This window comes from Neovison vison, chromosome 7, assembly GCF_020171115.1.
Source record: "Neovison vison isolate M4711 chromosome 7, ASM_NN_V1, whole genome shotgun sequence".
Lineage (NCBI taxonomy): Eukaryota > Metazoa > Chordata > Mammalia > Carnivora > Mustelidae > Neogale > Neogale vison.
This window is the reverse complement of record NC_058097.1, coordinates 107206008-107309163: the sequence shown is the minus strand read 5'-3', so window position 1 is coordinate 107309163 and position 103156 is coordinate 107206008. Positions and strand designations below refer to the sequence as shown.

Genomic DNA, 103156 nt, shown 5'->3' with positions numbered 1-103156 from the left:
CACAGGCTTCAGACAGTAGATGGAGCCTGGTTTCTCACTGGGAAATCAACTACCTGGATATTCGGATCCTGCTTTCACCACCTCTTGGTGCCTCAGCTAAGGATGCCTAGCTCAGTTCCTCCTGGAAATCCGCCCCAGGTACCTGCTGGTGCTGACATTGCCTTGGGTACGGCTGACACTCTTGGTGGCTCAGCAGGGCTGTCCTTCTACGTTGGATGTCCACCTCTGGCACATGCTGTTCTGTGGTCCGTCTGGGGTGCAGGCAGTCTCTGGCGGCTCCAACACTCTACTTGGCTGCGGCTCAGAGCAGACGGTCAGGCACATCTGGCAACCACCACTCCACAGTTTGCTCTCTAGTATTTATAGCACAAGTATGTGTTCCCATCCTACTCAGCCAGCTAGGCTGATCTACACTCCGTGGGAAGGGCGCCTCACTGGCTCCTGCAGCCAAGCATGGCACTCTTGATCTCAGGGTCATCAGTTCAAGCCCCGTGCTAGGTGTGGAGCCTACTAGTAAATAAATAAATAAAATTAAAAATGTATGAGCTACGTGGGAGAAGAGTAGTGATAATGACCTTCCCTTGGCTAAGCCAAATTTTAATGGGAGTAAGTTCAGCCTGTCCACTACTGTGTTTTCTGTGATTTTTTTGTTAGGCTGTTTAAGAAGTTCCCTCTTCGTTTTTATCAGAACTGCGGAATTCTGACAACAGCTTTCCACATTGGTTAAATAATATGTTGATATATTCTTACGGCTTTTCTCCTTTAAGCTGTTAGAACTCTCAAGCTTTTTGTTTTAAGATCTTACCAGTTAAAGTTCAGATACTGTGGGCGTCTTGGTGGCTCAGGGGGTTAAAGCCTCTGCCTACAGTTCCTGGGCTCAAGCCCTGCATCAGGCTCTCTGCTCAGCGAGGAGCCTGCTTCCCTTCCTCTCTCTCTGCCTGCTTGTGATCTCTGTCTGTCAAATAAATAAATAAAATCTTTTTAAAAAATAAAAATAAAATACAGATACTTCTCCGAGCGGTAAGACTTTGAAGCTGACAGCAGCCACTTACCCTGAGTCTGAAGGGCAGCCCAGAAATGAGGGGGCTCTTGGGGACTCACAGCATTCAAGGTGGGAGTGAGGGCAGGTAGAGTATCAAAGGCACACAGAGATTCAGGTGACAAAAGACCCACAGACTGCAGATTCCTGAGGAGACCAGCTGTCCCTGCGCTTTCCCCTTTGCACCCGGCTTATGCACTTGGCTGCCTGGAACAGAATACCCTTCTACCCCTCTTACTCTTGCTCCCCCAATCTCTGCTGGTGGAAATCCCACCCATTCTTTACAGCTCAAAGTAAATGCTCCTCCTCCCACCCAGTCCGTCCAGATCCCCAGATGTCTCCCCAAATCCTTACTCATCCATGCCACATTGTCTGGTATGGGGCACATGGGTTTTCTCTCTCCAAGTAGCCCCAGTGCCTGGAAGAATGCCGGGCATCCAGTGGGTGCTCAACACTTGCAGAATGAAGGAACTGACCGCCCCCCCCCCCCACCCGGCCAGGATCCTGCAGGATGGACTCCGCCTCGGCAGAGGGCATCCCAGACCCCTCGCCAACCCCGGAAGCTGGGCTGCCGGCCATGGGAAGACTACACTTCCCAGCGATCCCAGGGAAGAGCGAAAACCCTTTGGCTTTGACAGCCGCCGCCACAAGTCTTTCCGCCTCCCCAGCCTGCCTAGGAGCTGGGAGCAGGATTACGGTGGCCTGACCAGCACACGCAGCTGCGGCCGCCCGGAGCCCCTGCGCCTTGCCCCGCCGCCCGGCCAGCCAGAGGACCGAGAAGCCCGCGGCCGCCGACCGGCCATGCCCGCCCCTCCCAGCCGCCCGGAGAGCCCGAGCCGTCCTCTCCCAGACCTCTGCTGAGGCTGGGCGCCACTGGCCAGATGTAGCCGGCTTCGGATCCGTCTCCTCCCCTCTCTCTCTGCGGATCTCTCCTGTCTGATCCCCACAGCCTGCACCCGGGGGCCGGCGAGGGGCCTGCAGGCTCCGGAGCCCTGATGCCTCGCAGCCCACTGTCCTGAGCGGCCACCACCGGCTCCCGGAGTTGAGGGCAGCAACAGGGCCGGACGTGGTCCCGGAGTGAGCCCAGAGGGCCCCAGAGGCCAGGCCCACCATGGCCCAAGCGCTGCCCTGGCTCCTGCTGTGGATGGGCTGGGGAGTGCTGCCCGCCCGCTGCTCCCAGCCGGGCATCCGGCTGCCCCTGCGAAGCGGGCTGGGGGCGCCCCCCCTGGGGCTGCGGCTGCCCCGGGAGACCGCGGAGGAGCCGGAGGAGCCCAGCCGGAGGGGCAGCTTTGTGGAGATGGTGGACAACCTGAGGGGCAAGTCCGGTCAGGGCTACTACGTGGAGATGACCGTGGGCAGCCCCCCGCAGACGGTAAGGTCTCCAGGCCAGCCCTACCGTCCTTTCTGCATGGGGGTGGGAGGGGTGCAGCATGCTGGCCCCGCTAAAATGGGCGGGACGGTGTGGACTGGAGGGACCATCTCCCAGATGTTTCCTCTGGGATCCGATTGGTAGCAGTCACCCCCAAAGTTCCCCTTTCCCACCTCTCTTCCCCTCACAGACTTCCCTGCCTCCCTCATCTGACTGCCCTCCCCTCGCCCCAGCCTCACACACCTACCCCTCACCTCAGTAAGGATTTGGGGCCAGAGAAACACTCCATTGGAGAGCCTGGCCTGAGGGAGGGTCCAAGCAATAGGGGCTCTGTGAACAGGTGTCAGCCCTGCCAAGCCTGAGTCTCCCAACCCTGGCACTGGGGATCTTGGTCCACCCAACCCTCACCCCTCCTCCGGTGTTCCGGGAACCTGGGCTTCTGACCATCATTCCCAGCACCCTGAAGACCCAGAAATCCTGGCACGAGTTGGAGCAGCCTCTTGCTCCCACTGTCTGGGCTGGCGCGGGGACAGCAAAGTGAGGTTTCTCAGCTCCTCTGACCTCCACTCCAGCCCAGAAGCCCTGGACAGACTCCTGCTTCCCCAGCCCCTCCCAACTCCTCCCCCTCCCCCAGTGCCTTCGGCACTCCAGCCCCTCCCCCTCCCCCGTGCTGCGGAGTACAGGCCGGAGGGGACTGAATTGAGCCTGGGGAAAGGACTAACCACAGTCCAGGAGCCAGAGCCCCCTTCTAAGAATGCGACTCCCTCTATGAGGCGATAGGCGCCAGAGGGAAGGGAGCGTGGCAGCGTGGATGGAGAAAACACCGCCAGCTGTCCCCATCCTTCCAGCCCTCCGCGGTACCTGCAAGGTGGCAGGTGGAGGTTGCACCCTCTGTGCCTGCGTGGGTGGGGTGCTGGGGCTCCCCCAGGGCACATCTGCCTTCTCCGTGGGTGGTGGGCCTGGGCGCCGGTGGCCGGATGGTTCTGTATGTGCTGGTGTGTGTCACCTTGAATCTGAGCCTGCACTTTGCTGAGCCAACCCCCTCCCCTCCCCCCACCCCGGATCTGTGGGATCCGGAAGGCCTGCCCTTGGGAGGGTCCGTGAAGGTGGGAGAGGGAAGAGCCACACTTCTGTGAACTTCTCAGACAGCTCTTACCCTGGATCTGGGAGAAACACAAACCTCTATCCCCCAATTACCTGACAGAAGCAAATCTTCCCAGTCCCCACGGCCCAGGCCTGCCTTTTACCTCCCAGCTGATGCAAGGCTTTGGTCTCCCCTACTTCCCCTTCTCTTTCCTGTGTACCATAACTTCCCCAGAAAGTCTCAAGTCAGGGTGACCATAGGCCCCTACAGCCGGGACCAACAGGAGACTAGGTATGATCAGATAACAGGGGGACTTGGAGACCTGCAACCTCTGTCCGCCAGTGTCTGCTACCGATAAGTGATGCAAGGACTTATACCCTGGGGCATGGACACACAAAGGGGACACACAAAGGGGCTGTGGAGCCACCTGACAGACCAGGAATTCCAGCACCAACCCACAGCTTTTCCTTTTCTCAGTCTTGTGGCCTGGGGCAAATTCTGCAACCTCTCTGAGCTTAGGGCCCTGTCTCCAAAGTGGGTGAAATGAGATCTCCTTTGCAAGGTTCTTGTGAGGGATTAAGTGGGACTGTGTAGGGGAAATCACCTTGAACAATGCACCCAGACACACGGCTGACCTCTAGTACATGTGAAGTCACTTTCCGCTAACTTCTCCAGCCATGTGTGTCTCTTCTGGGCTATGCAATGAAGCCTAAGAACTTGGATGCTCTGGACCACCATGTGTCACACATATGGAACTCAGGAGACAGGTACTAGACTTCACTGGACCCCTGAGAGCATATGTATATCCCCCGGCAGGGCCAGAAATTGGCCAGGAGTAATTGTCCAACAAATGTCAATTCCTTCCCCCTTCCTTCCTAGAAAGGGAAAATGGCCCTATGGTTCAAAACTGGCCCAAGGAACCATTGCTAGGGAGCCCACAGTTGGAATGACTCTGGTTCACCCTTTGGCTGGGAACCCAAGCCCGCGTCAGCCTGTCTGTACCCTGTGGTGACTTTGACTCTCTCCCCAGCACTCTCGAGAAGGAGGCCATTTCTGCTCAGTTGGTGGGGCTCTTGTGAGCACCAGATGAGAACCTGGTGGGCAGAGCACTTTCTGTACGCCAGCTGTTTAGTTCAGGGGTTGAGAACTGACCCACCAAGAAACAGGAGATAAGTTTTCTGCCCATAAGGAGCATAGAGCATGGAAGTGTAAGTGCCGGGACAAGGTAATCCAGAGCAGCACCCAAAGGCGGGCTCCCAGATCCTCACCACTGAATCTATTACAAACCTCTCTGGCCCCATCCCAGACCTACTGAGTTAGAATTTGGGGGGCGGGGGTTATCGCTCAAGTTTGAGAAGCACTGATCTGGCATAGTACAAAGAGTGAGTGCTATCGGTGTTCAGGAGGTAAAATCAGGGAAGACCCCCCCCCAGGGGGAGGTATGCTGTGAGCAGGGTCCTGAAGGATGGCGAGGAGAGGGGAGGCTGTTCCCAGCGGGGAAGTGGCATCCGTCCCATCCGTCATTGCATTTAACTCAAATGTCCACTGCTTTCCCACCGTTAGCCTGGGTCCCTAGGACCGGAAGCCACAGCGAATGAGAGAATGAGTCTTGTGCATTTGCTCAGGGGACAGCAAGAAACCCAGTCCTGTTAATGCTGCGGGTCTGGGTAAAGAGGATAGAACCAAATCGCCAGAAGCCTTTAATATGAAGCTCTACGGTTTGGGCTGGGGTTGGCAGATATCAGGGGAAGCTTGAGTTTCTTTGTACTGGGGCTGACATAGAGAAAGCAATCTTTGAGGAAGAGACATCTGACTTTGAGGAGGAATGGGACTGAGAGGTACAGGGGTGATGGGCTCTGTCACAGCAGTCCAGGTGTGAGGCACCACGAGGACGGCACGTGGCCGTAATAAGACGGAAAGGGAAGGGAAGACCAGGGTGCGGGAACGTCCCAGGGCAGCCAGACACAGGATTCGGGGACACTGGTGTGACAGGTGAGGAGGAAGGCATGAGATGATTTTCACAATCCTGGTCTGGGCTGAACTGGAAGATAACAAGACCATCCGAGGGACCCGGAGAGCTGCCAGGAGGGGTTGCCAGATGCAAATACATACCTTGTATTTGTGGTGGCAGTTTATGTAAAGTTTCCTAATATGTTCTGCATCATTTTCTTCTCGACATTAATTCCTGCAGTATATACAAATGGTCTCATCCCTTCTTGCAAAAGAAATGGGGAGTGAAAAGGGTTTTTTGTTTTTGTTTTTTTTAAGATTTTATTCATTTATTTGACAGACAGAGATCACAAGTAGGCAGGGAGGCAGGCAGAGAGAGAGAGAGAGGAGGAAGCAGGCTCCCCGCCAAGCAGGGAGCCCGATGCGGGACTTGATCCCAGGACCCCGAGATCATGACCTGAGCCAAAGGCAGCAGCTTAACCCACTGAGCCACCCAGGCGCTCGGGGAGTGAAAGTTTACACAGTTGGCCAGGAGACAGGCCTGTAAGCTGACACCCTTTGTCATCTGGATCTCAGACACTCTCCCAGACACCTGCCCGGGTGTCTGGGGGACAGGAGAGGGAGAAGAGCATTCCTTTTCATTTTCCCATGACACCTGCTCCCGTGTCCCTTACTAGACCTAAGTAGTATTATAGAACATACTATAACTGGTTTTTTATTTGTTTCCCTCCCAGAACATCAAGCTCTCGAGAACAAGTTCTTTTAAAAAGATTTTTTTTTTTTGCAGTGTCTTATTTGTCTTTCATATCCATGATAGCGGCAGATTCAGAACACGCGCCTAAAAAGCACTGAGCGAGTGAATAAATAAAATGTAAGACATCTAAATAGAACTCATGGTGGGCAATTCTAAGTGCAGGACTGGCGCTCTGAGAGAAAGAAGCACTTTCATCCTTTTCACTTAAATGAAAGGATATCATCTCATTCTAAGGGGATGAGCCTCGGTCTCCAAACCCAGGATAATGATGGTTGTTAGGACTGAAATCTGGTGGCAGTCAATGCAGTGTAGCAGATGCTTGTCGAGCACCTACTGTGTGCAGAAGAGAAAAATAATGTCATTGCCCTCGCCCTTGGAGAGCTCGGGGTATGGTGTGAAACACAGACATATGAACAGCTAAATATCATATAAGACCAAAAGCATTTGGTACAAAAAGAAGAACAGTGAGTCGTAGAAGTGCAAAGAAAGAAGCAGTTACTACTGACAGGGTGTTAGGAGAGGCTTGCTGGAAAAGGCAGCATCTGAGTATGGCCTAGAAAGATGAGAAAGCTTAGCTCTGTGGAGAGTGGGGGGTAGAAAGGCTTCATGAAGAGAGGATGCACGAGCATGGCTGAGAAGCTGGGAGTTGCGGCAGTGGTGCCGGGAGGTGGAGTGGAGGTTGGGCTGTATTCTGCAGGCAGGCGAGAGTTCTTTGAGTATATGAGAAGGGCAATGGTCCAGTATCATTCTGGTTCGAGGAAAACAACTCTGGGTGGAATGTAGCTGGATAGTGTAGAGCCCCAGACTAAGACCTGACTCAGGGCCCGAGGGCCTGAAAGATGTTGATGTCAGGGAGGACAGAAAGGATGGGGGGTCCTCAGAGATCCAGCCTTCACGTGGCCATTCAACCAGGAGTTCTGTGCTCCTGGGGAGGGAGAGGGAAGAGAAGAGGTTGTTGGAGCACAACAAAAGGAGCGAACTTTTAAAGCATAATATAGGTTATCAAAATCCCATGCCTATGATTCTGCTTTAATTGCAAGGGTTAAGTACTAGTGTGTCCTTTGGCGGGGAGTGGGGACGTAAGGGAACTGAGGCTCAGAGAGACTAAGGGGTTTGCCCAAGGACACTCAACTAAGGAAAACAGAGCCGGGGTTCAAATCTGGGTCTTTGGATTCCAAGTCTAAATACTGGGTTCTTTCTTGTGTTCTCCGGTCTGGGACACGTCGGTTGCCTTTGAGATGCCAGTGGCCCTTTCTTGTCAATGGATCCAGCAGCTAACTAAGCATGGGGATCTGGAAACCACGAGAGAAGTTAGGACTTGACAGGCAGACTCTGGAGTCACCTGCAGAGATGGTTTGGAAGCCAAGTCCACAAACAGGCTTATTGTTTGACAGAGTGGAGGAAAGTGGGGGTGCAATGATTAGGGAAGGAATATTGAATGTAGACTGGGACTCAACGGTGCCAGAGAAAATGATCAGAGAAGTAGAAAAATGAGGGTTCAGGGTATTGGAAACAGAGAAGATTCAAGTGGTTTTCCACCCCCTCTTCCTCAAATGGTTTTCAACTGTGATTTGTGGGATTCTATAGAAGAACCTCAAGGATGAAGGAGATTAGGAAGAAGGTATGAGGCAAGACTTTGGACCTTTCACACCTCCCATCACCAAGCCCTCCCCCTTCTCCCTGCTTCCAAGTCAACTTTTACTGTTTTTATATAGTGGAATTCCAGATCCTTCCTTCCTTCCGTCCTTCCTTCCTTCCTTCCTTCTTATACCAAAAAGGTTGAAAACCATTGACCTCAAAGAGCCACTATCCAAATTAGACAAAGCAAGATTAGACAAGATCCCACTTCTAAGTTGCCCACCTCGTCCCTGAGACCACAGCTCCCCTCAGGTTGCACAGAGGGCTTTGCTAGGGCCCTCCCACTGTCATTTCACACACTTCTCCTCTGCCTCCCCAAGTCAGGAGAGGAAGAATTCAGCTGCGAGTGGGGGGTATGGGAAAGACTGGGACCTCCCACTAAGGTAGAAGGTCAGGAACCCTTCTTGGGTATCTCCAATAAAGATCTAAGCAGAAAATTCTGGTTGAAAATCTGGGGAGAGAAACCTTTCTCAGGGAAACTGCCATGTCTGACCACTAACTTCTCTTCTGGGAGCATCTGTGTTTGGGGCCTGGGCAGTGGAGAGGTCTGGGCAGGAGCCAGACCCTTTTCCCAGTCCGTGAGCTGCCCCAGGCAGGATGGGCCCAGAGGGCTGGGAAGCATTTGCTGACGCCACGTGCGCAGCTGCTGTAGCCAGTGGTTCCTGAGAGGGAGGCAGTACTCCCTCTGACGAGAATGGGGAATCAGTAGTCTTAGGGGCTGACTGGGGGAACCAGGACTCCCTGGGCTTTTCTTCTCAAGATTGTGACAAAGCCACAGAGCAAGCTGGCTGAGCTCTGTGCCTCTGCCGTGCCAGCCTGTCCGCTGTCAGCGGATCTCCTGGACTGCCAGCAACCTGTGGCTACTCTCTCCACTGCCCACCATGCCCCCCCCACCCAGACCTTGTGTCTGGGCTACACTGGCCTCTCGGAGCTGGCGAACGCCACCAGCCCTTTTCTAGTGCCTGTAGACTTTTTGGCAAATGGCGCGAGGCATGAGCGATGGCATCTCCCAATGGCTCAAACATGACCCAGGTGCCCTGGAGGAGACTGGGCTTCTGCCAGAGATCAGCTACCTTTTCAACTGAGGACAGACCAAGAGAAGATTAAAGCCACTGCAACCTGTGCACAGGGACACGGTTAGACAGTAGGAGGCACTTGCTGTCTGACGGTGAAAAAGCAGGGAGCCGGTAGCTGCTGTGAGACCTCACAGACTGGGGGTGCCCAGGCGGGTTCTGTGGAGCCTGCAGGCGCTGGGGAGCTGCGTGAAGAGCCACCGCAGGGAGGGGACAGAGACCGAGGAGGTAAAACCTCTCCCTCCTAAAGAACAACTCTTGTTCTTTTTTCTTTGGTACGTGGGATCCTGTATAAGGTTGGAAAAGGGTTCTGCTGCTTAAAAAAAAAAAAGAAAGAAAGAAAGAAAAAAGTTTGAAAAACCATCATCGTAGATCTGTTCTTTAAGAACAGACATGGACATTTTTGGACTATTCACCTCCATTATATCATCTGAATAGGAAGCCTTAATAAATATCATTTGAGCTGGGTTTGACACCGGAGGACAGGCAGCATCCTGTCTAAAAGGACAAGCGTGCATCCAATAAGGTTTGGGGTGACCCTGCCACCTTAGAATTCCCTAAAAACAAAACAAGCCAAAGTAGGGTAAGGGGCACCAGGGAGCCTGCTTACCCCCAGGTATCCGTCGTCAGCTTCAGCCTGGAGAGAGAAGTGGAAGGCAGAGGATCCGTCTAGGGAAAGGATTTCCAGTGGGTCAGCCGATTCGGTCCAGGTGGAGGGAACCTGGACAGGATCCAATCGCTGGAGTCTTTGGAGGCAGGAGCTGTGTGCTCTGTTGACCCTGAGCCTCTCCCAGATGCTGACGTTACGCTCCTCTTGTCCTTCCTTGCCCCCTTCTCTCAGCCTTGAGCAAACTCAGGTCTGGGGATATCCACTTAGGCAAGCTGATGAAGCTGACTCGAGGCTCTGAGACCAAGGAAGCCCTTGGTCTAAGAACCCGCGTGGAAAATCCAGCCAGTGTTGTGGCTAAGGTGGGCATCAGTTATTGTCACCATAGACAGTCCCAGATTAAACTAGTCTCAGTCAGCGTGGGACTGAGAAGGAATCGCTGAAGTCTGTAGGGTCATAGGGAACTGCAGGAAATTGGGCAATTACTGTCAGTGCAGGAAAAAAATCATTATGGAGCACCTGCTAAGGGTTAGGGATGGGTAAGATAATAAGGGTACAAATGTGCTCCCTACCCTTGTGGGGCTCATAGTATGAGGGACAGACATTACATAAATGATTAAAGATTTTATTTATTTATTTGACACACAAAATGAGATCACAAGTAGGCAGAGAGGCAGGCAGAGAGAGAGGAAGGAAGCAGGCTCCCCGCTGAGCAAAGAGCCCAATGCAGGGCTCAATCCCAGGACCCTGAGATCATGACCTGAGCCGAAGGCCACAGGCCCAACCCACTGAGCCACCCAGGCGCCCTACAGAAATGGTTAAAGGCTTGATGAGCAATATACAAAAAGTACAGTGGACCTACAGGACCTGCGCCTTATCTTGGCTGGGGGTGTCAGGGCAAGACCTTTGGGAGAAAGGATATTTACACTGTGACTTGAAATATGACTAGAATTAGCCAAAACAGAGAGAATATTCCAGGCATAGGAAAGAGCATAGACAAAGATGCAGGGCTGAGATCATCACGCTTTTGAGAAGCATGGTGAGGGAGGGGGAAAAGTGGTGAGAAATGTTCATTGGAGTTGACCTTGGTAGGTGAGATGCCCCCAAGGACAAGGATTTCAAGATTAAATTTGGATTGTGAATCCGATGCTATGTAACAAACTACACTAAAACTTGGTGGCTGGGAACAAGAGTCACAGTGGTTTCCAGGATTGTGTGGGTTCACTGTGGCTCTTCTCCAGGTCTTATCTGGGCTCACTCACGTGGCTGCATTCAGCCGGTGGGTGAGTGGGGTGTCTGCTGGACCTCTTTCTCCATGAAGGCTTTCATCCTCAAGGAGGCAAGATGGAGCTTCTCCCCATGAGTCTCAGGGTAGCATTCCAAGAGGAACCCAGGGCGCAGACCTTCCCCAAGCCTCTGCTTTCCTGATATCCATTGGCCAGAGCTGTCACATGCTCAAACCCAGTGTCAACGTCAGGAGATCACACAAGAGCCTGGATACAGGGGTGTGTGATTTGTTAGTGTAGCAATCTACCATATACTTCCTCTCCAAGTAAGAGACGAGAAGGTCAAGGACATCAAAGACCAGATGTGGAGTTGCCTAGAACCCGTGGATTCCTATCCAGCTGTGTGGATCATTGTGTAGAACGGATCAAGTTGCTCACTCATTCCAGATGTCAGTTCCTTCTCTATAAAATGGAAGAAAGCCTTCTACATCTCAGCCTTGGGTAAAAGGCTTGCTAGACAAGTGTGTAAGAGCTCTTCCCCATCAACGCAGAGACCCACATAGAAGGAAAGAGACTTCCTCTTTGATAGGAAGAATTAGAGTTAAAAAGCTTTCTCCTAAGGCCCCGGGATAGGCTATGAAGAGAGGTTGGGATCTTAGTAACTAGAGATCTTTCAGAGTTGATCTTTCAGAATCTCCCTAGGCTAACCAAAAGATGACTGCCAAAGGCTCTTTTCATCCAGAATAACCTGAGCTGTCCCTGTCTGCTAGTGAGAGCTGGACCAAGACAGGTGAGATTTGGGGAACAAAGAGTTTACCCAGAACTCACGCTGCATCACCCAAGATCTGTTGCTGAAAACTCCTCCTCCAGGGAAGCCTGGCCTGCCGAGTGAAATGGGCAGGTGTACCTTTCCCTAAGGGGCTTGTTAGCACTTCCCAAGAAGTCACCATCCCTCAGAGGGCCCAGGGACACATTTGTTTGTTAAGTGATTGGCTGTGACCTAGCCCTGACCCTAGGTTGTGATCCCCTGGGGATCTAAATACAATAGCTGCAGAGACTCCCAAGTCAGCCTGGCCCTAAGGGATGGAGAAGAAGATGGCTCCAGGACCCTAAGTCTTGCGTCCCCTTCCCATGTCAAACCACAGCCCTGGCAAAGGGAAGACAGATCTGAGCTAAAGCGACACCTCAGAAGGCCCACAGCTGGGGAGTCCCTGAGGCATCTCTGCCACCCAACAAGCAAGACAGACTAGCTCTTTGTCCCTTCTGCCAGGCACCGTGATATCCACTGGGGATACAATGGGGAATTTTAAAAAATTAGATACAAGGGAGGTGAGAGTTAACGTGAAGCGATAGAGGGACACATTGTATGGCAGCATTTTCATAAGAGCGCCTGATCTGGTCTTTCCCTCTTACGAAGTCATCCCTTCTGAGCTCGGACCGTGGGATGGTAGGAGATGAGTAAGACACACTCGCCGACGGAGAGGAAGTGGTCTGGGCAGAGCGCTTGGCCTTCAGGGGGAGGACCGTGGCTGCTCTGAGGACCTGTGAAGAGGCAGGTGTAGCCGGTGGGCAGGGGTCTGGGGCGTAGAGGACAAACAGGGCTGGGTGTCCAGCCATGACCCGACAATGAAGGGCCACGTAGGACATGCCAAAGCTTTAAATTTTTATTTTAGTCGCAAAGGAAAATGATGGACATGGAAGGCAACATGGTCAGATTTGTACCTAGAAAAGAGCACCCCAGCCGCAGCGCAGAGACAGGTTGGAGAGGTCAAGGGTGGATGGACGCTGCCAAGGCCAGTCGAGAAGCTATTGTGATAGTCCAGAACGTGGCCCAGGGCGGCAAGGGAGGTGGCCAGAGAGGAGTACATTCACGAGACTTTTGAGAAGGTTAGTTGGACAGGACTTGAGATGTGAAGAAGAGGAAGGTGTTAAGATGTCCCCCCAGTTGCTGACTTACAGAACAGATGGACGGTGACGCCATCCACTGATACAGTGAATGCTGGGAAAAGGCAGATGGGCGGGACTGTGGAAGGTCGGCTTTGGACATCCTGGTTTTGAGGGAGTACGCTCTGTGCTTCTGGTGCTGCACGGGGAGGAAAGGGCTTAGGGCTCTGAGCCTAGGAGTGGTGGGCTCCTAGGGGATCCTTGGAGCTGCGGCCACAGGGGAGGTGGCTGAGAGAGAGCAGAGCCTGCAGGCAAGAGGGCTGAAGCCCGAGCCTCGAGAAGGGAGCCTGCAAAGCAGACAGAGGAGATCTGGTCAGAGCCGTGGGAGGACACCCTACAGGCCAGGGGGACAGGGAAGAGTTTCTGGGAGGGAGACGTCCTCACAGGCAGAGGAGGACTGATTTGAAAATGCCTTTTGTATTTGGTGACATGACGTCTCTGGTAGCTGTAGTAAGGGCTGTTTCATAGTGGAGGGAGGGGCAGCGGAGAACGGGCTTTGGGATGGGTTGAGGAATGAGTGGGAGGTGAAGAAATGAAGACAGCTTGGCTGAGAACTTCGGTTGTGAAGGAGGGGAGGGGAGCTGGAGGTGGAGGTGAGATTGAGGAAGGTTTTTAATGGACAGACTTGAGCATTTGTAAATGCCAACAGGAGGAACCCAGATCGGGGTGGGGGGCAGAACGGCAGCGAATCCACTGGAGGGAAAGGGTGTAGTTCCCAGGGTCGGGCACCCACCCAGAGCAGGGGAGGGCCAGCCGAAGGAAAGGACGGTGGACAAGGCCATAGGCAGGTTGCCAGGACTGGCTGTGGGGATGAGGGAGAACCCCTCTGAGAGTCTCTGGTCCCAGCATAAGAGGCCAGGCGTCCCTTGCTTACGACCACTAACCCTCCTCTTCCAGGCTGCCCTTACCTGCCCTGTGTCAGGATGAGGAGTGGCTCAGCTGCCTAAGGCCCCTGCCCTGGGACAGGCCTCCTTGGGAGCCGGAGTGGGAGAAAACCTGCCCGGGGCTGGAGTAAGAAGTGTTAGAAGGAGGAGACCAGGAATCCTTCTCCCAGAAGCCAGGAGCACTTTGCAAAGAGCAAACAGACAGCCGGCCATTTGCTCAGGAGGGGATCTCAGCTGTTTGTTTTGGTTTCTCATTCTTTTGTGGCGTGTGGAGAGGGGGTGGCGGGCAGACAGGGCCTGAACTCCCAGTGTCAGGGTGGGTGGGCTTGACCTGCTTTGAGGAGGAGATAGGGGGAGGCCTTCCTCAGCTGAGAAAGGCTGGGCCTCCTGGCTCGGAGTGGTTTGCAGGAGGGGAGAGCGGTGGGGAGGCCTGGACCAGCTGGGGCCTCAGAAAAAACCCCGTGCCAGAGCGAAAGGTGGTTGTGTTTTCCTGGAGCTGTCAGGCACACGTTCCAGGGAGCCCTCTCTTGCACAGCCCTGGGGACCCTCTTTCTTTGGGGTCCAGTGAGAGGAGGAATCCCTAGAAGAATGAGGCCAACCCTAGGGCTGGGAGCAGAGTCCTGGCAGGTGGGGGAGGGGGTGCTGGGCCGGGGGTGGGGGGGCCGTTTTAATCATTAACCTGGTGGACTGAAATCTGAGCTTCTGTGCCTCCAGCTCTATTGATTCTGAAAGCACAGCATCTGGAGCTGGTGGCCTCTGGGAGACCCTGGAGAGGGCCGGGGGTAGAGACAGGGAAGAAGGGCAGGCAGGCAAATGGGAACCAGGCCAGGAGTAGGGGGCTGGGGAGGAGGGCGGGGCGGGGTCAGCGGTCTGGGCCACTGTGGGATGGAGAGGAGGCGCCTTGGCAGGGGTGGGGGAGAGGCAGGAGGCCCTCTCAGGCATTGGGGGAGGTGCGGTTTGCAGAGCCACGGGTACCACTGAGAGCAGGAAGGAGCCTGAGGATCTGGCAGGGAGGAGGAAACTGAAGCTCAGAGGAGCAGAGTGACTTGCCCAAGGTGACAAGGTCAGAGCCTGCACCAAAACTGAGGTCAGCTGACTTCACTGCACTGAGGAGAGAGGACCAGGGAGTAAAAGGGCCCTGAGGTCAGGGTAGCCGCTGAGCATGAAAAGTCAGCAGAAGAAGGCTGAATCTCAGGGTTCCAGGCTTCCCAGGACAGGGGCATACGCTCTTTTTGCCTGTGAGGATACTACCGGCATTCAAAACATGGCTCTAGACTGACGGAGGGAGGGATCAGGCCATTGAAGGAGAAAGGAGGGTCAAGAAAGAAATACTAGAAGGAGCTGCACAGCAAGGGGCACCGGGAAGACACCTGTCCATATCCAACTTAGCCAAAACCCAGGGCCCTGACAAGATTGGTTTTCACCGCGACGGCAGAGTGGGCTCCTGGCTCCCTCCTATTTTCTGATAGTAGGACTCAGAGGCCTGTGTCACCTCTGAGACAGGAGGGGAGCCCTTCTTGGGGAGCCACATTCTGGCAGGCAGGGTCAGAAACATGTGGCACCTACGGGCCGTCCTGGTCCCTGCAGCTTCCCTGGCCAGTGCCAGCTCCTAGAATAGCATTTCCGAGCTGGACGGGGATGTGAGCCCAGCTGCCCACTGGGAGATATGCTTCCTAGGAGGACCAGAGGAGGGAAGGCGTGAGCTCGCAGATGGATTGGGACAGGTACCTGAAGTAAGGGCAGTCTGAAGGCAGAGAGAAGAAAGGACTGAAAACCATACACACGCAGAGATAACGCGGCTCTGACAACACAGGCAATGTTAGGGTTCTACAGGGAAGCCAGGAGCAGGCACAAGGCCATGCTGAGGGTGTCCGGGGATGCCACATTCTGTCGGTGGTCATGGTGGTAGCAGGCACTAGGCTGTCCAGCCCTGCATCCTAGAAGCTTCTTCCTGGACGTTCCAAAGGGAGGCTTTGTTGGCTGTGGCATGAAGGACAACGAAGGCGGTGAGCCCAGAGCCTCGTGTCGGTAACATTTTCCTCTCCTCTCTCCGACAGCTCAACATCCTCGTGGACACAGGCAGCAGTAACTTTGCGGTGGGGGCTGCCCCCCACCCTTTCCTGCATCGCTACTACCAGAGGCAGCTGTGAGTCCTGGGGAGAGCTAGACAGAAGAATCCTTCCCAAGGATCCAGGGCCCAGAAGGGTCAGGGGAGGGCTTTGGGGAGAAAGACTAGCTCCTCAGATCCTGTCCAAGAAAGAGTGGAGAGGGGGGATTTGAGGCGCTCTACTATGGGAAAGGGCAGGTTGAGGGGCCAGAAGGAAGTTCTTCAGGACTGAGATGGGGCAGCTTCCTTGGGGAGGCAAAGAAGGAAGGAGAGGAGCCCCAAAGCTCCCAGATCCATCTCAGGGTCTTGTCTGTGCTTGAATTGGGAGACATGGAGACTTTACCTCACCCCGCACTCCCCATAGGGGCTGTCAGGCATCTGGCAAGACCAAGGTGGTCTAGGCGGAGCAGGCTACCGTGACTGCTCCCTGTGCTGTGCCTTCACCCAGGGACTGCTCCTGGTGGCATCACACAGTTCAAGGGACTGGAGGAGGAGCCTTCCATAAGCCCCACGGCCTGGACCAGTATCAGGGCCCGACAGCTAAAATGTCTCCCTGCACCACCCAGGGTTCCAACGGCCAGATTTAGCTAACTGGTGGACGGGAGGGTTGAAGTGAGTTGTTAAGGTAAGAGGCATAGAGATGATGTGGGAGCCTCCTTAGCATAAACACAAGAAGTGGTGAGAAGACATCTAATGTCTGAGGTGTCTCTGTGTGGCGAAATCTGTGAGGCGAGGCTTACGTCCCATTCTTGGGCTGGTAGGCAGATGCCAAAGCCGCCTGCTGCGTCTTCTGCCTTCCCCATCTGAAGAAGGCCGGCTGGGAGCGGGGCGCAGTGAGGACCCAGGAAAGGGGTTCATTCCAGCTCCTGGCCCCAGTCCCACCGCTGCCCCCTGCCCCAGCCGGCGCACACACAGGCCTGGGTCGTGGTGCCGTGAGGCACAGGTGAAGGTCTCACGTGCCGACAGGTCTGCTCCACACAAGTAATGTGTTAATACTTACCTGCTCTGCTGAGATGCGGTGCCAGCTCTTTCTTTGGAAGAACTTGCTGTAGAGGTTCTGCGTTCCTCCTGCCTGGCACTTTCTCTACCACTCAGATGGTACCACCAGGTCCCAAGGCAGCGACAGTCAAAGGCTCCTTTTCTCTGGGAGCCCAATGAAACCAGGGGGAGGAAGCGATGCCGCTAGCTGTCCCCCTGCGGCCGTGGCCACAATACACAAAGCCCAGGCTTGTTCCCCACAGGGCCTGAGCTTCAGATCTAGGGATAGGAGCTGTGGAGACAGGACGGTGAGCCCCAGCAACAGCTCCCCTCATCTGTTTGCAAGGTTACTCTATGTTCTGTTCTGGGTGATGGATCTGGGATGTTCTACTGAGCAGCCTGAAAGCATCTTATCTTATGTGGGATGCCCCTGAGAAAAGATGAGGCCTCGGGAGTAGGTTAGATGCTGGGTCCCCGTGCCAGGGTCATGGTACGCCTCCACAGACCTCTGCCTCCTCTCCACAGGTCCAGCACGTACCGGGACCTCCGGAAGGGCGTGTATGTGCCCTACACCCAGGGCAAGTGGGAGGGGGAGCTGGGCACCGACCTGGTGAGCATCCCCCACGGCCCCAACGTCACTGTGCGCGCCAACATCGCTGCCATCACAGAATCAGACAAGTTCTTCATCAATGGCTCCAACTGGGAGGGCATCCTGGGGCTGGCCTATGCTGAGATCGCCAGGGTGAGAGGCGCGAGGCCGAGCCCTGGACACTATGTCCGCACAACACCCTGCATGTTACCTAGGGATGGGCTTGGAGAGAAGGGGAACTGACTAAAGGAGGAACACAGATCAGCCTAAAGGGTTAGTTAGTAGGGATAGTTAGTGGCAGTCTGAATCCCGTCCCAGCAGAAGTCAGGCCTATAGTGAGGGATGCTGTGACAGGTACAAGATTAGGCTCTGGTTTCTACTGACTCTCAATATCTTAAGAATAAGGGAGCCCCCCACCCCCTGACCCGAAATCAGGTTAAGCATATGGGGATCAAAGATCCTATAGATCTTTCCTGTTTGCACTGCCAGTGTCTCTTGCTAACCCTCTCTCTGCCAAATCTCAGTACTTCAAGATAGCCTTTGCCGAGGAACATCCCTGAGTTTTGCTTTTGCCTTCCCGTTTAGGCAGGAGGCTGGCCTCTCCATTAGGGCCCCCTGTGTGAGGCTTCCCTCTTTGTCTCTTTCTGCCACAGCCAGATGACTCCCTGGAGCCGTTCTTTGACTCCCTGGTAAAGCAGACCCACGTTCCCAACCTCTTCTCCCTGCAGCTCTGTGGCGCAGGCTTCCCACTCAACCAGTCGGAAGTGCTAGCCTCAGTTGGAGGGAGCATGGTAAGTACGCCCTAGGAGAGGGCAGGTTCTAGCCCTGGGAAGAGGGATGGGTACCTCCCCCCCACCTCCAAGGCTGCAGCACAGTCTTGGGCTCTGCTACGTAGAATCAAGAGAAACCTCTTTAAACTTGCCACCTCCACATTTCTTTTTCTATCCTTTTCTTCTTTGCATTATCCAGAAAGAAATCCAGGTACCTATGGTAAACTTGGAAAGGATGAGATTAGGGAACTTCAAAAGAAATGTAAATAAGACCTCTGGGGCACCTGGGTAGCGGGGAGTCTGTTTCTCCTTCTCCCTCTGCCTCCCCTCCCCATGCTCTCTAATAAATAAATAAAATCTTATAAAAAAAGAAGACCTCTCAAATTAAGATGATTCAGTCTGATGAACAAAAGGCAGCGATGTAAGGAGTTTAAAAGTCTATTTACTAATTAATTAGGGTAACTGGTGAATGGTTCTCCATCTCTAACACACGGAGAAAATAAAACTTGTAAAAGAAGCAAATAATCATTCATTTAACATTTATTGTGCCAGTTTGGATTTAAATAACTTTATATTGAGGGCTGTGAGACTCTGAAACAAATAATTTAAAATCCTGTAAAGTCTTCCCCTGATATATTCTTAACACATTTAAAAAACTACAAATCACTTTGGGACAAGATTTGATCAGAAGAAGGAAGAAAAGAAAGGTGGCCTGTGAAGGGCTTTGCTACCCCCCAGAAATCTCTGATCCCATTGTTTGCTCTCTGGGTGACTTGCTGTCCCTCTGTGCCGGGACACGGGTACCTGCCTCCCTTTGTCTCCAGATCATCGGGGGTATCGACCACTCACTATACACGGGCAGCCTCTGGTACACACCCATCCGGCGGGAGTGGTACTACGAGGTCATCATCGTGCGGGTGGAGATCAACGGGCAGGACCTGAAAATGGACTGCAAGGAGGTACCACCACCAAGGGGGGCCAGGGAGGGGGAAGGGGGAGGCAACATAGGATGAGGTCAGACCCTGAGTTATGAGGTTGGGAGGACGAGGCAGAAAGGGTTGGGGGCTGAGCCCAGAACAATCGGGAGCTTAATGGTATCAGTAACACAGCAGGACATGAGGTTGGGGGCTAGGGACTGGCAGGGCACTTGCACGGGGACCTCGTGACTTATGGTCTGGTAAGGGAAAAAAGCATGTCTGGGCTCCAGTCTCTACCTTGCTGGGCGGCCCTGGGCAAGTCTCGTGCCAGGTAGTGTGGAATGATGCAGGGGAAGCATCTGGCTTTGGAGCTGGAAAGACCTAGGTTTCTAGGTCTGCCATTTACTGGCTATGTGCCCACAGGCAAGTTACTAGGTTGTGTTTCAGTTTCCTCATCTGCAAAGCTGAGGGAAAAACAGCTTTTCCAGAGATTGTGGTGAAGACAGAAAAATAAATTGCTTCTCCCAGTGCCTGGCACACAACAGTACCCAATAAAAAGCAGCTCAACCGTTTGGGTCTTCCTTACCTAGATTCTTAAAGTATGTTCAATCAGAATATAAAAGAACTATGAAAAGTTAAAGCACTATACAAGGTAATTTTATTTTCAAGATTTGGAGAACGTCTGCCCAACCCAAGATACTAAGAATTAGCATTTACAGAATGCTCCCTCCGTGCCGGGTGCCATTCTAAGAGCTCCGCATGTATTCATTTCATCCTTATAATAACTCTTTGAGGTAGGTGCTATTACTGTCCTCATTTTAAAGATGAGGAAACTGAGGCACAGAGGCTGAACAACTTGCCCAAGGGTATAATCCTAAGAGAAGTGCCAAGCCAGGATGCCACCCTCGGCAGTCAGATCTACCCTTACGATTCCGGACAGAGCCCAGCGTCAAAAAAGGCTTTTGACTCCTCTAACCCTCCCTTCTCCATCCTAGTACAACTACGACAAGAGCATCGTGGATAGCGGCACCACCAACCTTCGTTTGCCCAAGAAAGTGTTTGAAGCTGCCGTCAAATCCATCAAGGCAGCCTCCTCGGTCAGTGGGACTCAGGGCAGGGGTACAAGAGATGATACAGTGTCAGAGGAAGTCCGTGAAGGTCACAGCCCTCAGCAAGAGCCAAGCTGTCTACCCTTAGATCCTTCTACTTCAATGTCTTCAGAGCAAGTCTTTGACGGGCCTTGGCGTGCTCATCACACAGTGCAGAGTTTTGGCCTCCCTCTCCAGCTCTTCTGGTGCAGTTTTGGCCTCCCTCTCCAGCTCTTCTGGTGCAGTTTTGGCCTCCCTCTCCAGCTCTGTTCCCCTAATTCTTGGGTTTCAGTGTACCTGCCCCCAGTCTGGACACTCCATAGAAAAGCAAACAGAGGGCCCAGTGTTATCTGAGAGCAGGAGAAGCGAGATGGCAGAAGAGGCGGATTCCTCACTGTTCCCCCTTCTTGACCACACAGACGGAGAAGTTCCCGGACGGGTTCTGGCTGGGGGAGCAGCTGGTGTGCTGGCAGGCAGGCACCACCCCTTGGAACATTTTCCCGGTCATCTCCCTCTACCTAATGGGCGAGGTCACCAATCAGTCCTTCCGCATCACCATCCTTCCACAGGTATGTCCCCAGCTGGAGCCGGTGGGGTCCCAGGAAGAGGGCAAGGTTCCCACAGGGAGGCAGGGAGCCGGCGTGTCTTCCCAGAAGGTGGAAGACAAGAGAGCAGGTTCCAGAGGCACAAAGCAAGCCCACGGAGCTCAGGGATGGTGGCGGGAAGAGCACCCCCTAAGCACAGACATCTAGAAGGCTGGGGGTGGCGGGGGACATGGAGAGGGGAGGACATCCTCTCCCTCTCGGACTGCTTGTCCTTAGCAATACCTGCGGCCAGTGGAAGACGTGGCCACGTCCCAAGATGACTGCTACAAGTTCGCCATCTCACAGTCCTCCACGGGCACTGTGATGGGAGCTGTGATCATGGAGGGCTTCTACGTCGTCTTTGATCGGGCCCGAAAGCGAATCGGCTTTGCTGTCAGTGCTTGTCATGGTAAGAGAGCCAGGGAGGAGGGTGTGGGCTCGTCTGTGCGTGTTCTCACAGTCCGGCAGTTAGGAGCCCTGGCCCGTCAGTCTGGGAGGTAGTCACAGTTGCCTCAAGGCAGAGTCAACACACTATTAGAGCTAGCTTCCCGGCTCTGGCTCTGTCCGTGTTGCCTGGCGTGGTGAGGCCTGCCCGGGTTGTAACCTCTGCCGGAGACCCAGAGCCATCTCAGCCCCTAGGGAAGCTCCAGATCCCTGGGTAGCAGGCCGAGCCTGCAGTGACCCTGTGGGCTGCTACCCGATGGGGTCGAAGGCTCCTCCAGAATGGCGGTGGGGTCTTGCAAGTAGTATTGGCAGAAGCCGGTGAGCGTACTGGGCACACGTGGGGTGTCTTTTTGGTCAAATCAGAAGACTGACCTTTAGGTATCATTCCTACCGCCTGGTTCCACAGGAAAGGGCTGTTGCTCCCAGGGCCCTGGGAGGAGACGTGGTTCTACCTAGCTCGGCTTTTCTGGCCTGCTCCCAAATATCTCTGAGGAAGGAGGGGCTAGAGCCTCCCGCTGGGCTCATTTCAAGGCCTACCAGGCAGTTCTCTTTGTCGTATGACCCACACTGCTGTGTGATGTTGAGAGCTGCCCGTTCGCGTTTGCCCTTTCCCCAGTGCACGATGAGTTCAGGACGGCAGCGGTGGAAGGCCCGTTTATCACCCCAGACATGGAAGACTGTGGCTACAACATCCCACAGACAGACGAGTCGACCCTCATGACCATAGCCTACGTCATGGCGGCCATCTGCGCCCTCTTCATGCTGCCGCTTTGCCTAATGGTGTGCCAGTGGCGCTGCCTCCGCTGCCTGCGCCACCAACACGATGACTTTGCTGATGACATCTCCCTGCTGAAGTGAGGCGGCCCAGGGGCAGGAGACCGAGGTTTCCCTGGGCCGCATCTGGTGGTTCCCTTTGGTCACAAGTGGGAGACACTGATGGCACTGGTGGCCAGAGCACCCCGAGACCCTCACCTGCCCACCAGATGCCTCTGCCTTGACAAAAAAGAAGGAAAAGCGGGCAAGGTGGGTTACAGGAGTGGCACCTGTAGGAAACATGAGACGGAAGAAAGCAGCACTCTGGTGGCGGGAATACTCAGGCACCTCAGGCCTGAGCTGGGAAATTCTGCTGCTTGACACTTCAGCCTTGAACCTTTGCCCACCGTCCCTCTGGATTCTCCAACCCAAAGTATTCTTCTTTTCTTAGTTCAGAAGTAGTGGCATCACAGCCACATCACCCCAGTGTGTGTCTCTCTGCAGAGAAAGGGCCAATGTCGTTTCCCTGCTGGCCCAAGTCAGCAGGAACGGATGCACAGTTTGCTATTTGCTTTAGTAATAGGGACTGTATAAACAAGCCTAACATTGGTACAAAGATTGCCTCTTGAATTAAAAAATAATGAGACTGAATATTTGTACAGATGGGGGCGGTTGGAAGAGGAGAGGAGAGGGAGCACAAAGACAGGGAACAGCAGGGATTGGAGCTAGAAAAGGCAGAACCATGACCACCTGCCAGTCCCAGTTTCGGATGGCATCTCCAAGAAAAGCCCATCCTGGAAGATGGGTGTTGCTGCCCAGTGTTTTCTTTTCTGTGGTTGTAGCCTGACCAAAAGTGAGTTGGGAAGAAGGGCTTACCTAGCCAAAAAGCTCTTTTTAACTCTCTTAAATGAAAAGTGCCCACTAAGAAGTTCCATCTGACAACTCAATTTCTACCTGAAAGATTGCACTTGTCTCTACCCGAACCCTTTGCCCCACACGTGATACATAACACTGACATTTCACACCCCACCCCCAGCGCCCTAGGAGGAAGCAACTGGAACACAGCAAATAGAGCAGAGCTGGGCTCTGTCTTCCTGCTTACGTGTTCACTCCCTACCCCAAATCCCTATTCCTCTGCAGCTCTGCAGCTGAGGTGCTAAGAGGGATAAACAGGAGACCTCTCTAATTTAACCCTCGCAGGCAGAATCTACCAGATTCACTCAATAGGTACAGGTACCCCGGTGCCTCTGCCCAGATCTCTTCCTGTTCAGTTGAGCGCAGCAGTAAGATCTCCACATGACAGAGCTGTTTCATCACCTTCTCCCCCCTCTGATGTACCCTCCATTACCTTGGCACCCCACAGTGGCACTAGTATTATACCCAGTGTCCGGACCGCGGGGCTTTATGGCTTTACCATCACTGCCTTCGGTAACAAGGCTGCTGGAGAAAGGCTGGCAGCCCCAGGGCTTCCACACTTCCTTCACCTCCAGAGCCCCTTAGGGGAGGCCACCCTTCTCCCCTCTTCTACTCTCTACTCCCCACTCCAAATGGTACTTGGCTACCCAGGCTGGTTCTTGGGCTAGGTAGTGGGGACCAAGTTCATTTCCTCCCCATCAGTTCTAACACAGTCAACTCTGATACCAGTGTTAGTGGAAGACGTGATTCTCCTAGTAGACCCACCGGGTCCTGTTGCTAACTTGTCAACACACTGCTTCCAGGTATGGGACCTGCCTGCCGAGTGTGGAATTACCTGATGAGGGAAAGGGAAATACAGGAGGGCCTCTGGAGGTCCTGGCTTCGGCCAGCTGCCCACAAGCCATAAACCAATAAAAAAAGAATACTGAATCACAGTTCTTTATCTGGGTTCTCTTCATTCCCCTTGCTCTTGGTGCTGCTTTGGACGACTGGGAACCCCCTCCTAACTACAAAGACTGTCAGGAAGACTGGAGACTGTTTCCAGCTCGGAAATTACTGTGTAAATAAAACTTCCAGAACTGCTACCATGTAATGAAAACGCCACATTCTGCTTTATAATTTCTATCCATGTTGGGGAAAACTGGCTTTTTCCCAGCTCTTTCCAGGGCATAAAACTCAACCCCTTCATTAGTAAGTCCCAATGTCCTATTTTTTTTTTTTTAACTTGTACGTACTTTTCTTTTTACAGTTGCTTCTTTTCTATCCTGAAATATTAAGTATATATAAAAAAAAAATCTTGACAACAGTTTCTTGCTTGTAAAAATATTATATATCTCTATTTTTAGAATCGACTCCTGAAAAGTGACTGTCCCAGCTCTACTCACGGCATTAGAGGCCTTTTCCACCAATCTGCATGGCTTCTACCCCCACAGGCCAGGAGACAGAGGGAAAAGGGAGAGCATGGGTGCCCAAAACGTAAATGTTGCTTTCTGACTGATCCCGAACAAGACAGAGAAGAGAGCAACAGTGAGGCCCCAACTTCCACACACCCTAAACATCTGTCCCCCTGCTATCGTTGGCTTTCAAGGGGCTTTTACTAGGAAGCTGTTAAGTCCCCTCCCACTTATTCCTTTCTTCTCTCTATACTCCTTTGGCTTCAAATATTTGTAGAAAAGAAAGAGAATAGCATTTATACCCATGCCTAATTTCTAGATTTTTAGGGAATACTGAAAAACACTCCCGGTGGCCTAAAGGCTACTGCAAAGTTGATGAGAGAGAGTATCTTTTGATTACAAGAGAAAAAGTAAATGCCCCCAGATGAAAAGAACAAAGGAACCGTCTTCCATTTTGCCACATTTCCACTCGTGATAGCTACAAACTGGACATTGATATTTCATTAACCAAAGAAATGGGTCACCTGACCTCTACAGAGGGGAGAACTCGGGCCATTTCAATCACCCCCCAATATGGTCCTGGGAAGTCCAGCTCCTGGAAATGAAGCCAGTCAAGAAGCCTGAGCAAGTAAGGCAGGAGAAGGGAAAGACTGCACCTGAGAGACTAATGGGCAAGGATGAAGGACAAAGAAGGAAAAGATAAAAAACAGAGAGCAGGGAATATAATTGGATCTGAAAGGGAGAGGCTTTGCTACCCTGATAGTATGCTAGTGCCAGGAAGCATTTCCAGGTCACAGAAGGGGAAAAACTGAGCTGTTGGTAATATAACAACGTCCTTCCCCTGGAGCTGATTTTTTTTTTTTTTTTTTAAATTAAGACTTGGTTTCTCCTTGTTTAATTCCAAAAGAGAAGAAAGCTGAAGCCATTTCCCGTAGGAGTACAGATAAAAGGATAGGAAAAGATTCAAAGCTCTCATAGATTCACAGCTTTCACAGGTATAAACCTAAACACCGGAAGTGCTCAATAAGCAGACACGGGAAAGCAATCTTGTTCTAGATAGCTATCTATAGAACAAATGACTTCTAAACTTGAAATCCAACTCCCCTTCATATCACTTTGGCCTCCATTTTTCCCAGAACACGAAACATGTCCCCCATAATTTTCTTGCTTCAAAAATTAAAATCCGGCATTCCAAGATTATTCTGCAAATAATTTTGCACAGACATCTCCTCACCCCAGTGCCTGCCTGGAGCTCACCCAAGGTCACCGAACAACTTGGTTGTGAACCAACTGCCTTAACCTTCAGTGGGGAGGGGGACTAGCTGACCAGGAGACCAGAAGTGAAGGGGAAGAGGTGAGGCCTTCACAAGGTTGGTCCGTCAGAGCTTGATCGGAAGCCAAGTCAGTGGCAGCAAGGGACGGCTTGGCCCAGGAAAGATCTGTGGGCTGTGCTAGTTTCTAAAGAGAGGACTACCCAGGAAGTCAGATGGACAGAAGTTTTCGGGACGCATGGGGGAAATGGGACCCAGTTATGTTGTTATTCTTGGACTGTGAATTTGCTGATGTAAAACGGAATATTCTGTAAACCTAATGTCTATGTGCAAATAATGAGCGTTAACACAGTAAAATATTCAATGGAAATTCAAACTATTAGGGTTACATTTTTTTTTCTCCATTGGTCTCATTTTATCCATTTGGCGTCGAGTGGCTAGAACAACACTGGGGCTTCCGTGGGCTTTCGGTAAGCAAGGCATCTGGTTGGACAGCGGGTGAGCACCAGGGTTCAAATCTGCATACATGAGCCTTAAGAAAATGAACTAGAGGCTGAGCCAAATCAAAGCAGGATGGCCTTAGAGCAACAGCAGCTTCCTAGATGGTTTTTATATTGTACTTGAAAACAGCCCTAGGCAAGAATATCATAATTTCAAGGGCAAACTAAACATCAGGCTACAATCTGCATCCCTCGAAAGAACTGCAAGGGGAGGGGGAGAGACCATTTCTGCATAATATACATACGTTCATTTACGAACATTTGAATACAGACTTTCTATACACACATTACCTATATAATAAAAATGTACATGGCATGAGTATAGGTCACTGTATAAATATAGAGTTTTAGAAATCTTGAACCCGCGCTTCCTGTTCACATCAGTTTCTCCTCTTCTTCCTCCCCAGTCAGGTCCGTCATTTAAGAGTTGGACAAAAGGGACAAGTGTCATTTGTGTTGGTCTGGGCCCAGAATTTGATACACTGGAAAGGAAGAAAGACATATCTCAGGTTTATCTGGAAAGATGAGGGAAGGAGGGGAGAGCGTGCCACCAAGGTTCACTAGGGCTGAGGAAGGCATGACTATGTCAGACAGCCTCTTTCCATGGGGACCAGATGGGCTATTTCATTGGCTCTTACCCCCAAAAGACTCTTCAGAGCAGGGGAATCTATTCTTTTTACAGGGACCATTAACAATTAGCTAAGAATGGTATGGCGCTGCTTTGTGTCGGAGACCTGCGGTGGACATCCCCTTCTCGTGATCCATTTAGGCTGAGATATGCTCCCATCTCCAGATACCACCACCCTCAAATCTTATTCTGGATTCTCCCCTAAGAATTTAGATGTAAATTCAGTTGCTGGCTCTCGGAAAATAAAAATGAACAAAAGAAAACAGTAAAGAAGGACTCATCCCTGCTGCTGGGAGACTTAACTTTGTCTGGTGACATAATCCACCACAGGAATAACCTGTCAGTCTGTGAAGATCATCCCCAACAGGCAGACCTCCAAGCTGTTCTGTTAATGGATTTACTAATCTCACATTCAGGTTCCCTATTCCATCCTTGTCTAAGCAGGCTCCTGACAATGCTATATTTGAAACAATGGTTAGATACTTAGGTCTTATTGTCAGTGTTCCAAGAAAGTAACCTATCAGTGCTCTAGGACGTGCTGCTCACCCAGTCCCCTAAAGAGAATGGGGGGAGAGGAAGCTGGGAGATCCTAGCTGCCAGCATTCTGAATTCTGTTGACTATTAAAGCCACAACCTACTGAAAACCTCACGCTGAGATATTAATGATGAGTATCAACACAGCAACATGTTTGAGGAAAAACTCAGCAAAGAAGGAGCGGCAAGGAAGAAGGTCCGCAGCACCCACCTCCTTGTGTAGCACGTGGGTACAAGCCATTGGGTGCAGCTCGCTGGGCTGGACAAGCTTCTGGCACATTAGACACAGCTTACAGGTGGCTGGAGCCTGCAGGACAGAGGCGGGACAGCCAAAGAGTAAGGAACCTCTGGGTCTCCTTGCCTCTTGTGCCCATGATGCTAAAAGAGTTTACACCAAAAGAAAGAGAAGTTCAAATACAGATTCGTGCTGGAAGCACCTGCGTTTTCTCAGCTGGGGCGGCCAACAGCCCAGCTGATGAGAGGGCAGTTTTTTCCCTGCACTCCACCTGTAAACCTGTTCCCTCCTCACCCCCTAGCTTCTCCGCATCCCAGTTTTCAAAGAAAAAGAGCCTTACATGTGAAGACCTTCCAGGATACGAAACTTGGGCAGAAGGCAAGAACATTGGGGTACTGATTTGGGTCAGCGGAGCAGGGAACAAGGCCCGGATGCGACCGAGGGGCTGTGGGCAAAAATATTGTCAGAGTAAGGAGAGAGAGTCTGAGCAACAGAGCAGGTAACAAAAAGAAATCATTTCTTTCCCAGTCCAACAAAGGAAGACAGCAGGCCAGAGACCCCTGGCTGCAGTGCTGTGTGTCACCCCCAGTTCTTCCGAAACCTGCCTCTCCCCCACATGAGCAGGTCTGAGTTCCCACCTGAGTACTGGCCGCCACCCGCTCGTGTTCGGCCAGGCGGGCTGCTACCAACTGGATCAGCTCCTCCATGGTCAGGCCTGCCATGGTGGTCCTTGCGGTCTTGATTTGCTGAAGAATGTTGGTCATCTGGGCCCTAAGAAGCCGTATGTTGAAGGAGACAGATTCTACGCTGTCCTTGTGGGAAATCTCCAGGAAACCTTCCCTATTTTCAACCACAGACATTTCTCTGACACATTTTTTTAAAATTAGTCCCGAAAAATACTTACTTATTGCATTGGGGGAAGCGAGTCAGTAGCTTCTCCAGGATCTTCTCCAGTTTGTCTACTGGTTGGGGCCGGGGAGTTTCAGTAGAAGCCTTAACACCACCCAAGCCTGGGGGAGGCGGGATGGAGGCAGCAGGGGGCATGTGTGGACCGTGGGGGCCAACGAGGGAACCCAAGCCAGGGCTACTTCTCCCATGGGAGCCAGGAAGGGGCGGGGAAGGCTGGCTGGGCTGGGAAAGGGCAGGGTTTAGGATTGGGAAAGACAAGGAGCGGGGATCTGCGCTGGGCATCACCATGGGCACTGTGACCTGCCCAATGGAGAAGGGCATCCGAGGAGGCAGAGAGGGATTCGGCTGAAACACCTGAAGCATGAAGTCTGTCTATAGAGCGGGAGAGGTGAAGGACAAGAGAGAAAGGACGAAAATGAAAGTTTAGGAATCTGGAGCAGAAATCAAGTGAGTAATTCTTAGGCCAGATAATACCAATAATAATGTTATAGTAAATAATAGCAGTAGTAAAACCAATCTCTTCACAAAAGGAGCAAGTAGAAGACTCTGGCTGTGCCACCAGCACAGAAAGGCAGACTGCCCCACGCCAGCCCTCTCACCTCTGATGGGGGTGGAGGCAAAGTGGGCGTAGGGATTTGAGGAAGGCTGCTCAGCTTGGCTCCGTTCCTCACCAACTGGATATGACTGTTAAACTGGTCCTAGAAAGAGAGCCAGGAGCAGATTACCCTTTCTGCTGAGCTGAGTAAGCTGCCCGAGAAAGAGGGCATCGTCCGGCATCGGGAGAGCAAAGGCAGGGGTGGGGCAGGCCCTCAGTGACGATGTACAAGGTCCCTCCCAGTCACCAGAGGTGTAAGCACTGACTGAACCGTGACACAAAGGTCACACAGTACAACACTTACCCGAACATTCTTTTTCATCATCCGAACTCCGTTCAGCCTTGTCTCCCACTCCTGTTTGGAACGAACTGTCTCCAGTGTTGGGGGGGTTGACCTTTCAAGAAACCAACAGGAATTCAGAGAATTAGAGTAAGGCCAGCTCCTGGCTCTCGGAGCTAGCAGGACAGTGGCTGGTCAACCAGGGACAGGAAGAGGCCGGGGTTCGTGTGCTTCACTCTAAGTCGGGCATCTTTAAAGCCAATTCTTAGAGAAAGAGGACCAACCACAGAGAGAGGGCTTTTGTCTGCCTGGAAATGCCACAGGGGTCCTCCAGATTCCATGGCAGAAAGAGGAGAAATGACTATGAGAAACAAATCTCCAAAGATACTTGTTATACTTTGACACCGTGAAGAGATACTGTTTATGCAGTTGGAACCAATACAATCAAAAGTACAAAACTGTAAGATACGGGAAGAGAAATCACTAAACCATGGCTGTTGTGCAGACAGAGGTGGCCCTGGAGTTCCTGTGAAGACAGAGTAAGTGCCAGACTAGCAAGCCTCGGATTTCAGAAAACTAACCAAACCAAACCAAACCACCGAAAAAACGCAAAACTGCAGGACCATTAAAACTCTCTAATGGGAGGGTACTTACTTAAGGTAAGTAAGGTGCAATTCTGCCTCTTTTTCTGCTTCTTCTAGTTTCAATACCAGCAACTCCTTCCGACTCTCTAGTGATAAGATCTAAGGAAACCACACACACACACACACACGCATTATTAATTTTACATATACGAAGCTACCCCCAGCTAGTTAAAACAAGTGCTTAGTGGCTGTATGGTATAATACTTGTACAGCTTAGCGGTGTAACACCACACCCGAAGATTATACTATCTGGAAGCCCCAAATCAAGGCTTTCCCACAAAGCTCTTCTCACCTCTGCCTTCCAGGCCCGCTCTGTCTCTTCCATAATGTTCCGATTTATTTCGCCATCCTGATTCTTGAGTCTATCCAGTTCCATTTCCCACACTTCTCTGTAAGGTCAAAAACCAAGAACAAGAGAGGAGAGAAAGACGAGATTGCTAAGGGACACCAAGGCAGAAGTAAAACCTGAAACTGATCTAGCAGGTATATTATAGGAAGTCTTACTCTAAGTATTCATATAGATCTAGACGAAGAATGTTTAAAAGTAATCTGTAATTGCATAAAGGCCCTATATTTGAAAGTAAAAATATGGGGTGCCTGGATGGTAAAGGGTCTGCCTTTACCTCAGGCTGTGGTCCTGGGGTCCCAGGATTGAGCCCTGTGTCGGGCTACCTGCTCAGTGGGGAATCTGCTTCTCCCTCTCCGGCTGCAGCTCCCCCTGCTCGTGCTTGCTCACTCTCACATAAACAAAATCTTTAACAAAAAGGTAAACATGTTCACATCTCCACTTGCTAAAATAAGGTTGCCCAGAGCAGGAAAGAGTGTACTTAGAACCAAAGCCCACTGCAGGCAGAAAGTTCTATGCTTAGGGAAAGTTCAGAATCATTACGCTATACCTCCTACTTCCCCATTTGTCCTTTAGTACAGGAATGAAGAGTGCAGGACCAAACACAGAGACCCATTTAATACTCAGGTCTAATGCAGCAAGTTCTGACTCACTACTCAGCACACAGACACTGGCTTACTGATTTTCATATTTGCTTAGCCATAGGAAACATTCTTCAGAAGAAAAAACTGTTCTCTTCACACCTCAGAACTTCCCCTTTCCATCAGCGTCCTCTCTTCTCACGCCACCCTCCCAGCCCTATCCCTGCAACGTAACATACACGCACAGGGTCAGGGTGACCAACCGCCCGGTGCACCTGTTCCCAGAGCTCTTGCCGTGGGTGGCAGAGTCAAGCACCCTTCTCAGGACTAAAGGAACAGAGCCCACAGAAGGAGCTCACTACATGGCACTGGACTGTATCAAGTTTTATGGCTGGAAAGCAAAGGATTACCCAGATCAGTGGAAAGAATATGAAGATGCTGAAATGTTTTCTCTCTATTTAAAAAAGTCGAAAAGAAAAGGAAAAGGTTGGGAAGAGTTGTATCTTGAGAAAAATGTTCCCACTTTTCTGTGGTAAAAGAAACAGGTTCAGTCCCCTTCTTTATTTCAGCAGTAGCCTTACACGCCTTACATGTGACCCCGTGCTTCACGTATCCCTACTCCCTCTTTCACAGATAAGGTGACACACACACATTCATTCACAGATTCACCACGAGTCTGCCCTTCTACTAACAAGGTCTATTCACGTAACAGAAATGACCAGGTGGGCATTTTCTTCCTTGATCTCTATGTATTGTCATTTCCAAACCAACCTCCTGCCAAAATAAGAATTCTCTAATGATTCTTCAGACAAAGGTTTATAGGTAACTGTGTTTTCCTGCTATGACACATATTCCTCAAATTAAAAACCACACGAGGAGTCAGAATTCTCTTACCATAAGGTCATGTGAAATACGCTATGGAGTCATTCAGTAAGTCATTTGCTTACAGTGGAATAACTACAGAAAAATGGGACAGCTGCCTTCTGTGTTTGATGTTATTCTTGAAGACCATAGATGTCACTGAGTATCTCTTTCATTAAATACATTTGTTAACTATAGATACATATTTCTATAAGAAAAATCCTTCTACCATGTCCATGGGGAGGGGGTCAGTCCACATATTCACATACAGTAATCTTCTCTTTGGGCACTGGCTACATCTACTTTGGGATCCAACAATACAAAAGGAACCAGTAGCAACCACAACAAAAATAGTTAAGGAATTCTTAAACAGTCAAAAATGCTCAGCTTTATCATATGTTAACTAGCCTATAACATATGCATCAGACCTGCAACTCACACAGGAAAAATAATCAGTTCCCCATGGTAAATGGTCAAAAAAAATTCTTGGTAGAAGAGAAACCAGTGAGTCTATTTAAACTTTTTAAATGCCTCATCTCATTTCTTCCAAGTCCCAGACTTCTGTTATTTTGCATAGCTAGTTTAGGGAACTGATGGCTCAAATAAGTAAATTCTAGCAGATCACATAAGCTGACTTGTAGTTCCCAATTTTTGCATGATTTATAAAATTAATTTTGTTTTTGATCATGTAAATAACATAACTTATGAAAATTTTATAAAATACAGAACAGAAAGAGTCTTGTATAGAGGTTCCAATTCTCACTTACTGGCTATATGACCCTAGACAAATTATATAATCGTTCTAGGATTCTTCATCTGAAAAATGAGTAATACCTAGATCATGGGACTGATGGGAGAATTTACTGAGAAAACACCCATGAAGAATTTAATATGGGACCTAGTACGTGGGAAGTATCCAACAAACATCAACTTATGGCTTTTTAAAAGATTTTTATTTATTTATTTATTTGACAGAGTGGGAGGGTACAAGCAGGCAGAGCAGCAGAGGGAGAAGGAGAAGGAGGCTCCCCACTGAGCAGGGATCCTGATGCAGGGCTGTATCCCAGGAACTTGGGATCATGACCTGAGCCAAAGCCAAAGACTAAACCACCCAGGCAAACCTGAACAAACGACATTTTAAAAGTATTTTTCAAATTTACCTTCTCACAATTGTAATACAAAGAATCACTCATATACTTCTTTCCAGTCTTTTAAAATAAATATTTATATATTTATCACATATAAGCCCATTATGTGTGCTTTCAAACAGAAACTGTGATCTTTCTCTTACTTTTTCAGCCAAACGTGCTTTTCCACAGCAGTAAGTATTCTTCAAGAATTTGATTTCTAAATAACCATCCATTGTACATATACACCATTATCTATTTGAGTATTAAGTTATTTACAATTTCACAATTATAACTAATACAGCTAACAAGTACAACTTATAATAAGCTTATTATCATATTATATATTATTATTATATATTATATATTAATATGTTATATAATAATAAGCATTATTATTATTATTGTTAACACAGGTTAATGATAAAAGTAATGTATCTAGATTTATGAGGAAGCTACTCACAGTAGTTAAGAGCATGGCCTCTGGAGCCGAACTAAGCTCTGAGTTCAAACTCAGACCATATTATTATCTATGTGACCTCTCGCAAGTTACTTAACCTTTCTGTGCCTCATTTTCCTAACATAAAATGGGGATAGCAATAGAGTTTACCGTTCACAGAGCTGTTAGCGTACTAAAGGAATTAGCGTATGTAAAACACACAGAACAGTCTCTGGCATATAGAAAGAACTGAGTAAATGTTAGTTCTCTCATTTGGATGGTAGAACATCTTCCTCAGAGAAACCGAAATATATGTATATGAATTTTCCATAAGACATGGTGGAATTCAGACGATTCTAATGGGCAGAAGCTGATAAATTTCTTGTGAAACACTCTCCATGGTCACAGACAAAGCTAAAAATTAAGATGTTTGCATCCTCAGCCCAAATACTCTCTTTTTTAGAATATCTTATACTCTAGGCAAGGCAAAAGGAAACAAAACAAAAACTGTTGAGTAAGTTAATATACAAGGGTGAAAGTTATAAAATCCTTTACTCTGAAACTAACACTGATACAAACCAATACAGGATGCATGAGATCAGACACAAGCAGAAAAATTTACCTCAGGGTTGATTTGCAAACTTATTGTTTATGAGGCTGGAATTCTTCCTTGATTTAATTTAATTCAACAACATCTACCGAGCAGCATCGTGTGCTTGGCACTATGCTAAAACCTGGAGATATAAAGATGCCCAGGTCCTGCCCCAAGAAACTCACAATCTAGATAGTTTGCCAGGCAAATGAAGAGAACGAGGAAACTGGGCAGAACAGACAGCATGGGCAAAGGCCAAGGAGGAAGAGAGCGCTCGGCTGAGGGAGGTCCAGAAAGTTGCAGACAGCGGACACACGAGTCCAATGCTCAGTGGCGTAGTCTGGGCTGGGGACGCAAATGAGTGTCACAACCCTAAAGACAGTAGTAGTGGGAGCCCTAAGTATGGAAGAATTCATCTAGAATAACAGTTTGCAAAGGATAGTCCACAGGCCCCAAAACACTTTGAGGGCCTGGTCTGTAAGGCTGGAACTTATTTCATAATGACACTGAAGTTACTTGCCTCTGTCACTCCCATCCCCTCACGAGTCTACAGTGGATTTTCCTGAGGCTACAGGACACATGACGGTATCGTCACTGATAGCTAATGGAATATATGCTTCTGTACTCTCATCTTTTCTAGCATGCTCTAAAGTAATAGGTTTAGGGCATAATTTAAGGTCTCAATTTTTTTTTCCTGCTCCGTACCTCTGTTGTGCTTTTACTAGCTATCTTTAGTTATACTTGCTATAATCTCTATAATCTCATTAGTGTAAATAATCACTATAAAATTTCCAAGTTCTCCAGACACTGGGTGGAAACAAGTACTTTTTGTTAATTTGTTTTTGCAATAATTTTTTTTTAATTTTTGAAAAATTTCTCTATTTTTAAGTTAAATCTAAAATGTATTACTTTAGCGGTGCCTGGGTGGCTCAGTCAGTTAAGGGTCTGCCTTCGGTCACAATCTCAGGACCCTGGGATTGAGCCCCATGTCAGGCTCCCTTCTCAGTGGTGAGTTTGCTTCTCCCTCTCCCTCTGCTGTTCCCCGCCCCCCACCGCTCATGTGCACTCTCGCTCTCTTTCAAATAAATAAATAACAATCTTAAATAAAATTTATTACTTTAGAATTTAACTTTTTTTCTAAATTAAAAGAAAATGTATTACAAATACCAGATTTTCTTTTCCTCTTACATTGAAAAATGAATCATTGGCTCAAAAAAAGACAGATTAGAAGACTCACTTTCTCAACCCATAGCTGCAATGTAATACATCTAAAAGATCCTAAAAAAGGCGCAGTGGCCTACAGTTTTCTGACTCATGGAAAGAAAGAATCTACTCCAAAGAAATTGGGCAGAATTATAAATAAGAAACCAAAGTATGACAAAAGCCATCTTTTGCTTGCCTTTACAGACATTCATAATTTACTTTACTTCATCTTAAGCCACAAAACATTTTCTAATTATATTGTGCCAGTTAAGTTATAGTGACATTTCGAGATCAATCATTCAGAATTTAAAGAAAAAGGGCCTATTTTAAACGCAGATGTGATGAAGTCTTTAAAATTCATAAAAATCGCTAAAGCCTTTCAAACCAGAAATGAAAAAGCTGCTGAAGCATCTTACAGGGAAATTACTGTACTTCATTAACCGGAGAAGCACAACCTTGTCCAGCTGACATTGCTACATGCCTGCTGGATAAAAAGTCAGTAAAACAAGTCACGGCAATGTCCCTTTTTAATGACACAGTAACTCATCAAATTAAAGATTCTGCTTCACAGCTGAAGTGAGAGAGTTAAGATCTCATCTGCAGAGCTGTAATTCTGCTTCACAAACGGACCAATTTGCAACTGCAGTTAGATTCGCTATCTTGATTTTATTCATCTAGTACTGGCACCCACTAAGCATCGGAGAGAATGTCGTCTGTGAATTCCTGGCAACAAACACAAGTGATGCTCCCATAACCTAAGCTGACTGACCTTTTATTGTCATGGTTTAAGCTTTACTTAAGGATGTCATGATGAAGACATACAAAATAATAATTTAATTAAATCCTGACTCTAACTACATATTTTAAAAATCTTCTGTTTGATACAATGTTACATGCCCCCAAGTATGTGGTTGTCTCATGGAAAAGCACTTGTGACACCATTTGAATTGGGAGTTGAGCCTTTTTTTCATGAAACACCATTTTTAGTTAAAAGAACAAATGAGAGACAAACTATGGATATTTGAACTTGAGTATTTGGCAGATATATCCTTGAAAATGAATGAAATACTCTTGCTATTACAAAGAAAACAATTGACAGTATTTATTGCCAACAACCAATTTTGAGCTTTCAAGCAAAAATTAGAATTTTGGAAAATCTATACCAGCCACTGGGAGCTTGAAGGATTCCCCACTACTTACAGACTATTCTGATGAGATCAACAGTGACATAAACAAATAAGATTCCTTAAAGGCTATATGATAAAACATGTCAACACTTAGAAGGTCTGAGTAACTCTAAACCAGTATTATCCAAATTATCAATGCACTGTGTTACCAAATCCACTTTGGAACCCACTTGGAACTGAAGACTTGGCATAAAGATGATTTTAAGCTGAAGACATCTGAGGTTCAACAGATGCAGAAAAAAGCCTTCTGGGAGCTTCCCTTATCTGCCTAAAAAGCAGCAACTTCTGGGAAATAAGGATGTCATAAATTCCTCTTCGGAGTGGATCTACTCCCAGGAGACAGAAGTGAATAAAAACTACCCCAAATCCCTTCTGTAGAGGAGTGTTATGGTTCTGAAAGAGACAGAAAAACCACTCATACCCGTATAGACAAATATTTTCACAAACTTTTAATCTGTTTGTTCTCCTGAAAAGCCACTTATCTTTCCAAAAAGTCCCTTAAGTCCCTTTTCTCCCCACCTTCCTAAGAAGTCATTTGCTTTCCCATAAGTGCCTTTCTCCCTGTTCCCCTCCACCTACTCAGATGGCAGATAAGCCCCAAATTCCAACCACCTTCTGAGTTACTCATCACTCAACTCTCCCACACATATACAAGTTGTACTTGTAAACTGCTCGCCTGTTAATCTCCCTTTTGTCAATTTAACTGCAGGACTCAGACATTAAACCCAATAGGGCAGAGGGAGGTTTGTCTTCCCTGAAACAACACAGTTAAAAAATCCATTCAAAGTATAACTTAAGCCAATGGATTCAACTAACTTTTAAGAAACTATCACCAGTACCATTTTGGGAGAATATCAAAAAAGAACATTCACAATTATCTAAAAAAGGCTACTAAGGGGTGCCTGGGTGGCTCAGTTGGTTAAGTATCTGACTTCGGTTCAGGTCATGATCTTGGGATCCTGGAATCAAGCCCCACATCAGGCTCCATGCTCAGTGGAGAGTCTGCTTCTCTCTCTCCCTCTGCCCTTCCCCTCACTCATGTGCAATCTCTCTCTTGCTCTCAAATAAAAACTTCAAAGAATTTTTTTTAAGATTTTATTTATTTATTTAACAGACAGAGATCACAGTAGGCAGAGAGGCAGGCAGAGAGAGAGAGGAAGCAGGCTCCCTGCTGAGCAGAGAGCCCAATGTGGGGCTTAATCCCAGGACCCTGAGATCATGACCCGAGCTGAAGGCAGAGGCTTAACCCACTGAGCCGTCCACGTGCCCCTTTAAAGAAATTTTTTTAAAAAATTTTAAAGCTATTAAAATACTCCTCACCTTTCCAACTACCTGTGTGATGACCAGATTTTCTTCACACACTTCAATCAAATCACCATACTGCAATGGATTACTTACAGAAGTAAGATAGGAGAATTAAGCTTCTTCCACTAAAAAAGAGACTTCCAAAAAGGTAAACAATGTTATTTTTCTATTTAAATTGATTTTTGCTCTGGGTTGGGCAAAGAGCTCTTGGGACACAAAATCCACAAGCCACAAGAGAAAAAAACTGATAAACAGGAAAACTGGACTTCATCAAAACTTAAAATTCTGCAATTCAAAAGGCATCATCACAAAACACAAAGGCAAGTTACAGGCTGGGAGAAAAATATCTGCAAAACACGTATCTGATGAAAGGGCTGTATCAAGAACATTCAATAAGAAAACAACATGCTTTTTGTAAATGGGTAAATACTTGAATGGATACTTCATCAAAAAAAATAAGGAAGAATGACAGATACAGATAAGGGCGTGAAAAGATGCACATAATAGTCATTATGGAAATGCAAACTAAAACCACAATGAGATACTATTAAAACACTTCTGAAAACGCCTAGAACTAAAAAGACTCATAATGCCAAGTATTGGTGATGATATGGAATAACGGCAATACTATACACTTGCTGGTGGGAATGCAAAATAGTAAAGCAGCCTTGGAAAATGGTTTGGCAGTTCCATATAAAGTTAAGCAAACATATGGCCCAACAATTCCACTCCTAAGCATTTACCCAAGAGAAAAAAAACATGGGGTACCTGGGATGCTCAGTCCTTAAGAGTATGCCTTGAGCTCAGGTCATGATCTCAGGGTCCTGGGCATAAGTCCCACATCAGGCTCCCTGCTCAGCAGGAGGCCTGCTTCTCCTCCCACTCCCCCTTGTGTTCCCTCTCTCGCTATCTCTCTCTGTCAAATAAATAAATAAAATCTTAAAAAAAAAAAAAGAAAACATCCACAGAAACACCCGAGTGGCTTTATTTATCATAGATTAAAAAAAGGAAAACAAAACAATTGTCCAACAAGTAGCTAATACATAAACAAATCTGATAAAATTTTATAATGGAATACTACTCAGCAATAAAAAAGGAATGAACTACTGATATATGCAACCATATGGATGAATCACAAAAGCTTTATCCTAAACAAAAGGCTATTATGTACTATATGATTCTATTTACATGAAGTTGCAGTTAAGGCAAAACTATGGTGAGAGAAAGTAGATCAGTTGTTGCCAATGGCTCAGGGTAGGGGAGGCAAGGAATTTTGGGGGGGTAGTAAAAATATTGTATATCATTTTTCTGCTGGGGTTCTGTGACTGTATTCATCGTTTAAAATTGGTACATTTTATCATATATAAAGTATATCTCCATATATTGCAGTTAAAAAGAAAAGAATCTGCAAACCCCACTCCAAAGCCACTGCAACCTATTCCCCTTCCTCTAGTTATCATTTCTGTTTCTCAGACATCTCATTGTCATTACACCTCCTCTCTCTGTAGGGGTCAACAAATCTTATCAATTCCTACCTCAGAATACCCCCCCCCCGTTCAGTTCCTTTGCAATTAGATCAGACCTTCACTTTGTCTGTCTGAAACTCTGTCTTCCTGACACCAGCTGATCGATACTTTAGCCCATCTAATCTGATGTGGACAGAATTATCCTACAAATTAAATCTGGAGAGGTTCCACTTCTAATAAGGACAGAGTTGCTTCTTACAGACCAACATCTTACAGATCAAAGCCATAAATTCTAAAAAAAATGTTAAAAAAAAAAGCACCTATCTGAAGGCATTAGACAGCAAACAAGAGCCAGCCATAAACTGGAGAAGACTTGACACCTGCAAGAAGTGAGTATCACTGCTGTTTCCTGTTTTGTAGTTATTTGCCCAAGGGCCAACCCTAGCCAGCTCTATGCTGATGGCTGAAACTGAGATAGAAACCTTACAGGCTTACCAGCTTGAGAACTGAAGGACAAAATTGAGAACTACTGTAACTGGATGTTGATGTTTAAGCCCAATGTGACAGATTTTTTTTTAAAGATTTTATTTATTTATTTGACAGACAGAGATCACAAGTAGACAGGTAGAGAGAGAGGGGGAAGCAGGCTTCTCGCTGAGCAGAGAGCCCAATGCGGGGCTTGATCCCAGGACCCTGAGATCATGCCCTGAGCCGAAGGCAGAGGCTTAACCCACGAAGCCACCCAGGTGCCCCGTGACAGATTTTTTTTTTTAAAAAAACCAAGACTGGGGCACCTGGGTGCTCCAGGGGTTGAGCCTCTGCCTTTGGTTCGGGTCGTGATCTCAGGGTCCTGGGATCTAGCCCTAGTAGGGCTCTCTGCTCAGCAGGGAGCCTGCCTCCCCCTACCCCGCTCTCTGCCTGCCTCTCTGCCTACTTGTGATCGCTTTCTCTTGTGTGTCAAATAAATTAAAATCTTAAATAAATAAATAAAATAAAAATTAAAAAACCAAGACGTCTTGGAGAAATAGAACAAAATCCCGAGTCTCTACAAGTCAGTATTCAACCAAAAATTACCAATACACAGAGAAACAGGAAACATGATTCACAGTCAAGAGCAGCAGTTGGCAAACTATGGCCTGTGAGTCAAATTCAGGCCGCCACCTCTTTTTATAAGTAACATTTTTGGAGGAACACAATCATGCTCATTTTATTTACTTATTGTGCATGTTTGCTTTCATAGTTATAACAACAGAGCTGAGTAGTTGCCACAGAAACTTATGGTTTGCAAGCCTGGATATTTACTATATGGCAATTGATCTCTCTCCTCTACCCTGAGCCACTGACAATCATTGATCTGCTTTCTCTCACTACAGATCTGTCTATCCTAGAACTTGATGTAAATAGATAGTATGTACTTTTGATGCTGGTTTCTTATTTAGAATGATCCTTCGTGATTCTAAATCCTAGTCGACCAAAAAAAAAGAAATTCAATGGACAAGAACTTCAAGGTCACCAAGATGCTGGAATTAGCAGGTAAGGATTTTATTTATTTATTTATTTATTTTTAAGATTTTATTTATTTATTTGACAGACAGAGATCACAAGTAGGCAAAAAGGCAGGCGGGGGGTGAGGGGGAGGAAGCTCCTGGCTAAGCAGAGAGCCCAATGCGGGGCTCGATCCCAGGACCCTGAGCTCATGACCTGAGCCGAAAGCAAAGGCTTTAACGCACTGAGTCACCCAGGCGCCCTGCAGGTAAGGATTTTAAAGCATTTACTTTAACTATGCAAAAGGACAGAAAAAATATGTTCTCAAGAAGTGCATAAGTAAGAATTTTCAGCAGAGGGGCACCTGGGTGATTCAGTGGGTTAAAGCCTCTGCCTTCGGCTCAGGTCATGATCCCAGGGTCCTGGGGTCGAGCCGTGCATGGGGCTCTCTGCTCAGCGGGGAGCCTGCTTCCCCCCTCTCTCTCTCTGCCTGCCTCTCTGCCTACTTGTGATCTCTGTCTGTCAAATAAATAAATAAAATCTTTAAAAAAAAAAAAAAGAATTTTCAGCAGAGAAACAGAAACTATAAAAAAGAAATAAACTGAAATGACAGAACTGAAAAATACAATACCGGAAGTATGAAATTCATTGCATAGGCTTAACAACAGAATAGAAATGATACAAGAGAGAATAAGTGAACTTGAAGATACATCAATAGAAGTTACCCAATATGAGGAACAGTGTAAACATAGTAAAGAAATGAACAGAGCCTCCAAGAACTATAGGACAATATAAAAGTGACGAATATGTGAAAGCAGAGTCCCAGAAAGAAAGGAGGAAATGGGACAGAAAAAATATATACAAATTATGTCAGAAAATTTCACAAAATTTGATGAAAAACATAACTACAGATTAAGAAGCTCAGAAAACCCTAAACAGGAAAAATATGAAGAAAATCACACCTGGGTAGATCAAAGCCACATTGCTGAAAACGAAAGACAGAAAATCTTGAAAGAAGCCATAGAAAAAATGACATAATACATAGAAGAAAACAATAATATGAATGGTCACTGACTTCTCACCAGGAAGAATAGAAGCCAGTTTATATTAGAATAACTGCACAGGGGCGCCTGGGTGGCTCAGCAGGTTAAAGCCTCTGCCTTCGGCCCAGGTCGTGATCCCAGGACTCTGGGATCGAGCCCCGCATCGGGCTCTCTGCTCAGTGCAGAGCCTGCTTCTCTCTCTCTCTCTGCCTGCCTCTCTACTACTTGTGTTCTCTGTCAAATAAATAAAATCTTAAAAAAAAAAAAAAAAAGAATAACTGCACAGAGATATTCACAAAATGGACAACTCAGTATTAAAAAAAGAATGAATACCTAGATCTATTCAAGAATCAATAATTAATAACCTTCCAGAACAAAAAAGCATCAGGCTTAGAGGATTTACTGATAAATACTACCAAACATGTAAGAAAAAAAGTGGACCAGGGCACCTGTTGACTCAGTTGGTGGAGCAAGACTCTTGATCTCAGTGTAGGGATCTCATTAGGGGCAAAGATTACTTTTTTTTTTTTAATATTTTATTTATTTGACAGAGAGAGATACAGCAAGAGAGGGAACACAAGTTAGAGGAGAGGGAGAGGGAGAGGGAGAAGCAGGCTTCTCACCAAGCAGGGAGCCTGATGCGGGGCTCCTTCCCAAGGACCCTAGGATCATGATCCAAGCCGGAGGCAGATGCCCAACTGAGGCACCCAGGTACCCCCAGAGATTACTTTAAAAAAAAAGAAAGAAAGAAAAGAAAAAGAAAAAGCTATACTAATTTTCTACAATCTCCCTCAAAAGACAGAAGCAGAGGGAATACTTCCTGGCTCATTTTATGAGGCCAACATTAACCTAATACCAAAACCAGACAAAGATATTAGAAGAAAACCACACACCAATATCGCTCATGAACATAAGATGCAAAATCTTCAACAAAATGTAAGCAAATTAAATCTAAAAAATATATAAAAAGAATTTAAACCATGACCAAGTGGAATTTATCCTAGGTATGCAAAGCTAGTTCAACATTCAAAAATTAATTAACATAATCTGTCCCACCAGAAGACTAAAAAAGAAAAACCAAAGATCCTATCAAAAAAAGCATGGGACGCCTGGGTGGCGCAGTTGGTTGGACGACTGCCTTCGGCTCAGGGCGTGATCCTGGAGTCCCGGGATCGAGTCCCACATCAGGCTCCCAGCTCCATGGGGAGTCTGCTTCGCTCTCTGACCTTCTCCTCGCTCATGCTCTGTCTCACTGTCTCTCTCTCTCAAATAAATTAAAAAAAAAAAAAAAAAAAAGCATTTGATAAAATCCAACATTCATGATAAAAACTCAGTAAACTAGAAATAGAAGGGAATCTTCTCAACTTGATAAAGACTAGCTGCAAAAAACCTACAGCTAACATCATACATAATGGTTAGAAACTTGAAGCTTTCCCATTAAGATCAGGTATAAAGCAAGGATGTCCCTCTAACCACTCATCAATATCATACTGGAAGAATGCAGTAAGACAAGAAAAGGATATCAAAAGTATACAAATTATAAAGGAAAACAAAAATATCTTTGCAGATGACATGATCATCTATACAGGAAATTGTTAAGAATCAAAAACCATCCTTGAACAAAAAAGAGATTAAAGTAAGGTTGAAGGATACAAGATTCATATACAAAAGTCAACTGCTTTTCCATATACTATCAATGAGCAAATGGAATTTTAAATTAAAAACAATATCATTTACATTAGCATCCCCCCAAAATGAAATACTTAGGTATAAATCCAACAAAATATATAAAAGATCTTTGTAAGGAAAACTGTAAAACTCCGATGAACAAAATAAAAAACAGAACTAAATAAACAGAGAGATATTTCACATTCATGGATAGGGAATCAAACATTATCAAGATGTCCATTCTTCTCAATTTGATCTATAGATTCCATGTATTGCCAATCCAAATCTCAGCAAGTTATTTTATGGATGTCAACAAACTAATTCTAAAGTTTATATGGAAGGCAAAAGACCCAGATCAGCAGGGTCTATTGAAAGAAAAGAACCAATTTTGAGAACTAATGATACCAGAGTTCAAGACTTTCTATAAAGTATTTTCTATAGTAATCAAAACAGTGTGGTAGTGGCAAAATAACAGACAAATAGATCAGTAAAACAGAATAAAGAGTCTATTTCAGATCCTCACAAAAACAGCCAACTAATCTTTGACAAAGGAATGAAGGCCATAAAATGAAACAAAGAGTTTCTTCAACAAATGGTGCTAGAAGAATTGGACAACCACATGCAAAAAGTGAAACTAAACACAGACCTTACACCTTTAACAAAAGTTAACTCGAAATAGATTATAGGCCTAAATGTTTAAAAAAAAAAAAAACAACCTATATAACTTCTAAGGTAACATAGAAGAAAACCTAGTTGAACTTGGGTGTGGTGATGCCTTCTTAGATACAAACCAAAGACACAATTTGTGAAAGAAATAACTGACAAAGTAGACTTCAAGACTGAGAATGTCTTGGGGCACCTGGGTGGTACAGTCAGTTGAGCACCCAGCTCTTGGCTTCGGCTCAGGTCACGATCTCAGGGTTATAAGATCCAACCTGGTGACCAGCTCTGTGCAGAGTCTGCTTAAGTTTCTCTGTCTCTCCCTCTCCCCCACCTCTCAAATAATTAAATCTTTTAAAAAATTGAGAACTTCTGTTCTGCAAAAGATAGTATCTAAAGAATTAGAAGACAAACCACAGACTGGGAGAAAATATTTATGATAGATACATCTGATAGAGGATGGTTAAACATACAAAAACCCCTAACACTCAACAATAAGAAAATAAACCTGATTAAAACATGGGCCAAAGTCCTTAACAGACACTTGACCAAAGAAGACACACAGATGGTAAGTAAGCATATGAAAAGATGTTCCACAGCAACTGTCATCAGAAACACGGAAATTAAAACAGCAATGAGATACCACTACACATCTATAAGAATGGCCAAAACCTATAATACCAAATGCTGACAAGGATGTGAGCAACAGTAATCCTCATACATTACTGGTGGAAATGCAAAATGGTGCGGCCACTTTGGAAGACAGTTTGGTGATATCTCACAAAACTAATCATACTCTTACCATTAGATCCAGCAACTGCACTCTTTGTAATTACTTTAAGAAGCTGAATACTTAGGTCTATACAAAATCCACACATGGATGTTTACAGCAGCATGTTTATGTTCATTCATAACTGCCAAAACCTGGAAGCAACCAAGATATCTGCTGGTAGATGAAGGGATTTAAAAAAACTGTGGTATATCCTGATAATGGATTATTATTCAGGACTAAAAATAAATGAGCTACCAAACCATGAAAAGACATGGAGGAACCTCAAATACACATTACTAAGTAAAAAAAGCCAATCTTACATAACTATATACTGTATGATTCCAACTAATATACCATTCTGGAAGAGGCAAAACTATGGAGACAGTAACAAGATCAGAGGCTCTTGGTAGGGGACAGGTGCAAGGGGGACATGAATAGGCAGTGCACAGGGGATTTTTAGGGTACTGAAAAATACTCTGTATGATATCACAATGATGGATATACATCATTATACATTTGTCCAAACCCACAGAATGTGCAAAACCAAGAGTGAACCCTAAGGTAAACTATGGACTTTGCATAGGTTCACCCTTAGTAAAGAATGTCCCATTCTGGTAAGTGATGTTGATTAATGGGAGGCTATGCATGTGTGGAGGCAGGGGTATATGAGAAATCTCTGTATGTTCCTCTTGATTTTGTTGAAAACCTAAAACTGCTCTAAAAGAGAAAATCTTAAAAAAGAAAAGGAATAAACTATTGAGGTATTTCATATCCATAACATCAAGGATGAATCCTTAAAATAGGCTGAGTGAAAACAGCTAGACACAAATTTCTAGAAAAGGTAAATGTAATCTATAGTGACAAAGTGTTTACCTGGGAACTAAGAGGAAGAAAGGGCAGTGATAGAGAAGGAACACTAGAGAGTAATGGCTATGTGCTATATACTTTGATTGTGTTGGTGCTTACATGCATGATTAGTTTATAAAAATTCATCTACATGCAATTTAAAATAAGTGCCTTTTATTGATGTATATTATATCTAAAAATCTTTGTTAAAAATCTAAGGGATAATAACTCCAAGTTTCCACAATTAAGACTGAAAATTTCCCAAATTCCTTATCCAGGAAAATTACAAGTCTAATACAAAATAAACAGCAGTCATGTAATTTTTGTAACAAATGTTGCCAATGAATTAATGTAACAGATGTGTATTCAGGAAAGGAAAGGCCAAATTAAAATAAAATTCTAAAAAAGATTCAAGAATTAATATTCAATTTACATAGTAGAAGAGTACACCTAGATTCAACCATATCAATATTTACATTAAATATAAACTGACTAAAGCCTCTAACTAAAAGGCAGCTTGTCAGAATAAATCAAAAAGAAAGATCCAATTATTATATTGTCTTTATGACACACAGGTTGAAGATGAATGATGGAAAAATATACCCCATGTAAAAAATAACCATAAGAATGCAGCACCTATATTAATATCACATAAAGTAAACTTTTAACATAAAGAATATGGGGGCGCCTGGGTGGCTCAATGAGTTAAGACTCTGCCTTCAGCTCAGGTCATAATCCCAGCATCCTGAGATCAAGCCCCACATTGGGCCCTCTCTGCTCAGGAGGGAGCCTGCTTCCCCATCTCTCTCTCTCTGCCTGCCTCTCTGCCTACTTGTGATATCTATCTGTCAAATAAATAAACAAAATCTTTAAAAAAGAAAACATAAAGAATATGAAAAAGAAACATTTCATAATGACAAAATGGCTAATTCATCAAGAATATGTGGGGGACACCTGGGTGGCTCAGTGGGCTGAAGCCTCTGCCTTCGGCTCAGGTCATGATCCCAGGTTCCTGGGATGGAGCCCCGCGTCAGGCTCTCTGCTCAGCGGGGAGCCTGCTTCCTCCTCTCTCTCTCTCTGCCTGCCTCTCTGCCTACTTGTGATCTCTGTCTGTCAAATAAATAAATAAAATATTAAAAAAAAAAAAAAAAGAATATGTAATGATCGCCTGATCGCCTGGCTCAGTGGGTTAGTAAGCCTCTGCCTTCGGCTCAGGCCATGATCTCAGGGTCCTGGGATCGAGCACTGCATCAGGCTCTCTGCTCAGCGGGAAGCCTGCTTCCCCCACCCCGCTGCCTGCCTCTCTGCCTACTTGTGATCTCTCTCTCCATCAAATAAATAAATAAAATCTTAAAAAAAAAAGAATATGTAATGATCATAAATGTATATGTATCTAATAATGTAACTTCGAAATATAAGTAACAAAAATTCACAAAATTAAAAGGAGGAAAGTATAATCAGAGATTCTAACATCACTCCCTCAAGCAACCGATATAATTACATTTTTAAAAATTAAAAACAGAAAGTAGAATAATATGCCTCAGTAAGTATAGATAGAAATATCCCTAAAACATAACAGCAAGTCAAATCCAGCAATACATAAAAACAATAATGTATCTTTTCCAAGGGGGTTTATCCCAAGAATGGATAATTGGCTTAACATTCGAAAATAAATCAATATAATTCACCATACTAACAGAATAAAGGAGAAAAACCATTCAATAATTTTAATAGGTGCAGAAAAACTACTTGACAAAACTAAGCACCCACCCAATCATGTTAAAACTCTCAAAAAATTAGAAACTGAAGAGAACGTCCCCAGTATGATAAAGGGCATCTATAAAGAACCTATAGCTATTATCCCAATTAACAGTAAAATACTAAACATTTCCCTTTAGGACTAGAAACAAGCTAAGTATGTCTACTCTACCACTTCTATTCAACACTGTACCAGAGGTCCTAGTCAGTGTACTAATGTTCACAAGAGATAAAAGGCTTAAGATTTGAAAGGAAGAAATAAAACTGTATATTCATAAAAGCTATAATTGTTTATGTAGAAAATCTTAAGGAATCTATAAAACAACTAAAACATTAATATGTAAATTTAGCAAAGTAGTAGATATAAGGTAAATATACAAAATAAATTGTATTTTTACATACTAGCAGGAAATGGTTGGGGCACCTGAGAAGCTCAGTGGGTTAAGCCTCTGCCTTAGGCTCAGGTCATGATCTCAGGATCCTGGGATCGAGCCCGGCATCAGACTCTCTGCTCAACAAGGAGTCTGCTTCCCTCCCCTCTCTCTGCCTTCCTCTCTGCCTGCTTGTGATCTCTGTCAAACAAATAAATAAAATCTTAAAAAAAAAAAAAAAGAAAATGGTTGGAAATTTTTTTGAAAATTTAATTCTCCTGCGGCACCTGGGTGGTTCAGTGGGTTAAAGCCTCTGCTTTCAGCTCAGGTCATAATCTCAGGGTCCTGGGATTGAGCCCCACATTGGGTTCTCTGCTCAGCGGGGAGCCTGCTTCCCTTCCTCTCTCTCTCTGCCTGCCTCTCTGCCTACTTGTGATCTCTGTCTGTCAAATAAATAAGTAAAAATGTTTAAATTTTTTAAAAAAAGTAAATTTAATTCTCCTTAAATAGTGTCAAAAAACATAAAATACTTAGGAAAAAATTTCTTTAGAAACCTAAAGAAAGCTGTGTAAGACCTTATACTCTGAAAATTCTGAAATGTTGGTAACATAAAGATCTAAATAAACAGATAGATATATATTTATGGATGGTGGGCTCAGTATTACTAAGATGTCAAAGTTCTCCAAACTGATCTACAGCTTCAAAGGAACTATGAACCACCAATTTTTGTTTTGTTTTTGTAGACACTGGCAGGCTGTTTCTCAAACATATATGTTAGTGCAAATGACCTAAAGATAGTACAAAGTCCAAAGAACCTTGGGAAAAAAAAAAGCAGACTTTATATTTTGTGACCATGACTTACTATTAAGCCATAATCATCATAACAGCATGATTTGGCATAAAGATAGACAAATATACCGATGTGATAGAATAGTACTCAGATATAGACCCACTATTTATACAGATGACTCAAAATGTCATTTGGTTTTTGGCAAAGGTATCAAACAATCCAATGGGGGAAAAGGATCGTGCTGTGACAACTGGATAGGCACATGAACCTCAAAAAATGAACCTCAGGGGCGCCTGGGTGGCTCGGGTCGTGGTCCCAGGGTCCTGGGATCGAGTCCTGCATTGGGCTCCCTGCTCAGCGGGGAGCCTGCTTCCTCCTCTCTCTCTCTGCCTGCTGCTCTGCCTGCTTGTGATCTCTGCCTGTCAAATAAATAAATAAATAAAGTCTTAAAAAAAAAAAAAAAAAAAAAAAAAAGAATCTCAACCCCTACTTCTCACCATGCACAAGAATTACCCTGAGATGGATCATAAAGATAAAAGCTAAAATGATAAAGCTTCCATAAGAAAACAGACGAGAACACCTTTGCTACTTCAGGGTAGGCCAAGGTTTCTTAGGACAAAGAATGCAATAACTATAAAAGAAAACTTGATAAATTAGACAGCCTTAGGGTGGCTCAGTTGGTTGGACGACTGCCTTCGGCTCAGGGCGTGATCCTGGAGTCCCGGGATCGAGTCCCGCATCAGGCTCCCAGCTCCATGGGGAGTCTGCTTCGCTCTCTGACCTTCTCCTCGCTCATGCTCTCTCTCACTGTCTCTCTCTCTCAAATAAATAAATAAAATCTTTAAAAAAAAAAAAATTAAAACTTCTGTTCATCAAAAGATACAATTAAAAAATGAATAGCTAAGTCAGAGAGTAGAAGAACATTCTCACAGAATATATAACTGACTAAGGGCTTTATATTTGCAATAGGCAAAGAACAAAAACAACCCAAAAAAAGGCAGAGTGGCAGAAATCTGAGTGGACACTTCACAAAAACAAACATATGCATGGCCGGTAAGCAAATGGAAAAAGTGATCAACATCATTAGTAATGAGGGAAATGCCAAATAAAACCACAATGAAACGCAACCACTTGAAAGGCAAGGATATGAAGCAACCAGAATTCTCATACCTTGTAGGTAGAGTGTAAAATGGTATATCCATTTGGGAAATTGATCTGTCAGTTTCTTTGGGGGGGGGTTGTTTCTTGGTTTTTAACTTTTTAAAAAGATTTTATTTATTTATTTGACAGAGATCACAAACAGGCAGAGAGCGCAGTGGAAGCAGGCTCCCTGCCGAGCAGACAGCCCGATGTGATGCGATGCTACCTCGGAGCTTGATCCCAGGACCCAGAGACCCAGGACCCAGAGACCATGACCTGAGCCGAAGGCAGAGGCTTAACCTACTGAGCCACCCAGGCGCCCCCATCTGTCAGTTTCTTATAACACTAAACATATACGTACCCTACAACCTGGTGATTCTACTCCTAGAAATTTTCCTAGAGAAATAAAAGCATATGCTCACACAAAGACATACTTGACTATTCACAGCAACTCTAGTCGTCATAGTCAAAATCTGGAAACTGTTACATGCCTCTCAAACGGGAATGGATAAACTGTGGTATATTAACAAAAGGAATACTACTCGACAATATAGAGACATGAATGAATGTCAGAAGCATTATGCTGAATGAAAGAAGTCCTAGACAAAAGAGTACATACTGCATGATTTCATTTATGTGACACTCTAGAACAAGCAGAGGTAACTTACAGTGAGAAAATCAGAACAGTGGTTGCCTTTGGAAGAAGGGACAAGAAAAGACTGGGAAAGTGTGAAGGGACCATTCGATTTAAAGGCAGTATTCTCTGAATCTTAACGGGGTTTGAATTACACAGGCATTTGACATTGGTCAAAACTCATGGAACACCATACGTAAGACTTATGTATTTAACTGCATATACATTGCCCCCCCCCAAAAAAAGGAAACACAAATACTATTTAACTCTAATTAATGATATTCACATTAACGGATTTAAAGGTGAAGTTACTGGTGACTGCCACTTACTCTGATATACTTCGAAAAGAAAAAAAAAGATGGACTGATGAATGGATAGAGGGATGGACAGATATTCCTAAAACAAATTTAGCAGAAAGTTAATTGTTGAGTCTAGGGAGTGAGTGTTAAGATACAACATTTCCAGCTTCTCCTAGTGTTTAAAAATCTTCATAATAAGATACTGGGGGAAAAGTAAATCCAGTAATTTAATTCCTCTGCCTACAAATCCCTGCTGGTTACACTCAGTAATTACCAATGGCCTTTACTCAGACCTGGTTCTCATGTACTTCCCTGCAGTTTCTGACATTGTCACGCACCTCCCCCTTTGAAGCCCTATATTACTATTCTAAGCTATTTCATTTTCTTTCTGCCTTCCCTTCCTCTTTACTCCCAAACTGTAGGTGTGCCTCAGCGTTCAGAACTGAGCCCTACTCTACACTTTCTCTCATGGAACAGTTTCAGTCTTGTAACTGTCACCACCATGCAGTCAACTCCAAACCAAGACAAAGCATTTCTTCTACTCCAGGGTCCCACTTTCAATGTCCGACTGAGGATTTTAACTTCTATGTCTCATATCATCACATTACCCTTACCCTCAGAACTTAAAATGGGAATTCCACTCCAATTACTATCCAGGTAGCACACAGTTACCCAGGGTCAATACCGAACTTAGTTTTGACACCTCCCCCAGCCTTAATCTCTAAAATAATCAAGCACTGATTCCTCCAGAATCCATTTCTTCCTTTTCATTCCACCCTCATGAGTCTTGTAACAATCCTTAGAAACTCAATTTATTGTAAGAGCTTCCCGGTTGGTGTCCCAGCCTCATTCTTTCCCCAAAATTCATCCCGCATATTTCTAAAACATCTCCAATTATGCATCTCCTATTTGTATAACTTCTATGATACCTTATATCATAGAAGATATTAACACATACTGAGCAGAAAAAGTTAAGTGAGATGTGTTACTTGCTGCAGTAACAGATTTCCAAATATGGACCCCTCCCAAAGAACCAGGCCTGCTGGTGTTCATGCTCAGCCCCCTCCAACACTAAATCTGCGCTGGCCCTGTGACTCATTTTAACCAAAAGAATGCCACAGAAATAGCCCTGTGCCAGTTCCAAGTCTGTGCCTTAGGGAAGCCTAGAAACTTCCACTTTTGTACTCTTGGAAGCTCTGAGCCACTAAGTAAGAAATCTGGCCCCTGTGCTGGAAAGACCACCTGGACAGGGAAAAGACACTATGGAGAGAGAGTGAGAAATGGCCTAGACTTGTCTGTGGCTCAGCTGGGCCCAGCCTTCCAGGGGTCCCTGCCAAGGCTCCAGAAATATGAATGATGCCATCTTGGGTGTTCCAGTCCCAGCCGCCATCCGATCACAGCTACAGGACTGACCCTAGAGGAGACTAGCAGAACCATCCATCCGAGACTTAATCAACCCCCAAAACTGTGAAAAATAATAAATTATTTTGTTTTAAGATACTAAGTTATTTTTCATTTAAGATTTTATTTGACAGAAAGAAATACAGTGAGAGAACACAAGCAGGGGGAGTGAGAGAGGAAGAAGCAGGCTCCCCACTCAGCAGAGAGCCTGACATGGGGCTTGATCCCGGGACCCTGGGATCATGACCCGAGCTGAAGGCAGACTTAAAGATGGAGCCACCCAGGCGCTCCAAGATATTAAGTTATTGATGGTTGTTTTACACAGCAACAGATCATCAAAACACTTACTCTCCAGAAACTAACTACATGATGGGGGAGGCATTCAGGTCAACAAAAAGACCATGAGAGGTGTGTGAAGACAGAGGTATACTCAGCATGTTAATGCATACAGAGAAGGCTCATCTAAATGAAACCTTCATGATGTGTGAAGGGGAGGAGATGGGGAGGATCTAGGAAAAGCTTTCTAGAGTAGATAATACAGGCTGAGTTTTAAATGAGTTCAGGTAGCAGTAAGTAAAAACCAGCAGGGTTCTTCGGGGGAGCAGTAAAAGTATAGCTGGAGACATGAACAGGGACTAGGTCACTGAGGGCCTTCCATACTACGCTAAAGAGCTGAAACTTTACCCTGAAAGCCATAAAGAACCATGAAAAATTTTCAGCAGGGAAATGACATTATCAGATGTGGATGTGGAAAAGATTTCTATGGTAGCTGTGTACTATACAAGTGAAAAGGGAGGAAGAGTGAAGGCATAGAAAGTTTCATAGCCTACCTCAGTGATCTAGGACTGAGGAGATCCTGAACTGGCAGGGTCAGCGTGAACAGGGAGAAGGATCATTTTTCTTTAAAGATTTTATTTACTTAATTTAATTTAATTTATTTATTTGACAGAGTGCACAAGCAGAGAGAACGACAGACAGGGGGAGAATGTGGGGCTCAATCCCAGGACCCTGAGATCATGACCTGAGCCAAAGGCATCTGCTTAACCGACTGAGCCACCCAGGCACCCGAAAAAAGGGATAATTAATATTAAGAATGTACAGGACTTAGTAAAAGTAGATGTGGTAGAAAGGGCGCTAAGAGAGAATTTAGGATGACTCTTGGTTGTTCAGTTTAGACAGGGGGTACATAGTGCTGCCATGTTTGGAGAAATGGCAGAAGCAAGAGTGAACTGAATTTACATACAGGTACAAAGTTTAGACTCAGATACAGGGACCAGAGGAAAGGATGGCTGTGTCTGTTAAGAGCTGAGAAACAGAAAGAGGTTTCACTTTATGTTCTCTATTTTTACAGTGAAATAAAAAGAGAGATCATCTGCTAAAACTAAGGAGAGAAATGGTAGGGAGAGGAAGGTGAGAAAGGGAGGTAAAAGTTTGGGACAACCCTGAGAGGAAGAGGGAGCCCCGAGGATTCAGGTGATGTTAGCAGGCACACAGGTGGAGGGTTGTCTCCAGCAGCACTCAGCAGCCCGGTTGTAAGGACAGAGAAGTCAGGTGGCTGACCTGACCCAGGACCGGAGTACTACAGAAGAATGAGAGGAAAGAGAATTGAGGGGAACACCAAGGGGGTAATCCAAGCACAGGACGTGCACCGAGGCTGGCATGAGGAAGACATGCTTCCAGGGAGCTGGAAGACTGGTGGGAAATGGAGTGAGGTCACCGAACAAGAGCCTGGCTCACTGCTCTGCACCCAGGAAATGCTCACCAGACTTACTGATTGCTAGGCAAGCTGCGAGGGCTTCTACACATACCAGTTACATAAACTAGCATTTGGTGAGAAATTTCCAAAACAAATCTTCATGTACCTTGTTGATTTCAATTTAGTGCAGATTCTGAAATGACACCTACAGTAAAGCTTCCAGGGGTGCCAGGGTACCTCAGTCGGTTGAACGTCTGACTCTTGGTTTCAGCTCAGGTCATTATCTCGGGGTCCTCAGATCGAGCCCTGTGACAGGCTCTGCACTCAGCGTGGAGTCTCTTTGTTCCTCTCTCTCTCTGCTCCTTCCCCTACTCTTTTTCTCTTTCTTTCTCATAAATAAATAAAATCTTTTTTAAAAAATACGTCCAACAATAAGTCCCTCGATGTGCTACTTACCTATTACTCTATCATATGAGTTCATCAGGCAAGCTCAAAACATTTTTTTTTCAAGATTTCATTTATTTATTTAAGAAAGAGAGAGAGAGAGAAAACATGAGCCTCATGAGCCAGGGGAGCGGTAGAAGGAGAGGGAGAAGCAGGCTTCCCGCTGAGTAGGGAGCCCAGTGCAGGGCTCAACTGCAGGACCCTGAGATCATGACCTGCACCGAAAGCAGGCATTTAACCAACTGAGCCCCACAGGTGCCCTATGCTCAGAATATTTTTTTAAAAAGAAGAATCAGGGGCGCCTGGGTGGCTCAGTGCTTTAAGCCTCTGCCTTCAGCTCAGGTCATGATCTCAGGGACCTGGGATCGAGCCCCACATCGGGCTCTCTGCTTAGCAGGGAGCCTGCTTCCCCCTCTCTCTCTGCCTGCCTCTCTGCCTACTTGTGATCTCTCTCTGTCTATCAAATAAATAAATAAAAATCTTAAAAAAAAAAAAAAAAAAAAGAAGAAGAATCATGCTTAGTATTTCAGTTCCTGCTTTTTGTCCCAGGGTACTTCTATGAATCAACTAATGATGTCTTTTAAAGTACAGGCTCACCATCTTCTACTGGGGAAGAGTCCTACTTGTTGCTCCCCTCCTTAGGCCAGCAATACCCCACAAGAATATAATCTGGGAATTAGGAAGGGACCCACAAAAGCAGGACAATGGCCATAACAAAGCTACCAGGTATCCAGGAGAAAATCATCGAATATGTGACTAAACTGAATATTACTTCCTTGGTTTGGGGGTTTTGTTTTTTTGTTAACTCAGGGTGTCCTCTTTACAATTATAATTACATTAAAATACATACTATCCTCAAAGAGTACAAAGCACTTAGCTGATTTCTATTAAGTAAATTCACCTTTAATTTTTTTAAATTAATTAATTTAGTTTTGAGGAAGAGAGAGAGCAGGGAGTGGGGAGGAGCAGAGGGAGAGGGAAAGAGAATCCAAGCAGCCTCCATGCTGAGCACAGAGCCCGACTCGCTGAGCACAGAGCCGAACTCAGAACTCTAACCTCACAACCCAGAGATCGTGACCTGAGCTGAAACCAAGAGTTAGACGCTTAACCGACTGTGCCACCCGGGCGCTCTGTAAATTCACCTTTATATAGCATCAGTGTGAAATTCTCTCCTCCCAGCCAGGGCCACTGCAGTGTGGGCCACTGTCACTCTCATGCAGGCTCTGAGACTTAAGTCTCCTACGTGGTCCTCTACACTATTCCCACCTGCCAAAGTAATTTATCTAAAATGCAGAACTCCTCCTTTGATACCTCTCCTCACTTAAAATCTTTCAGTATCTCTATCAGGGGAAAAACCCAAACTCCTGATACATGAGTCTTTTGTGACAGGCTTCCCACTGCTGTACTGGTCTCATTCCTCCCCACCTCCCTACAGCTCAGGTGCTGTTCTCTCTTGTCTGTAGGCCGCCTGCCTACAATGTCTTCCCCTATTCTTTGCCCCAGGTCCTCCCTGTACCAATCTCCACCCCTGTAACTCTTTCTTTGAAAGTTACCTGTTTAATCCAGGATCAAACCATGCGGAGTTCATATTCCCCTTCACCATTCAGGATTTAATTCTGGAAATCACTTCCTCTGGGAATGCCTCTCTGACTCCCCCGCCTAGTCTGGGCTCCATTACCCCTTCTTCGTGCTCTCATACCACCACTATTATGGTACCGTTATACTAGTTTGTAATTATCTATTTGTCATCTCTCCTAGTCAACAATAAGCTCCATGAGGACCTTCTATTCTCCAGGCCCATATTGTCAGGCTCACAGGAGACACTCAGTAATCGTTGGCTGACGGAATGAGAGTTATGAACAAGAAACATGACTGTTAGGGCCTGAACTGTGTCCCCCGCAGATTCATGTGTAGAAGCCCTCACCAGCAATTTGATTGTATTTGGAGATAAGGCCTTTAATGAAGTAATTAAAGTTAAATGAGATCATAAGGATCGTGCTCTAATCCGATAGGTCTGGTGTCCTTACACAAAGACCAGAGACAATGTGATTAAGCACACGGGGAGGAAAGGCTATGTGAGGAAACAGCGTGAAGGCAGCAGCGTATGCTAGCCAAGAAGACAGGCTTCACCAGAAACCAACCCTCCTGGCATCTTAATCTTGGACTTCCAGCCTTTAGAACTGTGAGAAAATAAATTACTATTGTTTAAGTCACCCAGTCTGTGCTAACTCTGTGACGGCAGTCTGAGCAGACAAATACAATGATCAAAATATCTGTGCCCACAGTCACTGTGGATGATGGAATGCAAAACAAAACACGCATCCCTGCTAGAACAAAGATAAATACAGAAGACTTCTTCTACCTACTTCTGGAAAAGTGAACTCCACATTCTACAGAAACCATGACAGAAAGGGTCATTCTGATGATGGTAACACATAAGAAAGCCCAATTGTATCTTCCAGACCACGAGCAGTAAACTGTTAGCATCAATCACCATCTGGGCTTATCCACTCAGAAGGCCGAGAAGGTGGTCAGAGATAACATTTAAGAGTGTAGAGTACACATCAAAAGGAAATCTTTCACAGGGCCTAGAATTATCACGGCGGATTCACCTTCCAGCTTCTGCTAAGACTGCTGCTAACGTCTCTGTTTCACCATCCCCCTCCAGCCTGTGAAGATGATGGCAGAGGCCATGCTGTTGGTGGGGGGTGGCAGGGTGTGCAATCACTAACAACGCCAGGTATGGCATTATACTCCTGGCACACTCTTCATAATCGCCAACACATGGATCTTCATGGACAACTAACCGACCTTCAAAGCATTATCATTCAATTCTCAAAGAAACAGATTGGTCCTTAGGCTCTTTCCCAAACATTCCTTCTCATGCTGACCTTTTACGGTTACCGCCTTTCGTACCTGGAAAATGATTCAGCCATTGAACTTGCTACTTTTCCCTCAGAGCTCTGACTCATCAGCAGGCCAAGATTTTCTTGATAAAAGCATATTTTAGAATTTAAATAAAATCATCAGGGTTCACATTATTTCGATTTCCATGTTAAGAAACTTGGAAAACTGAATATTTGACCAAATTCTATGCACACCTTGCTCTTGCTATAGTACCCAAAAGAGAACAGAGATCCACTGAATAATTCTTTCCAAAGGCTTACTTACGATGTTACTGTTTGAAATTTGTTTTGGTGCTGAATAACATAATCAAAAATATTCCCAAAGCCTGAACTTCTAAATAAAAACCAGGTTCAAAGCAAGTGAAGCAGGTGTTAGATGCATTTCAAAATCTGGATCATACTTAGGACCCAACAATCAGCTGCTATTATTTTCAAGGTATTATTGAATCTGAAAAAAAAATTTTTTTTTTTTTAACTGAATCTAACACAAGGTGCTGAAAAAGCTAAAATCATTAGAGGATTTTATTTGTGCACTTGTTTTTCAAATAAAAATTAGACCGAAAGAAAGTAGGAACACAAACACGACTGGATGCTACGTATAAATCCACACACGCACACAGAGGTTTTACTCTTGACAGCATCATTTACCTTCTGCCCTTCTCACAAAGCTTCTCGATTTCAGCTTTCAGATCCTGCTCCTTCTGCAAAAACTCCTTCTTTTCTTTCTCTATCTTCTTCTTTGTTTCTTCTCGCTTTATTGTTACATCCTGGATAGCTTTTAGTATCTCCTGAGTCCCCCATAATTACAGTCACACACAAATAAAGAAGGAAATGAATTAGTTCTTTTGGTCTGAAGGTTATTTTCAACTAACACAAATTAATACATGGACTCTAGTAAATTCAAGCTGGATTGAAGGAATTGGGTTGATGAGTAGCTCTGAAAGCCAGTATTTAGATGTAAGAGAGAAAGTTACAATAAAGCAGATTTCAATTCAGCAGGAGCAAAAATTTCTAACAATCACAACTGTTCAAAATGGAATTTACTGCCTTGAGAAGCAATAACCCTTCCATTACCCATGTTCGGATAAAGGCCAAATGAACACCTGCTAAGAATGCTGAGAAAGGCATTCTTACACGGGGTGGGAATTCATTATGTCCTATAAAAATGGTCCTGTTTTGTTTTGTTAAGGTTCTGCTTTCTTATGTGTGAGAAGTTTTTTGGTTCCTTTTGTACTTTAACAAAAATATAGGTCTTTGCAGTAAGAAGTGGAATAATAAAAAAGTGATAGTTAAGTCACTCCTTAATCCATGCCAATTCCACCCATAATTAATATGTTCACTGTTTCGTAGGACTGCTTTCATATCTTTATTCTCACACAAACACACATATACTAAAATATGTAGTTCTTTGCTTCTGTGTTTTTTCCAAATGAGATGATTTTTTTTTTAAAGATTTTATTTATTTACTTGTCAGAGAAAGAGACAGAGAGAGAACAGAAGCAGGAGGAGCGGCAGGCAAAGGGAGCAGCAGGCTCCCCATGCAGGACTCGATCCCAAGATCCTGGGACCACAATCTAAGCCAAAGGCAGACACTGACCAAAATACAATGGTCAGCGTCTGCCGTCTGACCAACTGAGCCACCCAGGCTCGGGCAATCATGAGATGATTTTATACACATTATTCTGCATCCTGCTTTTTTTTCACTTGATGTGAGCATACTGTCAATACAGATTTAACTGGGGGCACTTGCGTGGCTCAGTTGGTTAAACATGTGATTGGTTTCGGCTCGGGTCATGATCTCAGGGCTGCAGGATCGAGCCCCATCAGGCTCCGGGCTCAGTGCAGATGTGCTTGGGATTCTCTCCCTTCTCGCTCTACCACTCCCCCACTCAAGTGTACTCTCTTTTTCTCAAATAAATAAATAAATCTTAAAAAGTAAAGTAAAATAAATATACAGATTTAACTTAAAAATAGCAGTATATGACATAACATGTATATGTATATATATCCAATTTATCTAACCATTCTATGTAAGGAGTCCGTCAAGTTGACTCAGTTTTCTCTAACTACACAAATTACTGCAATAAATACACTGTATATCTACATTTTCATATAAAAACTTATATTTCTGTAGAAAAGACTTAATGAAATGATTGCTAGGTCATTGCATATTTTAAGTCTTAACTGACAATTCTTAGTAACTTTTCCAAAAACGCTGTAACAATCCATATACAAATGTCTGAAAAGGGTTCATTTTTCCTCACTCTTGATAACCTATTTCATTTTTGCCAATCTTCTGAGGGAAGAGAGAGAAATGGTATCTAATCATTTTAAGAAACATTTTCCTATAAATAAATAAAATCTTTTAAAAAAATTAAAAAAAAGAAACATTTTCCTAACTCCTATTCTCTACTGTTTCTGCAGTCGGCCTCCTCCAACTAGAATAAGCATTCAGTGCAGAGACTATGTTCCCTTTACTGCTAAATTTGCAGACACTGGATCAGGAACTCTGAAAACATTTGCTAAATGAATGAATGAATGAATGAATTCCAGTGAGGCTGAGGCTGAGCCTTTTATATATTATCCACTTGCTTTTCTTCTTCTGTATACTACCATTTATAATTGTTTTAAAGATCTTATTTATGTATTTGAGAGAGAGAGAGAGTGTGAGCACAAGCGCATGAGCAGAGAGCCCAACTCAGGGCTTGATCCCAGGACCCTGAGATCTTGACCTAAGCTGAAGGCAGATGCTTGACTGGCTAGGCCACCAAGGTGCCCCACCATTAATAATTGTTGTAGGCAAAATAATAACACCTGCCCCCAAAATATGTCCACATTCTAATCTAACCTAATCCCTGGGACCTGTGACTACGTTTCTTTCCACGAGAAAAGAGACTGTGCAGATCTGACTAAGGTAAAGACCCGGATGCAGGGAGATAGTCCTGGATCATCTGGGTGGGCCCAATATAATCACACATGTCTTTCAAGGTGGAGACCTTTCTCAATTGTGATCTGAGGAAGCTGTGGTGGGGAGGAGTGGTCAGACATGCAAATTTGCTGAACCTGAAGGTGGAGAAGGGGTCCACAAGTCAAGGAATACAAGCAGCCTCTAGAAGCTGGAAATGTAGAAAGAGGTATTCTCCCCCAGAGTCCCCAGAAAGTGATGCAACCCTGCCAATACTTGGATTTTAGCCCAGTGACTTGGACTTTTGACCTAAAGGACTGTGAGATAATAAATTTGTATTGTGTTCAGGTGGCAAACTGATGGTAATTTGTTACAGGAAAAACAGGAAACTATACAATAACCTTTCCTGAGTTTTTTCTAGAGTACTTGACTTCTACCATGAACTTGTAGGAGACTCAGAACACAGATATGGATATTAAACCCTTTATCAGATGTGCTACAAATACTTTCCCAATCTACTACTGATCTTCTGATGTATCATCTGCCATATCAGAAGTTTTAAATTATACATAATTAAATCGATTCATTTTTCTATGGCTTCTGGGTTTTTTACCTGGCTTAAAGTGACCTCTTGCAAGCCAAGGTTTTATAAACATTCTCCTAAATTTCCTTCTAATTTACAGTTTTTCCAGTGTTCATACGTAGATTTTTAATCTACTAGAATTGTGTTTTTGGTTTTTTTTAAATTTTATTTATTTATTTGACAGAGATAGTGAGAGAGGGAACACAAGCAGGGGGAGGTGGAGAGGGAGAAGCAGGCTTCCCACTGAGCAGGGAGCCTGACGTGGGGCTCGATCCCAGGACTCTGAGATCATGACCTGAGCTGAAGGCAGGCGCTTACAACTGAGCTACAGCTGCCCCTAGAATTATGTTTTTTAATATAACATAAGAGTCTAATTACATGGTTTTCCAAGTAACAAATGTCAACAAAATATATTAATTAACTTTTGTCTCTATACTAAAATAGAAGTGAGAGTTTGGGGGCTCCTGGGTCGCTCAGTCAGCTGAGTGTCCAACTCTTGGTTTCAGCTCCGGTCACGACCTCAGAGTCGTGGGATCAAGTGTCTCGTTGGGCTCTGCACTCAATGGGGAGTCTGCCTGAGATTCTCTCCCTATGCCCCTCCAATGGCTCAAGGACATGCACGCTCTCTCTCTCTCAAATAAATATAATCAAAATTAAAAACTCGGATTTTGAACAAGATACCCTCAAAGTTTCTTTTTATCCTTAAAATTCTAACACAACCATTAAAAAGATAAACATTGCTCCTCCACCAATTCAGAAACAAAATTACAGCCTGATTAGGGAGTGTAGCCATACTTATTGAGATTTAAGGTAAGCAGGGTACCTGGTGATTCTTCATTTCTTCTTCTCTCCTTTGCTGGAGCTGCTTTAATTGCACTTGGAGCTGATTCTCCACTTGCCTCTGCTTGTCCAGGACCTCCTGGTAACGCTCCTTCAACAGTGTTCTCTCTGTCATCATTTTGTCCTATTTGTAACAAGAGAAAAAAAGTTTAATTCCCAAGTTTCATTGCAAAAAACACCAGCTGCCCGTTCAAGGCACTGTGCAGAGCTCTAGGCTACAGGGTCCAATATTCTAACTACTAGCCATGAGTAGCTATATAAACTTCAATTAATTAAAGTAAGAACATTTTAAAATACAGCCCCTCAGTCACCTAGCCACACTTCCAAGTACTCAGTACTTAGTCCCAAGAACAAATGGCTACCACACCGGACGACACAGATAGAAGCCATTTCCATCACTACAGGAAACCCTGTTGCACAGCACGGCTCAAGGGAAGGGGGTGGCAAGGAATGGCCTGTGGGCCAAATCCAGCCATTGTCTGAATTTTTTTCTTAAGATTTATTTATTCATTTCAGGGAGGGGGGAGAGAGAGAGAGAGAGAGCGCGTGTGAACTTGCGTGCACAAGCACGTGGAGGGGCCAAGGGAGAGGAAGAAAAGCAGACTCCGTGCTAAGCTCGGATCCCACGACCCTGAGATCATGACCAGAGCCAAAATCAAGAGTTGGAAGCTCAACCAACTGAGCTACCCAGTGCCCCTATAAATAAATTTTATAGGAAAATAGACATTCCCAATGGCTTATGGGCTGCTTTTATCCTACAATGAGTGGAATGGTTGCAACATAACCCACAGAGCCCCAAAGCCTAAGACATTTACCCTCTGACCTTTTATAGAAAAAATTTGTCAATCACTGCTCTAGGGAATAAAAAGGAAGCATTTTATCAGAACAAGAAGAAATGAGTAGGTAAAAACAAAAAAACAAAAAACAGATCACCTACTCAAAACCGCATCCAGAAAAGAGGATTCCTTACTGGCCATTAGCGCTGAAAATGGACCGATCCACTAAAGAGGTCTGGGGAACACGATATTCAGACTGGACAGATCAGCAAGCTCTCATACATGAGCACAAGAGTAGAAGAAAGGTTTCTGAGGAGCACAGTTCAGCTCTGCCTTCCCATATCCGTAAATCAAGAAAAGTGATGGTTATATTTCGAAGGGATGCTAAGAGACGGTCAATTTAAAACACACTTAGTATAAGGCAGCCCATGTCAAATTTAAACAAAGAGCATTCAACTGAACTTATTCATTAAAAGATTAACTATTTTCAAAGAAAAAGCGGGTTTTAGAGGCGAACAAAGGAAAACTTATTACATTATGATAATAAAAACAAAGTTTCAAGATGGGACTTTAGCAGAGCACCTGGGTAATGTAGTCAGTTAAGTGACTCTTGGTTTCAGCTCAGGTCACAGTCTCAGGGTTGTGAGATCCAGCCCTGCATAGAGCTCTGTTCTCAGCACAGAGCCTGCTTGCGATTCTCTCTCCCTCTCGCTCTGCCCCTCCTCCTTGTGCTCCCTATCTAAAATAGATAAATAAATCTTTAAAAAAAAAGGGGGGGGGATTTTAGCTCTGCGATAGTCCTTACTCCAGGTGCTGAAATGTGACTAGGGCTCCCAGGAACTCTCCAGTCTCGTGTCCTTTTTTTTTTTTTTTTAAAGATTTTATTTATTTATTTGACAGACAGAGATCACAAGTAGGCAGAGAGGCAGGCAGAGAGAGAATGGGGGAAGGGAAGCAGGCTCCCTGCCCAGCAGGGAGCCTGATGTGGGGCTCGATCCCAGCACCCTGGGATCATGACCTGAGCCGAAGGCAGAGGCTTAAACCACTGAGCCACCCAGCACCCTCAGGCTCACATCTTTATGGGGATTCTAAACCTGGGATCTATGGATCGTCCTCAAGGGTCTCTAAACTCTGAAATAGGGGAATGTGGTGGGGAGGATAAATTTTTCTGAAAGGAGAATTACGTTTTCAAAAGATTCCAAAGGAGGACTTTAAACCAAGCAAAAGATTAAGAACCAATATATGCAACTAGTAGATAAGAGGAATATTTTCTTTCTTCAGCACAGTTCTTTCCCTTTATTTCCTTGTGGTACCTTCTCCGCCCACAATGCTTCTTTAAAGCAACAGAGGCCAGGGGAAAAAACCACCAGTCTCATGGAAAGAAGTCTCAAGGTACACACTGTTAGTACAAAAAGAGAACTGAAAGGCTATAGAGTAAACTACGTCATCCGTTATCATTTCATCTTAACAAGGCAAAGTTACTTGGTTTAATCAGTGTCTAATTGGTTCCAAGGACCAGAAGTTATAATTTCAAACGCAGCCAGTGGGAAATTACCATAAATGCAACAAAAAAGGAAACAAAACAGGAGCCAGATTTCTTGTATTGCTACCAAGCTTAACACCTGCCTAGTTCCAATGACTTTTGAAAAGCATGTGGGCCCACAGTGTATGTTAACTAACTAGAATTTAAGGAAAATTTGAAAAAATAAAATAATATAAAATAAAACAAAACAAAGGCATGTGGGCCATCCCGCTACCCAAAAGAAAACAGCCACACAAAACATAACCCTGGGCCTCTTCTGGCCCAATCACTTGGTAGTTTCCATTCCTGCTTCAGACTGATGCTAAAACTTATTTATAACTTAGTTGCCCCTTGGATTGCTATAGTCATCAGAACCCCACCATACAACTGTGGGGACAAAATAAATACTCTATGTGAAGTGCTTAGAGTAAGTATTCAAGAAAAGGTGAATCCCCACCCCCACCCCCCTTCCCTGGGACTTCTCTTCTGGCTTGGTTTTCACCCAGCACATCTCCACCAGCTCGCTTATCTCTAGGACCTTTTTACCAGCCTATTAGGAGTAACTCCAAGTTGCTACCTTGTATTTAAAAAACTTTATTCACTTCATCTTGCTAATATACTCCCACAACTTCCTTCTTTCCATCTGCCACTCAATTTTTTCAACTTGAAGAAATATGTACTTTCTTATCTGGTTGCTACAAGCACTTTCTCTCTCTTTTTTTTTTTCATTCAGTTAACACATATTACCCTAAAAACCTCTTCCTGATGCTAGGGTACCTTTCCCAGCATCATCCTTCCTCTTGAAAAATATACAGTTTGATATCTATATTCTTTTTTTAAGATTTTATTTATTTATTTGACAGAGAGAGAGATCACAAGTAGGCAGAGAGGCAGGCAGAGAGAGAGGGAGAAGCAGGCTCCCTATTGAGCAGAGAGCCCAAAGCAGGGCTCAATCCCAGGACCCTGAGACTGTGCCATGAGCCAAAGGCAGAGGCTTAACCCACTGAGCCACCCAGGCACCCCTGGTATCTATATTCTTGAGGGTGGAAGTTTCTGCGACAAAATACCAGAGACAGATCAGAGACCATTTTAACAAAGATAAATGTGCAGCTTTCTAGGTTTTAAAAACCAATTGCTAGGAATAAAAGGGAAGATACGACTCAACGGTACACCAGAAAAAGACCTGATGGGAGTCTGGCTGAAAGCTCAAAATGCTGAGCAGACTGCCACAGTTAGCCAAGGGAGACTTAAGAAATAGTGTCTGGCAGGATAGACAGAAGGAGAACCCCACTGTGTTGTGACTTCATTATTCTGTATTTAGATTATTGTATTTAGTTCTCAGGATCACATTTTCAAAGCAACATTGATAAGATGGAACTTGTCCAGGTGGGAAAGTCACCAGGACAAGGGAAGAGCTGGAAAATATATTGGATGAAGAAAAGAAGAATGTTAAAAACGTCTGGGAATGTTTTTTCTGGAAAGATTCATGCTTGAGGAATAAGGGGAAGAGGAATAAACAAACTTCAAGGATACACAGGGCCAACAAGTAAAGGAAGATTTGGATTTAGTCTACACAGCTCAGGAGAGCACTCTAAGTATGACAGGTGCTATCCTCACCTCAGAACAAGATGTAACAATAAGAGCTCTTTGTCAAATACAAGAGGCTGCTTTACGAGTAGCAAGCTTCCCATCTCTGGGAGTGATCAAGTAGAAAGAAATTAGCTGACCATCTGTTAGGGATTTGAAAAGGAGATTCCTGCACCTTTTCCAGATGAGATGGTATGACTCTAGATAGTCTGAGTGAATAATCTTATATATTCACTGTGACAAACTTTAAGTACTCACCAGATTCTTTTCAATATCTTGATCCGTGTTTACCTCTGAATCGGCCGTCTTAAAGTCAGTCTATAAAGAAAGAAGCAATTATATTCATGATTGTTCAGAGACATTTTAAAAGGCAGAACTGCTCTTTAGTAATTTTACCTAGAAATCTGTCACAAGTAACTAAACAGCTAAATTTTGTGTTCCCTTAGTGGCTTATTAACAAGGGAAGAACTATAGGTCTGGCAAAAACTAGGAGCTGGCATGTATATTGCATTGAACATTTATCCCACAAAAGAATCTGAACGAGACCCAAGAACTGACAGAGAGACAGCCTCAGGTGTGAAGTAAGAATCTCGCCCCCTACTGCCTATTGTGCCCATCTTTCCTCCTATAACAAAGCACACCAAGCACTAGGAGGCAGGATCCACTGTACTTCTTAAGATGTAGGTCAGAGAATTAACAAGGATTCCTCCTGCAAGGACAAAGATGGGAAATATGAATGCTAATGACCTACACTCATCCATTAGTCAGTGAAAGAGATTATACGTAGGTCATAAAGTTTCTTGGCGCCACGACAGGACCCTGGCTCCTGGCTTTATTATTTATTGAACACCAGAAGGATGACATCACATAGCACCGCACGAAAATCGTACGATAGTTGCCAATAAAAAAACGGGACAGAGTAGTTCTCCACCACCTACGAAGAAAAAAGTCTCCTACCCTCGATAAGTATATAAATACATAAATAGCCCAAATTCCACGTTAGTAGTAGAAACTTGATACTTGACCTGTACAGCAATGTTTTGAGAAAGCTTCAGGGAACAGCTATCCTGATCATCATCCTGATCCACTCTGACTCCTTCAACCCCATTTGCTGGAGGCACCACAGGTCGGAAATCCAAGCCTGTGTCCCTGCTACCTTCCTTTAGGATGGAGGCTGGTGGGGATTTCTCTTCAGAACAATTCCCGGAGGCAAGCTGCTTTGTATGGCCCCCTGCCTTAAGAGACCGAGTGACAGGATGGAGGCTCTCCCGGAGGCATGTGTCCCCCTCCTCTCCTGCTGTGTCGGCCACGTCCTTCAAATCAGACTGAGACCCACCGCCAGAAAGACCAAGGGCTGTGGCTAGCAAGTTTTCTCCTAAAACCGCCCGGTGCGCTGCTGAAGTGTCACCTGCTGATGAACCAGGATTCTGCTCTGGGTGTTCCAAATGCACATTTCTGTTATTCTCCTTGGTTATCGTTTGGCTACTTACACTCGACAGAGGCGAGTTCTTGTGCTTCTGTGCAGGGTCTTTGGGGCTATCAAAAACACAAGATAAAAAGTTTCACTCTTCACCCAATCTTAAGGAAGATTAAAGACATAATATCTTTAACGTAATGACTAGAAGAACAAAACCAGACTACATAAGCCCCTCAAATTATCAGAATGACGTGGAACTTGGTCTTTGTCCACGATTTTGACCCACATGCGGGGAGTGGAGCCTGATGGTTAGAAGCTGGGTGCTGGAGACAGACATTTCCTGTAGGGTGACCGTAAATAAACACAATAAATGACCCTGAAGAGCCTCAGATTTGTGAGGCCCAATCTGAATCCTTTTGGGGAATGTCAATGACAGCCTACTGCTCATTTAGAGTTTTTCATTTAGTGAGCTGTACTGACTTGGTTACACGTCATGTTCTAATAAAAAAAATATTAATTTAGAAAAAATGTTTTTATTCCACTCTCACGTTTCATAAAAATAATTTTCATTCAAATCCCTCACACAGATCTTTGGCCAGAACCACCTTTCGGGTTCCTCAACAGTTTCCCAGAGCACAGGAATGAGTGGTTGTCTTGAGGTTGTCTGAGGTACAGACACCAAATCCAAAACTGAAGCTGTCAGTGGGACCTTTATCCCAAATATATGCACACGGAGAAACACTGGGAAAGCCGTTCTGACATTTGTCATGGCCAGTTTCGTACTGCTTTTTTTGAAGAGCTCTTTAAAACCGATTTACAGTGACTTCTAACAGTCACAACAGTGAACCTGCCACCCAGGAATAATGACTGCATCTGTGTTAAATTTCTTTGCCCCCTTTTTAAAAAACAACAACAAAAAAAACCAGAGTGTGTCAACTGATGCTCTTAAGTACCCCAAGCCAGCACTGACTGAGGCTTTAGGTGACGGTGCCTTCCTGTCCTCAACAGCACATGTTGTTCAAAATAAAAGAACCAACAGTGTCTTTGGGGTACGAAAACCTTCATGAACACCTCTAGCTGACTCCTTCCTGAGAGCTACCTGGGGAAGTGGGGGAAACACTTAAGACTATTAATTTGGGCATATACAGTACAGTCCCCGGGTGTAAATCCTGCTCCGCTATTTACCAGTTGTCTGACTCTCGTTAAGTTACTTCACCTCATTCATCAAACTGAAACATGACCCACCTAATAGGGTTATTGGGAGGATGACATGAAATCGGGCTTCTGAAGTATTTGGTACAGGGCCTGGCACAGTACATATTCAATCAACCCTAGCTGCCATCACTATTACTAGGAGTACGTGGGTGATCCTATTTATAAAATGAAGATCCAGGATTATGGTTAGGCTTACTCAACATTTTCCCCCATTACCCATTAGCCAACAAATCTCTAATTTAAACCGGTATTTATGAGGTGCTACCGAGTCAGACAATCCTGGGTTCAAACCCTGACTCCTGTGTAGCTCGGCAACCCTGCGGCAAGTGTGTCTCAATCTCCTCACCTGTAAATGGGAGTAATATTAGCACCTCCCTCCTAGGGCTGTTAGGAGGATTAAATGTGTTAATACATATTCAACTGTTAGTACAGTATGATCTATCATATCGGGTCCCAGGTGCTCTAGAAAAGAGTTGAGGAGGAATATAGAGTCGACTTAGCACAACACTGTACATAACTATGCATTAAGGACTGTACGATGCAAAGCTGGGAAACCGTAATTCAGCCCTCAAGAGTGTAGACAGGAGGCAAAATATCTACGTGAAGCAGGAAGCCATAGGAACAAAGCTATCTGTAGATAATACAGACACGTATATCTGTGGGTATGTATGAATATACATGTGCTTTGCACATACATATGCGTACACATCCGTATCTCTATGTAACATAGAAAACATACAAATACACAAGTATGATATAGAATACCATTATAGTGTATGTAATCATAACATAAATATACAGGCATAATATGCAGATATAGACACAGATATTATGTTTTAAATATACAGTTAATTGAACATACAGTAAAGGGTGGGGAAATACTAGCATTTTCAGAAGAGTTTCACCCCCTGTATTCTACTGACACACTTAGCATGCCTGTGAAGTGCCAGACGCTCTGTTAGGTACCATAAATACACACAGGGATCAGACAGTCCCCACTTTTAAAAAGCTTACTTTTTGGCCATTAGAGCTAAAAAGAGGAAAACCCCACTCCATTTCCGTAAGAAGCCATCCCACAAAAGCCCTTCGCCCGAATGAAATCTTCCCAGTCAAGGATGCGTACGTTACCTTAGACCATCTGGGAGACCTTCGTCTGATTTGGAAGCACATAAACTAGAGGAGGATTCTGGAGGATTGGGGGCACTGGACACACCAGCTACCTCAGACGCCGCCGCCATCATGCTCTGTACATTCAGAAACAAATTACAGGCTGCATGTTTCCAATTTTTAAAACGAGCCTATCTTTCCCTGTTGGAAGGTCCATACCAGAGTTATTCCAGGAAAGAAACACAAAGAAAAAGCTGGGTCCCAAGAGAAAATACTGAGTTTTTCTGTAGCAGGGTATTAAAAGAGCCACTGGGCACAAGAGGCCCCAGTGGACACGGATCCTCAAAAATCACCGGCTTTATATAAATCTCTAGGAGTCTGTGCAAAGCTTTCCCGCTTTTGGCAGAGATGCAGTCATTTAAAACAGACTACAGTGTGTGAGAATCGCCCAAACGGTCCACATGCCTTCTTTACCTAGTATTATTTACAAAGAATGCATTTGGGGCCTAATAATCAACCATAGCATACATTTTAAATCATTACAATTATCCTCTGTGCATTTAAGTAAAGTTGTTTGGAGGTGTTCGTGTGTGAGAAAAAGCAAAGCGATGTTGGGCAATCAGAGCATCTTCTAGCGTCAGTGTGCTCCCCACACATGGGAAATGTTTGAGAGCCACTGATGGAGAAAAATACAGACTCTTCAGAGTTACTACCGGAGTGCAAAAGAGTACAGGAATCTTGGGTACTCCTCCAAGAGAAAGAGAGGCTGAGAAACAGGGTAATCCAAGTCAGGGGATGAGGACGGAGGCCCTTCCTGGATCAGGAGGTCATCCTTTGTGTAGCAGGACAAACTCACAGCCCTCTACGATGAAGACAAAGGGGGGAAAAGAATGCGGGGGGAGGGCGTTGGGGTGGAAGTGTTAGTTTAAATTCTTGTTTTTATTTTAATAGCATCGCAGGTATTCACACCGCCCCCAACTCCGCCCGGAACCTTCAAGCATGGGCAAGAATGGAGACTGGGCGCTGTCAACACTTCAGTCACAGGCCAGCGACCCGCTGTGCCTCAGTTTCCCCCATTATACAAAGCTCCTAGGAGGAAATGGGCCCCAATCGCCATTACTGCTCCCTCGGGGGCAAACATCCTGCCCCGACAGAGCCCAGGGTCGGGGGTCCTCGGTGCCCAGGGCATGGGTCCTACGTGCGACTCTGCCGCTACAGCCCAAAGGGGAGCGGGGCAGGTACGTCGGGCTGCAGGCTGCGGCGCGGGTTAGAAGTCGAACGTGTCAAGGGAATCCCTGCGGCGACCGCCAGCGAGATGGCGACGCCGGGAGCGACGGGTGCTCGGGGGGAAACGGGGCACGGCCGCCAAGGGGACAATGGGGGACGCAGCGCCCGGCGGCCACGGCCGCCTCAACCGGGGACCGCTAAGTCCGCCGCCTCCTCCGGCCGGGCCCCCCCCACCACCCCTCTATCGCGCCCCCCACCCCCGCCCCACCGCGTCGCCGGCGCCGTCTCGTTCCTAGGCCGGGACCCCTGCCCCGTCCGCACGGGCCCCCTCCACGCCCCCCGCCTCCACGACCCCCCCCTCCGCCCCTGCCCTGGCCCGCGGCGTCGCAGCCCCCTCCTCGCGCGCCCGCCCCGCACACACCTCCCGCGCCGCGCCCCCGGGAGGCAGTGGGGGAGGGACGGGACGCACCTGAGCGGGCGGAGCGGGGGGAGGGGGCGGCCGAGCCTCGGGGGGAGGGGTCGAGCGCCGGCCCGCGCACCGCACCTCCCACTTCCGGCGGCGCGAGCGGAGCGGGCGAGGCTCGGTCGGGAGAGGAGCGGCCTCGGCTGCACAGCGCCGCCCCCGACGGCGCCCTCTGGCGGCCAGAGCCGGCACCGCGGAGGAGCCGCGGACTCCGTGGTAGCCCCCTAACGTACAAGTGGACCTTCCCGGGGACGTGGGGAGGGAGAGAGAGGCGACGGCGAGAAGGAAGGAGACCCGGCGGAGGGAGGAGCTCCTCTGGGAAGGTCCCAGGGAGAGTCGGGGCCATGGCGATCAGAGAGAAAAGAGGAACGAGGTGTTTTTAAAAGGTCGCAACCGAGACGCCCTTTCCAGAGGACGCTATGAAGGGCAAGACTGTCCCTCCGGACAGGGCCCCCGCTGAAGACACCCCGACAGCGCGGGGCGGTGGAGCCAGGCGAGCGGAGCCCAGCACGCCCGCACGCTCCTCTCCCGGCGGAGGATGCCCGGAGAGGGAGGCCCCCTAGCGCGGGTTGCTCCGGGCCCCTGGGCCGGGCCGGGTCCCGCCGCTGATTGGCTGCGCCGCCGGGCGGAAGTGATGCTACTGTCACTGGCTCCCCGGGCTCCCGGGAAGCCGCGAGTTTCCGCAGGGAGGCGGCGGCAGCAGCTGCGGCCGGGCCGGTGAGTTGGGAACTCGGTGGGGGCGGGGCAGGGGAAGTCCGAGTGGTCCAGAGCCGGGGGGCACCGGCCCCTGAAGACCAGGGGGCCGCATCGAGGGCGCCCTCAGCCCCGGCGTGGGGGAGCCCCGGGAGACGGGACACCGGGGTCGCGGATCCCAGGGTAGTAGGGGTCCCTCTGAGGGGAGGGTCAAAGTGCACAGGCCAGTCGGGGCCGGAGAGAAGGAAATCAATGAAACTGACCCGGGACTCCACCTGGTTTCTAGGAACCGGGTGGAGAGGCTGCGAGGAGGTCAGTCTCTTGGGACAGTCTCTTTCCAGGACTCAGGGCTGCCCATATTCTTTCTTTTTTCCCTTGGCACCTGAGAGCTGTGAAGAGACGCAAAAGAAGTTGGGTGAGGTTGCGATCTGCTTTCAGGGACTATTTAAGGTTCCTTTCCCAGAAACCTGGGGTGGGAGTGGGAGACGGTCCTGCTCTGCCAAGAGAGAGGAGGAAGTGGTGGTCGGGGTTCTCTTCTCTTCCGGAAATGTATGGGATCTAGGGGACTTGGAGGGGCCTGCCTAGGTGGGGGCACTATCTGGCTGCTTGGCGAGATGTTGTTTTACTTAGTACGGTCTGGGGAAGGTATCTGAGTATGTTGGGACAGTGGAGGCTGCTGGAGGGCCGGGAGGAATGTGAGCGGGAATGCGCCTGGGAATGCGAAGAAGACACAGAATGCAGCTTTTTGGAGGGAAAAGTCAGGTGGCCTAAGTTCTCTTCTCCCTTTCCAAAGAGATTTCAGTAAAATACCTATTTTTCTGTCACGTTTTGAGTTGGATCCCTTTGGGGGCATGGGGATAGGAAGCCCCGCCTCGGGGTGCCACCAGCACAGAGCAGGTGACTCCAAAGGAACCCAGTCGCCAATAGGTACACACAGGTTCTGCTGCCCTCCTCACCTGTCCCTGGCCCCACCACTGCCCCCTGGTTCTAAATGTAGCCTTTCTGAAATCAAACCATGGGGGGCAATCCCAAGTTTAGAGCGTAAGCCCTCACTTACAGGCCACCTAGCTGAGCTTGTGCTGAAGGATGGCCATGTTTAGTGCTATTTTCCAACTGTCCGATCATTTCTCCTTTCCTGCTTGCCCACATGCTTTTTAGGCCTGTTCAGTTTTGTGTGCATCCTCGGGTTTTCACCATTTCCTCTGCTTCCTACCTCCTCTTACTGCCCCTGGCATCCATCAGAGATACAGAAATCAGGACGTTAGCTACCACCTCGTCTTCTAGGAAATAGTACTATCTGCTTCTCTAGCAGGGTGTCTTGGCAACAGTTCAAGCCCTCTTCTGGACCTCTGGGGAACAAAGAAAAGAGGGTGGCATGATGCTTAGGAAGAGAAGTACGGTTTCTGTGCTAGTCTGCAACCCACTTGAGATCCCTAGAAATGACATTTGATCCCTGGCCACTTCCCTTGGTCACAGGTCATGGCTAGCCTCTGCTGGCTCCACTGAATTTGGAATGACACTATTTCTTCTTTGCTTGGGGCCCACAGGTCTGCAGTCTGTGCTCAGAACCGCCACTCCACAGTGACAGTGATGCCTGGTTTCCATTTGCACAAAATGAGTGTGAGGTGGTTAGCCAGACCAGGAGCTCAACCTCACACAGAGCCCAGGTAGGACTGGGGCACCCGCGTGGGGAGTCAGCCCTGAGGAGAACTGGACTGAGATGTCAGCTGGGGGGAAGATTTATGTCCCCTCGAAATAAGGGAGGAAGAACAGTCATGATTTTGCCAGTCACCTACGGGAGCGATACGACTTTTAAGCCCTTTTCAGAGTCGCAGTGGCAAAGAGCACCGTGGTGCCTCTTAGCAGTTGGACGTCCTCCCTGATTATCTGGAGAGAAGCCATTGCTATCCTGCCACCTTGCGGGTATCTGCTGGGGTTGTACCTGCCCATACCCCACACCCCGCCCGTTGCTCTGGAATAAATGTTTATGAAAAGAGAGGATCCAGTGTTTACAAATGTAAACGGAGTGGATTGGGGGGTTGTAGGCTGGTTGTAGGCGACCTACAGGGATGGCTTGGTCTCCTACAGATTCCCCGCAGGGGTCCCTGATGTCCTTTCTGTTTGTCTGCAGCCTGCTGCTCTGATGCCGAAGGGGAGGCGGAAAGTGCCACACTTGGATGCCCCCCTGGGCCTACCCATCTGCCTCTGGCTGGAGTTGGCCGGGCTCTTCTTACTGGTTCCCTGGGTCATGGGCCTGGCAGGGATGGATAGGCCCGGAGCCCAGGGTCCAGGGGGGCTAAGCTGGGCTGTGCATCTGGACAGCCTGGAAGGCGGCGGTCCGGAAGAGACTCTGGAGCAGCAGGCAGATGCTTTGGCCCGAGCAGCAGGGCTGCTGAATGCTGGGCGCATCGGGGAGCTGCGGGGGTACTACCTCCTCATCCAGCCGGCGGGGCAGCAGCAGGGGCAGCCGGCGGAGGCTGTGCGGCAGCAGGCGGAGGCTGTGTTAGCCGGGCACGAGGCTGTGCGCTGGCACTCGGAGCAGAGGCTGCTCAAGCGGGCCAAGCGCAGCGTCCACTTCAACGACCCCAAGTACCCGCAGCAGTGGCACCTGGTGAGCCCGGCCCTGCCGCCTGCAGCCCTCAGGCGGAGAAGTTGGGGTGCTCTGTTCTTTAGAGGGCCTTTGACCCTATTACTCTCCCGTTGCCCCTGTCCTTTGCCTGAAAACAAGTTTCATTTCTGTTGGCTTCGGTGGCGGGTTTTGCCCTCGGGCTCCTCCTTCCCTGTGCTGGCTTCTGGAGAGCCAGAAGTTGGGGTGTGGGTGCTGGGGTGAGGCTGCCCGGGCTCAGATCCAGCTCCACCACTTACGTGGAGATTTTAACAGTGTGTACCTGGTGGAGTTCTGATGGGGAGAAGTGAATTAATACGTGTGTGCCTGATGCCTTGTAAACACTTGGTACCACGTTATGTTTTGTAGTGTTCATAGGATATACGTTATATGGCTGAATCGTATCCCCCAACGCTTGTCCTTGCCACCATTTCACTTTTAGCACCGGTGAAGGATGCCAGGCCTTCCTGGAGAGTGAGCCCGTGGCAAAGCCCTCCCTTGTCCCCCTGTCCCCACCCAGACCTCTCAGTCCACAACCGCCGTGCAGCTCTTTGGTGGTGGCCGGGAGGGAAGGAAAAAGGACTGTGAGCTCTGACTCATCTGTCTGTGAGCTATGTCGTGTGTCACTAGGCTCCCAAGGCTCTGGAATTGTTCCTGAGCCTATGTTTCCCACAGAATAACAGGCGGAGCCCTGGCAGGGACATCAACGTGACAGGTGTATGGGAACGCAATGTCACGGGGCGAGGGGTGACTGTGGTGGTGGTGGACGATGGAGTGGAACATACCATCCAGGACATCGCACCCAACTACGTGAGTGGCCCTGGGACACCCCCTCCGACGCCCACATCTTATCTCCTTGTTACTGCCTCAGCCTGGCCCCCTTTCTTAGGGGTCCCCGGGCCACACAGAAGGGCCTGGGAGGTGGGATGGTGTTCTTCATCCTCCCCACTCCCGCAGCCAGCACTCCGGTCTGGCAGTTAAGACCCAGGGAGAGAACTTGGCGTGGCACTTCCTGGTTCCGGCTGCTGCTCCCTGCCCTGGGGAGTAAGGAGTGGCCTCTGGAGGCAACTTGCCTCTCCCCAGAGTTCTGAGCACCTTCCTCCTCCAAAGCCTGCTCTTTAGGTAGCTCTAAATCTCTTATCCTGGGCTTCCCAAGCCGCAGGGCTGCCTCCTGGGCCCGTTTCTGTAACGGACAAGAGAGAGGTTTGCTGAGACCTGGGGCACTTCTCAGTTTTGCCCCATTTGTCCTGTTCTCACCTCTGCAGCCTGAGAGAGAGGGATGCGCCTCTTGCGCTGGCTGGGAGCCCCAAAGTCCCCAGTTCCCCCAGGTCTCCTCTCCCCCTGAGTGCCAGGACCCAACCCATTAAAACTTGTGAATGACCACATGTCCCCTCCAATGTTTCAGAGCCCTGAGGGCAGCTATGACCTCAACTCCAACGACCCTGACCCAATGCCACACCCGGACGCGGAGAACGGCAACCACCATGGCACGAGGTGTGCGGGAGAGATTGCGGCCGTGCCCAACAACAGCTTCTGTGCCGTCGGAGTGGCCTACGGGAGCCGCATAGCAGGTACCTTCCGCTCTAGCCTCGGTGGGCTTCACTCCCCGCCTGCTCCTCTCCCAGGGGCTGAGCGTGTTGATCAACGCACATGGAATCAGGCAAAGGATAAGTTTATGATAGATAGAGCTGTAGGACGTACCAGGTCATTGATGTTTGTGAGTGCAGTGGTGTTTCAAACATGCTGTTAGCCGCAAACCCTATTATATAAACATATCAAAGTGGGAATGGTCTTGAAGTGGGACGGAGGCCTCTAGCCCCAACCACTCACTCACTTGCCCCCTTTCTCTGATCGTGGTTATGTCCCGTCAGATGACCAGCTCACTGTAACTATAACTCCTTTTCCTTATCTAGATTATACTTGTATTTCCATAACTTCCCAAGTACCCTTTTAGTTGCCTCTCTTCCTTCATCCTGTCTGTCTGTGGAGACTCCCCTCCCATCTCCCAGCCCTTCTGAAGGTTGCTGTCTGCACTCCCTCCTCTCAGGAGAGCTGAGCAGCCCTGGCCCCTACTGGAGCTTGTTCTAAGGCTCTTTCTCTTAGTCTTCCTACATCAAGAGGGAACGTACATCAAGGGGGAACCGGAAGAGCCTGAATAGGGAAACCCTCCCCTACTGCTCCTAAGTGCTTGGAACCTGCAGACAACGGATTGGCTGTATTCCCCTTATTCTCCAGCAGAGGGCAGCAGCCTTCTCCATAAAGGAGCTACTGAGTGAGCCAGAAACTTCCTGACCCCAGTCCCCTCCCAAAGCTCCATGGCTGCCTGACCACCAGGATGTGACCCACCCCATTTTAGAGGGTAAAAGTAGGCATCCGTGGAGCAGTAATGGTCATAAGTACCATTTATTAGACACACTGTATGTGTCAAGCACTGCACCCAGGCCTACAGGATTAAGGATGCAAATAAGGGAACCTTGACTGCCTACATTCTAGCCCAGGCCTCATCCCACCAGCCCCGATGATCTTTAGAATCCAAGATTCAGCATTAGTTAAACAAACAAACAAAAAAGCCCATTTTGGTACATACACATGGTTTAAAAAAGAGCGCTCAGCAGGGAAAGGAAGCCTCCCCGTGTGGCTCACCACCACCAGCTCCCCATCGGGGACCCACGTGGTCAGGGAGCTGACGCGGCCTTCACCGCCCAGGTATCCGGGTCCTGGACGGGCCCCTCACGGACAGCATGGAGGCCGTGGCATTCAACACCCACTACCAGATCAACGACATCTACAGCTGCAGGTATGGCTGGGCGGGGATGCGCAGCCCCCACAGCGGAGCAGCAGGTGCCTGCTGGGGTCCTCTCGCCGCCTTCAGGCCGGAAGTCTGCCACCCGCGTCTCCAAACCCACCACCCTGGGTTCTCCGTCGCAAGCCCCACGCCACGCCATCATCAGGGGCCCACACAAGAAGGGTCTGCCCCGTGTTTACCTGTTTCATGACATCTGAAGGGCTCCTTTCCCACCACAGCCGGGCAGAACACCCAGTGCCAGTTCCCGCCACCCTGCAGGCGTCTGTGCACCTGCAGCTTTGGGTTTTGGCGATGGGTGGGGAGCGGGCGGGGCCTGGGCTCCTGAGAAAGGGGAAACCGAATTTGCGCTGCCCTCACAGCACCGATGGCCGGCTCTTCCCCCGGCCAGCACCCCCTTAAATGCATGAGGTCATCCATAGAGGACATTTCCCTATGTCCTCTATGGGAAGGAAGAGAGAGCTTCCTTCTCACCCAGGAACTCACACAGACAATGTAGGTCCTTTGTGGGTACTCTGCCATCGAGCCTTGTCTGAGATCCCTAGATCAGACGATGGGGTGTCCTCCAGTCCCTCTCTACCAATATGTGTTGTCTCCTGCTCCCTGGGACCCAAGAAAGGATTTTCAGGGGCAGGTGAAAGCGGTCCTAGAGGGGGAAAGTTTCTAAGGGAAAAAAAAGAGCCTTGTCACGTACTTCCATTTTCCACTTTGGAGTGAAGGCTGGATCTTTGAACCCTGTGTCCTTTAATCGTGGGGGGCCTGGACTGGAACCCTTGGGAGGACAGGAAGAGCCCAGGCAGGGCATGGCCACTTGGGACTGGGAAGCCTGGGTGGGCCACCACAGTGGGGCTCTGGCTCTTCCCTCTGGGTATTTCTCAACAGCTGGGGACCAGATGATGATGGGAAGACAGTGGATGGCCCCCACCAGCTTGGAAAGGTAACTGAACTGTGTGAAGATTGCGAGACCTGGGATACCCTCTTCGTTCAGGTTAAGTCGCTCACTTTCCCAGCCTACCCCATCTGTGGGGCCAGACTCACAGCATCCAGACCCACCACCCCCTGTGGGGGGACTCCTTCTAACCTGGAGGTGGGGCAGCACAGTTAACATCAGTTCTTAGAGAAGCGGATGGTGCCTTGAGTCATTTCCCTGTGATGCTGTGCTTGCCCCCGCATCCCTGGCCCCACGGATCTGATAAGCAGCAGACTCTCATCAGACACTTGCTCAACTCCCAGCTCCCTCCCTTTCTTGTTTTCCATCTTTAAATCTCTCTCCACATTGGCCCAATGCCTTTGGGCTTTTTCCCCTTTTCTTTCTGGAAGTGGGGGAGAGGGTTGGTATGGAAGGTAGAGGTCTTTCTCTGAGCTCCTCAGCTGACCCATGACCGTTGTCCTCCTCAGGCTGCCTTGCAACACGGGGTGATTGCTGGCCGCAGGGGCTTCGGGAGCATCTTTGTGGTGGCCAGCGGCAATGGCGGTCAGCACAATGACAACTGCAACTACGACGGCTACGCCAACTCCATCTACACCGTCACCATAGGTAGTGGCCTGGCGGTTGTGTGTGCATGAGTGCTTGGTGTGTCGCTCCACGGGGAGGGGACTCTATTTTGGTGTGTGTGGGACTCAGTGGGAAGGGGGGGTGTGTTTTGGGGTGTGTATCCCTCGGCGGTAGAGGGCTTCCATATTTGGGGGAGGGTGTCCCTCGCGGGGGGAAGGGGCTGTGGATTTGCGGGGTGCCCTGGCTTCCATGGTGTCTGTCTGTGTGAGCATGATCTTGTCTTCAGAGCCATATAGTTAGGGGGGACTAGCCCTGCTTCTGGGGATCTCAGGACTTCCTTAGATGTCACCATACCCCAGGAACACTTTCAGCCCGTCATCTGGTTAGGCCTCTGCTCCAGCCTCCCTTCCCATGCGCCACTTGGCTCCTGCCTGAAGCCTTCCCTTACCCCTACGAGCCTGAATGAAATGCCTGTCCCTGTGCCCCCCCACCACAGCATCTGCTGCCCCGGTTGCATTTACTTACTTTACTTCCTCTCTGACTTTTGGCTCCTTGAGCTCGAGACCGTGGCCTTTTCCATGTGGCCCCGATGCCTCTCCCACTGCGGGATCTGCAGTAGATCATTAATGAGTGAATAAACGTGGAGAATGTGTGAACAGATGAGTAGTAATCAAGGGGAACACCCTCAGTTTTACCGTGGGGCCTACTGAAAGAATGGTACCAGGGCCCAGAATCCCCTCTGCCGTTTGAGGTTACCTGTTCAGGTGAAGTGTATGCACCCTCTGAGGCACTTGGGGGGCAGAGATCATTTTTTAAACACAGGACAGCCTCCCAGACGATAACTGATACCATCAGGCCCCTGGCGCATGTCTCCCCTGCTCTGCCCCCAGGCGCTGTGGACGAGGAGGGACGGATGCCTTTCTATGCCGAGGAGTGTGCCTCCATGCTGGCGGTCACCTTCAGTGGTGGGGACAAGATGCTCCGAAGCATTGTGAGTGCCTCCTGTGCCCTGCACTCCCCGTCACTGTCCCACAGGACACCCCTCAAGCAGCACAACTGTATTTCTCAGGGTCGCTGCTCCCCCGCCCTGCCCCGCCCCGCCCCTCCAGTTCCTCTTCCCAGCAGATCGGGGTCTCATCGGGGCATGCCACTGTTGGGAAATCGGAACTAGGACCCTGAACAAACCTGTACGTGGTTTTTACCTACAGCATTTTAACTTATGAATATATGTATTTTTATAGAGACTAGTATGCATCACCCTGATTAAAGAACTCTTTTGAAATGTCTTCTTTTGGTGGAATTTGGGCTTTGGCTAATTCCTGTGGGGTTAGGAAAGAATTTTCATTCCATTACTCTTCAGCCCTTACGTAAATACTATGAGTTCTGGTCATGTTCCTCCTCAGGAGTAAAGCTAGTGGTTGTTTTCACGGGATGGGCGGGAAGAGGAGTCTGGGAAATGTCTGTCAACCCAAGAAACACTTCTTTCCTTGGAGCTAGAATTGGAACCACGTCCAGCAAGGGATCAGAGCAGGGGAGTGGAGCTTGTCACGCTGGGGAACCTTTTAAAGAATTCAGGCTCTGTGGCCCACACCTGCTGGCTTAGCTCCATCCCAGCGTGTTCAGGCCAGGTCTCTGGACTGGGACCCCAGAGCTCCAGGGAAGAGCTGGGCTAGAGCCTGGGGGTGTCCTCCTCCTCCAGAAGCCTGGGGACAGACGTCTCTCTGGGGCCACTTTGTCTTCCTGCTAGGTCACATTCCTTCTCCAAAACTGAAGTTCTGTTTTGCCAATAAGTGACTTCTGGCCAACGCACGGTTCCAAGGCCCTGTGCCTGTGGCCCTCTGCCTCTTGCCCCCGCCCAGGGAGAAGGGAAAAGGGAGTGGGCTAAAGGAAACACATCAGAGAGGCTTTGCCCAGCAGGCAGGCGTCGGATTCAGAGGGCCCCCTGCTCCCCAAAGGCCAGGCTGGGGAGAAAGAAAGAAAGCAGGAGCAAACTGTGCTCTTGGTGCCCTGGCAGAAACTAGGGAGCCCACTCGCCGAGGCCTCCCTAGCATCGTTGAGACTTGCTCTGCAGTGCCTAGCTGTTCTAACTCCCCTCCCCTTCCTACTCCCACCCCCGCCTCCACCTGAACTGTCGCTGGCCCAGAAGTGAGGAGTTTGTGTAGCCAAGGTCCCAGCTTTGGAATGTCCTTGCCTTGGAAACCCCGCTGCCAGTTCTTGCTCAGTGACCAGCGGTCTCCTTGGGGGCAGGGTGAGCAGCCTGTGCTATTCCCCCGCTGGGCGCCTGGGGTGCTCCCCTGGACTTTCCCAGGGCTGCCTGGGGCTCCTGCCGCCCTAGGCATGTTCACGGCCCTCACAGCTACCCCTGAGACTATCCCGTGACGCTGTTTCCTTAACAGGAAAAAAACCAATCTGCTCCCTGGCACAGACCAGCCTTCCCAGTCTCGTTGAGGCTCCAACTTGGAGGGCTTTTTCCTTTTTCTTCTGGGAGCACACGGTGTCTGAGTGAAAATTACATCTCTTGGCAGCTGCTGTAACAGCTGGGAGGGAAGCAGTGAGTACAATGGAGAAAGGGCAGTTCTTGGCAGAAGTTAGCACCCTGGTATCTGACCCAGAGAGAAGCCTGGAAGGAAAAAATTCTCTAGTCTTAACATTGGCACCATGGCCTAGATCCAAAGAGCCACAGCGTGGGGCAGATTTAGGCAAACCCTTTATGGCTCCAGGGTTGATTAGAGCATGAAAAGAAGAGCTTGATGCCATCTCTCTCCGTGAGGTAACTCCCCTTCCTCACCTCCACCTCAGAACCACAGGTAGAGAAGGGGGGCTCACGGGAACCACACTGAGGCCCCAGGCCCAGAGCAGTGAGGCAGTTTGGGCCAGGGCCGGCAGGCCGTGTAGACATGAAGCCCGCCCTGAACTCACAGGGTGGGCAAGGACTCAGTTCCCTCTCCCTGGGAACACACTCCCTTTGTTCCCACTGATGTCACTCCAGCCCTTGTCGCCGAGCTGCCAAGTTGGATTTCCTTGAATGGTGCCGTCACTGTTGTCCCAGCTCCAGCTGGGGCCCAGGAGCTCCCCCAGCCACTTCCTCCGTCTAGCATGGTCGCAGGGCCCGGAGGGTCGGGGTGGGGAATTTGGGAAGCTGTTATTAGAAGAGCAGGAATCAGGAAGGCTGTCCTCTGCACATAAGGCATCTCCCACAGTGCTCTCTCCTTTCTGCCTGCAGCCAGACCCTCCAAAGTAGCTCTTTAGTCTTTACTCATCTTTTCTCAGTTCTCCAGAGCTTGTCCTGCAGGGCCTTGAAGGGTTAAGGATCTCCTTTGTGCCAACCCGCTAGTGGGCCTCCCTCTGGTCAGAGGTTCGGTTCTCACAAGGGAAGGGCCCACCTGAGAGGCTTACTCTGAGCGCCCACCCCTCCACCGCCACCCCCCACCCCCGCATAGCACCTGCGCACTCTGTGTCTAACCCCATCCTCCCCCCATCCACTCCCCAGGTGACCACTGACTGGGACCTTCAGAAGGGCACAGGCTGCACCGAGGGCCACACGGGGACCTCGGCCGCGGCCCCCCTCGCGGCGGGCATGATAGCGCTGATGTTGCAGGTGCGGCCGTGCCTCACGTGGCGGGATGTCCAACACATCATTGTCTTCACAGCCACGCAGGTGAGACTCAGCCGCCTTCCCCACGCTTCTGCTTCCGTGCACGTGCAGGGGGAAGGCGGCTTCAGACTCGCCCAAACGCGAGGGGCCAGATGCTTTCCAGAGTTGCCGGTGTGTAGAACAGGCGCGAGTGGCCCGTCAAGATCTCAGGCCTGAACTCGTTCGTACCAGCTCTGCCTGAGCCATTTCACCTGCCGAGCAGCTCGCTGGGCTCCCTTCCTCCCAGGCCTGTGACTCCTGACTCCCTCTCCAGGAACAAGCCGGGAGGGTGGTGACATCATGGGGCTTGGACCTTTTGTTCCAGCTCTCCTTGGGGAACCCATTCCCCTCTGCCCCGAGTGGGAGTCTGGCCCAGGTCAGCCAACAGGGGCAGCAAGGAAACCCGAGTTACGTTGTTGACCTTGTAGTTGTCCCTTGAACAACATGGGTCTGGATGCATGGACCTGCTGTCAATGTATTTTCTTTTCCTCAAGATTTTCTTGATAACACTCCCTTTTCTCTAGCTGACTCTACTGTAGGAATACAATACATTATCGATGTGACGTACAAAATTTGTGTTCACCAACTGCTTCCGTTCTCCGTAAAGCTCCTGGTCTGCAGGAGGCTATTCGTAGTTAAGGTTTGGGCAGTTAGAAGTTATACATGGAGTTTCAGCTGTGTTGAACTGACTTGTTGGAGAGTCAGGCGTACCTGCGAAACCCCAGAGACTAAGCGGCACCTCTGTTCTTGCAGTACGAGGATCGCCGTGCCGACTGGATCACCAACGAGGCTGGCTTCAGCCACAGCCACCAGCACGGATTCGGCCTACTCAATGCCTGGAGACTCGTCAATGCAGCTAAGGTGAATGGGTGTTGGCAGCGCGGGGACCCCTGCCTGGCAGGATGGGGGGGTGGGGGGGGCAAGTGCCTAAAACCTTGCCTGGCACGTCGTAGGCACTTAATAAATGTTCTTCGTTTCGTTTACCCTCATGCCATCTGACACCCATTTTTCAAACGGAGAAGCAGGCTCAACACGCTCACAGAAGTTCCCGAACTGTTAGCGAATGTAGCTTGGGGCTCCCAGGGTGCGCTGGGCCTCCTCTCGCACCCTGGATGCAGCCACTCGCTCTGGTTCCATGTTTCGGTGCCGTAGGGTGCGCTCCCGGGTGTCGGCAGGAGCCTCGGGAGCGAAAGGAGGTGATGAGGACAGGAGAGAGACGAGCTGGGCCCCGAGAATCGAGTGGATGAGTGTGCGTGGCCCGTCTCGCTCATTCACCACCACCCCTTTCCTTTACTAGATCTGGACCTCTGTCCCTTACTTAGCTTCCTATGTCAGCCCTGTGTTAAAAGAGAACAAGGCTATCCCGCTGTCCCCCCACTCACTGGAGGTCCTGTGGAATGGTAAGTAGTCAGCAGAAAGGGGGTTAATCTCGGGCCTGAGGTTTGGGGCGGGGTGCCGGGGAAGTCCAGCTCATCGGCCCTGCCCAACTCTGCCCCCTTCCTTTAGGAGCTGAGCTCCAGGCAGACCTGTGGAGTTTTCTTTGACCATTTTAGGACATGTTGCCGCTTCTGACTTGGCTGGCCCCCTGGCTGCTTAAATAAGACCTTTCTCCTGAGTTACTAGTAGTGGAAGGAGCTGCTGAGCAACCGGTTAGAAGGGCGGGACGGAGGGGGAGGAGTGGCCCTGGGACTTGAGCCTCGGAGGCAGGACTTGAAAGATGCTGCTCCGACTTCCAGGCTGGGGACTGGCCAGGCAGACCCCTTCAGCCCAGTGGCCTTTGGATGAAGAAAATGAATCTCTTCCTTTGACTCTCCGGCTTCTGTGATACAGAAGCCTGGTGGGGTGTTTGGGGCGGGACTGGAGGATGCCGAAGTCTCCCCCAGGAGCGGTTGTCTGTCCTATGTCCCCGCCTCCGTCACACCCAGGCTCCCTGGGGTTGTGTGAAGTGCTGCGGTTGAACCCCTTCCCGGACAAGAGGGCAGCGGGATGGGGATGCTCGTGCCCGGCAGCAGATTCCCCTGAGATCCCGAGTGAGAGTTTCCGTACTCCCAGCTCCGAGGGGGATTTATTTTTCCCCTTAAAGAATTTTGCCAGTCAGAGTTATTTGCTAATTTTTGTGAAGACTGAAGCATGCCATGTTTTGGGCCCAAATTAGAACTCCATCCTCACTTACCCTGGTTTGATCCTAGAGAGTGATCAAACCAGAGCAAGAATAAGAGGAGGAATGGCCAAAGAAGGGAGCCCAGAAGGGAGGGGCAGGGCAGCTTCCCTCCGGTGGAGGTTTCCCCGAGAAGCGTTCTGTTGTCTCTCTCCCTAACCGTGTCTGTCACTTGCCCATTCCCTCCACGTGGAAGGAAATCCACGGGCCTGGTTCATTGTGTTTTCCGTAAAAGGAATGCTGTCTTGGAAAGGGCATCCACCAAGGCAGAGAAGTCCAGGAACATTCCTGGGAATGCAGTTCAGTCAGAACCCCTAGGCTTTGCACTGATGAGTCTTGGAGATAGTGAACCTTTTAACCGGGACCTCTCACCCAGCATTCCCCCACTGTCCTTTAACTAACAAAGTAATGCAGAGTCACACGTGCCAAATGGGAGTTAACTTAGAAGAGGGTTGGGGGCCTTTCCAGCCTCGTCATCCTCTGCTTCCCGCTGACCAGGGGACCTTGCCCCAGCACGGGTGACAAACCTCCCCGGCAACCGCTTCTTTGTCACTAGGAAGCATAAAAGCAAAGACACGTTGTCCTGGACCGAGGAGAGTGGGAAATGGGCTAGTGCACAGAGAGGATGAAGCAAAGGGAGGTGTAGACCCAGAGTTCTGCTAGCGTGGGGGGCAGCAGGCAGGACAGCTGTGAATTTCTGAGTTCAGCGAAGGTGTCTTCTCTCTTGTGGCTCCATTTACCCTCCAGCAGACAGGACAGAAAGTACAAGCCTGTGGGCGCACTTGGGAGGTTGAAGGGACTGTAGTTAATATGGTTTAGAGCGACTAGACAGTCCACAGATACGCCCCTATGACCAAGCTTGGTCTTTTCCCCCAGACCGGGGGGAATCGGTGTCCGAGGGTTCAAAGTCAGCTGTTTCTAAGAGGGAGGGAGCTGAAGGTCACCGAGAGAGGAGAGGAGGTGCGGTACTGCTAACACTGTAGAACGGTGGTGTCCCACAGAACTTTCCACAGTGATGGAAGTGCTCTCTACCCACTGGCTGTGCGAAGGCTATTCAACACTTAAGATGTGGCTAGTGTGAGAGAGGAGCTAAGTTTTAATTGTATTATATTTAACTTCACATAAATAACCGCGTGTGCCGCCATGCTGGGCAGTGCAGTGATGGAGCCAGACAGAGGATGTGGGGGAAGCGGGACCCGGGCCCCTTGGTTCCCGTAGAGCTGCCTCCGGGTCTGAAATCACTACCAGAGGGCAGGAGGGGCAGCGGGGTTGGGGAGGAATGTCTAACACACGAGAGCGTCTGCACGTCTTCAGGGAATTTCCTGAAGCCCCTTGTGGTACCCTGTTACCCTACTTGAAGCCTGAGTGTAACAGGTGAGGCCTCCGTGGAGGCAGGAGTCCTGCTGCCTCTCTGTGCCTCCCCTGTCCCGCCCACCCTCTCCCTCTGCACTGACTCTTCTCCTGCCTTCACACATCCTGGGGTCACCTATGGGGAAACAAATGGAAGTCCCTGTCGGCCTTTAACCTGGAACCCTTAAAAGTGAATGAACTAAAGCCACTGATCACTTTTTTTTTTTCCCCAAAAATTTTATTTATTTATTTGTCAGACAGAGATCACAAGTAGGCAGAGAGACAGGCAGAGAGAGAGGAAGGGAAGCAGGCTCCCAGCCAAGCAGAAAGCCTGATGTGAGGCTCCATCCCAGGACCCTGGGATCATAACCTGAGCCGAAGGCAGAGGCTTTAACCCACTGAGCCACCCAGGCGCCCCAGCCACTGGTCGCTTTTATCACCCCGTCTCTACCACTGAAGACTCAGTTCCATGGCTCACAGTGCCCCCTTTCCCGGTCAGGCACGGGGGTTAGTTCAGAGTTCATCCTTCTCGACCTTTCTGCCGCTGTGACCCTATTCACGGGGCCCTGGCAGCAGCCTCCCTCCTGTGCAGCCTCCATGACCTCCTCTCTCCAGAGCCCTCTCTTAGCTCTGCTGCCGAGGTCCTCACGTCCTTTGTGGGCCCGGTCACCGCTCCCAGCCCGTGAGTGCCTCCTCATACTCCTCTGTGGCTCTCTCTCCTCCCTCGGGTCTCTCCCTCCGCCATGCAGCAGTTCTCGTGACTTCCACGAAGGATTCTTAGCTCGAAATCTCGTCCTCTGATCCCTTACCGGTGGGAGGGATAGAGATTGTCAGAGCTCCCCCAAGATCACGAGCGGAGGAAGCCCTGGGACCTTCTGGCCAAGGTGGGGGGGAGTTGAGAAAGACCTTGACTTATTCCCAAATGAGAATAATCAGACAGTCCTCATCAGCTGGGACTTGAATCCTTCTTGGAAGCCAAGCACCCTTCTGAGTGTTCCTTCATTTAACTCCGTAACTCACTTGGTTCCGGCGTCCCCACGTGCACAGCCACCGGAGTCTGTCCACACCAGTAGAAAGGGCATGTGGCATGGCCCCACACATACCCTAACACAGACGGGCTCTTGTGGGACTCTTTTTGGATTCCATTCTGTTCTGTGACATTCTGGAACATGGCATTGATGCCTTGTAAGCCCCTTGTCTGCCACGTTAATGCTCTCCTCCAGCCATGCCACCGGTGTCCCCCTGTAGCTTCCTCTGCCTGCGTCACCATGCAGTGTTGGGTGTCCCATCATCACACAGCACATCACAAATACAACATTTCAGATTTCATTGTCACCCTCTAAAAGCCAGCTTACTTTCCAGGTTTCTCCCATTTTCCGTTAGAGCCCTTGCCTTGCTGTAGAGTCGCATGCTTGAAGCCTGGTGTGGTCAGCCACTCCGGACCCCTTGCTTCTCCCCAGGTCTTGCCCTGTCCATTCCCGTGCAAGGCCGTCTTTCTGTACTTCTCTGCAATGTCTCTCAATCGATTCACTCATTCATTCTGCTAACGCGAGACCCACCTCGTTCCAGGCACTGCGTTAAGTTCTGGGGATTCAGAGATAAGACAGGATTCCTGCCCTTAGGACCTCACAATCTGGGAGGGGGAAGGCAGCCTGTCTGCTGTAGAGATGACACAGTGTCAGAGAGATGACCCCCACCCAGGCAAAACAGGAGGGCTCTTAGAGAAGCTAGACACCGACCTAAGCTGGGGGAAGAGGTGAGGAGAGGGCCATCTAGAAGCAGGGGCCACACGGGTAGAGTCCACAGAACTTCAAGGAGCCTCGAGTTGTGTGGCATGGCTGGGGCAGGGCCAGACAGAACTGCGTGTGCCTCGGGAAGTTGAATGTGACCTGGAGGTCTGTATGTGGGGAGCCTTTGAGATAAGTTGTCACGAGTTGCTGGTAGGGGAGGGTGAAGGAGACCAGTCCCTTGTCTTTCAAAACTATATACTCGGTCTCTGCCTTCACATGACTCTGGGAAGGAGAAGTGAGGACTACTTTTTTTTTTTTTTTTAAGTTTTATTTATTTATTTGACAGATAGAGATCACAAGTTGGCAGAGAGAGAGAGAGGAGAAAGCAGGCTCCCCGCTGAGCTGAGAGCCTGATGTGGGGCTCAATCCCAGGACTCTGGGATCATGATGGGAGCCGAAGGCAGAGGCTTTAATCCACTGAGCCACCCAGGCGCCCTGAGAAGTGAGGACTATTGATGGAACAAGATTGGCTATAAATTGATAAATATTGGAGTTAGATGTTGAGAACACCTGTTCTATTTTTTATATATATCTGGGATTTTCTGTAGTCAGAATGTATATGTATGAACGTATATATAAATATATACGTGCATTTATGTTTTTTAACATATAAAAAGATTTCCAAGTTTTTGAGCTTGAGCAACTGTCTAATTAGTAGTGACATCAAATGAGATGAAGAACCCAGGCCCAAGAACAGATCTGGGCAAGGGCTGGGCAGTATGAAGGACCAAGGCCTGGAATTTGGCTCTGCTGTGTTTGAGGTTTCGGGCAACACCTAAAGGTTATATCCGGAAAACAGTGAGGAAGTAAGTTCAAAAGGGAAGAAAAGGTCTGGAGGAGGCGGTCCCCAGGGTAGGTGGGCAGACAAAGGATAACAGGATAAAAGAGGAACCGGCAAACGCACTGGGACTGCGTTAAAGTGTGGTGGTCCGTGGAAAGACCCTTCTGGAGGAGAACAGGAGGGATGAGATGGGCTGGTGTGGGGCGGGGGAGGAGGAAGTCAGGAGGATGATATTGTGGGAACTCAGGGCTGTCTCAGTGAGAGAGGGCAAGGAGACAAGGACGGAAGGGGTGGCCCTGGGTTTGCTGCACAGGCCCCTGGTGCCTTCGAGAACCGTTTCCAGGTACTCACAGGGGCAAACACTCCATCTCAGCTGGTTGAGTAATTTGTAGAGGCAGGAGATTTCTGGTTAAAGATGGCAAATTGTCACGTCCTTTTATTTCTACTTTCTCCCAAAACCTCACCAAAAAAAGAACAAAGGAATACAAATGGTAGAAGCACAAGGACAAAGAGAATGGGAGAGAGGCCTTAGCAAATGAGAGATTTCTTCACATTTTTAGAAGATGAAAAACAAATGGAGTAGTGAGCAGGGCTGAGAAAATTGCATACCAAGTGTCTGCAAGGGTGATACTACGAAATAAGCCCCTTCGTGGCCCAGAGTCCCAGCGGGCTGGGGACTCAGAAATCCCATGTGCTCCAGGAGACAGTGGCGGGTATGAGGCGGAGAATAGGGATCCGTAAAAAGGTAGATGCTGGGGCACCTTCTCCCATCCTTGGCAGCCAGATGATGTCCCTTCCTTATTCCGCCAGGAGTTGGGAGGTTTCTTCTTCTAGAGACAGGGAATGTCCTGGGAGCCGGGGCCCCTCCCCTCTAAGCCAGCTGCCCAGATCCCAGGGCCCTGGCAGCCAGGAGCTTGGTGGTTCCTCTCTGGGGCAATGGAAGGACCCCTCACAGAAGGACTTGGAGATACAGACACAAAGTTCTCCTCCATGAGCCAGTCCGGGACCAGGCTGGCTGACTTTAGTTAGGGAAGCCTACCAGTACAAAACTCCACCATGCTTAGAGCTTCTGACTGGCTCTAAGCCAATATGGAGCACTGGCTATTTGGGGGGAAGAAAAACAAAAACAAAAAACCTCCAAATCCTAAGGATGTTGTTTTTAGTCGCTAAAACTCAGCCAAACTGCTTATCCTGGGGTACGGGATAGGTATGGGGATACATGAGAAGGTAGAGTAAAGATGCTTTCACATACTGCCTGAAACTGGTGGAGAGGCAGTGATTCCACAAGGAAGGATAAACCAAGGGAAGGAGAGGATGGGGTAGAGAGAAAGGGGGTGTAGGCAGAGAGGAGACAGAAGCCCAAGGCAGGAGAGGAAGGTCCCAACCCAGCGGCAGGGCAGCGGATGGGAACGGGAGCCAGGGAGCCCGAGATGGAGGCACTGGGGGAGCTTCCAGTCTGTTTGTTCATTTGAAGAAATAGTATTCAGAGAGGCCATGTGGTTCTTTTGTGCAGTTTGGGAAGCATGAGTGATGGGGACATGGAGTAAACACAGGACAGTTACTAACTGCAGAGGGGACATCAGCAGATTGTTCAGAAAATGAAATATAATCGTTCTATACTACTTGGCTAAATCCCACATAAGATTTATAAGGCCATAGTAAGAGAAAAAATATTAATCTATCTAAAAATGGTGCTATAATTATTTTGAGACGACAAAGGGGACGACGGCAGGGTAGGAAGAAGGTTGGTGTGGTATCAAATCCTCACGGGCTGTAATTAAAAGTCGATATATAATGTCTAAAACTGATTTAACCATGAAATAGTCACACATGCCTATTATTGGGAACATGAAGGTAGATCCCAGAAGAAAACAACCAAGAGCAATAAGAAGTGTTTGCTTCTGGAGAGTGGCTCGGGAGGATGGTGAGGAATGGGGTAGGAAATTGTTCTTTCACTTTTAAAACCATGTATACTGTCTTGACAGGAAAAAATGTTAAGAATGAACGGGAAGGAGGCGCCTGGATGGCTCAGTGGGTTAAAGCCTCTGCCTTCGGCTCGGGTCATGATCCCGGAGTCCTGGGATCGAGCCTCGCATCGGGCTCTCTGCTCGGTGGGGAGCCTGCTTTCCTCTCTCTCTGCCTGCCTCTCTGCCTACGTGATCTCTGTCTATCAAATAAATAAATAAAATCCTAAAAAGAAAAAAAAAAAAAAAGAATGAACGGGAGGGTAAGAAGGAGAGATAGAGAATGTAGACATCTTTTCCAAGAAGTTTACCAGTAAAGGAAAAGACGTAATATCTGATACTTACATAGTCTTAATACTCAGTATACGTCTAAGTACTTCATGTGTATGAACTAATATAATCCTCCTGTCAACCCTAGGAAGTAGGTACTATTACTCTCCAAGTTTTCCAGATAAGGAAATGAATCCGATCCTCAGAGCTAGGACAAGGCTGAGCTGGGATTTGAACCCAGGCTGGATGGCACCAGAGCCCACATTCTTCATGCGGTGGGCAGAAGAGAGGGAAGGGTTGAGAAAGGGTTTATTTGTTTTTGGCTTTCATCTGTAGCAGCAAAGACATAAGAAGATCAGGCCAAGAAGATGGCGAATGGGGCCGGTCTGATGTTGGACTCTGGCCAGACAGTTGCTGTGGAAGGAAAAGAAAACCCACGAAGCTTGCGAGAGTAAACAAGAGGGTGATGGAGAGCTGAGCTGCGGGATCTGAGCTGTTATTAGAGAGGAGCTGGGGGGGCACCTGGGTGGCTCAGTGGGTTAAGCCTCTGCCTTCGGCTCGGGTCATGGTCTCAGGGTTCTGGGGTCAAGCCCCGCATCAGGCTCTCTGCTCAGCGGGGAGCCTGCTTCCCTCTCTCTCTCTCTGCCTGCCTCTCTGCCTACTTGTGATCTCTGTGTGTCAAGTAAATAAAATCTTAAAAAAAAAAAAAGAGAGGAGCCGGGCAGCACCCAAGGAGATGAAGGAAGAGATCAAGAAGGGAGTGAGGAAAGCGGAGAGAGGAGATGTCCTTGTGCTCAGAGAAGGTGGGTGGGACATTGGCTTGGAAGACTTGCCAGGTGGAATGAAAGACCATTCACACGTGCCCACATCTATGCCCAGGGAGAGGTCCAAATCAGTATTTCCCAACATGTTATCAAGAAGTGTGGGAACTTCTTTGTTGTCATTTTGCGCAGCGGCTCCTCTGATTGTTCATCAGCTAACGTGCATTGCTTATCTGATGAAACCCACAAAGAGAGTTTCTAAGCTGTTTGGAAGTGAGGCAGTGCTGGATAATGATGTGGCCTGGGGTGTGGTCATGGAAGTGGGTGCTGAGGTCGGGAGGTAAACAGTGTGAGGTCACGATGACATGGGACAGCAGCCCTCTGGGTGCCGTGTGATAGTGGATCACGGCGGTTGGTGCATTTCTGTGAGCAAACTGGAGTGGGGCTGAGCGGGAGGCCAGCGGACACACGGCCTGGAAGGACAGAAGGTGGTATCATGGGTTGAGCCTTGCCTCCCGTCTTCCTTCCGTGTAGCTGTCCACCCCCCTGGAAGGTGGAGGTGCTGGTCTCCACCTCACCTGTTGGAACGGATCAGTGGGAAGAAGTGCTTTAGAAAGGACGGTGTCTCCTTGCCCCCTAATTTTCCACCATCCCCCAACTGAGGAATTCTTCCATGGCAGTCATTCGCATTTTTCTTAAACTTTGTTTTGAGATAACTGTGGAATCCCAGGGAACTGCAAAGCAGTGCTTAGGGGAGTCTCATGCACCCTTCTCCCGGCGTGAAACAATTCTAGCCCAGTAGCAAAACCAGTAAAAGGACATGGCTATGGTCCATGAAGGGTACTCAGACACACACTCCTGTTTGTACGAGTGTGTGTGTGTCAGGGTGGGGGCGGGGCTCCCTCACAGGTTTGCCACACCTGGAGCCTTGGGTACCCACCACTACCACCAAGACCCAGGCCACCCCAGCCTCACCAGACTCCGTTGTGTCACTCGTTGGTGGCCGTGCCCATGCCCTCGGCCCCATCCCTCATGCCTGGCAGCCACTCACCTGGCAGCCAGCTCCACGCTTGTGTCATTCATGAGGATCACGCAGCGGAAGTCACGTGCTGCGTATCCTTGTGAGACAGGCTTTTTTTTCATTCAGCACCATTTCCTCCAAGTGTATTCCATTGACTAGTTTTTTAGAAATTTGTACTGCCTTCTGTATGAAACACGTTCATTTCTCCCCTGCCTTTGGGCCATCTCCCCTCCTGGAACATACGACTGCCCACAGCCCTCTCGACCGGGCTGTGTTCATCCCCTTCTCCGGAGGCTCTCCCTGCCCCGTGCCTAGAGCCTCTCTGTTTTTAGCATCAGTTATGTACTCCTCACACCGTCTCGTTCTCCCCTTGCAGGTAGAAGGCAGAGATCATGTCCAACTTACCTTTCTATCCCCAGCATCTAGTACAGTGCCTGAAATGTAGGAGGTACTCGGTAAATTCTTCTTTGGATGAATGAATGGTTGAAGCTGCCCTGTTTGGTTCTTACGTTGTGTCTTGAATATGTGATCTTCCCAATGAGACACTAAACGAGATTTTCAGCCCCTTGAAATCAGCCACAACATCCCATTCACTCGCCTGCGCTGGGTCTCGGTTAGGGCTGCGTTGGGTATCTGTATGTGGGTTCAGTGAGTATGTGCCTTTATGTGTGTTGGGAGGAAGTGAGGGCGTAAGTGTTGATGGGGCTGGTTTCCCAGCTGCCCAGCCTGACTTCCCACAGTCAGCAGGACGGACCTGGAGATGTCGGGGCTGAAGACTCTAGAGCACGTGGCAGTGACAGTCTCCATCACTCACCCACGCCGTGGCAGCTTGGAACTGAAACTGTTTTGCCCCAGCGGCATGATGTCCCTTATCGGCGCGCCTCGCAGCATGGACTCGTACGTATGCCTGCCCGCACCTGGGTTTTTTTGGGCAATGAGGGTCTTTGCAAGGAAAAGATAGAGAAAAAGCGGACACGGACACTGTCCTCTGCTGTCATGGCACTGGCTGACTGTGGCGGCGGGATGCCATTTCCTACCTGCTTCGTAGAGGTCACTTACAACGTGCTAAGCACTGCACTTGAGAAATACTTCCTCTAATGCTTACATGAATGATGCAGAGGAGACTTTACCCTCTTTTTACAGATGAGGAAACAAGTCACAGAGCTAGTAAGTGCCTCAGGAAGTAACAGTAAGCCTAGATCTGTCGAGCTCCCTGGCCTGTGCTCTCTCCACATCTGCTTTTCCCACTAGCACATGCTGACAAGTCCCTCAACTCATGGGATCCCTGGGGAAGGGACAGCACTTGGGGACCCCTCATGGCGCACTCCCCAGTAGCTGGAGCTCTGGCCACAACAGCTATGTTCTGATGGCTCCTACAGTTAGAAATCATGTTTGTGGCAAAGGGTCGGTTCCCTGCCCCACGTCTTCTGGATTTTCTACTCTTTTCTTCCCCCCAGAGACCCAAATGGCTTCAATGATTGGACCTTCTCCACTGTGCGGTGCTGGGGGGAAAGAGCGAAGGGGATTTACAGACTTGTGATCAGGGATGTAGGTAAGCCTGCCCCCCACCCCGCGTCCCCCACCATCTGGTCCCTCTGGAGCTCAGAGTCCCTGCAGAAACCGCCCCATGGAGAATACTGCCATCGGACCGACAGGGTAGCTGCCGAGAAATACACCCCATCTAGAACATGGGCCCTGAGATCTGAGACTGTTCATTGATCCTACCTCTCATGTTCCTTGGAGAAGTGACTGATCCATTTTTCCTCAGGATAGCAACAAAAATTCCTTGTTGAAACCACATTTCAAGTCCTTTCACATATAACCATCCTTCGACCAGCCCTGGTAGGCAGGTAAGGGCAGGACTAATTTTCACCATTTTTTTGTTTTGTTTTTGTTTTTGTTTTTGTTTTTTTTTCCTTTGTTTTTTAACTGAGGCCCACCCAAGGTCTGAAGTGACTGGCACAAGGTCATACACTCTTCTGGTGAGGAGAGTGGCAACAGAACCCAACTCTCCTGGCTTCCTGCCAAGTTAGGCATTCACTAGACTGCTCGTTTTCAAACCTTGCTTTAATTTAGTAGAAGGACATTTTTCCCCCCAAGCAAAATCCCAGCTGAAACCCTAAAATGTCAAGGAAAGAAAGGCAGAACCTCTTTGCTTCAGAACCACACATTTCAGCCTCACTTTCTCCATCCCTGAGGGCCCCTGCGAAGCACCTTGATAGAACCCCTGGGCAGTGGACCGTGTGGCCAAGTCCCCCCAGGGGCCGGGGTGGGGGCGGGCCTCTGCTGTTTGCACAGCCAGTGGGGGGGCTGGGCTCACGGACTGCCCCCCTTGCGGCTCTAGGAGACGAGACGCTCCAGGCTGGCGTCCTCCGGCAGTGGCAGCTGACCCTTTACGGCTCTGTGTGGAGTCCAGTGGACATCAGGGACAGGCAAAGGTGGGTGCCGGGCGCAGGTGCCGGGAGGAGGCAGCTCCTGAGGCCAGGAGAAGCCATGCAGGGAGCTCCACCGCCCTGGGACCCCTTCTTGCTGTGGGCCTTCCTCCCTCCCCAGCTGTGCGGTGAGAGAATCAGTGAGGCCAGGGGTCAGGGAACCAAGTTCAGGAGGGCATCCTCCTCTCTTTTCTTCTGCACAGACTATTAGAAAGTGCCATGAGTGGAAAATACCTGCATGACGGCTTCACTCTGCCCTGCCCTCCTGGGCTGAAAATCCCCGAGGAAAACGGTTACACCATCACCCCTAACACCCTCAAGGTACGAGGGCCCAGCCTCCAGCTCCAGGCAGGCGGGCGGGCAGGAGTGTCCTGGGGGGTCTGAACCTTGCTGGGGTACTCCAGGTGACTTGAGAAGTGATGGGTTGCAAGGAGCTGGCTGGGCCCCCACTTGACTACTAGCTCTAAGAGGGAGCTCCTTGGGTGGGGACAAGGGCTTTGGGGTGGGAGAGGCAGTCCCGAAGGTGAGATTTTCTGAGCTCATTGTTCTGGGCTGAGAAAAGCCACAGGCTTTGGGAAACCATCCCTAACTTGGGTGCTTGACTTTTCCCCAGACTCTGGTGCTGGTAGGCAGTTTTACCATCTTCTGGACCGTGTACTACATGCTGGAAATCTATCTGAGCCAGAGGAATGTGGCCTCTCACCGAGTTTGCAGGAGTGGACCCTGCCACTGGCCCCAGCGAAGCCAAAAAGCCAGGGAAGAGGGGACAGAGCTAGAATCAGTGCCACTTTGCAACAGCAAGGATCCAGACGGAGTGGAGACAGAAAGTGAGGGCCCTCCCACCACCTCTGATCTCCTTGCCCCAGACCTGCTGGATCCAGGGGCCTGGGGCCTATCCCAGGACAGGAGTACCCTGAACTGCCCTCATCGTCACCTAGCCCCAGACCTGCTGCAGGGGAAGGAGGAGCAGATTTGCTGACCCAAGTCCCAACAGGCTCAATATGGGACAGACTCTTCCTTCCCAAAGCTGGGGAAGCTTGGAAGCCTGCTCTGAAGTCCCGGGAGCCCCAGAGAGAAGGCGACCTGATGCTCCCATCGGGAATCCACAGGCTGGAGAGCACCCTCTGACTACGTTCAGGGAGGCCGAGGGCCTTCTTAAGGTGCAGCGACAGAGGAATCGTGCCGTGTGAACAGTGTGGCCATGGCCACTGGATCTTCCTCCAACTGGACAGGAGCTTCCGGTTAGAAGGTCTTGACCAAGGGCTCAGCGCCCCCCCCATGGGGCAGGCCTGTCTCCTCATTTCTCCTGGGCAAGCCGGTGATGTGGGTCAGAGGGACCCTCATCCATGCATGGGTGGGGCGGCGGTTGCTATGACCAGAGGAGTCTCTCCGCAGAAACGTCCACGGGGTCACAGGGGAACAGGGCTCAGGGTGAAGGCTGGGAAGAACCCGTGGGTATATGCCTGTCCTTTTAATGACCCAGGACCTAGAAAGAGCAATCTTTTCCTGTGCATCCCTCCCTTTCCTGCCTCTACCTGAAGCCTAGGACCTACTGGTATGATAGTTAGCCCTCGGCCCAGCACACTCACCCTGAAAGCCGCTGCCTCCTTAAGCCCTGATCAGAAGCCAACCTTGAACACAGCCCTGACTCCTCCACCATCGCCCCCCACCCTCCACCCTGAGGGATCGGTACGACACTCCTGGCAAGGCCAGGAGGTTGGGCGCGGCTCCCCAGGGCCTGCGGGGAGGTCTGCAGCAGTACAACAGGGGTCTGCCACTGCCACTGCCACTCCAGCCCTGCGAATGCCCTGTCTTCCTCTGCAAAGCGCTCAGGGAAACGGCCTTACCCGCTGGAGGCCAGCTGTCGGCCTGACCGGCTAGGACTCCTCCCGGCCTTGGCCCCCTCCCCTCTTCTGAGCTAGTTGGTTGATCTAAATTTTTTTTTTTAACGCTTAAGATTTGGGTTTCTCTTTTCACAGCAACATTTGGTTGAATGTTTTTCTGCACAGCTTTTCCAAAATAAAAACCTTCCACGCAACTCTGCCGCTCCCCATCCCCTTTCATCTGCCTCCCAGAGCTCACGAATGTCGCTCCTCTTGGCCTTCGGTCCCCCGTCCCTGAGATTCACTCCTCCTCTGCCTGGGCCTCTGAGCCCCCTGGGATCCTTGAATTGGGGGGTTCCTTCAGAGCTGACAGCCAGGAAAATGTAAATGTTCCCTGCCTCTTGCCTGCTCATAGCTGGTGGAACCGGAAGTGACTAGGGCAAATCAAACTCTGCCAGCCAGGCCTGAGAAAAGATGGATGTATATATTTGTTTCTTTTTTGAATTTCAACCTCCAAAATATTCCAGCAAAAAAAAAAAAAAAACCACGAGAGTTGGGGCTGGGTTTCCTTCAACGGGAATCTGCGGCCAAGGAGGATGGTGGACTTTCCCCTACCAGCCACCCCCGGCCCATGTCCACCCTCCATTGCCCGGCCCAGGGTGGCGGGAGATGGTGGGAGACGGTAGGGGAGCTGGGAGGAGGGTTAGGGGAGTGGTGCTTTGGGATAAGAAGTTGGGCGGAGGCTGAGGGGTGGGGAAGAGCTGCCCAAGTGTGGTCACCTTTGCTCAGTGACGGAGCCTCGAAGCTTGGCCGGGGCTGAAGGAACTACACAGTGTGGGTGAGCGGGCTAGGCAGGATGGCTGCGGCCGGCGAGCTGGGAAGGGCAGGGCCGGGGGGCTGGCCCACTCCCTCTAACTGATGATCTGCCGGGGTCGTCCGTAGCCCGTCATGCCAGCCTGCGAGGCCCCTCTGTTGCTACCCATCTGTAGGCCGATGACATGCTTGCCCTCCTGCAGTTGGCTCTCTGTGAATTCCCTCTTATGCTCCTGGGCTTTCCTAGAAGCGGGAAAACCAGGATAAAGACTCACCAGGACTGCACATTCTCCACCTGGGTTCCGTTTCCTCTGTCAATCCCAGTCTCATCCCACGGCCCCCATCTCACTTCTCTTGTTTCCTTCACCTTGCGTGTCCCACGGGCCGTGGACACTGGCAAGCAGCAGGGACCCATCTTCCCCTTAGCCTAGACCTTCACTTTGTACCTTCCCAGCCATCTGCTGCCCCAGGTTAGCCCAGGCCGCCTCCCATCTCACAGATACATGCTTAGTGCACAAAGAACCCTGGTGGCCACGTACTTCATGAACCAGCTGGGGTCTCCACGGTAGTGCCCATCATTCTTGGTCACCGCCAAGCTGCCCAGGGCCATCAGGGTCCTCTGCACTGCTGCCAAGTCTTTGCCTGGGAGAAGAAAGAAAGGAATGGGGGGGGTGAAATTCAGGTCCACGTCCACAGGACTCCACAGCAGGGCCTGCCCCCCCCCAAGAAAACTGGCCAACCCCGGGGATGAGGAGGCTGCAGCAGATCCTATGATGCCCTCGAGTGTGGCTGGCATTCTCTCGGCACATCCCATTCCCACTCTGCAGACGTGTGGTGGCAAGCTTGGACCACTCCTTGTCCCCTCTGCCTCAGCTTCCTGTCCTCCACCTGCCGCCTCCACCCGCTCTTCTCTTTGTACCTTCAAAGAGGTCAACAGTCTGGAACATGTCAGTCTTGGTGACCCCGTAGTCCTCCGCTGCCTTCAGGAACTGAGCCACCTGCTCCATCTGCTTGAAGACCATGGAAGGAGGGTTGTCGGGCACCTTCACTGGCTTGGAGCCATCAGGATACAGGCTGTTCACCAGCTTGCTCAGAATCTGCCGGGCACAGAACACAGCTTGGCACTCAGCTCGGGGTGTCTGCCCCGCAAGCCCAGCAGGATGGCGAAGCCCCAGCCCCACTTCCCGGGGCGCCACTCACCACGCCGTTCTTCAGCCAGACCTGGAAGCCCAGGCGCCCGCGGTCCGGGCGCCCCACGTCGGGGCCGCACTGCACGATAATCCACTCCACCAGCCTCTCCTCCAGCTCCTCGTCGTACTTCTTCTCGATCTTGGATTGTACTTCGCGGCTCATGCCATAGGAAGGACCCTTGTTGGCCATGTTGTGAGAGAGCTAAAGCAGCGCCGGCCAGAGAAGGGAGGTCAGAGGGTCAGAGAACAGCTCGGCTCTTGCTTGTGCTAAGCAGGCCGTGGAGATCCAGGGGGATGGAGGGGGTGGGGCCCATCTGTCCTAGACATTAATTTACCTCCCCTGGTTTCCTCATTTTGTTTTCATGGCACTGCCCATCATCCCCTCCATCCAGGGAGCCTCTCTGAACTTAGGGACCAGAGAAACAGGACACCAGATCGTTGGAAGTCCGGAGCAAGGATAGTAAACTGACTTTGTGACAACCAGACGGTGGCAGGCATCTTAGGCTGCGCAGCACGTATGGTCTCTGCCACTGCCGCGTGAAAGCAGCCTCAGACAAGACGTAAACAAGGGAGCATGGCTTTGAGCCAATGAAACGTGACAAACAGCGGCTGCATTTGGCATATGGGCCAGAGTTCGACAACCGCTGCTCTAGAGCCTTCTTTCTTTGCCAAGACTGGCCACAGGGGCACTGGAGGCCACAGAGGAGGCCACACAACCCCCTCCCCGGCACAATAAGAGAGCAGCAGGTTTCCTTGTCCAGGTAGGCGTGAGGGGGGTTGCTGGTTCCACCTGAAGTTACAGTTACCTTCTCCCTCCGCTTTAGCATCTAGCCCCAAAGCTGGAACCGCAGAACGCCTGCTCTTTGCCAGCTCAGCTTGGCCTCCAGCCTGCAGCTGCCGAAGAGGCTCCAGCTTACCCACCCCTGGCAAGGCCTGGGAAGCCAGCAGAACCCATGAGCCTTTGGTCAAGAAGCCGCACTTCCTCAGGTGGCCCAGAAGAGAGAGAGAGAGAACTGACAGACCCACGGAGTTCCCCTTGTGCCCTGGGCTCCCGCCACTTTAGTAACTAGAGCAACTGAGGAGCCAGAGCCCTCCAGGGACCCCCCCAGAGCCAAGAATCTGCCAGCCAGAACATGGGGAGCCCCTCCCTGTGTAGACAGCCGCAGGCTGCTGCCCTGAGGCCTGGGGCTGGCCCTGCTCGGGAGAGCCTCGTAGTGTGGGGGAAAGTCTGCAGGAGCAAGTGTGCAAGGTGGCTGGTCCGAGGAACCCGACCTGGCTGCAGCAGTCACCCAGGGGTGGCGCTCAGAGCTCCCTGGGAGAGCCCTTCCTCCGAGAAAGGTACCAAATGAGGCCAGACCCATTGCCTGGCCTCAGAGAAGTCAGAGGTTGGGAGGGAGAGAATAGGCTGAGGAAGGGGGTAGGGGTAGTCAGCACGCTACCCCGACTCCCTCTCTGGCCAGAGGCAGACCTTCTCCCCACTCCCCGCCACCGTGGACAGCCGAGTGAAAGTCTTCACTTGCCGTGCTCCCGGGTCAGCTGCCCTACCCTTCTTCCCCTCCAGCTGACAACTTCCCTGCGTTCAAGTTCCCTGTCTGTTCCCCAGGGGGAGGGGGGGATCTCTCTCAGAGGGCTCTGCCTTCACGGAGCCACTGTCTTTTTTTTTTTTTTTTTAAATATTTTATTTATTTATTTGACAGAGAGAGATCACAAGTAGATGGAGAGAAAGGCAGAGAGAGAGAGAGGGAAGCAAGCTCCCTGCCAAGCAGAGAGCCCGATACGGGACTCGATCCCAGGACCCTGAGATCATGACCTGAGCCGAAGGCAGCGGCCTAACCCACTGAGCCACCCAGGTGCCACTGTCTTGTTAAGTCGCCTCCTGGTGCTGACCTGGGACAGCCGGCCCTGCCCCAGGGACAAAAACTGTTCCTTTCATTCTTTTCCAAGTGATAGCATAGGTGGAGACAAAGAACTCATCTAAACTCTCCCTTCTCTTAGGAGGTGTAAAGCCCCAGAGGGCTGGGCCCCCTCTGAGCACCACCAGCCCTCTCCCCTGCCAGCTGACACCCAGAGAATCCCAAAGCAGTCTCTGCTCTGTTTCCCTCTAAAGGGCACCGCCCCTTCCTTCCCAGCCTGCGGTGTGTGTGTCTCACACCTGCTTCCCCGCTTCCCAACCACTGGGGGGCAAAGACTAGAGGTCAAAACCTAAGAGTCGGGACGCCTGGGTGGCGCAGTTGGTTGGACGACTGCCTCCGGCTCAGGGCGTGATCCTGGAGTCCCGGGATCGAGTCCCACATCAGGCTCCCAGCTCCATGGGGAGTCTGCTTCGCTCTCTGACCTTCTCCTTGCTCATTCTCTCTCTCACTGTCTCTCTCTCTCAAATGAATAAAATAAAATCTTTAAAAAAAAAAAAACAAAAAAAAACCTAAGAGTCAGCTGGGACCAGGTAGCCTTCACCCACCAGCCCAGGCAGGCAGCGCGCATCCCTGTGGTCCAGGCACCTACCACCATCCACTAGCCTGCCCCTCCCCCTCCACTCTCCAACCGACCTGGCCTCCCATCTGCCCTCCCTCCCAGTCAGTGGGCTGGGCCTGTGAAGAACAGGCCAAGGCAGAGTGCCCTCCACCCCCTGCAGCTTCCAGTCTAGGAGACTCAGAGCAGACAGTGGTATCGAGGCCCACTGTGACAAGGACGCAAAGTTGCAGCCTGTAGATCTAGAGACAATATTTGGATTTTGATCAGAACAGGGAGGGGGAGGGGCACCTGGGTGGCTCAGTGGGTTAAAGCCTCTGCCTTTGGCTCCGGTCATGATCCCAGGGTCCTGGGATGGAGCCCCGAATCGGGCTCTCTGCTCAGCGGGTAGCCTGCTTCCCCACCCCCTACCCACCCCCCCAGGCCTGCCTCTCTGCGACTTGTGATCTCTGTCAAATAAATAAATAAAATCTTTAAAAAAAAAAAAAAAACAGGGAAGGGGATGAAAGGCACCCCACCCACCCCACCCTTCTCCCTTCTGGTGAAGAGTCTGAAAGTGGAGAGTTCCAAGAAATCCCTCTCAGTCCTCCAACCAAGTCCTCCAACCAGTCCCACCTAGATGTGCTGCTGGGAAGAGGAGAGGGAGAGGGAGAGGGTCTCCAGCCAAATCACCAAGGAGCCTTTCTTGATAAAGCCTCCTGGGACAGGACAGGCAGGACAGCCCCTGCCCTGTGGCTCTTGTCAGCTTCCCCCTCCACCCAGAGAAAGAATAAAGTCCAGCTGTAAAGGGACAGCGTGTAGCTGCTACTAGCAGGAACCCACAACTAGCAGCAGCAGGGGTCTCTGTAGGACCGCCGGGCCCCTGCTCTCTCGGAAGACAGGAGGAAGCCTCTGGTGCTCTCTGACTCGGCCAGAGGTTGGGATTATCTCAGTTCTGGCAGCAGAGAAGTGCAACCCTATTCACTGCTACCCTTTGGATAGCAACCACAAAGGGGAAGCAGCCAGATCCTTCCGAAAGGGCCCAGGGTCCCAGGCCCACCCAGGCCAACACTGCAAAACTCCCGCAGGACCCATCCCTTACCCCTCTGCCTGCAGCGGGCCACCTCCCATTTTCAGAGGATGGAAGGAGCCATGTGTCCAGAAAAGGCCCTCTTGTGCCCTTGCCCACCTGCCTGGGGCCCTCCCCGCTGCCTCAGTGGCTCCCCAGAGCTTCTCCTTTGCTGCTCAGGCCCTGGGTACCCACCCATGGGCCCACGCTCTCCAGCACTGGAGAACTTGCCACCCCCTTGCACAGCCTCCTGGATGGACAACAAACACCGCTTGTGTCTAACCCAACACCTCAAGCCCATCACATACCCCATGGGCATGACGAAGGGCTGAACACCGGAGTCCCCTGCCACACCCCAGGCATCAGGGTCTTTACCATCAGTCCCTCTGCATCAGCCAAGTCACCCTCAACATTTCCACCTGCCCCAGGCTCCCCAGTCCGAGCAAGATGGGATCTGGCATGCTCATCCCCGCCATCAAATAGCACACCTCCCCACCTGGAAACCAGGAATGCACACTAACAGAGAGGGTGGCCTTCTCCACCCAGGAAGCTGGAGACCAGGACCCCCGAAGGCCCTGTCCCCAGGACCCCTACTGCTACCGTCAAGCCCTAGCCTGTCTGCCTTCCAATCCGGGGATACATGCACTTACAGGGGTTCCTCGGGCTCGCAGGAGGGAAGGAGCACTCCGTGTCTGAACTTGGACAGACAGGATGGGGCGCTGGCTGAGTGGGGGGTTTAAAGGGCTGCTGCCGGGGTGATGTCAGCCTCCCCCGCTGGCTCACCCCTGGGCCCCCTCCCTGCTAGAAGAACCCAGCCTGTTCCCCACCCCCGGCCCCCCCAGTGACTCCACACAGGCTCCATATTTGGGGAAAGACACCAAGTTGGAGCAGTCTGCCGGGGGCTGCCCGAGACATTCTCTGCGTGCTTTGGAGATGGAGCGGGTGGGGCGGAGCTGAGCTGCCGGCCGGGAAGCCGCCGGGAAAAGCCTTTTATGGGCAGGACCATGAAGGCCTCCCCTGCTCTCTGGACTTAACGCTGCTCCTTCCTGACTGCTCCCTGCCCCTGAGTTTGAAGCCGGGGGGAATTCAAGAGGGTCTGGCCAGAGAGAGGGGGAAAGAGCTGGGGGGATCGGACTAACCAGCCACCCTTTCCTCCTGGGGGTTTCGCTCCAGTTGGAAATAGGAACTAACTTTACTGAGAACCTACGACATACCCGGGAAATGCTTTGCAAATGTTCTCATTTAATCCTCAGGGCTATATCGTGGGAGCGTAATTACTAACCTCATTTTCAGATAAATCTCTTACTCAAGGCCACGTGGGTGGGGATGTCACGAGTGGCAGAAGCTGGGTGTCCCTGCTGGCCCCCGTGTGGGAAGGGAGAGGCTGGCAGACCCCCTCCTTCAGCTGTCCCACTCTGCTCAAGTTGAGAGTGTCCCGTTGCGGTGGGTCTGGACATCCCAGCTTTCGCTGGGGGCGGAATCTGAGGGCTCCGCGGCAGCTCAGTCGACCCTGGCCCCTAGCCGGAGGGTTTCTAAGGCCTGGCAGGGCTGAGACACCAGCGCTGGGTGGGAGGCTCCGAGGCTGCTATCCTTCCCTCCCTCCCGACCCTAGAGAACAGACTGGACTCCACCACTCCTGGAAGCAGACCCACTCACACCGTGGCTTAGAGCTGGTCTCAGGGGTCTGGGGA

General features: G+C 48.9%; 4 protein-coding genes across 6 annotated transcripts; 2 read left to right on the top strand and 2 right to left on the bottom strand.

Annotated features, from left to right (window-relative positions):
* The first annotated feature begins 1703 nt into the window (after positions 1-1703).
* BACE1 (beta-secretase 1) lies at positions 1704-25754 on the top strand. The gene is made up of 9 exons (XM_044257914.1): positions 1704-2411; positions 15626-15714; positions 17179-17395; positions 17896-18033; positions 18837-18971; positions 19925-20026; positions 20437-20586; positions 20839-21010; positions 21662-25754. Exons 1-9 carry the CDS (start codon positions 2151-2153, stop codon positions 21901-21903), a joined length of 1506 nt encoding a protein of 501 aa, XP_044113849.1. The 5' UTR covers positions 1704-2150; the 3' UTR covers positions 21904-25754.
* A 3-nt stretch (positions 25755-25757) lies between these two features.
* RNF214 (ring finger protein 214) lies at positions 25758-70432 on the bottom strand. 3 transcript variants are annotated; one of them, XM_044257911.1, is made up of 15 exons: positions 70372-70432; positions 68697-68812; positions 65962-66472; positions 65195-65254; positions 61035-61175; positions 57372-57511; positions 29996-30092; positions 29714-29802; positions 29084-29174; positions 28784-28882; positions 28180-28556; positions 27914-28046; positions 27616-27720; positions 27252-27347; positions 25758-26360 (listed from the first exon to the last, which is right to left on the bottom strand). In XM_044257911.1, the coding sequence occupies exons 2-15, from the start codon at positions 68807-68809 to the stop codon at positions 26295-26297; spliced, it is 2118 nt and encodes a 705-aa protein (XP_044113846.1). In that variant the 5' UTR covers positions 68810-68812; positions 70372-70432; the 3' UTR covers positions 25758-26294. The 3 variants fall into 3 exon arrangements, with proteins under 3 accessions (XP_044113846.1, XP_044113848.1, XP_044113847.1); XM_044257913.1 differs by having other exon boundaries at positions 66427-66472; XM_044257912.1 differs by lacking the exon at positions 70372-70432 and adding an exon at positions 70324-70347.
* A 593-nt stretch (positions 70433-71025) lies between these two features.
* On the top strand, positions 71026-96160 carry PCSK7 (proprotein convertase subtilisin/kexin type 7). Its single transcript, XM_044257909.1, has 17 exons — positions 71026-71082; positions 72606-72725; positions 73190-73669; positions 74339-74473; positions 75069-75234; positions 76370-76460; positions 77349-77403; positions 77865-78003; positions 78852-78952; positions 81452-81619; positions 82349-82456; positions 82893-82995; positions 92431-92587; positions 93148-93242; positions 94035-94128; positions 94326-94443; positions 94736-96160. The coding sequence occupies exons 3-17, from the start codon at positions 73202-73204 to the stop codon at positions 95099-95101; spliced, it is 2364 nt and encodes a 787-aa protein (XP_044113844.1). The 5' UTR covers positions 71026-71082; positions 72606-72725; positions 73190-73201; the 3' UTR covers positions 95102-96160.
* Positions 96161-96407: 247 nt separating this feature from the next.
* On the bottom strand, positions 96408-102241 carry TAGLN (transgelin). The gene is made up of 5 exons (XM_044257910.1): positions 102116-102241; positions 97959-98150; positions 97678-97855; positions 97298-97400; positions 96408-97001 (listed from the first exon to the last, which is right to left on the bottom strand). The coding sequence occupies exons 2-5, from the start codon at positions 98136-98138 to the stop codon at positions 96857-96859; spliced, it is 606 nt and encodes a 201-aa protein (XP_044113845.1). The 5' UTR covers positions 98139-98150; positions 102116-102241; the 3' UTR covers positions 96408-96856.
* Positions 102242-103156: the final 915 nt, after the last annotated feature.

Coding starts and splice junctions, on each gene's coding strand:
- BACE1 (XM_044257914.1), top strand. CDS start 2,151: ATGGCCCAAGCGCTGCCCTGGCTCCTGCTGTGGATGGGCTGGGGAGTG. Junction 2,412..15,625: donor TGGGCAGCCCCCCGCAGACG/GTAAGGTCTCCA, acceptor TCTCTCCGACAG/CTCAACATCCTCGTGGACAC. Junction 18,972..19,924: donor TGAAAATGGACTGCAAGGAG/GTACCACCACCA, acceptor TCTCCATCCTAG/TACAACTACGACAAGAGCAT.
- RNF214 (XM_044257911.1), bottom strand. CDS start 68,809: ATGATGGCGGCGGCGTCTGAGGTAGCTGGTGTGTCCAGTGCCCCCAAT. Junction 65,255..65,961: donor CTCAAAACATTGCTGTACAG/GTCAAGTATCAA, acceptor CTTTCTTTATAG/ACTGACTTTAAGACGGCCGA. Junction 29,803..29,995: donor AGCGGGCCTGGAAGGCAGAG/GTGAGAAGAGCT, acceptor TGGTTTCCTTAG/ATCTTATCACTAGAGAGTCG.
- PCSK7 (XM_044257909.1), top strand. CDS start 73,202: ATGCCGAAGGGGAGGCGGAAAGTGCCACACTTGGATGCCCCCCTGGGC. Junction 76,461..77,348: donor AACGACATCTACAGCTGCAG/GTATGGCTGGGC, acceptor ATTTCTCAACAG/CTGGGGACCAGATGATGATG. Junction 81,620..82,348: donor TTGTCTTCACAGCCACGCAG/GTGAGACTCAGC, acceptor CTGTTCTTGCAG/TACGAGGATCGCCGTGCCGA.
- TAGLN (XM_044257910.1), bottom strand. CDS start 98,138: ATGGCCAACAAGGGTCCTTCCTATGGCATGAGCCGCGAAGTACAATCC. Junction 97,856..97,958: donor TCTGGCTGAAGAACGGCGTG/GTGAGTGGCGCC, acceptor TGTGCCCGGCAG/ATTCTGAGCAAGCTGGTGAA. Junction 97,002..97,297: donor GACCCCAGCTGGTTCATGAA/GTACGTGGCCAC, acceptor TCCCGCTTCTAG/GAAAGCCCAGGAGCATAAGA.